This window comes from Giraffa tippelskirchi, chromosome 7 (assembly GCF_054371585.1).
Source record: "Giraffa tippelskirchi isolate mGirTip1 chromosome 7, T2T-mGirTip1v1.2.pri, whole genome shotgun sequence".
Lineage (NCBI taxonomy): Eukaryota > Metazoa > Chordata > Mammalia > Artiodactyla > Giraffidae > Giraffa > Giraffa tippelskirchi.
In genome coordinates, this window is record NC_137281.1 from 99505021 (window position 1) to 99649199 (window position 144179).

Here is a 144179-nt window from a genome sequence, read left to right on the forward strand (position 1 = left end):
CGGGGCCTGGGTTTAATCCCTGGTCAGGGAACTAAGAAAGATCCCAAAGCTGAGCAATATGGAAAAAAAAAAAAAAATTTAAATGGCAAGAATACACAGAAGAACTATACCAGAAGGATCTTAATGACCTGGATAACCATGATGGCAATGCCAAAAAATGTTCAGACTACTGCACAATTGCACTCATTTCACATGATAGCAAAGTAATGTTCAAAACCCTTCAAGCCAGTCTTCAACAGTGTATGAGCCGAGAACTTTCAGATGTATAAGCTAGATTTAGGAAAGGTAGAGGAACCAGAGATCAAATTGCCAACATCTGCTGGATCATAGAAAAAGCTAGAGAATTCTAGAAAAAACATCTGCTTAATTGACTACGCTAAAGCCTTTGACTGTGTAGATCACAACAAACTGTGGAAAATTCTTAAAGAGATGGGAATACCAGACCACCTTACTTGCTTCCTGAGAAACCTGTATGCAGGTCAAGAAGCCACAGTTAGAACCAGATGTGGAACAATGGACTGTTCCAAATTGGGAAAGGAGTATGTCAAGGCTGTATATTGTCACCCTGCTTATTTAACTTATATGCAGAGTACATCATGTGAAATGCCATGCTGGATGAAACACAAGTTGGAATCAATACTGCTGGGAGAAATATCAATAACTTCAGATATGCAGATGACACCACCCTTATATGGCAGAAAGGGAAGAGGAATTATAGAGCCTCTTGATGAAGGTGAAAGAGGAGAGTGAAAAGGCTTGGTTAAAATTCAACACTCAAAAATGAAGATCATGGCATCTGGTCCCATCACTTCATGGCAAATAGATGGGGAAACAATGGGAACAGTGAAAGACTTTATTTTCTTGGTAAAAGGTAAGGCCACTCTTACCTTCTGAGATGGCCTACACTCTGTCTGTGGAGTGTGTTTCTCTCTCAATTAATCCACTTCTTACCTATCACTCTGCCTCTCATTGAATTCTTTCTGTGATGAGACATCAAGAACCTGAGCTTCATTAAATCCTGAAACCAGGTGTATGATCCCAATTAAAAGACAGTGGGTTCAAGTCCCAATCTGAGTTGCATGGTTTCATGGCCATATAAATTTTGGAATCATCTTGTCAATTTCTAAGAGGCTTCCCAGGTGGCGCTAGTGATAAAAAAAATCCACCTGACAATGCAAGAGATACAAGACACGAGTGTTCTATCCCTGGGTTGGGAAGATTCCCTGGAAGAGGAAATGGCAACCCATTCCAGTATTTCTTGCCTGGAAAATTCCATGGACAGAGGAGTCTGGCAGGCTACAGTCCATAGGGTCACAAAGAGTCAGACATGACTGAGTGTGTCAATTTCTATATAAAGCCTGCTTGGACTTTGGCTGTGATTGTAATACATCTATGGATTTGGAATAAATAAATAAATCTATAATTTACATCTTAACAGTACTGAGCCTTCAGTGGTATTTCCATTTATTTATGTCTTCTTTAATTTCTCTCAGAAATATCTTATAGTTTTCAATACACATCTTGCATATGTTTTATTAAACCTATCCTTAAAGGTATCACATTTTTGCATGTGATTGTAAATGGTATTTTTTAAAATTTCAGTTACTAATTGACCATTGCTAGTATTTTTTTATACTCACATTTTTTTTTTTAAATTGGCAGTGTACCATGTAATATTGCTAAATTCACTTATGGATTCTAGTAGCATTTTGTACATTTCTTAGGATTTTATGTGCACATGATCATGTCTTGCAAAAATAAATTTTACCTTTAAAATTTCTAATCTATAAGCTTTTTCTTGCCTTATTCCACTAGTTAGTACCTACAGTACAATTTTAAATTGAAGTAGTGAAAGCAAATGTCCTTTCTTGTTCTCCATTATATGGGGAATACATTCAGACTTTCATCATTGTAAGTGTGATGTTGGTTTTTCCCCCAATTTTAAAAAATGTGCTAAAGCATATATAAAATTTACCATCTCATTCATTTTTATATGTACTGTTCACTGGTATTAGGTACATTCATATTGTTGTGCAACCATCACAACCATCATTCTCCATAAATCTTTTCAACTTGCAAAACTGAAACTCTATAGCCTTTAAATAATAACTTCTAATTTCTTCCTTCTCCCAGCCCAGAAACCACCATTCTACTTTCTGTCACTATCATTTTGATTACTCTAGACACTTCATAGTTACTTTTTGTGACTGGCTTATTTCATTGACCATAACGTTCTCAAGTTTCATCCATGTCATAGAACATTGCAGAATTTCCTTCCCTTTTAAGGCTGAATAATATTTCATAATATGTATATACCACATTTTGCTTATCTACTCATCTATTGATGGACACTTGAGTTCACCTTTTGGCTATGTTCATAATGCTGCTATGAACATGTGAAACAAATATCTCTTCAAGGCTCTGTTTTCAATTCTTTTGGGTATACATCCAGAAGTGAATTGCTGGATGATATGGTAATTATGTTTTTAACTTTTTGAGCAACCACCATGCTATTTTCTACAGTAGCCGCATTTTTACATCCCCATCAGTGGTGTATAAGAGTTCCAATTTGTCCATAACCTTGCACTTACTTTCTGTTTTTTCATAGTAACCATCCTAATGGATGTGAGATGGTATCTCACAGTAGTTCTGATTTGCATTTCTCTAATGATTAGTGATGTTGAGCATTTTTTCATGTACCTATTGGCATTTTGTATGTCTTCTTTGGAGGAATGTCTATTCATGCCTGTTGCCCATTTTTAAATCATTTTTATTGTTGTTGAATTTTAGGATTTCTCTGCATATTTTGGCTTTGATTCCCTTGTCAGATGTATGCTATATATATATATGTGTGTGTGTGTGTGTGTGTATATATATATATATAAAACTACATACTATATATATATATATACATATATATATACACATATATATATACATACATGGAGAAAGCAATGGCACCCCACTCCAGTACTCTTGCCTGGAAAATCCCATGGACAGAGGAGCCTGGTAGGCTACAGTCCATGGGGTCGCTAAGAGTCGGACGACTGAGCGACTTCACTTTCACTTTTCCCTTTCATGCACTGGAGAAGGAAACGGCAACCCACTCCAGTATTCTTGCCTGGAGAATCCCAGGGACGGCAGAGTCTCGTGGGCTGCCGTCTATGGGGTCGCACAGAGTCAGACTCGACTGAAGTGACTTAGCAGCTTAGCAGCATATACATACATACTATATATATATATATATATAGTATATATATATATATATATATATATATATAAAACTATGCAGGGAGGGAAACCTAAGTATAAACACTGATATTAACAAAAATATTCCCTGCTTTTTCAGTGTGGTTAGAGAAATGAGTATATTTTTCTTCAGTTCAGTTGAGTTGCTCATTCATGTCCGATTCTTTGCCATCGCATGGACTGTAGCACGCCAGGCTTCCCTGTCCATCACCAACTCCTGGAGCTTGCTCAAACTCATGTCGGTTGAGTCAGTGATGTCATCTGACTAAATTTAGGGGAAACTAAATTTTTTATTAGTTTCCCCTGTTTTCCAAATTCTATTTAACAGCACATTAATTTTAAAATGAAACATGCTTAAAATGTCGGTCGTAAAAAAAATAATAAAATGTTGGTTGTTAGGATTATAAAATGGGAAAATACTTGATATAAAAACATAATAAATGTATTTATGGTATGGTTATGACTGTGTGTGTGTAGAGATAGACAGAGAATGAGAGAAAAAATTGAAAGAAACGTGCCAAAATGTTACGAAGGGTTGTTTAATATGGGATGATTGTTGAGTACTTTTTTCTCTTTATTTTCTAAATTTTCTGTAAGGTGTTTATTAATGTTTCCTTTATAATAAATGCATTTTTATAAGTATACCAGGCTAATCATCCTCAGGTCCCCAAGTTTACACCAGGTCTCATCCTGGCTTTCTGCTGAGACCTGCCTCACGTCAAAACAATGATAGGCCTATATATAGTGCATTAAAATTCTATTGTGTCATATTAGAATTTACCAAGCCCATAGCCAGATCCGAGGCAAAGCTGCTGCAATGGTTTTTCACACTATAGTTGAAAGAACATTGAATGGACCAAGAAGCAGGAAACATTGTTTCTATTCTCAGAGCAGGATCCTTCTTCAGGGAGCTCATTTAACTCTGTTTCCTAATTCCTAAGCCAAAAGGATAGATTGCTTGTGAGAATCTCTAACTGCAGATCATATACAGAAAGGTCAGCTCAGAAAGGTGAAATCTGAGTAGGACAGATGTAGAAACTTGGTGCCGACTGAAGCAAGATCCAAGAGAGTTTGGGAAAGCAGGCAGTATGGTTTATGAACTCTCAACTAGAAAAATACTAGTAAGAACACAACAAGTTGGGTCAAGAACCAAAGATTTCCCAAAATTCTGAGCAAACTTTTGACATCTGAATAATGGCACAGAGCATTAACAACAGGGCTTGAATCACCCAAGGATTTTTGTACATTCTATCCAGGAATGGACAGAGTTTCATTGTAGCATCTGACCACATGGAATTTAGGTAGGGACTCCAAGCTAGAATGGAGAAGTGTACGGAGAAAAATGCAGTTCCAGTTATATAAGCATTTCACTAAGAAAATACTATGCTGAAACCCAAAAGTTTTCCTTTAGTTCTGGGAGTCAAAGTACTTCTCAAAATAGCACTGTCCAATAGAACTTGTTGAAATGATGGAAATGATCTGTATTTGTGATATTCAATACAGCTACCCAGGTAGCTCCTGGTTATATGGAACTATTGAGTAGCAAGTAGTAGCCACTGGGTTTATGGAAACATATAGCAAGTGCAACTGAATTTTTAATTTTATTTCATTTAATCAATCTAATTTTAAATGTAAATAGCCACATATAGCTAGTGGTACCATATTGAGCAGTATAGCAAAGGTCCAACAGAATCCTGTTGTTCTTTACAGTCACAGAACACAAATAATGAAAGAATTCTTTTTTTAGATATGAAGAACATCATATTTTTCTTTGTAGCCTGTATACAAACATGTATATATATTGTATGTGGTATGGTTCCATAAGATGCTAAATCAGTTCCACATATTTCACAGAAATTCATGCCCTTCCCAGAGTAAACCTAGATTAACCACTTTCTGGGATCAACCTGAAAATGCATTCACCCAAGATGAACCAGAAATCACCTTTGCCTCAAATGAGCTTCTAAACTCCGGACAAAGTGAGACACAGCACCCACAGGGCTGAGCTGACAGCTCTTAGGCCTGCCTTCATCTTAAGCTCAGACCAGATCTGGGCTCTGGGGTTTGGAAGGCACAGCTGGATGTTCTTTCAGTGGTACTCACGACAGAATTAATGAGCACAGACAAGGATGTTCCTAACTGAAGGCTGTCTCTAAGTTTTCCCTAAGTGCAATAAATAATAGAGGCCTGTATAACAGTCAAATTACCAAATTTCTAGGGAATTCTCTGGTGAACCAGTGGTTAGGACTAGGCACTTTCACTGCTGTGGCCCAGATTCGATCCCTGGTCGAGGAACTAGGATTCTACAAGCTGTGTAGTGTGGACCAAAAAAAAAAAATACATACAGATTTCTACCCCAGATTCTAGACTTAGAAATGCAGAAACATTCCAATTTATTCCTACCCTGACACAATGAAGAAAAGTGAGAGATAACCTAATGCCAAAACAGGTTTATTGCTTATTATACACAAAAGAATGTGAGCAACTTGCAAGTATTCAATATAAAAAGACTCAGAACAACCTGCCTTCTTTTCTCCCTAAGAAAGCATACCAACTCCAGGCAAACAGAGTGCAATCAAACTTAAAGTTTGCGTAATAGACATACTTTAAAGAAGTCCCTGCTTTTTAGGAAAAAGGACAAAATTGTCTAAAAGTAAATGAAATGAAAAGAAACTAGAACTGTTTACTGATTCCTGTAGTAACATTAACTATTGTTTGTTTATAACATAAGACAGACTGAAAATTTAAATTGAAAAATAAAGTTAGATTTTTCAGCTTTTATTGAAGTATACCTAATAAACTTATTAGTATTTTAAAAAGGAAAAAAGTTCTGATAAACTTGTTGGGTATCAATTTTTTTAAACTTCTGGCTAAGAGTTTTACCAACCCCCTTCAAACCAAAAAATACAACAAAAAAATTTAAAGTATAGGTTCTTCCAGACACTAAGTCCAAAATTTTTCCCTTCTTCAAATCTTTTAAACCCCAATTATGAGAAATAATTCAGTCTGGCCACAGGGAACATTTCTACAGAATGACATAATCAGAAGATCTACTTCTTCCATTATTTAACTTATTCATTCCCATCCTAATCAAATTCCAGGAATACTGAAAGAAAGTAAGAGGATATAATTTTCCCTAAAGACTGTGACTAAGGCAAAACTGAATTTACAACATGAGAAACTTAAGCACTGAGGAAGGCCCTGAAGGCAGAGGAAATAAGCCACCTTAATGGCCTCAAAAACAAACTGCAGATCTCTAAGGCAGATTGGGAGAATAGGGATTTAACCAGGAATCAGTCTTCTCCAAAGCTGGGCAGGGAGGAAGTGTGGGAAGCACAGCTTTTCTAAAAGGATGAAAAATGTCACATGGAGACACTCTGGTTTCCTGAGGAAAGGAAGGAGACACTGACACATCTTGTTTTGTACCTTTTAGATCTTCCTTGTTTTCCACCATCAATAACTGTTCTATCTCCTCTTTCAAAGATAAACTTGTCTGACACTCTTGTTTAGGTATCTTGAGATGTTCTTTTTGAGTTATTCTCTGGTCTTTAACCCCCTCTGACTCAGGGTAATTTAGGTTGTAACTGGAGTCCTCGCTGGCATCTTCCTTTGTGGGAGGTAGATACTGAGGCTCTACTGTGGTTTGTTTACTCTTAGATTCTTCTTTCAGTAAATTTACATCCTCATGAGATGTAATATTCGGGGCTTTATCTTGTGTAGAATTTTTACAAAGTAAGAAACCTTGTACTTTTTCCTCTTTCCCTGCTGTCTCTGTCACCGATTTCTTTGGATGTAGTACTCGCCTTATTAGGAGTCCCTGCGCATTTACTCGATATTCTTTTGCCGCTCGCTCTCTGCGCTGCTTCTGGAAATCTTGGAGTTGAAGCAGTTCCTCCGGGAGCTCCATACATGTAGGCTAAGAAAAGAAAATGAACACAAGTCTACTATAACTAAATTTCTGAATATAGTCCTTAAAATCACTTCTACTAAACAGTATTTGGCAAGCAAGCATCTATTCAAATGTGTTCTTATGGCACCCTCTAGTGTCTTCAACTATAGTAGTACTGTTTTTTGAGTAATTTAAATATGTTGAATCCAGTTTTGTATGTTGTGCATGTGTGTATACATAAAGATTATACAAAAAAAGTAAGGGTCCATTCCAATCTTGCCCCAACTGCCTTAGCAGGCACACCCTGTAAAAAGCAGCTTCTTGTGAGCCTCCCAGAGACAGCCTTTGCATATTTGATTTCTTACTAAATATCTTTTCATTGGATTATATTTTTAAATTTTTATTTTCCTCCAACTTTTTATTTTGATAACTCTAAAAATATTTTATACAAATGGCAATATTATATTTTTCTATCTTGATTTTTCCAACTAAAAAATCTGTCTTAAGAGATTTTTCCATGTTGGCAATTTTAATGGCTGTATGGATATACCATAATTTGTTTAACCAAACCATTATGGATGGATATTTGAGTTACTTACAGTATCTTGTCATTACATAAATGCTACAATAAAGGATATATTAAGAAAATGTGCTCTTCGTTATGAGGCAAATAATTTTTCCCAGGTTGCTTGTCCTTTGACTTTGTGCACAGTATTTTTACTATACAAAACTTTTGAAGTCAAATTTATTTACCTTTTTTGAATTCTGAGTATTTCTGTTGCAGAGAAAACCATTCTCTCATACAATTCAATAGCAAAAATATAAATAATCTAATTTAAAAGTGAACAAGGACTTGAATAGACAATTTTCCAAAGAAGATATTTAGATGGCCAATAGGAACATGAAAAGGTGCTCAATATCACTAGTCATCAGGGAAATGCAAATCAAAACCAAAATGAGATATTATTAACACTTCTTAAGATGCCTATTATCAAAAATACAGAAAACAAGTATTGGTGAGAATGTGGAACAAAGGCAACTCTCATACACTGTTGAGAGGAATGTAAACTGGCACAGCTACTATGGGAAACAGTATGGAGGTTCCTCAAAATATTAAAAATAGAACTATTATATGGTCCAGCAATCCTATGTCTGGGTACATATTTGAAGGATTATGAAAACAGGATCGCAATGAGACAGGTACACTCCTTGTTCACTGTGTCATTAACAATGCTTAAGATATGTAAACAACCTATGTCTGCTATGCTAAGTCGCTTCAGTCATGTCCGACTCTGTGCGACCCCATAGACGGCAGCCCACCAGGCTCCGCTGTCCCCGGGATTCTCCAGGCAAGAATACTGGAGTGGGTTGCCATTTCCTTCTCCAGTGCATGAAAGGGAAAAGTGAAAGTGAAGTCGCTCAGTCGTGTCCGACTCTTAGCGACCCCACGGACTGTAGCCTACCAGGCTCCTCCGTCCATGGGATTTTCCAGGCAAGAGTACTGGAGTGAGGTGCCATTGCCTTCTCCGAACCTATGTCTATCAACATACAAATGAATAAAGATGTGGTGTATATATACACACACAATAGAATATCATTCAGCCATTAAAAAGAAGGAAGTCCTGCCATTTGCAATAATATATTTGAACCTGAAGGGTTATGCTAAGTGAAATAACCAGAGAGATAAAGACAAATGATGCATGGAATCATTGATAGATGAAATCTTAAAAAAAAAAGCACCAAACATATTACTTCATAAAAACAGAAAATAGAACGGTGGTTCCCAGGGGTTGAAGGAAAGGGAAATGGGAATATGTAAGTCAGAAGGAAAAAACTTTCAGTTTTAAGAAGAATAAGTTCTGGGGATCTTATGTACAGCATGGTTACTATAGTTAATCCTTGAAAGTTGCTGAGAGTATATCTTAAGCATTCTCAGCACACACACAGAAAAAAGGTAGCCATGAGGTGATAGATGTGTTAATTATCTCAATCTTGGTAATGATTCCACAATGTATGTCGTATCATAATGATGTACACTTTTAGTTCAGTTCAGTTCAGTCCCTCAGTCGTGTCCAACTCTTTGTGACCCCATAGACCGCAGCACGCCAGGCCTCCCTGTCCATCACCAACTCCCAGAGTTTACTCAAACTCATGTCCGTTGAGTCAGTAATGCCATCCAACTATCTCATCCTCTGTTGTCCCCTTCTCCTGCCTTCAATCTTTCCTACCATCAGGGTCTTTTCCAATAAGTCAGTTATTTGCATCAGGTGGCCAAAGGATTGGAGTTTCAGTTTCAACATCAGTCCTTCCAATGAATATTCAGGACTGATTTCCTTTAGGATGGACTGGTTGGATCTCCTTGCAGTCCAAGGGACTCTCAAGAGTCTTCTCCAACACCATGGTTCAAAACCGTCAATTCTTCGGTGCTCAGCTTTCTTTATAGTCCAACTCTCACATCCATATATGACTACTAGAAAAAACATAGCTTTGACTTAGATGGACCTTTGTTGGCAAAGTAATGTCTCTGCTTTTTAATATGCTGTCTAGGTTGGTCATAACTTTTCTTCCAAGAAGTAAGTGTCTTTTAATTTCATGGCTGCAATCACCAGCAGCAGTGATTTTGAAGCCCCCAAAAATAAAGTCTGCCACTGTTACCACTGTTTTCCCATCTATCTGCCATGAAGTGATGGGACCGGATGCCATGATCTTAGTTTTCTGAATGTTGAGTTTTAAGCCAACTTTTTCACTCTCCTCTTTCACTTTCATCAAGAGGCTTTTTAGTTCTTTACTTTCTGCCATAAGGGTGGTGTCATCTGCATATGAGGTTATTGATATTTCTCCCAGCAATCTTAATTCCAGCTTGTGCTTCATCCAGCCCAGCATTTCTCATGATGTATTTTTCTTGAGAGTCCCTTGGACTGTAAGGAGATCCAACCAGTCCATCCTAAAGGAGATTAGTCCTTCATTGGTAGGACTGATTTTGAAGCTGAAACTCCAATATTTTGGCCACCTGATGTGAAGAGCTGACTAATTTGAAGGACCCTGATGCTGGGAGAGATTGAAGACAGGAGGAGAAGGGGACAACAGAGGATGAGATAGTTGGATGGCATCACCTACTCAATGGACATGGGTTTGGGTGGACTCCGGCAGTTGGTGATGGACAGGGAGGACTGGCATGCTGTGGTTCATGGGGTTGCAAAGAGTCAGACACGACTGAGCGACTGAACTGAACTCTGCCTATAAGTTAAATAAGCAGGGTGACAATATACAGCCTTGATGTACTCCTTTTCCTATTTGAAACCAGTCTGTTGTTCCATGTCTAGTTCTAACCGTTGCTTCCTGACCTGTACACAGATTTCTCAAGAGTCAGGTCAGGTGGTCTGGCATTCCCTCTTTCAGAGGGAATTCTCCTTCAGAATTTTCCAGTTTGTGGTGATCCACACAAACGCTTTGGCATAGTCAATAAAGCAGAAATAGATGTTTTTTTCTGGAACTCTCTTGCTTTTTTGATGATCCAGTGGATGTTGGCAATTTGATCTCTGGTTCCTCTGCCTTTTCTAAAACCAGCTTGAACATCTGGGAGTTCATGGTTCACATATTGTTGAAGCCTGGCTTGGAGAATTTTGAGCATTACTTCACTAGTGTGTGAGATGAGTGCAATTGTGCAGTAGTTTGAGCATTCTTTGGCATTGTCTTTCTTTGGGACTGGAATGAAAACTGATCTTTTCCAGCCCTGTGGCCACTGCTGAGTTTTCCAAATATGCTGGCATATCGAGTGCAGCACTTTCACAGCATCATCTTTTATGATTTGAAATAGCTCAACTGGAATTCCATCACCTCCACTAGCTTTGTTCGTGGTGATGCTTCCTAAGGCCCACTTGACTTCACATTCCAGGATGTCTGGCTCTAGGTGAGTGATCACACCATTGTGATTATCTGGGTCATGAAGATCTTTTTTGTACAGTTCTTCTGTGTATTCTTGCCACCTCTTCTTAATATCTTCTGCTTCTGTTAGGTCCATACCATTTCTGTCCTCTATTGTGCCCGTCTTTGCATGAAATGTTCCCTTGGTATCTCTAATTTTCTTGAAGAGATCTCTAGTCTTTCCCATTCTGTTGTTTTCTTCTATTTCTTTGCAGTGATCACTGAGGAAGGCTTTCTTATCTCTCCTGGCTATTCCTTAGAACTCTGCATTCAAATGGGTATATCTTTCTTTTCTCCTTTGCTTTTTGCTTCTCTTCTTTTCACAGCTATTTGTAAGGCCTCCTCAGACAGCCAATTTGATTTGTTGCATTTTTTTTTCCCTTAGGGATGGTCTTGATCCCTGTCTCTTGTACAATGTCATGAACCTCCATCCATAGTTCTTCAGGCATAGTTCTTCTGTCTATCAGATCTAGTCCCTTGAATCTATTTGTCACTTCCACTGTATAATCGTAAGGGATTTGATTTAAGTCATACCTGAATGGTCTAGTGGTTTTTCCTACTTTCTTCAATGTTAAGTCTGAATTTGGCAATAAGGAGTTCATGATCTGAACCACAGTCAGCTCCCAATCTTGTTTTTGCTGACTGTATAGAGCTTCTCCATCTTTGGCTGCAAAGAATATAATCAATCTGATTTTGGTGTTGACCATCTGGTGATGTCCATGTGTAGAGTCTTCTCTTGTGTTGTTGGAAGAGGGTATTTGCTATCACCAGTGCATTCTCTTGGCAAAACTCTGTTATCCTTTGCCCTGCTTCATTCTATACTCCAAGGCCAAATTTGTCTGTTACTCCAGGTATTTCTTGACTTCCTACTCTTGCATTCCAGTCCCCTATAATGAAAAGGACATCTTTTTTGGGTGTTAGTTCTAGAAGGTCTTGTAGGTCTTCATAGAACCATTCAACTTCAGTTTCTTCAGCATTACTGGTTGGGGCATAGACTTAGATTACCGTGATACTGAGTGGTTTGCCTTGGAAATGAATAGAGATCATTCTGTTGTTTTTGAGATTGCATCCAAGTACTGCATTTCGGACTCTTTCGTTGACTTTTTGAAGTCGCTTCAGCCGTGTCCGACTCTGTGCTACCACATAGACGGCAGCCCACCAGGCTCCGCCGTCCCTGGGATTCTCCAGGCAAGAATACTGGAGTGGGTTGCCATTTCTTTCTCCAGTGCATGAAAGGGAAAAGTGAAAGTGAAGTCGCTCAGTCGTGTCCGACTCTTTGCAACCCCATGGACTGCAGCCTACCAAGCTCCTCCGTCCATGGGATTTTCCAGGCAAGAGTACTGGAGTGGGGAGCCATTGCCTTCTCTGAGTATACATAATTTTGTCAATTATTCCTTGATAAAGTTGGTGAAGACATTTTCCTACTGTGAGATAATTTTCTTTTAATACTTTTTGCCAATAAGTTCATAATTCCATTTTTTATATAAATACTTGATCCATGGGATTTACTTTGGTGTAGGAAAAGAAGTAACAATACAACTCTGATTCTCCTCCTTCCACAATGGTTAGTCAATTGTCTAAAGCCATTTACTAAATAATCTTTTTCTCACTGATTGGAAATTCTATCTTTATCCCAATCATTACTGATATATATGAGATCTATGTCGAGGTTCTCTCCTCTCTTCCACTGATCTGTGTATACATGTATCACTGACATTTAATATAGACATATAATATGTTTAATATCCGACAGGACTAGTCTTCTTTATGCTTATTTATCCCTATAAACATTATAATCACAGTTTACCAAAATAATTACAGTTTTAATATTTTTTCTAGAATAAAGTTAAATTTAAAAGCTAATTCAGGAATAATTGATAGGCAAAAACACTTAATGTCCCCATGCATTTAAATCCTCTTTTACACCATTCAGTAATACTTTAACATTTTCTTCATCTCTATATAATCTATTTTTTGTTACAATTATAAATTAATGTTTTTCTCCCATTATATTCTCTAGCTGTATATATGGGTATAGGAAAGCTATTAATTTTATGTTATATTTGTACCTTTTATCAAATTGCCTTTTTGTTTGTGGCAGTCTTTTCCAGTTGATTCTCTTTAGTATTCGAATGTATCATGAGCAAGTCATAATTCCTGTTCCTCTTGTTCAATTTTTATAGTTCATCTTTTTTTCCTAATCCCACTGGCTAATAGCTTCAGAAACTACTAAAATAGTGGTTATAGTCATCAATTTTGTATTTTTCTTGATATTAATGTTCCAAATCAAATATTATGTAGTCTTCTTGCTTGAGATATGTTTTATCATGTTAAAGTATCTATTCCAACTTTAATCAACAATGTACATAGAAAATTATCAAATTTTTCAGCAAATAACAGTGAGAGTATAATCTTAAAAAGATAAAAAACTGTCCTTAACAGTGATAAACGAAAAACATTAAAATTCTCCAAACAAACTAACTATACAAAGATTTTTATATTGTTCTTTTCTTGTTAAACAGTGAGAGTAAAATACATAAAAGTTACAAAATAACCTTCTCAGCATTTATGAGATAATCATAAGACCTTCTGGAGAAGGCAATGGCAACCCACTCCAGTACTCTTGCTTGGAAAATCCCATGGACGGAGGAGCCTGGTAGGCTGCAGTCCATGGGGTCGCTAAGGGTCGGACACGACTGAGTGACTTCGCTTTCACTTTTCACTCTGATGCATTGGAGAAGGAAATGGCAACCCACTCCAGTGTTCTTGCCTGGAGAATCCCAGGGACGGGGGAGCCTGGTGGGCTGCCATCTACAGGGTTGCAGAGTCAGACACGACTGAAGCGACTTAGCAGCAGTAGCAGCATAAGACCTTCTTGGCCCTAGTAAAATACAGAATTTAATATAATATAGTCTCTCAGTCATGTCCGACTTTGCCACCCCATGGACTGTAGCCTGCCAGGCTTCTCTGTCCATGGGGATTCTCCAGGCAAAAATACTAGAATGGGTTGCCATGCCTTTCTCCAGAGGATCTTCCCAACTCAGGTATCAAACCCAGGTCTTCTGCACTCGAAGCAGATTCTTTACCGTCTGAGCCACCGGGGAAGCCCATAATATTTTCTATCAATTACTAAATATTATGAACATAATTTTAAACCATGCTTGTAACTACAATCCAGAGACACATTAATAGAAAACTATAGGGGTTTCCATGGTGGCTCAGTGGTAAAGAATCCACCTGCCAATGCAGGAGACATGAGTTTGATCCCTGATCCAGGAAGATTCCACATGTGGCAGAGTAACTAGGCCTGTGCACCACTATTACTGAGCCTGTGCTCTAGAGCCCAGGAACCTGCAACTACTGAGCCCATGTGCCATAACTACTGAAGCTCACATACCCTAGAACCTGTATTCCACAAGAGAAGCCACAACAAGAAGTCCAGATACCACAATGAAGAGTGGCCCTTGTTCTTCGCAACCAGAGAAAAGCCTGTGCAGCAACAAAGATCCAGGACAGTCAAAATAAAATAAATAAATATTTGTAAAAATAAAAAAGCGTAGTACATTGAATGGAGTTTGTATCAAAAATGCTATTATTTTATTTAGGACATAGCATCAATATTCCTAAATGAGAATGGTTTAAAGCAGCAGCCTGTGAACTGTTTATGTAAGGTGTCAAATAGCAAATATTTCAGGCTTTGTAAGCTACAAACATGGCTTCTGCACACTTTTTTTTTAACAATCCTTTAAGACTCTACAAATCATTTTTAGCTTGTGAGGTGTATAAAAATGGGAAAGATTTGGCTTTAATGCAATATTCTATCAACAATATGTTTTCTTATATTGTGCTGGCTTCATAAAAATAACTAATAAACTATTAAATTTATCCTTTCTTTGAAAGATATATTTACTGGAAATATAATTTGATATTGTGAAAATGTTTTTACAATATTTAACAAAGGAGTTAGGACATCCAGCACATCAACTATTAGTTTTATTGAAATGCACGTCACCAGTTGTATCATATGAAATAAATGTCAGTGATCATAAAAAATATATATATACATATATATGGTAAAAAAAAAAAAGTGCTCAAGTAGCTGCATTAAGCCCTGCAAGAATACTTATCATCAAGTCTGCTGAAAAAAATCTAGTGCAGCTGTGAAGAGTGGGTATCACTGTGACCCCCATGAGAAAGCAGAAGTCTTAAAAACAAAGTCACAGAGTGATACCTACCTCCATGCTTCCCAGTCGGTCTGCAGACCCTTCTCGGTAGGTGTTTAGGTATCCATCCACCAGGGTAGTTAGGTCAGACATCATTTCATCCAAGAGTACTAAGCGAAGGGGGAGCAGGTAGGTAGCTTCCAAAGCCAAAATTTTCAGCAAAGAAGGTGAAAGAGGTCGTGTAAACCACAGTTCTGGGTTTTCCTAGAGATATCAAAACAATTTTCTCAGAATCTTAAACAAAACTTTAAAGAATGGTTTATTTAAGTGTTGCTTAACTTAAATCACCATTACTGTCATTTTCTTCAGTTATTACCTTCTACTTTCACAACATGGGTAGCCTTCTGAGAATATATACACATACACAAACATACTGTGTGTATACATTTGAGTGTGAGTATGTAATGGGGGAAAGATGTGGGGGAGGGAAGGAGGGAAGAAGGTGGATAGGGGGAAAGAGAGGGCTTGAGAGAGAGATCAGGGCTTCTCACGCAAAACTGGAAGCAGCAGGACTGATTATATGGCCAAAACTGTAGCCAATATGATCATGACTTAAGTTTACATGCAAGGCTATTAGAAGCTGAAGAAAATCTATCTAACTTTGGGAGAAGTAATAGGCATGATTTTTGTTCTAGTGCCTTAATCCAAATTCCCAATAAAATCCCCTCTTATCCAACTTGAAAATTTATTTTAAAGTACTTTAACCAAAAAATCTGGATGCTGGTTTTTTCCCACTTGAGACCACAAACTGCTCCCATTTGAAACAACTAAGATTTTGGCAACGTCCATATGCTTTTCATAGAAGCTGTCATTTTTCTATATAATATGATAATAATCCCACTCATAAGACACTTGAAAATATTAATGTCATATGAGACATACTTTAATACTCACTCGAATCCACTTTTGTCTCACTTCCAGAAAGGAGAGATGTTTAGGGGCTATTTTAAGGTGTCTGATTAAACTCTCCTGTAAAGTACTAATGCAGTTTGGAAGAAAGCCTCCTGTTTCCACAGAAAATTGAAGGACATCTGCCACCTGTGGCATTCAAAAAGAACAAACAGACCAATCCATAGAATATATTACAGAGAGCTATCTCACGACAGAAATACATTTGGAGAAATGTTTTTAAATACTATTTTTCCCAAGGGCCCATGTGACAGACAATGCCATCAGAAAATTTTAAGTTGTTAGGTTAACTTATTCTGAGAAATTAGAAAAGAAAAAGGACCACCCAACTTTAATGTGTCCCTATTTTCCCTTCCACTTCTTTTATTTGCCTGTGTTATGGTTATTTATTACTCTTTGGAGCCTTCAATGAATAGGGAAAGGAAGATAAAATTAAAGGATTACTTCTACTTATTAGCAATTCTGGTAAAGTTTTGGTAAGGAAAGCTAATAAAATTAAGAATTATAATCATTATTTATCTGTGTGTGATATGCTAAATAATGGCCCCTGAAGATATCCACATCCTAATTTCTGGACCTGTGAATATTATCGTAAATGGCAAAATGGACTTTGCATCTGTGATTAGTTAAGGATATTGAGATTGGGAGATGAACTTGAATTATCTGGATGAGCCTTAAACATAATCACAAGTGTTCTTATAAGATGAGACAGAGGGAGATTTTATTATAGTCAGAGGAGAAGGTGACGTGATGATGAAATAAGAGATTTGAGTGATATACTTTGAAGATGGAAGGAGTCACAAGCCAAAGTACAGGTGAAAGCTGAAAAGGCAAGGAAACAGATTGTTCTCTCAGAGCCTCCAGAAGAAACCAGTCCTGAGGACACCTTGACTTTCACCTGGTGAAAATGATTTCAGATGTCTGATCTCCAGAACTGTAGGAGAATAAATTTTTGTTTTAAGCCACAAACTTTATGGTGATTAGTTACAATAGCAACAGAAAACTAATACACTGTGTTAAAGGAAGACAAATTGAAATAATTCTGAATCCCTGCTTCTTGCACTATGAAAATCTGAAAAGAAAAATGTGGGAAGACATGCCAGGGACTTCCCTGGTGGTCCAGTGGTTAAGACTTTGCCTTCTAATGCAGGGGATGAGGGTTTAATCCCCGATTGGGGAACTAAGATCCCACATGCCTCATGACCAAAAAAAAAAAAACAAAAACACCCAAAACAGAAAATAGAAGCAATATTGTAATAAATTCAATAAAGACTTTTAAAAATAATTAAGAAAAAAAGACATGATAATGTCTTCATTAGACAACATGAAAGTGAAATTGAAGTCGCTCAGTCGTGTCCGACTCTTTGTGACCCCATGGACTGTAGCCTACCAGGCTCCTCCATCCATGGGATTTTCCAGGCAAGAGTACTGGAGTGGGTTGCCATTTCCTTCTCCAGAGGATCTTCCCAAACCAGGGATCGAACCCAGGTCTTCCGCATTGTAGGCAGACACTTTACCATCTGAGCCACCAGAGAAGTTTATTAGACAACATATATGGGCTCTAATCAAGAAGCTGAATGGCCTCAAGGGAATGATAAGCAATTCTTTTACATTCTGGAGTTATCAAAGAAGCAATCTCAATACAGTGAATGCTCTTGCAAAAAGACCCACAGGTCTTCTGGCACAAAGTTCATTATAAGCAGATTCATAAAGAACAAACTTCAACCACATACAATAACATAAAGTTGAACTTTTAGGAATTTCTGTTTAAAAATAATTGGCTAACTCATTATTTTAACCCCCCTCAAAGGTTCTAGGTTTATATATTCAATATCTTCCTTTCATGGTGTTAGTCTAGAAGATTAGAAGAACTTAAAGAATACATAATGAAAATTAGTAGTTTTATGGCTCTCACAGACAAATCAGAAACCCAGATCAGCTCTAAATCTAGTATAGTCTAGGAATTTCTCTAGGTCCTTTAGACCAGAGAAAAATCACTTATCTTCAGGCTATTTGGGGACAGAATAGGCTTTGGGGGCACATCTAGGACAACCTGCATCCCTGTGCCAGAAGCCCATTAGCCATTAGCCTTAACTGATACCCGGTGGCTTAGATGGTAAAGAATCTGCCTGCAATGCAGGAGACCCAGGTTCAATCCCTGGGATGGGAAGATCCCCTGGAGAAGGGAATGGCTACCCACTCCAGTATTCGTGCCTTGAGAATTCCATGGACAGTGGAGACTGACAGGCTACAGTTCATGGGGTCGCAAAGAGTTGGACACAACTGAGCAACTGTCACTTTAACTGATACATGTGTGGTAAAGGCATAGACATGACTGTTCACCTCACAATAACAGTCTGTGTCAGATTTCCAAATAACCCCCAAACCATTCGAGTTTCTGAATATTATAGAGCTTAGAGCTTGCTTCTTACTTGAAAAATTCTGGAGCAAAACGAAGGGGAAAAAACCCTAAATCCTTACAAATAACTTTTCTGCAGTGCTTCTACAGTTCACCAAAAGTTCTCACATATTGTACAAACATATTACAGGAGAAGTGGGCAGGAATGAGGCACACACAAAAAGACTTCAATCATTCATCAGACATTTATTTTCTACAGAAACTATATGTATTGGATTGATTCTAGCATTTCCCTGCATGTACCTGGGTGTCAAAGACATTATTCAGCAAAATTCCATACTGATGAGAGAGGCAATCAGAAAGCCAACGACAATCATGGATAACCTAAGGAATCAGAAGACAGAGTTATTAGAACCTTGTTGTTACTCTTACTAGCAGATGAATCAGCTTACACACTCACCTTCAAAATTCTCTTGTCTTCTAATACCATCTGAAGTCCATTGTTGAAAGCACGACTTCCCAGAAGGAAAATGTCAAACAAGTAAACCCGGCTATTTGTGGCCACCTGCAATAGACCATCCAAACACATATTACAAGACAGAACTAGGGAAGAGGAAGACAGGAAAGAAAGGGTCAAGAAAGACATGAAAATAATATTTAACATCCACATTTTTAAAGTAAACAATATGCACTCATTGACTCTTAGGGAAATAGGTTTAAATTTATCTAGAGTTAAAAAGAAAAACCACACTGGGATCAACAAGTCCACATTGCTACTTTTTTTTTTCACACTACTGTATTTAAAATGGATAACAAACAAGGTCCTACTGCATAGCACAGGGAACTCTGCTCAATGTTATATGGCAGCCTGGATGGGAGGGGAGTCTGGGAAGGAAGGAAACGTATATGTAGGACTGAGTCCCTTCGCTGTGCACCTGAAAATTTAACATTGTTAATCAGCTATACTCCAATATAAAATAAAAAAGTTTTAAAAACCCACATATACACTATCTCTATGATCTTTCAAAGGAAAGAAAATGACAAGTTGGTGGTTTGGCCTTTAGCTTTTTTCTTTTTTAATGTTTTATGTTTCACCTGTGGCATCCTAATATTCCGGAATTATAGGTTTAAGGGGAGCTAACAGTATTTAATTCTCAATAACACAAAATGCCATTTCTCTGAATCCCATAACATGCATGGTCATGTTAGGTGTTACATAAAATTACTCAGAAGATCCTTGCCCTCTAGCAGTTTAAAACAGGCAACAACATGCTGGCAAAAATGGTAGGATGTGAAATACTGTCAGTTTGATCAATTTTATACAATTTTAAGAATTATAGGTTGTTTCTGATCATAAAAGTCACAAAGGTTATAAGTTGTATAATGTACTGAGTCAAAGAATAAAGGAAAGAACAGATCCAAATAGGTCTCGAGAGCCAGTTATGGGACAGCTGGATGCCATCTTTGTCATTTCAGGAGCTACTGTTGGTACAGTTACAATTACCAGGCCAACCAGGCACCCATTCTCAAATCTTTCACTTTGTTGCTAGAATGTGACACCTGAAACAGTCAATCTCTGCTCTTTCTCTACCTCTTTAATTATAAAAATTGAATAGACACATTATAGAAGCTTGGAAAATAATTCTTTGCTAGACTGCAAACTCTGTGACAGAAGAGATTATGCCCAACTCACCACTCATAACTGAAGCAACAACTAGAACAGAGCCAGGCCCATGGACGGCTGTTATCCATCTTTTCAGTGAATCAGTGCATCATGCAGTACAACAATCTCTTCCTTTTTTTCATATAAAAATGTATGTGACTCTAATAATATGCATTCAAATCTATACCCTGCTTTTTCCTCTCATAAACTTTCAACATTTTTCTATACTGTATTTGTCAATTTTTGGCAGCCACATAAGATCTATCAAATGTACTGTATTATCTCCTACTGTTAATTATTTAAGTGGCTTCTGACTTTTCATCACTATAAATGCTGCCAAGATGAACAGGTTCACACAGAATTTTTTCTCCATATTTTGAATTATTTAGGATAGATTCCCAGAAACAAACCTGAGAAGTGTGCCAAATGATAAAAAAAAAAAAAAACCTTTATGACTCTAAACAAATATTTGCTACCTTCATCTTAGGACATAATGTTATATCTAAAAATATTTGACCATAGATGAAGGTTGAGCATTTAAATAACTTAAAGTTAAAGAAAAGCAGTGGGAAATACTGACAGAAAGAAAGCAGATTAGGAAAAACAAAAAGAACAAAGAAAGAAACACAAAATGAAAATAAAGGTTTAGGAATTGAAGGTGCCAGATACTAAGAAAAGTGAGGAGCTAGAAAGAAGGTGATGGGCTGAAGGTCTGTACAAGTAAGTCTTGAAGTTACCCCTTTCCATTCCCACAGAGGACAGAAGATATATTCTCTGGATAAATCCAACGAGAGAGGCTCTAGGGTTGGGAATGCAAGATATAGAAGAGGGCAGGGGGTTGGTAATGGACTCAGAAATGAGTCTGCACACTGAATTCTGAGCCTCCAGGCCTCTTCCCTTGTAGCTTCCAGCTTGACATCACCAGCTTGCATTGGAACAAGAGGACAGAGGGCTCCAAAGAAGATGGCTTCAAGACAAAAATGCATCCCAGGTTATCAGAATAGATGTAAGCCTGTGAAAAACTATACTGAGGGGAAAATATGGGAAGGCTTAGCCACAAATGAAAGGAAAACAAAGCTAGTAAGATGGCAATGATCAATTCTATGAAAAACAAAAAGTTGGGCAAGAAAAGAATAATCTTTCTGGCTCAACAAGGAGCAGTGTTTACATAGTCATAATTACATACAGCCTGAATCCTGTCTTAATCAAAAACTGGGATATAAATTCCCCCACCAAAAAAAACCCCCCAAAACTCCACCAAAAACACTAATTTAAAAAGACACACAACCCAATGGTCAAAGCAATGCTAGTAAAGTAATGCTCAAAATTCTCCAAGCCAGGCTTCGGCAATACGTGAACCGTGAACTTCCAGATGTTCAAGCTGGTTTTAGAAAAGGCAGAGGAACCAGAGATCAAATTGCCGACATCCGCTGGATCATCGAAAAAGCAAGAGAGTTCCAGAAAAACATCTATTTCTGCTTTATTGACTATGCCAAAGCCTTTGACTGTGTGGATCACAATAAACTGTGGAAAATTCTGAAAGAGATGAGAATACCAGACCATCTGACTTGTCGCTTGAGAAACCTGTATGCAGGTCAGGAAGCAACAGTTAGAACTGGACATGGAACAACAGACTGGTTCCAAATAGGAAAAGGAGTACATCAAGGCTGTATATTGACACCCTGCTTATTTAACTTATATGCAGAGTACATCATGAGAAACGCTGGGCTGGAAGAAACACAAGCTGGAATCAAGATTGCCGGGAGAAATATCAATAACCTCAGATATGCAGATGACACCACCCTTATGGCAGAAAGTGAAGAAGAACTAAAGAGCCTCTTGATGAAAGTGAAAGAGGAGAGTGAAAAAGTTGGCTTAAAGCTCAATGTTCAGAAAACTAAGACCATGGCATCTGGTCCCATCACTTCATGGGAAATAGATAGGAAAACAGTGGAAACAGTGTCAGACTTTATTTTGGGGGGTTCCAAAATCACTGCTGATGGTGATTGCAGCCATGAAATTAAAAGACGCTTACTCATTGAAAGGAAGGTTATGGCCAACCTAGATAGCATATTTAAAAGCAGAGACATTACTTTGCCAACAAATTCTGTCTAGTCAAGGCTATGGTTTTTCCAGTGGTCATGTATGGTTGTGAGAGTTGAACGGTGAAGAAAGGTGAGCGCCGAAGAATTGATGCTTTTGAACTTTGGTGTTGGAGAAGACTCTTGAGAGTCCCTTGGACTGCAAGGAGATCCAATCAATCCATCCGAAAGGAAATCAGTCCTGGGTGTTCATTGGAAGGACTGATGTTGAAGCTGAAACTCCAATACTTTGGCCACCTCATGCGAAGAGCTGGCTCATTGGAAAAGACCCTAATGCTGGGTAGGATTGGGGGCAGGAGGAGAAGGGGACAACAGAGGATGAGATGGTTGGATGGCATCACTGATTCGATGGACATGGGTTTGGGTAGACTCCAGGAGTTGGTGATGGACAGAGAGGCCTGGCGTGCTGCAATTCATGGGGTCGCAAAGAGTTGGACACGACTGAGCGAGTGAACTGAACTGAACTGATTACCTGGAAATAACCTAAGCGGTCATCAATAGGTGAAAGGAAAAAGAAGTGGTGAGAGACACACACACATACAGTAGAATACTACTCAGTCATAAAAAAGGACACACTTTTGTCATTCACAGCAACATGGATGGACCTGGAAGTCATTGCTGCTGCTGCTGCTGCTAAGTCGCTTCAGTCGTGTCCGACTCTGTGCAACCCCATAGATAGCAGCCCAGCAGGCTCCACCGTCACTGGGATTCTCCAGGCAAGAATGCTGGAGTGGGTTGCCATTTCGTTCTCTAGTGCATGAAAGGGAAAAGTGAAAGTGAAGTCGCTCAGTCGTGTCCGACTCTTAGCGACCCCATGGACTGTAGCCTACCAGGCTCCTCCATCCATGGGATTTTCCAGGCAAGAGTACTGGAGTGGGGTGCCATTGCCTTCTCCGCTGGAAGGCGTTACCAGACATAGAAAGAGAAATACTGTAGGATATCTCTTATATGTGGAATCTAAAATATACAACAAACTAGTGAATCTAACAAAAAAAGAAGTCAACTCACAGATATAGAGAACAAACTAGTGGGGGAATATAGGGGTAGGGGAGCAGGAGGTACAAACTATTGGGTGTAATATAGGCTCAAGAATATATTGTACAACATGGGGAATACAGTCAACAATTTTGTAATAACTGTAAGTGGAAAGTAACCTTTAAAAATTATATAAAAATATGGGTTTCTCTGGTGGCTCAGTGGTAAAGAATTCGCCTGCCAATATAGGAGACACAGGTTCAGTCCCTGATCCAGGAAGATCCCACACACTGAAGCGCAACTAAGACTGTACACCACAATTATTAAGCCTGTGCTCTAGAGTTCAGGAGCTGCAACTACTTAGCCCGCTTGCCCTAAAGCCAGGCTCCATAAGAAAAGAAACCGCCACAGTAAAAAAACCTGTGCACCACAACCAGAGAGTAGCCCCTGATTGCCACAACTAGAGAAAAGTCCATGCAGCAATGAAGCCCCAACACAGCCAAATTAAATAAATTAATCAAATTATTTTTAAAAAATCAGTTGTATTCTTATAAAAAGTTATATAAAAATAAAAATTCTTAAAAATTGGGATAGAGCTACATCGGTAGGCTCTATGGAATGTGGGTGTTATGGAGAGCAAAGTCTTTATTTAGTATAATAAAGTTAATAATTTGTAAAACTAATTAATAAAGAGAGAACAATGACAAATTATTAGAAAAAGGAAAACCGAAATATTTCAATATGTTAAAAGTCACTGCCTCTGTATTTTGTGTGTCTGGTTCCCTGGTTTTTGAGGCTGCTACCAGAGGATGCCCCTTGATGGCATGGCTCTGGTGCTAGGGTAGCTTGTATTTCTGGGTCCTACAGGACTGTGGCAACTGGAGGGACAGTCCTTGGCAGTCTATCACAACCCCCGCCCAGGGCACTACACAGATAGTGGACTGGGGCACATGCCCCACCTTTCTGTGAAGGAGAGCTCTTTGCTTGTCCTGGAGCTTCAGCTTGAGGGGCAGGTTCCACGGTTGGTACCCTTTAGCGGCCTATGGAGCTTCTCTCAAAGAACATAAGCTGTGGACTCCATCTCGATGCTTTCCCTTGCTCCAGCTTGCCGATGTCACCCAGAAGAGTGCTAATACTCTCATCTGGAACCCTGATTTTTGTAACTGCCATGCAGGGGACATCTCCAGATTGCCCAGCTCTATTGGCCAGAAAGCTTTATGCTTGTGGTCCCATCAGCTCAGTTCAGTTCAGACGCTCAGTTGTCACTGACTCTTTGCGACCCCATGAACCGCAGCATGCCAGGTCTCCCTGTCCATCACCAACTCCCAGAGTCCACCCAAACCCGTGTCCATTGAGTTGGTGATGCCATCCAACCATTTCATCCTCTGTCGTCCCCTTCTCCTCCTGCCCTCAATCTTTCCCAGCATCAGGGTCTTTTCAAATGAGTCAGCTCTTCGCATCAGATGGCCAAAGGATTGGAGTTTCAGCTTCAACATCAGTCCTTCTAATGAACACCCAGGACTGATCTCCTTCAGGATGGACTGGTTGGATCTCCTTGCAGTCCAAGGGACTCTCAAGAGTCTTCTCCAGCACCACAGTTCAAAAGTATCAATTCTCCAGCCCTCAGCTTTCTTTATAGTCCAACTCTCACATCCATACATGACTACTGGAAAAACCATAGCATTGACTAGACGGACCTTTGTTGACAAAGTAATGTCTCTGCTTTTCAATATGCTGTCTAGGTTGGTCATAACTTTCCTCCCAAGGAGTAAGTGTCTTTTAATTTTATGGCTGCAATCACCATCTGCAGTGATTTTGGAGCCCCCAAAATAAAGTCCCTCACTGTTTCCACTGTTTCCCCATCTATCTGCCATGAAGTGATGGGACCAGATGCCATGATCTTAGTTTTCTGAATGTTGAGCTTTAAGCCAACTTTTTCACTCTCCTCTTTCACTTTCATCAAGAGGCTCTTTAGTTCTTCTTCACTTTCTGCCATATCTGCATATCTGAGGTTATTGATATTTCTACCGGCAATCTTGATTCCAGCTTGTGCTTCATCCGGCCCAGCGTTTCTCATGATGTGGTCCCATAGGACTGTATATATTTGCATACTTTAAAAAGCTGATGGTCGAGGGTCTCACTTCCAGTTGCCCTGAGTCTATGTGCTGAGATCACCTCCATGGGGACACTGACAGGTCTCGGCATATCCTCAACTACTGGGAGTTATATAAAGTGTAACAGGCTGCTTAGACAGCAAAGAGGTTTGAAAGACAACCAGAAACCGAGGCAGAGTTGAATAATAAGGTAGGCTGATATAAGTCCTCATTCAAAAGATGGAGGACATTGGTTGGGAATTCAGCTGGCTTTTTTGGCCCACTCCTCCTTTAAATACCAACCCATGGGGCCCAAGTGGTGAAGAACCCACCTGCGAATGCAGGAAACTAAGAGACAAGGCTTCAGTTCTTGGGTCAGGAAAATCTCCTGGAGGAGGGCATGGCAACCCACTCCAGTATTCTTGCCTGGAGAATCCCATGGACAGGAGAGCCTGGCAGGTTACAGTCCATAGGGTCACAAAGAGTCAGACACAACTGAAGCGATTTAGCGCACACACCCCTTAAATACTGATGCTACTGAGTTTGATCCAAAGGTGGTTACCCATCCTCTAGCTATTCAAGGCTCAGTACAAACTTCCTTGGATATAATAGAGACCCTCAACTGACATCTCCGTTATCCAGGAAAATGAAAATAATGTGGCAGAAATCTACTGTGGAAAGTTACCAACCAGAAGGAAAGATAAGAAATTCTCTGTATATCTAAGGCAAGAGAACAGAGCTGAGAAAGAAGATCTTAAGTAGAGCCTATGAGACATCACCTTTGATTATAAAGCTCTTTCCTTTTGAAAATAATAAACTTGAATACGAGGAAACTGAAAGACCTTCCAAACAAGTTACAGGACAGCAACACTGGGATGACATAAAAAGACAATTAAAATAAATTTACCAGTGAATCTACAATTATTTCAAAAGTTTTAAGAACTCTCTCACCTGAAGCCAACATAGTTTCCCATGACGACACACATTAGCTCCTTCTGCTGCCACACTCAGGACACTTTGTTTCTTGATGTGGAACATCTGGTGAGAAAAGGAAGAAAATAAAAATCTCCAGGAAGTAAATGCTGCAATTATGACATCATGAATGGCACAAGTAAAATTGCTAGAAATAAACAAATTGGACCATATTTTTTAAACTTACAAAATCCCAAACACGTTTGCTTCATGCACACACAAACACACATACACATATCACACTGAATACCTCTGATCTTTTCAGTGTTCACAAAGTTATTCCACAACTGGAAAATAAATCAACATATCACAAATGCTAATAAGAGTTGAAAGCTGAGATACCTTTTGTCACTACTGATGTTACAGCGAACAATTTCTAGTCCTTATGGAAAGATTCTTCATGCAAAAATCAGCAAACTAATATAGGGCAACTTACTGTACCAAAACAAAACTCACACAGTGTCTGAGTCTCACAGTATCTACTGCTCAGAATGAGAAAAACACAGACTCAACAGATCCTTTAAAGTCTTGGATTCATTAAATTACTCAAAACTGAAATAAGAGTATCCCCAAAACACACGCTGGTCCTCTTATTATCTACAATCTTATCATATTTTAAAACATTATATAATTCTAAAATCCTTACTCCATAATCCATGAAAATATCTATATGGCACAAGATTCTCCCCATTTTACAGGTAGATAAATTATTCAAGAATAGAAGAGCAAAGCAATGTACACTAGCACAATATCTTTCTTTTCAGAGCATAAAGTTTTCTATACTCTGAGTATGTTCCATCAATGATTAAAAAAGGGGACTGAATTTCAGTTCCATTCTCAATTAACAAGAAGGCTGCAAAACCAGGAACAAAGGCTATATTTCCCTATTGATAAGAATTTCCAACCAGCTCTTTCAATTTCCAGAGCAAAGGTTCTCATCTTACTTTTTGCTGCTGTCATGGATCCTTTAAAGCATCTGTTGGTATATTAAAAAATTCTTATAACAATTAAAATGACAATGGGATAGATATTTCTCTAAAGAAAATATACAATGGGAAAAGAATCTTAAAAAAAAAAGAGTAGATATATGTAGAACTGATTTATTTTACTGTACACCTGAAATTAACACAACATTGTAAGTCAACTATACTCCAGTAAAAATTTGTTAAAATAGCCAATAAGCACATGAAAATATGTTTAACGCTATTAGCCTTTAGGGAAACACAAATCAAAACCACAAAGCTGTATTGTTACTTCATACCACTAGGATGGCTATAATTAAAATGACAGATAATAAGTGTAGGTGAGCATGTGGAGAAACTGGAACACTCATGTCCTGCTGGTAGGAAAGTAAAATGGTGCAGCAGCTTTGCAAAACAGTACCGGCCAATCCTCAAAGAGTTAAACACAGAATCATTATATGAACCAGCAACTCCACTTGTAATTATCTATCCAGGAGAAATGGAAACATACGCCCACACAAAGACTTGTACAATGTGTGTTCACAGCAACATTATTCATAACAGCCAAAAAAGTAAAAACAACCCAAGTGTCCCTCAAATGGTGAAAGGATAAATGAAATCTGGTATATCTATACAAAGGAATATGATTTGGCAACAACAAAAAAAATGAAATACCGATATGTGCTATAACACAGAATTTAAAAGTATCATTCTAGGTGAAAGAAGCCAAATCAATCACAAATAACCATACATTGCACAATCTCATTTATATGAAATATCCTAAACAAGCAACTTCACAGAGGCAGAAAATAGATTAGTGGTTGCCAGGGGCTGAGGAACTGAGGAGGGATTGGAGGTATTGGCTAAGGAATATGGGATTTCCTTTTCGGGTATTAAAAATGTTCTAAAATTCATTGTGGTAATGGATGTACAATTCTGTGAATATGCTAAAAGCTGGTGAATCATACATTTTAAATTGTCAAATTTTATGGCATGTGAATTATATCTCAATAAAGCTGTTAAAAAAAAAAGAATCTAGTTGAAAGTTAACACTCCATTAAAAAATATACCTGGGCATACATGAGCATAAGCTTGCATCTAAACAAAAAAACCTAATGACTTCCCTGAAGTGTATCTGTGAATCATAACCTAGGCTGAATAGTTACTGCCACATGTCAAATTAATAAATCATAAAGAAATTGCCTAAACAGAGCATCCAGTCTTTTTAAAATATAAGTAAAAAATTTCTGACTCTCCTCTGAAACTGCCAATGACTCTCCATCTTACTCAAGTCAAACTTGAAATCCTTATGTCTAAAAATCCCTACCTGATCTGCTTCCTGCCCACTTCCATTTCTTAACACTCTTTCACTGTGGTCCTGCCACAAGGACCTCCCTGCTTCCTCTGCATACAACTCAAGAGTGTTTCAGCTACAGGGCCTTAGCTCTTGCTAATCATGCCTTCTTTAACTTTTTTATCTATATATCCACATGATTAGCTCCCTTACTTCTTTTAAGGTTTCTGCTTCACTGTCACCTCTTGACAGAGGTTTTCTCTGTCTACCCTAAATAAAATAGGAACTCTTTAACATTCTATTCACCCTACTAAACTTTTGTTTTCTTTATAGCATTTATCATCAGTTGACATATAATTATTTATTTCTTGCATTAAAATAAGTTCCTTCAGGGCTGAAACTTTATCTTTTGTTTTTTTCTGTTTTCATATAGAATTTTTTTAATTAATTAATTTTTGGTCACGCTGAGTCTTCATTGCTGCCTTTGGGCTTTCTCTAGTTGCAGTGCTTGGGCTTCTCACTGCATGGGTTTCTCTTGCACAGGCTGTAGGTGAGCAGGATTCAGTAGTTGCAGCAGTTGCAGCACATAGGCTCAGCAGTTGCGGTTCTTGGGCCCTACAGGGTAGGCTCAATATTGTGGCGAATGGGCTTAGTTACTCTGACGCACTTGGAATCTTCCTGGGCCAGGGATCAAACCTGTGTCCCCAGCATTGGCAAGCAGATTTTCATCCACTGCACCACTAGGAAAGTCCTGGAATTTTGTCATTATTTTATCCCAGACCTCAGAACAATGCCTGGCACAAAGCAGGCACTCAGATATTCTGTTAAATTATTAGGGAAAACAGTGATCTCACAATAAGAGAAAAATTTATGAGACATAGACATGATACCCATTTGCAGACAATACTCAGGATGACTGAGGGCAATACTTACTGCAGCACCAAACTTCTGCTGGAACTGATCAATGACTGTGTATGTCACCTCCTCTTCCTCTACAGGAGAACGATATTATATATATTTGTCTTCCTTGGCAACAGAATAGCCCTTCCACTAATTTTAGCCATACTCCTAAACTCCAACTCAACTGCAACTCAAATGTCTAGAACTACTGAGACTATGTCTAGAATACTGAGAACTATTTCATTATCACCTGTATCAGTCCATCCCACTATTAGCATCTGACTTGTCAACTGAGAATAAACAGTGATGATAATCTCATAAAGTGAAATATTTACTCATTTCTTGTGATAATCCATGTTTCCCTCACCATAGGTGTATGTTTTGAATATTTCAAGACAAGTAGTTCCTTTTTAAAAAAAAATGTTTATACAGTTGTTAAAGGTTACAATCAATTTACAGTTATTACAAAATAGTGACTATATTCCCTGGTGTTGTACAATACATCCTTGTAGCCTATCTTACACACAATAATTAGTACTTCCCATTCCCCCACACATATATCACTCCCTAAACTGGTAACCACTAGTTTGTGTTCTGTATCCATGAATCCACTTCTTTTTTGTTATATTTACTAGTTTGCTGTAATTTTTAGATTCCACATATGTGATATCATACAGTATTTAAGGTGCCCCTATATTGGGCACATGCATATTTATAATTATTATATCTTCTTCCTGGATTGATCCCTTGACCATTATGTAGTGTCCTTCCTTTTCTCTTAAAACAGTCTTTGTTTTAAAGTCTATTTTGTCTGATATGAGTATTGCTACTCCAGCTTTCTTTTGATTTCCATTTTCGTGTAATACTGTCTTCCATTCCCCCATATAGTATTTAAGACATGTGCTTTCTAAAAGCACATTCATAATAAAAAATAGCATTTTAAAATAAATTAGTTCTGGTGATAGGCCAAATGTCCACATATTTGGAATTCTCTGGATCCTGAAAATTATTTTTCTAATTATGTAATTTAAAATATTAGAGGTATAGCATAACATATACTAATGTGTCTAGAAGGAAACACAGGAGGAAATCTTTTTGACTTTGAGTTAGGAAAGATTTCTTAGATATGACATCAATAGCACAATCCATAAAAGAAAGAAAATGGATAAACTGTACATCAAAGTTTAAAATGTCTTCTCTTCAAAAGATGCTTTAAGAGAATGAAAAGGCAAACCAGAGACTTGCAGAAAATATTTGCAAAGCATGTATTTGAGAAAAGACTTGTATCCAGAATATACATAAAAAAAACTTCCAGCACTGAATAAAGAGAACAATCAAATAAGAAAATGAACACGATATGAATAGACATTCACCAAAGATGTTCAGATGTCAAATAAGCACAGTAAAAAATCCTCAACATCCTTAGTCATTAGGGAAAGGAAAAAAATAACCAACCAACTTCCAGTGGTTTCTCTTCTCACTGCAGAGTAAAAACCAAGTCCTTTTAATGATCAACAAAATCTTCCACGTTCCACTCACCCCACCTCATCCCAAATTGTTCTCCTTACTTCAGCTACACTTATCTCCTTACTGTCCCTTCAAATCGTAGCATATTCCTCTTTCAGGCCTTTGCATTTGTTCATTATTTATGCCTAAAAACCAGTTCCTCCAATATTCACACACTTTGATCCCTCACTTCCTTCAAGATTTTACTTTAAACATCACCATTTCATCGAGACCTTTTCTGGATGCCCCAAAATTGTAAAACCACCCTCTTCACCCATTTCTCATCTTTCACTTTTTTTTTCTACTTAACATGTGGCACCAGCAAACTACATAGTATACTAATTTATCTTATTTAATAGTGTGTTTCAGGAGAAGGCAATGGCAACCCACTCCAGTACTCTTGCCTGGGAAATCCCATGGACGGAGGGGCCTGGTGGGCTGCAGACCATGGGGTTGCTAAGAGTTGGACACGACTGAGTGACTTCACTTTCACTTTTCACTTTCATGCATTGGAGAAGCAAATGGCAACCCACTCCAGTGTTCTTGCTTGGAGAATCCCAGGGTTGGCAGAGCCTGGTGGGCTGCCGTCTATGGGGTCACACAGAGTCGGACACGACTGATGTGACTTAGCAGAAGCAGCAGCAGCAGTGTGTTTCATGCACCATAACTCAAGGAGTGTAGAGATACCAAACTTTAGTATCCCCAGTGTCTGGTAGATAGTGTGCATGCAAACATTAAATAAACAAATGAATCGTGATCTTTTATCTTAATTTGGACCCTAGAAACAATGTCCTAGCTGAGAGTTCTAGATAGAACTCTGACTTTGGGTTATATACCAACTCTGAAGAATTTTGAATCACAAGAAAGCCTAGAAAATTCAGAGCCCTAGTACTCACCAGATGGGCTGTACTTGAGGTCATTCAGAAGAGAGGTTATTGGCAACTCAGGGGCAGGAGAAGCAGGCTTATGCACATTTAGGTCTTCATCTTTTATTGTATCCATCTTGTTTCTTTCTGTGTTTAGACTATACTTACAAAAAACAACACTTAGGTGAACTTGTTCTTTGTTGTTAATGCCATACACACATCAGTGGTAAGTACTCTGGACCTTTCATAGAGAACCCATTCATCCACTGCTTACACTGATTTGAAGAAACCATCTACCTGTTTCTTCATTTTAGGAGCTACACAACTAGTGAATTAGAGTTAAGGTTTCCTACCCTAATGGGTATATTTGGGTAACATCATAATTAAGAAAATCATTTCATCATACCTAACAGAAGAAGCCTTTTCTCTTACTTCACTTTGTTCCACTTCATCCAGTAGTTCCACTGTAAAATAACCAGACGGATTTCAACAGGGCTTCCAACCTGAAAGCAGTTTACTACTCCTCCCTCACCCACACCCACAGTTTGATTATGTAACACAGAGTAATTGGGAATGAAATGTTAGTCCATAGAGGACTTCCCTGACCAGTAACAAATAGAGCAGAAAAAGTACTGGAGAAGTACTGGAGACCCCTACTCTTACATCTCTACATAGCTTTCTTGCTCATTTAGCAGGATTAGGAACCTCTCTACATGTCCACTTTACCCTTTCTGTTCCAGGGCACTGTTGTGGTCAAGCAGATTGGTTCTAGAGACATCTTTTCTTTCTTTTTTATTCCCATCCTAATGCATCTTCCCTCATACCATGTACTGTTTGGGGTTTTACTCTTAAATCATTCACACTGATTCTTTCACAGTCTGGTACACTAAAGGTCAGAAACATAAAAGGTAGCAAAAGCTAGACTGGAAATCACAAAAGAAATATGAGAGAGACATTCCACAGAGACTCTGAAACCACTTTTTTTTTTAACCTAATGGTTCACGGAATACAGGGAAATATTATACTGATATATCATTGATTCTAAGACGCACATTTTAAACAGCTCTGAAATTGGATATGACTTACAGTAAATACACATGACAATTAAACTGGCAGCTTTTTTCTTAGAGTGGAAAAAGAAATAATGCACCTTATCATTGATGGCATCTAAAATTCAATTAAGTACACTTGGGTACTATTCAGTGGGAGGAGAAGCTTCTCAGGGGTCACTATGTTTCAAAATGTCTCTTTTTCCTACATTCTAAAAGTAATGAGTTTTGGTCAGAGAAAGCAAAATTCACTGAAAACATGTATTAGTCAATTATTATCCTTCATCTTGTTAGTTCTTATTCAAGGTGCTTTTCAGCACCTTGGAGACTCCTCCATGGGTGACCAAGCCACAGAGCAAAGAAAGAAGGAGATGACCATTCTCTGATCTTAAAATTATGAACGAAGTCCAAATCATGAAATTGAATTTAGGAAGAAATGAATCCATCTGTACAGATTCCAAAGCTGGTCAGTGGTCAGCCTTCTCCTAAGTTAGGAGATGGTGGGAGTGATTCCTTCATTTATTTTTACAAACTCATCTACAGCCTAGCTTTGTTCCAGTCCAGAACTCTACTCCACTCTACTGCAAAGTCTAACACAATTAAGAATCCCTCTACTACCACCACTATCACTGGCATTTTGAAAAGGTGTTCAAGGGACAAAAAGAGTTTCCAGCAGCATTCAGTTCGGTTCAGTCGCTCAGTTGTGTAGCACTCTTTGAGACCCCATGGACTGCAGCATGCCAGGCCTCCCTGTCTATCACCAACTCCTGGAGTTTACTCAAACTCATGTCCATTCAGTCGGTGATGCCATCCAACCATCTCATACTCTGTCGTCCCCTTCTCCTCCTGCCTTCAATCTTTCCCAGCATCAGGGTCTTTTCCAATGAGTCAGTTCATTGCATCATGTGGCCAAAGTATTGGAGTTTCAGCTTCAACATCAGTCCTTCCAAAGAATATTCAGGACTGATTCCTTTAGGATGGACTGGTTGGATCTCCTTGCAGTCCAAGGGACTCTCAAGAGTCTTCTCCAATACCACACTTCAAAAGCATCAATTCTTCAGCCCTCAGCTTTCTTTATAGTCCAACTCTCACATCCATATATGACTACTGGAAAAACCATAGCTTTGACCAGATGGACATTTGTTGGCAAAGTAATGTCTCTGCTTTTTAATATACTGTCTAGGTTGGTCATAGCTTTTCTTCCAAGGAGCAAGTGTCTTAATTTCATGGCTGCAGTCACCATCTTCAGTGATTTTGGAGCCCCCCAAAATAAAGTCCCTCACTGTTTCCACTGTTTCCCCATCTATTTGCCATAAAGTGATGGGACCAGATGCCATGATCTTAGTTTTCTGAACGTTGAGTTTTAAGCCAACTTTTTCACTCTCCTCTTTCACTTTCATCAAGAGGCTCTTTAGTTCTTCTTCACTTTCTGCCATAAGGGTGGTGTCATCTGCATATCTGAGGTTATTGATATTTCTCCCGGCAATCTTGATTCCAGCTTGTGTTTCTTCCAGCCCAGCGTTTCTCACGATGTACTCTGCATATAAGTTAAATAAGCTGGGTGACAATATACAGCCTTGATGTATTCCTTTTCCTATTTGGAACCAGTCTGTTGTTCCATATCCACTTTTAACTGTTGCTTCTTGACCTGCATACAGATTTCTCAGGAGGCAGGTCAGGTGGTCTAGTATTCCCATCTCTTTCAGAATTTTCCACAGTTTGTGGTGATCCACACAGTCAAAGGCTTTGGCATAGTCAATAAAGCAGTAATAGATGTTTTTCTGGAACTCTCTTGCCTTTTCAATGATCCAGTGAGTGTTGGCAATTTGATCTCTGGTTCCTCTGCCTTTTCTAAAACCAGCTTGAACATCTGGAAGTTCATGGTTCACATATTGTTGAAGCCTGGCTTGAAGAATTTTGAGCATTACTTTACTAGCGTGTGAGATGAGTGCAACTGTGCAGTAGTTTGAGTATTCTTTGGCATTGCCTTTCTTTGGGATTGGAATGCAAACTGACCTTTTCCAGTCCTGTGGCCACTGCTGAGTTTTCCAGATTTGCTGGCATATTGAGTACAGCACTTTCACAGCATCATCTTTTATGATTTGAAATAGCTCAACTGGAATTCCATCACCTCCACTAGCTTTGTTTATGGTGATGCTTCCTAAGGCCCACTTGACTTCACATTCCAGGATGTCTGGCTCTAGGTGAGTGATCACACCATCGTGATTATCTGGGTCGTGAAGATCTTTTTTGTATAGTTCTTCTGTGTATTTTTGCCACCTCTTCTTAATATCTTTTGCTTCTGTTAGGTTGATACCATTTCTGTCCTCTCTTGTGCCCATCTTTGCATGAAATGTTCCCTGGTGTCTCTAATTTTCTTGAAGAGATCTCTAGTCTTTCCCATTCTATTGTTTTCCTCTATGTCTTTCCACTGATCACTGAGGAAGGCTTTCTGATGTCTCCTTGCTATTCTTTAGAACTCTGAATTCAAATGGGTATATCTTTCCTTTTCTCCTTTGCTTTTTGTTTCTCTTCTTTTCACAGCTATTTGTAAGGCCTCCTCAACCAGCCATTTTGCTTTTTTGTATTTTTTTTTCTTGCAGATGGTCTTGATCCTTGTCTCCTCTACAATGTCACGAACCTCCATCCATAGTTCTTCAGGCACTCTGTATATCAGATCTAGTCCCTTAAATCTATTTCTCACTTCCACTGTATAATCATAAGGGATTTGATTTAGGTTATATCTGAATGGTCTAGTGGTTTTCCCTACTTTCTTCAATGTTAAGTCTGAATTTGGCAATAAGGAGTTCATGATCTGAACCACAGTCAGCTCCTGGTCTTGTTTTTGCTGACTATATACAGCTTCTCCATCTTTGGCTGCAAAGAATATAATCAATCTGATTTTGGTATTGACCATCCATGTGTACAGTCTTCTCTTGTGTTGAAGAGGGTGTTTGCTATGACCAGTGCGATCTCTTGGCAAAACTCTGTTATCCTTTGCCCTGCTTCATTCTGTACTCCAAGGAAATTTGTCTGTTACTCCAGGTGTTTCTTGATTTCCTATTTTGTATTCCAGTCCCCTATAATGAAAAGGACATCTTTTCTGAGTGTTAGTTCTAGAAGGTCTTGTAGGTCTTCATAGAACCGTTCAACTTCAGTTTCTTCAGCATTACTGGTTGGGGCATAGAGTTGGATTACTGTGATATTGAATGGTTTGCCTTGGAAATGAACAGAGATCATTCTGTTGTTTTTGAGATTGCATCCAAGTACTGCATTTCAGACTCTTTTGTTAACTATGATGGCTACTCCATTTCTTCTAAGGGATTCTTGCCCACAGTAGTAGATATAACAGTCATCTGAGTTAAATTCACCCATTCCAGTCCATTTTAGTTTACTGATTCCTAAAATGTCGACATTCACTCTTGCCATCTGTTTGACCCCTTCCAATTTGCCTTGATTCATGGACCTAACATTCCAGGTTCCTATGCAATATTGCTCTTTACAGCATCGGACTTTGCTTCTATCACCAGTCACATCCACAACTGGGTGTTGTTTTTGCTTTGGCTCCATCTCTTCATTCTTTCTGGTGTTAGTTCTCCACTGATCTCCAGTAGCATATTGAGCACCTACCGACCTGGGGAGTACATCTTTCAGTGTCCTATCTTTTTGCCTTTTCATACTGTTCATGGGGTTCTCAAGTAGCATACTCTAGTAGCAGACTGAGTGAGAAAGGGCAGGTAGATAAGCTGGCTGGACTTCTCTGCTTTAAAGTAGGTCTGGGCTGGCAGTCATTAATTTGGTGAGATTTTCATCTCTCCCTAAATTCTATTTAGCTCACAAAACAATCTTTCAAGAAGTAGTAATATCTCATTTACAGGAGTCCTTTTCCTTCCTCGTATCTGCCTCAATGATAAGAAATGCATAGTTCTATGAGGTCCTAGGTCTTCCATTCCCCCACTCCCTTCCACCCAATACCGATATTTACTCCTCCTTGGAGGGCTTTTTGCTTTTGCGTTCTTGAAAGCAAGAACAGTTCTTGTTTGCAACCTTTTTCCTCTTATTTCATTTGGCTTGTCTGAAGCACACTGATCAGACGAGTGTCTATATTCCTTTAGGCAAATAATTGGATCTATTCTTGCTAAATGGTTTTTGCTGGCAGAAATAAAGAGCGGGGGTGCTTCCTGTAATTGCAAAACCCCAAAAGGTCTGAAAACCAAAAATTTTGTGTAACTCCTTTGGGAGCAAAATCTGAACTGTCATACTACTTATAGTCCTGTTTTATCCCACTTAGTATGATTATTCTCCCATTTTTCTGCAGAAATGTGTTATTACAGAGTGCTGACCAGACCCACTTGAAGTGTTATGTAATATGACCAGTATATACTCTTTTTTTGTTGTTTAGTTGCTAAGTAGTGTCTGACTCTTTTGCAACCCCATGGGCTCAATAGGAGCCCACAAGGCTCCTATGTCCATGGAATTCTTCAGGGAAGAATTCTGGAGTGGGTTGCCATTTCCTTCCCAAAAGGATCTTCCCAACCCAGGGATCGTACCTGGGTCTCCCTCATTGCAGGCGGAGTCTTTACTGTCTGAGCCACCAGGGAAGCTCCCAAACCCTTTGTTAGGTTTTCAAAAATCCAGAACTAGACTGGGTTCTGAAACATTTGGCCCCAACGTTTCAAATAATGTACTGTGAACGTGTGGTGTTAAACTCACTTGCTGAACAAGATAACTCCTCTCTGTTCAGATTGATAACTCTGCCTGCAAACTGACCTCTAATATTGAGAACCAGTTGTCCTCATATTGTAAAACCAAGATGATTAAAATTCTTTAAGACAGTTCTGTTCACAATACCTACTGCAACAGTACGATAAGGGACAATTCTCAAATACCAACTTTAAGAGTTCACAAATGCAAGACAACATCTTGCACCACCCCCTCACAACCAAATATTGGAATGAGGCAGAGCAGTGAGCTTCCTGCTACTGCAAATCCCAATTCCAGCAAGTAGGAAACATGAAGCTCTCACCATTCACAATCTCATGTCCAAAAAACATCTTCACTCCTGGGACACTTAGACCAGTCTCTGCATTCTTCACTGTTATAGAAAACAATTCATTTAATTAATAAAAAGTAATATTCCCTAAAACTGTAAGAAAATACGATACCTCTCAAAACTGCCCAAATCTGAATTTTATAAAAAATCACCAAATTATCTTCCCCAAGGAATAAAGAATCAAAGCTAACATATAGCTAAATTACAAAGCTATAACCTTGAAACAAGTGGTATAAAGAACAGAGGGAACCCCAGAATGATCGAAGATACACTAAAATGGCAGCAGTAATACACCTGGGAGAGATTGAGGGCAGGAGAAGAAGGGGACAACAGAGGATGAGATGGTTGGATGGCATCACTGACTCAATTGACATGGGTTTGGGTGGACTCCGGGAGTTGGTGATGGACAGGGAGACCTGGCGTGCTGTGGTTCATGGGGTCACAAAGAGTCAGACATGACTGCGTGACTGAACTGAACTGAAACTTCTGCCAAGAATATCCTAAGGCCTCTGAGGCTAAGGACTATCTATTTGTTATATTTCTACTGATTTTTATTCCACCTAACTCCAGAAACAAGTTTAAGGCATCTGACTACTTCTAGAGTGCATACCCTTTTCATGTCATGCTACCTGCTTGAACTATGAATTGTCAGACAACAGCCCAACTCCTAGCCCAATTACAGGCTCTTCCGTGAGTAGGTAAAGGATTTAGAAGTTTAGATGTCATGTTTACAACATAGTGTCATTTTTTCTAGATGGAAATGCTCACAGCATCTGTGTATCTCCACATCTCTCAGCAACTGAAAACAATGGAGTTTCACTTTCACTAGTCCACTGAATATATTCTTTGCTGTTGTTGCTGTTCAGTCACTAAGTCATGTCTGACTCTTTGTGACCCTGCTGATTGCAGCACACCACGCTTTCCTGTTCTTCACTATCTCCCAGATAGTGCTCAAATTCATGTCCATTGAGTTGGTGATAGTATTTAACCTTCTCATCCTCTGCTGCCCTCTTCTCTTTTTGTCTTCAACCTTCCTCAGCATCAGGGTCTTTTCCAATGACTCAGCTCTTCACATCAGGTAGCCAAAGTATAGGAGTTTCACCTTCAGTATTAGTCCTTCCAATGAATATTCAGGGTTGATTTCCTTTAGGATTGACTGATTTGATCTCTGTGCAGTACAAACTCTGCAGACTCCCAAAAGTCTTCTCCAGCACAATTCGAAAGCATCAATTCTTTGATGCTCAGCCTTCTTTATGGTCCAATTCTCACATCTGCACATGACTCCAGGAAAAACCATAGCTTTGACTATATGGACTGTCTAGGTTTGTCATAGCTTTCCTTCCAAGGAGCAAGTGTCTTTTAATTTCATTGCTGCAGTCACCATCTGCAATGATTCTGGAGTCCAAGAAAACAAAATCTGTCACTGCTTCCACTTTTTCCTGATCTATTTGCCGTGAAGTGATGGGACAGATGCCATGATCTTAAGTTTTTTGAATGCTGAGTTTTAAGCCAGCTTTTTCACTCTCCTCTTTCACCCTCATCAAGAGGTTCTTCAGTTACTATTCACTTTCTGCCATTAGAGTGGTATTATCTGTATATCTGAAGTTGTTGGTATTTCTCTTGGCAATCTTGATTCCAGCTTATGATTCACCCAGTCTTGGATTTAACATGATGTACTCTGAATATAAGTTAAATAAACAGAGTAACAATATACAGCCTTGTCATACTCCTTTCCCAATTTTTAACCAGTACGTTGTTCCATGTAAAGTTCTGACTGTTGCTTCTTGACCTGCATACAGGTTTCTCAGAAGACAGGTAACTGATGTCTGACATTGGTTGTCTGATATTTCCATCTCTAAGTGTTTTCCACAGTTTGTTGTGATCCACACAGTCAAAGGCTTTATTACAGTCAATGAAGCAGGTGTGTTTGTTTTTTTTTTTTTTTGGAATTCCTTTGCTTCCTCTATGATCCAACAAATGTTGGCAATTTGATCTCTGGTTCTTCTTCCTTTTCTAAACCCAGCCTGCACATGTGGAAGTTCTCAGTTCATGTACTGCTGAAGCCTAGCTTGAAGGATTTTCAGCATAACCTTACTGGCATGCAAAATGAGCACAATTGTACAGTAGTTTGAACATTCTTTGGCACTCTCCTTCTTTGGGATTGGAATGAAAACTGACTTTTTCCTGTCCTGTGGCCACTGCTAAGTTTTCCAAACTTGCTGACATATTGAGTGTAGCACTTCAGCAGCAGCATCTTTTAAGATTTTAAATAGCTCAGCTAGAATATATCTTGAGGTCAAAGATCACCAACTGCCTATTTGTAAAATTCCCTGGAAGTTTACTATCTTATACTTGGCACTCATGCATCCTTTGACAATACTCTTCTCTACTTTCTTGACTTACAAGACATTCTTAGTGTTTATTTCTTTTCCTACTAATTATCCAGAGTCATAACACTAAGCACCTAAGTGAGGCATCATGCTAATTAATTGCCTATGTTTAATTATCCAGTGACATAATGAGATAGGCATTTCATTATCTTCATTATGGAGGAATCTGAGGCTCAGAAAGGTTGAATAACTTGCTCAAGGTTACACTACTAGTGAAAGAGTCAGGATTCAAACCCAGGCCTCAGTGATTTTAATATGCATCTTATAACCAGCATTCCAGCATCTCCCTGATTTGCTCCTTCTGGTCTCCTCAGCTGCCTCTACCACCACCGTTTGCCGCTTACACACTGACAGTCCCTAGGGTTATGTTCTTCATCCTTCTACCTTCTCCTTGAATGATCATATCCACTTCCTAGTCATTCTAATCCCTCATTTCTCCAATATGGATTATTTCTCTGAGGTCCACTCGAAGTTTCAACTAATGGCAGACTTACTGCAAGATTTTTCAAACTGATCATTATCTTCTTGCAGTAACCAACAAACCTGTTCCTCTTCCCATGTCTATCAATAACAGTATTATACGTCAAATCTCAGTCATAAACGTAGGAGTCATTTTCCATTGCTCTTTGACTATTTAATTGATTACTAAATTACTAATCCCCTCTCTTAAGCATTTCTAGACTCTGTCTTCTCCATTCCTTGACAAGATTAAGCTCTGACTCCCATTACTTCCTCTTTACTGGGTCCCTTGATTGCCTGAATAGTTCCCTGTCTATTCTCCTTGTCTCTTGTTTCTCCCTACTTAAAAGTTTCCTTCACACTACTATCATAGTGATATCACTCCCTGCTTTGCCCAAATAGTACATAAAATAAGTAAATCAGTTCAATTCATTCATTTAGTTGTGTCCAACTCTTTGCAACTCCATGGACTGCAGCACACCAGGCTTCTCTGTCCATCACCAACTCCTGGAGCTTGCTCAAACTCATGTCCATCGAGTCAGTGATGCCACCTAGCCATCTCATCCTCTGCCGTCCCCTTCTCCTCCTGCCTTCAATCTTTCCTAGCATCAGGGTCTTTTCCAAGGAGTCAGTTCTTCGCATCAGGTGGCCAAAGGATTGGAGTTTCAGCTTTAGCATCAGTCCTTCCAATGAATATTCAGGACTGATTTCCTTTAGGATGGACTGGTTGGATCTCCTTGCAGTTCAAGGGACTCTCAAGAGTCCTCTCCAACACCACAGTTCAAAAGCATCAGTTCTTCAGCACTCAGCTTCCTTTATGGTCCAACTCTCACATCCACACATGAGTACTGGAAAAACCATAGCTTTAAGTAAACAGGTATAAAGAAATTTCCTCTTCCTCCTGTGTTTAACTCCACCAGCTACTACCATATGCCCTTTAGGATTGAAGCCACATGGTGAAGATGGTACCACAGAAAGGTAAAGAACAACTTTGGGGAGAGTCAGAGTAGCTCTGGGATACCTGCCTTCTTTTACGCGATTTGTTTAGGCCACTAGAAGTGAATCTGTTTCTAGCAGCTGAGCACGGATCCTAACTGATATAGCATTAAAAATTTCAGGCAAGTAATTTGAAAATCTATATGACTCCCACTTAAAAGATATTTCAGATTGTTCCTCTTTGCTTTCAGAAGTTCCAAATGTTATGACATGTGAGGTCCTTCTGATCTGCCCCATGCTTATTTCTCTTCTCTAGCCTTATCTCTCCCCACATCCTCATGCTGAAATTTACTTAGATTGTCTTTTGGGGTTTTTTTGGCTGCACTATAAGGCATGAAGATTCTCAGTTCTTTGACCAGGGATAGAACCCGTCTTGGGCAGTGGAAGTGAGGAGTCCTCCCCACTGGACCTCAGGCAATTACCATACTTAACGTTTTCTGAATGCACCAAGTTTTCAGTTCTCTATTTTTGCATATGCTGCTACTTCTCCCTAAAAAAATGGTTCTCTCAAAGTGTGTTCTCCAGCACAGAATCAGTATCACCTGGAAACTTTTTGGAAACACAAATTCTTGAACCCCACTTAAGACCATAAGAATCAGAAACACTTTGAGTGGGTGGGAGGCATCAATCTGTGTTTGAACAAGTCTTTCAAGTGATTCTGAAATATAGATGAAGTCTGAGAATCATTGGCTTAAAACAATCTTCCCCGCTTTTCCCAAGCAGTTAACTCTTGTGAAATGCATCTAATTTCAAAACAGTTCCGACATCAATTCCTCCTTTGGGAAACCTTCCCCACTGTCTCAGATCTAAATTAGAAATTTTGTGTTTCCATAGCGTCCTGTGTGTCCTTCTATCAGAGGATATCACACTGCATTATATCTTTCTACTTGTTTATCTGTCTCCTTACTAGTCTAATTTTTTCAAGGCCAGAGACCGTATTATTCTTATCCATATCCCTGGTATCCAGCACTGTACCTGGGATATAAAACTCAATAAATGATTACCAAATGAATTAATATTGCAAAAGCATGATATAGTCCCATCCTAGCCTACAAAAGTTTAACTAATAATATGGCTTAACAATAATACTAATCTCTCAAATGTCATTTACACATTTCAATCGTGAACTTGAAACTTACCATGCCAGGAAAAACAACTACTCTAACAAGTCAATATTCTAGCTGAATAAAAACTCTACATTGAGGCTTCAAGGTGAACACATGGAAGAGGCTAAAAGGGTGGCATGCTTAGAGACAGTAGAAACTCTGAGCCCGTTCCCACAAACCTTGCCCTATAAATCTCCTCCATCTGGCTGTTCCTGAATTATATCCTTCATAAAGGAACTGGAGTTGGAACTGGGAGGTGTAAAGGCTACACTGTGACCGTGAGGATAACAGGTGATCACTGAAGTAGGAGCACAAGAGTAGGAGCACAAGATGCCTTATCTCTCCTGGAATCTTTCAGCCACTGCACTATTCCTCAGCAGTCTACCTCTGGGCTTCTTTGTGCATGACAAAAATTAGCCCCTTACCGTCTTTGAAATTCGTCTGTTGAAGCCAAAAGCAATTCTATCTAATACAGTGTTCATTTTTAGTTTCAAGATGCATATGGAGAGAAATTAAAAGATGCACCCAATTAAAAAAAACCTATATACTGAAATTTTCCACTATCATGTCAATAAAAGTACAGAGGTGGAAGGAAGCTGTGGTACTTATACACAATGGAATATTACTCAGCCATTAAAAAAAATACATTTGAATCGGTTCTACTGAGATGGATGAAACTGGAGCCCATTATACAGAGTGAAGTAAGCCAGAAAGAAAAACAACAATACAGTATACTAATGCATATATATGGAATTTGAAAGATGGTAACGATAACCCTATATGCGAGACAGAATAAGAGACACAGATGCATAGAACAATTTTATGGACTCTGAGGGAGAAGGTGAGGGTGGGATGTTCTGGGAGGATAGCATTGAAACATGTATATTACCATATGTGAAACAGAACACCATTCCATGTTCGATGCATGAGACAAGGGCTCAGGGCTGGGGTAATGGGATGACCCAGAGGGATGGGATGGGGAGGGAGGTGGGTGGGGGGTCCAGGAAGGGGAACACATGTAAACCCATGGCTGATTCATGTCAATGTATGGCAAAAGCTATTACAATATTGTAAAGTAATTAGCCCCCAACTAAAATAAATAAATTTATAAAAAAAAAAAAAAAAAGTACAGAGGTGGACAAGCCAGCATATACAGTCATATTGCTCCGTTAGGGAAAATAACATTCTAATCTTCCTTCCAGCTTTCCCCTAAAATAGGAATAATGCCACTCTTCCAGTTGCTAAGAGAACCCAGAATCATCACCCAAATGCATTTATTAGTCTCCTAAAAGGCAGGAGATTATGAGAAATAAAACGAGACCTTTCTTTAGAACAACAATCTTGTCAGGGTCCACATGCTGCAGTACTCCTTCAAAAATGCCACAAACTAATGTGAGTCTCACTCTTCTCCACAAAATATGGTTGAGGAAATGGTAGTCACTGCTGAGATCCATGCTATTTGATTCCAAAAGGAGTCTTCAAATAATCTTCTTTAATATCTAAACCCTTGAAAATAAAAGAGATTTATGATTTTTTTTTAATATTTTGGGAGAAATGAGGTTATTTTTCCTTTCCTCATACCTGGGACAAGAAAAATAAAAATATTCGAGTAATTCTGTTTATCGTTTAGAATTACAATGAGAAAAAGATCACTGCAAACATCAACTCTAACTTATACATGGAAACTGAAAACTGTAAGGCTCCAGGCAAAGAGGGTTTGATTTCTTTGTCTATAAAATGGCCTAATATCACCTATCCTTCCTTAGCTAAATGGAGCAAGAAGAACATTTAGAGGCCTTTCAATAGCACGTACATACACCATTTTAACATCAGCCAAAAATACTAACAGATCAAGTGAAAAAAAAAATGATATTGGCAAACACTTGACAACACATGTTGCAATGAATTGTTTACCCAGAAATGTCCAGGATCTAATCTCTTCTGGATATAACCTCTTCTAGATTAATAACATTTCCAGAGTTTCACACTGTTAACAACCAAAGAATAAGTGAGTTAGAATTATCACCATTTCTGCATTAAAATCCAGTTGCCATGTTGCTCTGAGGGTCATTCCACCCCACCCTGGCCACAGCTCAGGGACTGGGCTGCTGTAATGTCACCAACCAGTCATGTGCAGCCTGACAGATTAAACTGCCACACGCCACACAATGGTTTTGTAAAATTCAACTGTTTTTGTAAAAATGATGTATGCTGATTATAAAAAGGATAACAATACAGAAATGCACAAAGAAAAAACTTTATCTTGCAGAAATAACTATCATTCACAGTAGATACTCTTATATTCCTTAGTGTAATACTGTAATTTAAAAGATGAATTCTTTTTTTAAAAAACATCTTTTAGAACAATCCTGTTATTTGGATGTCTTTGTATTTTGAACCTCAGCTAAGTGTTCCTTCACAGTGGTTTAAATTTAAAAGCGGCTTGCCTTCACCACACTTGGAATAGTCAACTAGTGAATTTTGCAACTTAGTTTAACTACAAAACATTGACCAAATAACTAAGGCCCAATTCATCTAGGAAGAAGGTGAGAAGTTACATAGTGTTTTTAACCAGATAAATAACTTACACCTTAATATTTTAAGGTCTAGCAAGTATTTTCACAACTGTTATTTGTTGCCCACAACAACTGCCTGATTTACCTATGCAGAAACTGAGGCTTAAATTAAGATTTACGACACCTGTCCAAGGTTACACAGCTAGAAGGTAGTGGAACCTGAACTAAAACCAGGCCCCTAGTGGAGACGAGTGCAGCAGTGAGTGTTACGCTTCCAGAGGGAACACAGAACAAGTCACCAGAGTGGCTGGAAAAATCATTCTTCCTTGTTCCAGTCAATCCAACAAGCAAAAGCGGAATTTTTACAGAAATAAAAGAGAATATAAAAATGGAACAACCAGCCCTTACTAGAGGTAAAAATTAACTTACATTTTTTAAAGATACATAAGAAATAAGCTTGTGAAACGCTTGGGAAAAAAGGAAATTTAAGAAATGTTAAAGTAAATCAGAAAAGCATTAACACAAAGCAAAGAAAGCTCTACTGAGGACGACTGCAAAGGTAAGATACAAGATTAGTAAGAAGCCAGAGATGGGCTTCACGGCACACTCAGAAAACGGACACTCAAGTTGCTGACAACACAGATTTTTCTACCGTACTTATACTCTCAAGATAAAAACAAGCTCCTGTGGCCGAGATGGGCATATCCAACATGTCACCCTCTGCTTATGAAGCAGACATCATTAAGTCAGAGGAGAGCAAGTCAATCATGAAAACAACTCAGTAAAACTAGAACCTGCGTAACCTAAGTTGACTACCAGCCTGCTAAGACAGTCTTTCTAGGGCTTAGGTACTGAGATCTGTCAGAATTTGGTTCTTCCGTAAGTGAAACCAATTTTGTACAAAGTAACAGGGGTGGGGAAGGGGTGTAAAGGCATTGAAGCCACAGCAAATGAACTGGTTCTCTTGAGAAGGTGTACTAATTTGATAGGTGGCTTTAAACGTTTTCAAGAAAACAAACAAAAATATGCCATAAGAACAAAATGGAAATTTCCTCATTTTTAAGGCAAAATAAGCAACTTAAAACGGCGGGCCGTACGTTAGAAAGTCTGTCCTCCACCGTTAGGTTGGTTTTTTTTTTCCCTCCAACGGAAATTTGGGAAATTTGTGCCTATTTCAGCCAAATGGTGAATTCCTCGAGCTTCAAGCTTGAACTGAAAAAAGAAGGACTGCTTTTAAGGAAGAAATCTCGGGAAGTTCCAAACCCTCGGTAGCCGTTATCAGAGGGCAATCCCGAAAACAACTAGAGAAAAGTACCCAGCTCGGGCGCTGACACTCTGGAGCCGACGCCTGCCGGCTGTTTCCCGAGGAGCCAATCGGCGCGCGGTCCCGAGACTGGCTCGCGAGCGCCCCCTGCGGCTTGGAGGAGAGAGAGCCTCCAGGAAAAAATGAAGAGGTGCAATGCAATTCCCAGCATGCAGTTCCCAGGAGACACACCCTAGCGTTCAACCAAGCCACGTTTTGCCTCTGTGTTTTTGTTTCTCTCCGCAACCCATACTAACTGTAGGGTGGGATTTCTAATGTTAGAGTTCTGTGAGAAACAGGTTGGCTACACTGACTGCCACGGGTCAGTGTGTTGTAAAACAGTGGGTCAATGGCGTTGCCTTTTTAGTTGCGGGCGCTACGGCCAGCATGGCATTGCCCCTTTAAGACCGGTGGCATCATGGTTCCGGGGGCGTGGTCCGTTTTTAGTTAGACCCGGCCCGGCGCTGGGCTAATTCATTCGGGGCTGGAGCTAGGGACGTCGACGTCGGCTCCAGCGCTGAGCGCAGCCTCACTCCCAATTGGCTGGGCCTCCGGCCTGCCCGCCGCCGCGCACCACCCCTGGGTTCCCTTCCCAGTCCGCAGTAGAAACACTGTCCTCTCCCTTCTTTGACCCCGGCCCTTCCTCCCCTTCGTCCCTCCCTCTTACCGCTGCTGTCGCTTCTGGCGCGCCTGCTCCCTGCGGAGCTCCCGGCTTGGTGATGGGGTCCCGGGCCTCCACGTTACTGCGGGACGAAGAGCTCGAGGAGATCAAGAAGGAAACTGGCTGTGAGTTCGGGTAGGGGGTGGGAACGCGGCCGGGCGCCTCCGGCTGGCCTCAGGACCGAGGGCGACTGTCGCTGAGATCTGGAGCTGGGGTGCCGAGAGGTTGGGGGTTCCTAGGCATCCTCCAGCGCTGGAGCTTCGGGGATGATGGAAGACCTGTTCTTACAGCTAAGGCTACCCGCGGTAGGACTCTGGTTCTTGTGCGGCTTCCCTTCTCATCAAAGACCGGAGTCGCGATCACACGTAAATCACTGATCCCGCTCTTTTCTCCTTCCCCTGCTCTTGAAAGTCTCGGAACTCTTTTCCTTTGTCTTTCCTCGTAGCAAACTTAAATTCAGGAACTCTGGATAAGTCCTGTAGAAAACATTGTCTTCGTTCCTGTGACGTTTCTAGGCAAGGACTTAAAACCACTGACAACTGTGGGAAATCAGACAAATTGTTGCCGCAACTGGAAAAATAAATCCAGAAAGTGAGATCGTGTAGTAACGTTTTGGAAGACGTGACCTGGTGATGGAACACCTTAAAGAATCAGGGGTCTGAGAGTATGAGACTTTCATTCTGAGCTTGTGGAGAAAAAGCGCAGATGTTGTGACTACCAGTTTGTTATTTACACTGAGGATGCTGGCTGTCCTAATTTCAGATATATTGATTTCTGCTATGCTGGTGTATTTCATGCAGTCGCCATGGAAATTGGATGTGCTCCAAAAATCTCGGTGAATTTGTAGAGGAACTGATTTTTATAGTCTAATCTCTTCCTCTGAATGTGAAAGGGGCAACAGGGTTTTGTGAATTCAGAAGCCCTGAAAAACACCATGGTACATTTCTGTAGCCCTTGATAATGGATACAATATTTTCTCAGTAACCCATTATGACTCTTGTATTTTACATGAGTTATGTAAGCATCTGGGCTCTGAATCTTCATAATTTCTGTTTTTGATAATGAGATGGCCACAAAATAACTCAGTGATTCATTTGCAGATAATATTGAGTGCTGGGGGAACCTCAGAATCACTCAGGAAAGGGTGGCCTGGGATCAATTAAATAAATACTGTCCCATGCTTTCTGATAGCCCAACTTTCTAGAATCTTCAAGTTGGAAGGGATGTTATCTAGCCTCATCCCTTGTCAGATTGGCTTACTGTTTTCAGCATCTCCTAACTTACAGTCATTAAACCTCTCTGTAAAGATTTTAAGGAGCTCACCACCTACCAATGAGTCCTTTTTATGATTTTGAATGAAAACAAGAAAGTAGGTAGATGTTTATAATGTGCAGCCACTTGACCTTATGGTCATTTTATTACTTACTCTGATTCCAAGAGTAGAAACATAGAGGGTTTGGATTCAGCAAGCATTTTATTACATTTTGTGGCTATGACCTCTGGCCACGCTTGTAAACATAAGAACTACTTTACGTCTAAGTTGACACCAGAGTTAAAGCATTCTTTCTTAAAATAAAGAGTCACATAATGAGGGAGTATAAACCAGAGTGCTGGTGGGAAAAAGCTGTTTTTCCCTCAAGAGGAAGGGAGCAGTAATCCCATTCTGGTTTTATTACATTTGACTAAATGAAAGTGGCCTCGATTGCCTTAGGACTCAAGGTTTTTTCACTGTGTGACTGAGAGTGGAGTACTCCTGCAGAGCTATTTTCCTAGTTGTGGAAAAGAGAATCAAGCCTGAGGGAGAGTCTCAGCCACACCGGGACAAATGTACATATTGAGCCAGAAAGCCTAATGAAACAAGTACTTACTGAATTTTTCCAGTGTCTAGACTCAGTACGGGGAGAAGGAAATGGCAACCCACTCCACTATTCTTGCCTTGAGAATCCTGTGGACAGAGGAGCCTGGAGGGCTGCTGTCCATAGGGTCGCACAGAGTCGGACATGACTGAAGTGACTTAGCATGCATGCATGCATGCATTGGAGAAGGAAATGGCGACCCACTCCAGTATTCTTGCCTGGAGAATCCCAGGGACAGAGGAGCCTGGTGGGCTGCCGTCTGTGGGGTCGCACAGAGTTGGACACGACTGATGTGACTTAGCAGTAGCAGCAGCAGTGACAGAAGATGCCCACAACAAGGTCATGGAGATAAGCCCACAGAGTTAGGATTAGCATCAAACATAAGATACCTGAAATTGTGTAGCACCCCTTCCAGAACTCAGAACAGTCCTTGTGAACTGGCCTTGAGGAGGATAGGAATTAGGCCATGATATATGCATCAATTGATTAGATTTGGATAAGTTAAGCTAGAGCATTTTGAGTGGCTTCCAGGCATCTCCCCTGACCTGCTATGCTGTCATTCTTCTGCTTTGGGAGTTGAGCTGTCAGTTTATCCAGTTAGTGCCCATCAGCAGAATTGATTTTTAAAGCAGTAATCTTAGCATGATGCAAAAGGTTTAGAAGAATAAAAACAGCAAACACCTGAGGGTGGGGTAGAGCGATGAAATTAGCCCTATTTTCCTCTGCTTCTTGTTCTATTAAGAGTTTGGGGAACTGTCAGTCCAAAACCCTTCAAGTTAAGAACAAGTACAAGACATTTCACTACTCCCTTTGCCAGAAGAAAATGTAACATAAATAAGTCAAATTGACTTTATATGCAGTATGAAAGCTTTGCATTTGTAAGTCTAAATTGGTTAGGATTCATATATGACTAGTTTATCTGGTATTTGAAATGTAATCTCTTTAAGTGTTTAGAAAAGTACTTCTAAGTAAGAATTCCTTGTACACCTTTAGTTTCATCATCTGTAAATGAGAATAAAAATAGTACCTACTTTATAGAATTGCTAGTGAGGATTAAATGAGAAAAATATGTAAACTACTTAGAATAGTGTCTGGGTATGTAATAAGCACCAGGTGTTAGCTATTTTCATTTTGAACTATAGGTAACAATCATCTTATCGCGAAAACACCATTAGCATATGCTAGTTATAAAAACTATGTCTAGTATATAATTGGAGAGGTGACAATATTTTGCACTTTTCCTGTTTTCAGGGGACATTGGACTAGGAATCAGGTTTTTCCAATTTTAAGAAATAAAACTTTGGAAGGAGTAGAAATCCTGATATATCTAACAGTTAAAAAAAAAATACTGTCTAAAAACACGAGTTGGCATAAAACATTAGCTATATTGTCTTAGTTCTGTTACCTTCTTTCACACTTCAGCATTTCCATAAATTAGTCATTTGAGTAAAAGCTGTCACTAGGGGAAAGGTCACAGTGTCTTGGGAGTTTCTGAAATCTCCACCCTTAGTTCACTTAACTATATGGCAATAACTTGGCTGTGAATTACTTAAAACCTTTACAACAAAATATAGCCACATAATCTGTGAGGAACAATTCACGCCAACTGAGTAGTGATAAATTCCGATTGATTTATTTTTAGTCTCTGTCGTCTGGTGTGTGTCATGTGATATGGCAAAGGTGCTGAACAGGTTTGGGAAGTAGGTTCTCCAGGCCAGTGAAGTTCTGTTTGTTTGAAAGGGTGTAGTGATGATGGCACTAGTGTGGATTTCTCTGTAATTGTAACAAAGAGCACAAGCCTGGCAAAGGCGACTACTTGAGAATAATTTCCTGAGCTAGAATGTAAGTGGAAGTTCAACTGAAGGCTGTTCCTGCCTCATGATACGGGACACATTCATGGCCCTCAGTTGCCTTGTCGTAGTGCCTGAGGGTTCTGTCACTGCAGAAGACCCTGCTGCCTACTGTCTCCCAGCTCCTGTTGAAAGAGCATTGCACGTATTACTAACATCTTCAGCTGGTTTTGGATTAAGTGATTTGCAAAGCTTTGTACCTCGCCACTCTATCCCCCACCTTTTTATGACGAAAATTTCAAATATACAGAAAAGTTAAAATAGTATAATGAACATCCATATAATTCAACATTTTAATTCAACAGTTGTTAACATTTTGCTATATTTGTCTATTTATATATGTGTGTGTGTGTATATATATATATATATATATTCTTTTTGATGAACCTTTTTAAAGTTGCAGATAGCCAAACTTTTCACCCCTTAAGCCTTAAGCATGTATTCCTGAGGACAGGGATTTGTTTCCTACATAACCACTATACTATTGTCATACCTAAGAAAGTTTGACTCAGGCTAGGAAGACTGAGGAATGCCAGTGTTAGGGAGACTTTTCATTATGTACACTTTTTGTACTGTTTTTACCATGTGGATAGATTGTTTTCTCAAATTAAAAAAAAAACAACCTAGTATAAAAAGAAATACAATTTGAATGTGTCCATTGTTAAAAGTAACCTGAAGTATAATACTCTGAGTACTAAAAACTGACCCCGTGGGCTAAATATTATGTAGTTATTAAAAAGCACTCGAAACCAATATAGAAAAATTATGAATTAATAAATGAAAAATAAGCTATTATAACTATGTCAAGTGCACAAATGACATATTAGGTATATATGAAAACAGTGGCATTGATATTGTAAACAAATTTTGTTCTTTTCAAAAAATCTTTTGAGAAAGTTAGTCATTCTTGAACCAACTTATTTTGTGAAAACTAAAAAAAGCTTTAGTTCTAGAGCAACATTTGAGGCCTGAGGCAAAAGCCTGTTCAGGTTCCTGAAGAAGATGGTTGTGGCTGGCAGAATCAAGAGAAAGGTGGAGATTAATTAGTACAGCAGTAAAATTGTACCTGCAGGCTCACAGTGTAAGGGTAATGATGATAATAGCTAACCTGGCATGCTTACCAGGTGCCAGACCTTGGCCAAGCACTTTTCTCTCCTGGACTTAGTTAGTTCACTGCACAACCCCATTCACTCAGCCCTCATTGGTGAGCTGTGGTGCCATGACTGGAAGCCCTCATTGGTGAGCTGTGGTGCCATGACTGGAATCAGAATCTGTCAGCCTGACTCGCAGAGGAGTGTTTACTGAGCTGCGCACACCTGCCTATCAGGCAGAAAGGTCCGCACCTGCTTCCTCAGTGTCAGGGCTCCTGCTGGCTCTGCCCTGGCAGGGGTGGTTCTGCCTAGTCCTCTGCTCTCTGCTCTCCTTGAGAGCTAGTACAGAACAGAGCCCAGGCTGGCTTGAAACCTGAGGCGAAGAATTTACTGCTTGGCCTGGTGTGTCCTCTCATACTAGCTTTGGGCCACTCACTTCCTGTTTCTCCTGAGCGTGCCCGTGTTAATTTTGTCCCATTGTTCCCAAAACTGCAAGTGGATTTTTGTTGCATGAGCTGGGGGAGGAGGACAACTATCAGAACACCCTGAGCCACCCTTTACCCCTGAAGGTACAGCCTAGGACAAAGTCCACACTTGTCACACCCTTTTTGGCGGTTGTCTTTTCTCCTTTGATAACTATTTTTTTTTCCTCCTATCTCCAGTCTACCACGAGATTAAACTATTTCCCAGAAATTCCTTTTTGCATTTTCAAAGTTTCATTGTCTACCTGTGGTTAGTGCCTCATTGTAATTGTCAGCTTGTACCTGAATTAGTACAAAATGAGGAACAAAGTAACTTCCTTATAGATGTCATCTGAAGATAGCACAACCATTTTACAGATTGCCTAATTATCTTTCTTGGAGCCCATTCCTTTACTGGGAACTCAGTGGAGCTCATGCAGTTGCAGTGAAAGAGGCTGACCCAAGGCTGTAGTGATCTTTTACCCAAAGATCAGCCCTGAGGGAAAAGATAAAAGTCACTGATGCTTGGGGAAAAGTAAACTAGATTTTAAAAATACTGTCTGTTTTGCATGCCCCAGTCCTTAATTTAGCACATGTTACCTACCCAGCTGTGCCAGTCTGAAACATCAAACTGATTAATAGGGATATGTTTTTGATCAAAGCTCGAATTTTCATAGCTTCTAAGTCAGGGTACTGAAAGGTGAAAGTTTCACACTTTCCTTTTAAACTAAATTTAGCTTTGTTTTGTTAAATCTTAACCAACTGACATTTAACACAGTCTTAATTAAGCCTAGACTTCACTCCTGAGAGTCAATTTTGTTTACTCTTGATTTATTTTCTAACTCCTTTCATTCTTTATGCTTTGACACGCTAGAGGTGAATGAGTTGAGACATCGCACCACTTTACTGACTTTGAAGCATTTAATGGTGAGCTGGGACCAGAAGGGCAGCTGGTTCCCAAAGGGTCACTCACATTCAGGTTCAATTTGAGCAGAGGACAACTTCTCCAACTGCGACTAATTCTGTGTTCTTCAGTTTCCCACAGTCAGATCACCCGCCTCTACAGCCGGTTCACCAGCCTGGACAAAGGAGAGAATGGGACTCTCAGGTAGGCATTTCCTTTCTTTATTTCCTGCTAGTGTCTGAATAGCTGCTTTTATCCAGAGAGCTGACGTCTGGCAGGCAGAGAGCAGGGCCCATTTCTTCACGCATCTTTAAGTGTTATTGATCCACAAGGGACTTAAATAAACAGAACATGGATTTACATTTATCACTAGGTGCTTGCTGCTTTACCCCCGCTCCCCTAGTTTGGTTGGCCATTACTCTGGTCCTGGAAATGTACCTTCGGGAATTTCAGCTCTCTCTGCTTGAATTTTCCCACAGCCTTCCCCAAACATGTTAGCTTTCAGGAGGCTGATCCATAGCAATCCAAGGTGGTCTAAGCTGTTTTGTCCTCTTTTCTCTGATTTCTCAACTCAACCCAATCCCTAGGGTACATCAGTTTATATGCATTAATGTTAGATAAGGTGGTCAGTATATTTATCTAGAGCAGTGTTTCTCAGCTAAGGGCTATTTTCCCGAGTGGCCAAATATCTGGAGACGTTTTGGATTGTCACAACTGGGGAATGCTACTGATGTCTAGCAGGTCAAGGCCAAGAATATTGCTGAACATCCTATAATGCACAGGACAATCCTTCCTAAATGTCAGTAGTGCCAAAGTTGAGAAACTGGTCTAGAGTAAGTATATGACTTCAGATTTACTGTAATGCTCTATCATTTTATATTTGTAAATGTCTTGTCATAGTCAAATGAAATATCTCCTGAGCACCACCTCCCAACTCAATTCTTAAGTAGCACCTGACTCTTGTTACTGTTGTTTCTCAGCTTTGATTGACTGATAGAACAAAGCTGTTTGCCTTTCTGGTGGATGGCAAGAAGTAATGTAGGCTTCTAGCGCAGGTGTGGGGTTAGCATAAAAGGGGAAAGAATATAGTTGCTAAGCCTTTGTGTATAATCCTCAGGCAGAAGAGCTTAGAAATCTATAGGGCCATGTTTGTTTAGAGCCAAGTCTGGCTTCACTGGAAGCTGGAGTTGACCAAGATCATGCTGCCCAGTCATTAAAGTCAACGACTATGGAGTACCCATCATATGCAAAGACCACACTTGGTACTTTGTCTTTTTAATTTAATTTTACTTTTGAGGCAAATTCACATAAAATTTACCATTAAAAAGTGTGCTTTTTAGTGGCATTAAACACATTCACAACACAGTTAATACGTTCATGTATTACTGCAGTCTAGTTCTAGAACATTTTCATCAGCTCAGATGGAAACCTCATACTCATTGAGTAGTCACTTCCCATTCCTCTTTCTATGGACATTTCATATAAGTGGAATCATACAGTATGTGGCCTTTTGTTCACTCACTCTTTCATTTAACATGGTGTTTTCAAAATTCTTCCATAGTGTGTATCAGTACTTCTTTCCTTTTTATGGCTGAGTAATATTCCATTTTGGGCTTCTCTGGTGACTCAGTAGTAAAGAATCCACCTGCCAATGCAGAAAATTTGGATTTGATCCCTGGGTGGAGAAGATCCCCTAGAGAAGGAAATGACAACCCACTGTAGTCTTCTTGCCTGGGAAATCCCATGGACAGAGGAGCCAGGTGGGTTACAGTCCATGAGGTCACAAAAGAGTTGGACAGGACTTAGCAACTCAACAGCAACAACAATATTCCATTGTACGCATAGACTGTATTTTGTTTGTTCATTCATCATTTGGTGGGGATTTGAGCTGTTAACATCTTTTGGCTATTATGAACATTTTTGTGTGGACTTATGTTTTAAGCATATAAACTTAAGCATATATACTTGAGCATATACCTAGGAGTAGAATTATGGGTCCTATGATAATTTTATGCTTAATTTATTGAAGACCCACCAAACTATTTTCCACAGCTCTGTACTATTTTACATTCCCACCAGCAATGAAATGCAGGTTCAAATTTCTCCTCATCAGCACTTTTTTTTTAATTTATTTTTTTAATTGAAGGATATTTGCTTTACAGAATTTTGTGGTTTTCTGTCCTACATCAATAAGAATCAGCCATAGGTACACCCATGTCCCCTCCCTCCCCAACCTCCTTCCCATCTCCCTCCCCATCCCACCCTTCTAGATTGTCTAGAGCCCCTGTTTGAGTTCCCTTAGTCATACAACAAGTTCCCATTGTCTGTCTATTTTACATATGGTAGTGTAAGTTTCCATGTTACTCTCGCCATGCATCTCACCCTCTTCTCCCCTCTCCCCATGTCTATAAGTCTATTCTGTATGTCTCTTTCTCCATTACTGCCCTGAAAATAAATTCATTGGTACCATCTTTCTAGATTCCATATATATGTGTTAGTATAATATATTTATATTTCTCTTCCTGACTTACTTCACTCTGTATAATAGGCTCTAGGTTTGTCCACCTCATTAGAACTGACTCAAATGTGTTCCTTTTTATGGCTGAGTAATATTCCATTGTATATACATACCACAGCTTCTTTATCCATTCTTCTGTTGATGGACATCTAAGTTGCTTACATGTTCTAGCTATTGTAAATAGTGCTGCAATGAACATCGGGGAACATGTGGTTTTTCAATTTTGGTTTCCTCAGGGTATATGCGTAGGCATGGGATTGCTGGGTCGTATGGTGGTTTTATTCCTAGCTTTTTAAGGAATCTTCATACCGTCTTTCATAGTGGCTGTATCAATGTACATTCCCACCAGCAATGCAAGAGGGTTCCCTTTTCTCCACACCCTGTCCAGCATTTATCATTTGTAGACTTTTTGCTCATCAGCACTTATCGTCTCTCTTTTAATTTTAGTAGATGTGAGTGGTAGATCATTTTGGTTTTGATTGCACTTACCCAGTGGCTAATCATGTTGAGCATCTTTGTGCTGCTTGACCATTTGTATGTCTTTTTTGGGAAAATGCATATTCAAGTCCTTTGCCTGTTTTTCAACTGGAGTTTGTCTTTTTTGTTGTTAAGAGTTCTTTTTATATCTGAGATACCAGACACAATTTGCAAATGTTTTCTCTTATTCTCTGAATTGTCTTTTCACTCTCTTTCTAGTGTTCTTTGAAACACATAGTTTTAAATTTTGAAGTCTAGCTTACCTAACTTTTGTTTTGGTGTGCATACTTTTCATGTTGATTCTGTGAAACCATTGCCAAGTCCACGGTCATGAAGGTTACCCCTATGTTTTCTTCTAAGAGTTTTATGGTTTTAGCTCTTATATTTAGGTCTTTGACTCATTCTTCATCACACCATGCGGATTGTGAAATCTGAGTTCCCCTACCAGGATTTGGACCTGGGCCCTGGCAGTGAAAGGGCCAAGTCTTAACCACTGGACTACCAAGGAATTCTCTCATTTTTGAGTTTCTTATGTGTACATATACACGCACAATTTTTTGGTATATTTACACAAAATGGAAAAAAAAAAGGACTTCCCTGGCAGTCCAGTGGTTAAGACTCCTTGCTTCCACTGCAGGGGATGCAGGTTCATTCCCCGGTAGGAGAACTGGATCACACATGCTGTGCAGTGTGGCAAAAAAAAAAAACAAAAAAACAAGCAAAGCAAAGTGTTGTGTATGTGGCAATAGATAGAAAGAAATATAAGAGTCAAACCTTATTTTTTGGCCTGTGGATATCTAGCTGTTCCAGCAACATTTGCTGAAGAGACTATATATATTTGTACTTGAAAAATAAATCAGACTAGAATATCCTTAAGCTCAAATACTTGAATAATTTACTTGAGTTTGGGATTACGTCTTTCTCGTAAATTAAGATTTAACCATTAAGTGAAAATATAGAATTCACATTAGTTTTGTGTCCTTTTCTTTTTTCTAGAAAGTAGGTGATTTGTAAATGTATATATTTTAATCACTTTCATGGTTTGCTGGAAAAAAAAAGGAACATCTTTTGTAAAAGGAGCTGTTTTTCCTCAGAAAAGGTGAAACTTTTCATGTGTCAGCTAGTGTTACCTGCTCCTTAAACTGTAGGCAATATTTGCCCAGCCCCTAAAACGTAATTTCACACTCTATGGAAAGCTGGTGAGCTAACTCACTCATTTGATGCATATCTATTAAATACCTGTAATGCACTAGACACTGTTTCTCTTCTGGTTTCTACAAATTCTTGGTAGAGGAAAAGGTGGTAGGAAGTGATGGGTAATTTTTTATTTCATGGTTACCTAGATCTAGCTGACTTTTTTGTATTCAGCTTTACAAAGTACTTGGTCTAAATTCTATGCTTTGATCTCTGTCATCGATGTGGATTAAAATATGGGAAAAACCCCAAGCCACCTTGAGTGCAAGAGAAAATTACCCTGTTGTACTACATAGTAAACAACTAGCATGTTTCAGTCAGCCCTTGGACAAGGCAGAGTTAGAGATGGTGGCCCTCTGCACAGTCAAATCTGAGAATAACTTGTAGTTTGCCCTCAGTGTACGCAGTTCCACATCCACAGATGCATCCAATGACGGACCTGTAATACTGTAATACTTACTGTTGAAAAAATCCGCACATAGATGGAACCATGTTCAAGGGTCAACTAAGTATGTAAATCATTTTGTTGTACCCACCCATTGTCAGAAATTTCACACTGGCTGTGCCTCCTGACAATGGCCATCTCAGCCTCTGGCCATCTTGTTAGATTGTCTTCCCCTTTCTCTCCCTCCAGCCTTAGAAAATACCTGGTAAACTCAAAATTCTTTTTTTTTTCTTCCAGATTCTGTTATGGTAACAGAGTGATTTAGCTGTCTCCTTTACTGCCTTTAGTGCCAGACTCAGCTCAAGTCCTATCTTGACCTTTCAAGAACCCATCAGGGTACTCAGCTGAATACAAGTTACCTCCAGTCTTTTGTTACCTGTAACAGGCCCCACTTTCCTAGGAAAGTTACTAGGAGAAACAGTTTCCTTCTATATTTTCTTCACTTTCCTCTCCCAAGATGCTCTATGTCTGGGGCTTCAAGCCAAATTCTGCAGAGTGAGAGACTGTCGAATACCGTCCAAAACATTCTGTACTCCTTTTTTAAAAGTGTTAGTCTGTGTAGGAACATGAAGCAGAAACTATGGAAGGCATTGGTTAGAAATGGAGCTTCAGCAAAGTGCTTTCAAAGGTTCAACCCCAAAGTATGTTTTATAAAACACTAGGTCCATGGCCTACCCATAGGTATTAAGTTAAAATGGTTGGTAATCTTCAGATTGATATTTCATATACTATAACCTCACAAATCTTACTTTCTTCAGGTGCCATTATTTTGGGTGAATTATTTCTGTCTCTGCCATTGAAATTGGTCTTTGAAAAGGCAACTGGGTCTTACAAGGTGCCCTGAAATTGGTCCTTTGTAGGTCAGGTCAAGGTGAGAGCCTGGTCATTAAGTGAATACAAAGAAGGCTTCTTTTGTTTAAATATCCTTGAAAAAGTGAAGGTGACCTTTGAAAAGGCAGCTGGATCCATAAGATGCCCTGAAATGGTCCTTTGTAGGTCAGGTCAAGGGGAGAGCCTGGTCATTATCTGAATACAAAGAAGGTATCTTTTGTTTAAATATCCTTGGTACTGATCTAATCTATGGGGTTAGATATCAGGATAATGACTACCCTTTGGGTTGGGGAGCAGATAGACACAAAGGGAGCATGAAGGAAGGAAGGAATGACAATATCTGGGTCCTGATAGTGATTGATTCCTTGATTTGGGTGCTGGTTATAATCTGCACTGGTGAAACTTCATCATACTGAATGCTTGTGATTTGTACTCTTCCCTGTATGTATGTTATACCTCATTAAAAGTTTACTTTAAAAATACGCTGTGCATTGAGCAAGTTTAACATTGGATCTTTGTCAGATACTTTCTCTGATGTAATACCATGATGAAAAATATTCCTGGGTATTAAGTCATGCAGGTTAAATTGACTCTAAGGAGCAGTACAGACCAGTTAAACTCTGCAAGGAAGTTATTACTGAAACTACTAGTTGGCTGTGTTGTTATATATCACTTTTAAAAAGATTACCTATAATTAAAAAAAAAAAAAAGATTACCTATAATTTTTAAGAGATTGTGTCCTAAGTGGTAGCCATTTATCTGCTTAAAAACTGAGTGCCTTTGAGATTCATTTTCTTGTTTGACTTTATCTAGAGGATAGATGATTTCAATATACTGGATAAGCTCTTGCTTTGTACAGAGTGCTCTCAGTCATTCCATAATGGAGTTTCACAGATGAGAACCATGATGCCAATTTAATTCTCATTCTTTTATAATAGTAGGTAATCTTTTTTTTTTTTTTTACTTTCTTGAAAGCTTCAAATATCTCTTCCTGATGTTCTGAAATTTCACAAAATTGTATCTTTTTCTGGGCTATTTTTCATTCATTGCTCGGTATCAGGTGAACTTTCTCAATCTAAAAATATGTCCTTTGGCTGGAAAGTTTTCTTCTGTTATTTGTTTATTTCCTCCCTCTCTTCTTTCTTATTGATTTTTATGCCTTTTCTATTTGTTGGCTATTGGACCATTATGACTCAGTTTTCTCATATTTTCTGACTGATTTTTTTCCTTTGCTTTCTGGAAGATATCCTCAAATTTATTTTATAGACCTTTTGATAAACTTGTCTACAAGCACATTTTTTTAATTTCCAAGAAACTTTCTTGTTCTCTGACCTCTGCTCTATCATAGTAGCTTATATTTGTTTTATAGATGCCAAAACTTATCAAATGTCTATTGGGTTACTTATTAGAATATTTCAAACTCTCTTTTGTTCCCTGAATTATCATTACATCTGTTCATCTTGGGGCTTCCCAGGTACTCAGTGGTAAAGAATCTGCCTGCCAATGCAGGAGACGCGTGTTCAGTCCTGGGATGGGGAGGATCCCCTGGAGGAGGAAATGGCAACCCACTCCAGTATTCTCGCCTAGAAAATCTCATAGACAGAGGATCCTGGAAGGCTGCAGTCCATGGAGTTGCAAAGAGTCAGACACTACTGAGCATACATGCACGCTTTTCATCTTGATCTTACTCTTTTATGTTACTAATTTTTCCAAAATGTTGGTGAGCCTTTATTGTCCACTCCTATTTATGAAAAAATCTGGATGGGTTAATGTAGAAAATGGGCATAGGCTTGTTTGTGGTTGGTTTCTCACAGGTCTTTTGCTGGATGGAAGGATGGACATTAAGCCTTCTATACTCTGAGCAGGACCAGTAAGTTGGTAGACCTTACTTTAGGGCGTGTGGTTAGGGAGCAAGGGGACAGATTTGCAGTTCTCTTCCCCCAATGAAAGGACTGTGTTCCTGGGGAGCCAGCTTCCCATACTTGGCCAAAACCCTGCGCAAGTGGCTCTTCCAGTTTCTTTCCATAGCAGCTCCCCATTTTTATCCTGGGGACAAATGGTTTTATGTTCCTGGGATGGGTGCTGAGAGCAGTGGGCAGCTGGCCCATTCTTTAAAAGTTCCGGTAATTAATTTCCCTGAATGCTGGTAATATGTCCCTCGCCTGGCGATTCTGAGTGTGGTGCCTTGCTGAGGCTGCAGGGCAGAATGGCTCTCAACTCTTATGCAATTTTATGACCTTCTACTCTGACTTACTTATCACTACATTTGTGTCTGTTTTCTAACTTCCAGAATTTGTCAGAATTCCTTGCCTACTAACATACTCCTGCCACCCTCATTGTTTATGTCATGGCTGTGTTCCCATGTGTAAATTTTTACTGACATTTCAGAGGGGTTTAGAGAATGAGAGGAGGTAAATGTCTGTGTGATCACTTTCTCAACCAAAAGTCAGATGCAACTTTGCAAATAAGTGACTGGCCCTAGAATACTAAAATAAGTAGCAAAGACTGGGTTTAGAACTTTGGCACTTTATGTGAAAAATTCTATTATAAAACAGAAAACCAAGATCATTTTATCAAGAACAGTCAACAGTAATAAACTGTATATTGTTTAATAGTTTATAAACTGTTTCTTAATACTCTTTCATTTTTGTATTGATATTTTAAATTGTATTCCCCTTGATCTTAGAGACCTTATTGTATATACAATCTAAATTCTAAGAGTAGAGTTAAAAAATGTCGCAAGACAGGGTTTAGAACCTTACTGATGTCGGAGAAGGCAATGGCACCCCACTCCAGTACTCTTGCCTGGAGAATCCCATGGACGGAGGAGCCTGGTAGGCTGCAGTCCATGGGGTTGCTGGGAATCGGACACGACTGAGCGACTTCACTTTCGCTTTTCACTTTCATGCATTGCGGAAGGAGATGGCAACCCACTCCAGTGTTCTTGCCTGGAGAATCCCAGGGACGGCGGAGCCTGATGGGCTTCCATCTGTGGGGTCGCAGAGAGTCGGACACGACTGAAGCAACTTAGCAGCAGCAGATGTTGGAAATCATGACTAGATTCCTCATGGAGACTGACAGAGTTAGGCTAGGTTGTAAACTCACTACTTGACACTAGACCTGATATTTAAACTGTGTCTTTTTGCAGCTAAAATTGCTTAAGCTCGTTAGACATTAAACTGAGGTATGTGGCCTTGCAATTCACATTAGCCTTAATCTTCATTTAAAAGGAAGTAGTTCTTGTTTCTTAACCTCTGTCAAACAAGAGGAGCTTACATTGTATTGATAATGTGGACTTTGTATTACAGAACATATTATGTAATAAGAGCTTAGTACATGTTTGTTGAATTATGTAATCACAATCTCCATAATTTTCTTTAATAATTTTAAGCAACCCAGTTATCTTATGAATGTCTTCTAGTTCATTAATTGATGTAAAAATGATTACTCTTAATGATGGAAGATTAGAATCCAGAGTTATTGTACCAGAGCTTTGCGCTTAGTCCTCTAGGTCATTTCTTACCTTTGTCGCCACCAGATGTGGTGTTGTTTAATTAATTAATTAAGCACTCTGTAAATGTTAAACCACAAGAGGATCAGAGAGAGAGAGTTGAAGGCCCCTGGGTAAAATATGAACATTTTGTTAGCATCTAGTACAGAGAAGGTAGAGGAATGTTTTATCTCTTCTGTCAGTAAATGTCTTGAAAGCAGGAATCATCTTTTTGAGTTTATATTCCTTTTTACCCCCTTCTTATCTAGAAATAATTGCAAACCTGCAGAAAAGTTACAAAAATAATGCAAAGAACTTCATATAACCAGTACCCAGATTTACCACTTGTTAACACTTTGCCACATACTTTAGTGTGTATTCCCTATTACTAGGAGATTCTCATATCAAAAGCAAGAAATTTAGCATTTTCTATGCATTATATAAAATTCTGTATTCTATATGGCCCATATTCCACATTTATCTATTGAGTCAGCAATGTCCTTCACAACAGTTGTTTTGTTTTTTTTTCCTAGTCTAGGATCATGCATTGAATTCAGTTGTATGTCTCTTTAGTCAGTTCTCTTTGATTTCCAACAAGCCTCTGCCTTTCTCTGTCCTTCATGACATTGATATTTTATAGATATATTGTCTCTGTTGTAGATAGCTTTATATTTCTGCCACAGGATATCAACCCGGAATTGTTTTTTTAAGAAAATAGTTACTAAACATTTTTGGGGAGAGCACCTTTCTTTGAAAAAGTTTATTTAATATGGGAAAGAAGTGTAGTTTTTTTAAGAAAAAGAGCATATGTTTTGACTTAAAGTTGTTATTTAGTCACAGACTTGCTTTTAAATTGCAGTTCTTCCACTTTTTACCTTTGTAGCACTGGACAGGTTACTTTATGTCACTGACTCACAACTTCCTCAGCTCTGAAAGGGTACAGATCAAGTGTTGACATGAAAAAATGAGACAAAGTATATTAACAGAGTAGCACATGATGTGTATAGGGTGAATGGAAACTAACAATATTCACTTCAACAGACTTCAAGTTGTGAGAGGATGACTGCTCTTGCCATGTTCAAGTGTTAAATACTTCTCTAGCTCTAGTCTGTAGAAGGCACTGGAGAAAAGTCTAATCAGAGCAAGGAAGCATGGAATCAGTTATCACATTTTCTTCTCTACTGAGGTATCAGTTCAGTTCAGTTCAGTCGCTCAGTCGTGTCCGACTCTTTGCGACCCCATGAACCGCAGCACTCCAGGCCTCCCTGTCCATCACCAACTCCCTGAGTCCACCCAAACCCATGTCCATCGAGTCGGCAATGCCATCCAGCCATTCATCCTCTGTCGTCCCCTTCTCCTCCTGCCCTCAATCTTTCCCAGCATCAGGGTCTTTTCCAATGAGTCAGCTCTTCGGATGAGGTGGCCAAAGTGTATATAAATGTCATCTAAGAATTCTTTGCATTTCTTAAGTGCTGTATATCTTCTTACCAAGGGTACGGAGGTCCCTCTGAATTTTTCCTCCCATGTTCAAGCTCTTTGGTGTTTGATACTTCGCAGTTGCTGTTCATTCCACAAACTTAATAACTAAGTGCAAAATGGTCATGTTCAAAGAATCATTTACAAGGACAGCTTAGTATTTGCTTGTTGGTTGGTTTACTGACATAACCTGTGTGCTGAATTCACTGGAATGTGACATAGTCAAATCTGGCCTCTTCCACTCCTGAGCTGGTGCAAGAAACACTTGGCAGCTATTAAAGTGCTATTCTTTGCAGTTATTTGGTATAATTTGCCACAGAAGTAAATTCCAAGAGGTAATATTCTTGCTTGGTTGTACTCTTGCATGACCGAAGGAGCTCATGCAAGGGCCAATGGTCTCTAACCCAAGGTGATTCTCTTGGCAGCCGGGAAGACTTTCAACGGATTCCAGAACTTGCCATCAACCCATTGGGGGACCGGATCATCAATGCCTTCTTTCCAGAGGGGTGAGTCCCTGCAGTTGTTGGACTTCCTTTTGGAGGCTAATCTGGAGTATTGATATTGGTTGGGTCATCTCAGACCATGATCTTCCTCCTATTGGACACTCCTAACTCAATCATATCTACAATATCTCTACCCTCTCCCTGTTTTAAACTTCAAATAGGTATGTTAGCCCATTTTCACAGTTCTGTCTTTAATCTCTGTTTATCTTTGATGTAAAACTAAACATTTTAAAAACTATAGAGATAATTTCAAATTTATAGAAAAGTTGCAAAATTTGCAAATAGTGTGATGAAATAGTATGTCTTTTACCCAGATGCATCTGTTGTTGTGTTGCTAATGTTTTGTCTCATTTGTGAGTGCTCTCTGTCTCAGTCCTCGCCAATAAAAACATCATTCAAGCCACATACATAGTCACTACAAATTTTCTAGTAGTCACATTTTAAAAAGTAAACAGGTTAAATTAATTTTGGATAAACAAGCTAAATTAACTTTGGCAATATATATTTTATTTAACCCTGATATATCCAAAATGTGTAAATCAGTATTTTAAAATTATTGTAGTATATATTCTTTTTCATAAGAAGTCTGGCACCTATTGTGTAATTTATACTTAACCATACCTATCAAGTGCTATAAGAATATTAATATATGTTTTTTCCAGCTTTATTGAAATGTGACTTACATGTAACATTGTATAAATTTAAGGTGTACAACATAGTGATTTTATATATGTATATATTGAAAAATGATAACCATAATAATATTAATGAACACATTCATCATCGCATATAGTTATTTTTTTTCTTGTGATAAGAACTTTTAAGATCTCTCTTAGCAGCTTTCAAAGATACAATTCAGTGTTGTTATCTATAATCACTAAGGTGTATATTTCACCCCAGAATATATTTATCTTATAATTAGAATTTGATACCTTTTGACCACCTTCATCCACTTCCCCTATAATCTACTTTATTCTGATATGTTATTGATATTCCAGTTTTCTCAGTTTATCCAACAATCTCCTTCCTCCACTATAGGATCCAATCTGGCTCAGTTGTTGTCATATATTCTTAGCCTCCTTTAATCCAGAAAGTTACTTTTCTTTTCTGACATTGGCTAAGGATATAGTTCCCCTACCACACACACACTTTCTCAAACAGATTTAGGTTTGTGTAATTAAAACTAGGCATTTGATATGCTTCACCTAACCTAATATACTGCCTTCAAAGTACTGAGTCAATATTTACTGAATCCATTAGGTACCTTTTGCTGAATAAAGCTTATCATATAATCTTGTTTAAAGTAACAATCTCTTTAACAATCTTTTCCTGGTTCCTTGTGACTTGTTTATATGACCCAGAGGACTTTAAAGTGTTACATGGTTGCCAGTTCTTAATGAGACTAAAGTGTCAGTGAAAACACTCAGGAGAGGAAGTTGTAGAACTCTGAATTGAGAGCAAAGGAATTTGCAAGTTGAGAAGTTGGTCCCTCAGTAAACTTGAGTGACAGAGAAGACTAGCAGTCAGTTCCTGTGAAGACAGCACTCAATGAGACTGAGACCTGCCCTTTTCAAGTTCATGTTGACCATGAGTAATCATCTATACTTCCTCATTTTCTGATTTTTTGTCTCCCTGAAATGCCCTGTTTGTTTCAGCTGTGGTTTTAGTGCTGAATTCTTGTCTTTTTAAACTTCTTTTTTTTTTTTAGCTCTTGCAGAGAATTGATGCCTTGCACTGCTGTGTTTTGTTTCCAAACCTTTTGCAGTGAAAAGTAAACCCTGTAGAGTCATTTTGCCAACTTTTTTTTTTTTTAGTGTTCCCTAGTCACATTGATTATTTGAAAAAGCAGCTGTGGAAAGCTGTTTTATAAAGGCCAGACCACCTTTGTTGTGACTATAGTGGTGCCTCTCATCTTATTAATTGATCTCTTGTTAAGGACACAACGAGTACTGATGTACTCGAGGTGTGTATGAGGAGGCTGAGGATGGCTACACTGCTAGGCTACACTGAGCTACACTGCTAGGCTCTTAGCAAGCCCACCTCTGCTTCTTGCTCTGTCACAAATAGCTATTTGACTTCTAGGTTGTATGTAGGTTCAATTTTGTTTTGTTTTGTTTTTTAAACTGTTTATTTATTATTTATTTTTCGTTGCACTGAGTCTTTGTTGCTGCACTTGGTCTTTCTCTAGTTGTGGCAAACGGAGGCTACTCTTTAGTTGTGGTGCACGGGCTTCTCATTGTGGTGACTTCTTTTGTTGTGGAGCATGGGCTCTAGGGCTTAAGAACCTCAGTAGTTGCAGCACGTGGGCTCAGTAATTGCAGAGCATGGGCTCTAAAGTGTGGGCTAAGTTGCCCTGCAGCATGTGGCATCCTCCTGGGATTGAACCTGTGTCCCCTGCATTGGCAGGTGGTTTCTTAAGCACTGGATCATCAGGGAACTCACTGTTTTGTTTTGTTTTTTTATAGACTGAGATTTGAAAGTAGGACGTTGGTATTTAGTTTCCTTTTACTCAGAGACATTATGCCAGTGATATATGTTTACCTATTTGTTCTGGCATATGACTCCGATCTTATTACACATTCCATGATTCCTCAACTCTTACTCACATTTTTTAGAGGTAATGAAAGGTCATTCTTTTGAGTACAAAGGGTTCATGACCTAGCATTTGAACTCTACCTTTAGAAGGTCTCTGATCTGTATGTCTGCTCACACTTGAGACCCTATATACCACATCTATTCAATGAGGACAAACAAAGACTAGGATTTATTTTTAGGTAGCCATAGGAACCAGACAACCTGTTCTCTCCATGACTACCTTAGATAAATAACTATTCACATGGGACATTCTTTTTCAATATTAAAAAGCATTCTTTATTCATTCAAGTTTTAGAATTATTTCTTATAAGATTACTGATTAACTGTGGCACAATAAAAAGATTTTCTCTAATCTTCAGTACCCAAAAAACTTTATACATAAAGAGGTCTTTGAAAGCATTATGAGGAAAATATCTATCTAACTATGAGGGAATAATAAAATCATGATACAGCCACACAATTATTATGCAGATGGTTAAAATGTTTTGAAGTGTTTATATTGGTTAGAGACATGCCTAAAAGTTTTAAAAAAGCAAGCTACAAAATTACATATGCAGTATGTTCACAATTCTCCAAAAAGCACAGAAAAATTACTGGAAGATATATTAACAATGATTCTAACTGATTGGTAGAACTAGAAGTGGTATTTTTCTACTTTTTATCAAATTTTCAAAATGTATTTACTGATTCTGTGACTAAATAAACTTTATTTCAAAAGCAGTTGTTGCATAATATGCCTTAGCTTTAAAATATCACTAGGTACATGTGACTGCAGGGAGATTTGCGAGGTGGATAGGGAGACATTGGGTTGAAATGGCTAACTTGCTGTTCACTTCAGAGCCTGAAGCAGTGAGTTCAAGTGTTGGCTTGTCTGATAGCACAGCCCAGCTGCTACTTACAGTCCTCTTTGGGAAAAGAAATGTAAGTAAATTTAATAGGTAACTGACTCTGGTAAGTCCTGTTACCTTTCTAAGTCTGGTTAATCATTTATAAAGTAAGAATAATAATACCTACCTCAAAGGGTTGTGGCAAGACTTAGCTGAAAATATTTTATGAACCCTAAAGTACCATGCATATGGAAAGAGACTTCATTAAATGGACATTCAGGCCACTCTAGCTGTAACTGTTAACATATTAAATTCATAAGAAATAATCACCTTGATTGACATGTTCTTTTTGTTATCTTTCATGATCAGAGAGGACCAGGTGAACTTCCGTGGATTCATGAGAACCTTGGCTCATTTCCGACCCATAGAGGATAATGAAAAGAACAAAGATGTGAATGGACCAGAACCACTCAACAGCCGAAGCAACAAACTGCACTGTAAGGAGATAGTCTTCTGGCTTAAAATATTTGCTTTTCATTTCTTATAAATCATTTATTTATTCATTCATTTACTGAACAATCATTTGCTCGAACACAGTGGTTAAGAGCTTAGACCCTGGAGCTAAACTGGCTGGAACTGAAGCCCAGCACTGCCACTTTTTGGCCCTGTGACTTTGGGCAGGTTACTTCAGATCTTTGGGCTGCAGTTTCCTTTTCTGTAGAATGGGATATTAAGAGGTTTCACACAGGAAGGTTGTAAAGATTTGATGACAGATCTTCATCTTCATCAAGTGCTAGAGTGACAGCAGTGAAAAAGATCCATCCCACCTTAAAATTTGACAGATGCTGGGATGTCACTTAAGAGGGGTGGACAGCCAGGTTAGTGAAAGATTTCATTTTTCTCCCCATGCCTCTCGCCTCCTTTCTTTGGATGCTTCTTAATTTCCTTCTGTTGTTTATTGGTTTGTGTGGGATATTGCCTAATACCTTATAATACTTCTCCAAGAAATTAAAATTGATTGCTCTTTTTATTTAACACAAGTTGAAGTTGAAATTGTATTGAATTGATTTTGCCCAAGCTTCTCTTACTGGGGTGCCCACCAAATTTTTACTAGATGATTTAAAGAAAAATTAAAAGGCTTTATAACATTGAAACAAATATGGATAAACTATAGGATATAATGCTAAATTTACATACATTTGAAAGATGGTACATGAAACTTAAAGTTTTAATTTGTAGCCCTTGGCCCATATCCCCAGATCTCCTTTGCTGTAGGAGTATGAGTTTACTCCTCCTCTATTTCAGGTAGAGTTTGAGAAGTACTGAAATAAATATTGTTGTATAAGACAAAAAGATTTTTGAACCCAACTAATAGAACTCTGCTTTTCTTCACTACAAAATCATATACCTTAATGAACAGCAAAAAACTCGAATACAAACAAAATTGAATATAGAAGAAAAGAGAATTCTGATGAATTGTTCTCAAATTTATTGGATACTCTATTTATTAGTGAATTTCACTTTCTTCTTTCAAGACTAAGTACTGTTTGAAAGCCTTGTGTCTTAATGTTTTATGAGGTTTAGTGTATATTTAGTACAAGTTTGCCTGATGCTGGCATTAGTATAGGAGATCATTTTCTTATTCAGTGTTGTCAGACCAGGAGTTGATCAATAATTGAAAAAGTTGGCTTTAGCATGGAATCATAGAAAAGGATACATGACTTAACATTTTAATTTACCTTAAAATATTTAAAAACATATTCATTGGCCAACCTTTGGATGTAGGACCAAGAGTTGTTTTGGTTTGTTTTTTTTAGAATTCTTTCTTTTTATTTATTTAGTTTTTAATTGGAGGATAATTGGTTTACAATGTTTTATTGGTTTCTGCCATACAACAACACAAATCTGTCTTAACTATATATTGTTTTGTTTTAATAAAGTTCTGTTGATGGGAGTTGTGTGACATTTTTGCACAGAACCTATCTGTAATGTATAGTCTAAGGTTTCTGGTTGCAGTTTCTTTTCAGTGGAAAGAGAACTTAAAGGTACTCAGAAAGCATTCTGAGAATAGAATTTTCCAGGTGTTTACATTTCTTCCTTCATCTTTTACATTTGTCCTGCCACACTTACACAACAGTTTGGTTTTTTTTTTTTTCCTCTCTTCAGTGACTTGATTTTGAGTCTTTCAAAAGCTGAACAAACTAATTTTCATTTAAAAAATAACTTTATTTTCACATATGTTTCATTTTCTATTAAGTTATACAGTTTTATGAAAACTACAGATAGCACAGTTCTAGGATAGTTGACACACCTGACTCTTGGTAAGCATCCGACTCAGCAGGTGGAGTAGACACTCCAGAGTCGCCCATTGGCTGCAAGCGTGCTGTGTGCTGTCAGCTGGAACGATTGCAGAGGGGAGGGGAGTGTCTGTGGATCAGTGAGTTGGTTAAGGAGAAAACAGTTAAGAGACATTCTGTGCTCTACAAAACTATGCTTGCTTTTCTAATCCAGGATTAGAGGAGGCTCTAAAAGTTACCAGACATAATACAGACCTGTTACCTGAATTCCCATTACAGCGTGGACTCTACTTTTTTCAAGTCAAGAATTCCCATAGCAGTCTGGTGAATACTATCAATCTCATCTCAGAATGTTTGTGAAAGTATAAAGTGAAACACATACAATTATAAAGAAAACCAATTATATTGAAATACAACTAACAAAATGTTAAAACAGCTTTGTGATGCAGTGATACTTCTTTATTCTATGCTAAATACCAGGATGTGATTTGGAGCCCTTTGGCTATAGAGCAGCTCTGTAGCTTGATTGTGGTGGTGGTTACATGAAACTGCATAGGGGATAGGATTGCATAGAACTACACGTACATGCACAGGTGCACACGGTGAAGCCTGGGTAGACTCTGTCGGTTGTACCACTGTCGGCTTCCTGGTTTTGATGGTATGTTATAGTTATGCAGGATGTTACCTGCAGAGAGCCTGGGGTGAAGGGTATATGCAGAGGCTCAGAGAGATATTTGTACATCCACATTTGTGGTGGCGTTCTTCATAAGAGCTAAAATGAGAAAGCAACCCGTATTCATCAGTGAATGAATGGATAAGCATATTCATTAATTCACATTGACCCTAAAGAAAATATTCCAAGTAGCATTAGTGGATATGGTAGTTACTTAGTGTATCAGCTAGGATACCTTCAGCTGAGTCAGCTGACTTCAACAGTAAGGAGCTGTATTATCTCACTTTACAAGTGAAGTGGGGCACATGTCAGGGTTGATTGTGTCATCAAGGACCCAAGTTTTTCCTACTGCTCTGCCCTGCCATCCTTAGGGTCTGCTTCATCCAAAGGTGTGGCTCCTCCCGGTCACATGATGGCTTTAGTGGCATTTAGGCTATGTACTTCCCTGTTCATATCTGACAGTGGGGAGACAGAGACAGACAGGATGCCCCCTAAGCCATGGATGAGCTTCTGTTAGGAAGGGAGAAGTCCAGAGTGCCACAGAGATGGCAGAGTTTAGGGTGAGATGAAATAACAAGTGCAAGTTACACATAGTTTTTGCCATTACTTTAGTCTTGGCTTTCAGATCAACTTTTATAGAAAGCTGAACATGAATTAGAATTCGGTTGCATCCTGTATGTTAGGATCACATTCATGTAAAGAGACCAGTGAAACCAAAGCTACAGGAGGAGTCCTTGATGTCTGCTTCTCTGTCTATATATTGATTTTTCTGAATTTACCACAGAGCTGTGGAAGCAGCAAGAAGGTGCTTCTTATTGTAGACTGAAGAGAACAGCTGAACATATATACCTAGCAACACATTTGCTACTAATGCAAATTTGTTTATAGTCCATTTTCCTCAGAGAATAGTCTCTTCAGGAACTCTGAGAGCATGCTTTGTCCTATCTGTTTTTCATGCCACAATGAGAGAATGTCAAGGACAATTAACAAGGCTGAGCTGTACCTATGTAGGCACAGGCCCAAGCACACATAGTACTGCTATTCTGTCTCCAGGAATGGTTCCTTATTATTCTCTTCAGGTCAGTGAGGTTATAATGTCTTACGTGGAAGGTACAGCCCATCTTAGAATGCTCCAGAGCATGGTAAGCAAGGGAGGGGTTGATAAGCTCCCATTTTGGTATTCTATTTGTCTTCTGAAGTAATTTGTTTTTTATAACACATAATGAGTAATATGGGAAATGAGTCTGCATGAAGACATTTTATTTGGATGATGAAGAGTACTGGTAAAGTGGAGTTTGGGAGAGTAGCCAAGAAGAAACTGAGCAGCATTATTCACAATGGCCAAAAGGTCAGAGCAATCCAGGTGTCCATCAGCAAATGGATACACAAAATGTGGTATGTACATTCAATGAAATATTATTTGGCCTTAAAAAGGAAATTCTGTCACATGCTACAACATAGATAAATTTACTTGATACTAAATAACAATATTAAAAAGCAGAGACATTACTTTGTCTACAAAGATCCATCTAGTCAAGGCTATGGTTTTTCCAGTAGTCATGTATGGATGTGAGAGTTGGACTATAAAGAAAGCTGAGTGCCCAAGAATTGATGCTTTTGAACTGTGGTATTGGAGAAGACTCTTGAGAGTCCCTTGGACTGCAAGGAAATCCAGCCAGTCCATCCTAAAGGAGGTCAGTCTTGGGTGTTCATTGGATGGTCTGATGTTGAAGCTGAAACTCCAATACGTTGGCCACCTGATGCAAAGAGCTGACTCATTTGAAAAGACCCTGATGCTGGGAAAGATTGGGGGCAGAAGGAGAAGGGCACGACAGAGGATAAGATGGTTGGATGGCACCGACTCAATGGACATGGGTTTGGGTGGATTCCAGGTGTTGGTGATGGACAGGGATGCCTGGCATGCTGCGGTTCATGGGGTTGCAAACAGTCAGACACGACTGAGCGACTGAACTGAACTGAAATAACAATAAGACCAACACAAAAGGATCAATATTATTTGATTTCTCCTATGTGAGGTTCCTAGAGCAGTCAAATTGATAGAAAGTTGCCAAGGCCTAGAGGCCTAGCAGGAAATGGGGAGTTACTGTTTAATGGGTCAGAATTTGAATTGGGGAAGATGAAAAAGTTCTAAAGATAGATGGTGGTGATGTTTACACAACAGTGTGAATGTACTCAATTGTATACTTTAAAAGGGTCAAGTTTATTTTACTACATTTTTTTTTAAGAAGTAACAGTGATTAAAAGGTAAAGGTTTGACTGAGCGGTTTCATTTTCTTTCATTAAAACCAAACTGAATGGCAGACACTATTTTAGGCCCAGGATACAATGATGCATAAATCAGGAAAGGTCTTTACTTTCATAGAGCTTATGATCCAATAAGGGAGACAGACTATTTGGAAAAAGACAAACTGAATAAACAGAATTTGTGATCATGGCAACTTCTGTGAAGAAAATGAATATGGTGAGATGAGAAATGGATGGGGGTGTTACTGCTTTAAAATGAGGGGTTGGGGAAACCTTTGTGAGGAGTCGAAGCTTTAGCTAAGAATGAGCCAACCATGCCAAGAATAGAAGTATGGTCAAGGCAGAGGGGACAACTGGTTTAAAGGTCCTTGGGTAGAAACGAGTGCTTGATGTTCAGAGAACAAAGAAGCATGATCAAGAAAAGAGTGAGAGGAGGACAGAGAAGAGGAAAGGAGAGGTGATGCGGGTACATGACACTGACTGAGCTCTTCCTGTGTGCCAGACACTGTTTACGGTGCATTTTATGTACTAACTCATTTGGTCTTCAACCCTCTGAGGTGGATTCTGTTACTCTTACCTTGCACCTCTTGGACAGCTGGGGCACAGAGAGGTTAAGTGACTTGCTCGCTTAGACATAGTAAGTAGGCTGTCAGAGGCAGGACTCAGCAGAGCCAGAGTCTTAACCACTGTGCTGTATTGCTCTGATGTCAACATCAGGAGCTCAGAGGAGGGATCCAAGCTGAAGATGCCCATTCGAGAGCCATCAGCATTAGATGGCATGTAAAGCCCTGAGGCTAGAGGTAGGAAACTACACTTCTGGAGACAGGAGAGTGCCAAGTCACAGACCAAGAATGGGGGAAAGGGACAGGAAGAGAGGAAAGAGAGAAGCTAACAAAATGGCTCAGTCGTTTGGCATTTGACCATAAGTTATCTCAGGGAAAATGCTGGTTCTACTGGTTCAGGACCAGAGCTGATTGACAGGAATCTAAATCAGTTAAGAAGTTACTGTTAACTGCAGTTTTTTCTAAAAGATTCTATCACGTGATCTCTCTAGTTACCCCTCTGCTGCTACTCTGTTCAAGCTGCTTTAACAGAATACCATAGACTGGGTTACCTAAGTAGACATTTCTCCCAGTTCTGGAGACTGGACTCTGAGGTTAGGTTGCCAACATGGTCAGGTTCTTGTTGGGGGCCCCTCTTCTGGTTCACAGTCTTCTTGCTGTCTTCTCACATGGGGAGGGAGGTGGAGACAGAAAGAGAGAGGGATAAAGAGATCTCCTGTCTCCTCTTCTTATAAGGGCATTAATCTCATCATGAGGGCCCCACCCTCATGAGCTAATCTAACCCTAATTACTTCCCAAAGGTTCTGCCTCCTAATAACATCACATTGGGGTTTATGGTTCCAACACAAGAATTTGGAAAATTCAGTCCATGGCAACTAGGTTTCAAAAGTTAGCTTTTCAGGTTTCTCTAAATACTTTGTAAGAAATAAATGTGTTTATTCCAGTACCCGGTTAAGAAATGCAGAAGCATATTTATGGGTTATATAGCAAGCAGATTTCTATCCCCAAATCACCCTAAACATTCCTTAGTAAATAACACATTTTATGGTATTTTAGAATGATAACAGCATATGCAGAATAGAGAGGGTGTGTGTATGTGTTTTAATTTTTATTCTATATTGAACTATAGTTGATTTACAATGTTGTATTAGTTTCAGGTGTATAGCAAAGTGATACAGTTATGCGTGTACATTACATTTGTTCTTTTTCAAGTTGGTAATACTGTATTAAAGACACATTCATTTTGGAACACTTATGATCCTTTCCCTTCCCAGGGAATCAAAAACTTCCTAATCATATAAATCTCAAATTTGGTAAACATAGTTACTCAACTAACCAAATTAAAGAAAACTGACAAACATCAGGGAAAGTCTCTCCTATTTACTCCCCCTTTGAGAACTTTAATATGTACCTTACAAAAAGTAAATCGGATTTTTCTAAATTTTTTGCTTGGACTTTTCGTGGACTCACCGCCCTCCTCCCTCTTTTTTTTTTTCCTTTTGGTGGAGGCAAGGGGTGATGTTTAAACTTGTATCTACAAGTTTTCATGTCTTTGCTGTCAGTGTTAGCTCTGCCTGGAATCCATCCTTTATCAGATTTCTGTTTATCTTTCAATACCTTGTTCAAATGTTACTTGAACCGGAAAGACACATCTGCTGTATGCTGTGTTCCCTGGTATTTCATATGTATGAGAGCATTTAGAATGTATTAAAGTGCATAGCGTGTGTTGTTCTCTACCGGATTGTGAATTCCAAGGACCAGATCTAAATCTGTGTATTTTGATAACTATAAAGCAATGGATTTGGGCCTTTTAGTATTTTCAGTAACTTCAGTACCTTTTGGTTTTCAGTACTGAAAACCAAAAATCTCAGCAGCATATGTGAAGTGATTCAAAGCCTCAAAAGTACAACATATTCAGCTATAATATGGTAGTCACGTCCTCTGAGTGATGTCTCACAGTGCCTATAAAGTCATCCAGTGTTACCACACTATTCACTTGGTGGCCCTTTAGGAACATGACACTGTCTGAATGATTTCTGCTCTTCTGAATTCTCTCTTCCAAATATCCTAGTTTCTAAAAGATCTATCTATTATTAAAGAGAAAGAAGCATGATGAGGCCAGGACACCACCAAATGCTTGGCCTTTCTGTTGGAGACAAGTTCTTTACTTCAGGACTTCCAAGTGGGAGAGGATTATGTCAAGTCTTATTTGAGGCAAAATGAAGACTATAGCCTGGGACACAGCATTTCAGATAGCTCTGAGAAACTGCTCCAAAGAGGCAGCAGGGAAAGCCAGTATATATGTGATTTGGGTGAAGGGGAGTACTTGCAATCAGGCACGTATATTTTGCAGAAAGTTTCTGCTAGTCTTGTGAAGGTTAATGCTCGTTATGAAGAGCAGACATCACCATGAAGGATTTCAGTGCTTTTCTAGATATGAGAAGATGCAAGAATTGGTCTCATAAAATCGGCTCCTGAAAATATATAACTATCTGAAGACCTGTCCTGCCTGTTTTTCCCAGAGCACAGGGTACCTCATTTCTGCTCTCCACCCTGAACTCCTTTCACGGGGTCTTGAAAATCAGTGGCTGCAGAAGCACATGATTTAATCTTGTAGAGGTAGATGCCAAGTGCCAGTTTGTAGTTGACAGTTATTTGAAATTTGACACGAATTTGCCGAAGTGGTCATTTTTCCACAGTAATACTTCTGTAGTCTGCTGTTTGGCGCCTGTATGGCTCCTGTTGTTGACTTTCCCTGACGATGGTGCACAGAAGACTTGACGGGCTGTCGAGAGACGGCCTAAGTGACAGAATCTCTGATGGGATTTGGGTTTTTTGTAGGGGGAGGAGGGTTAACACTCTAAGTTAAGAAAAAGGACATTTGATTTATTAAGTTTTTTGATTTTTCCAATGAAAGGCCATGTTTCATGCATGTTAAGATGCCATCATTTATGAGATGCATCCCAATTCCTTAAAGTGTCTTAGAATCAGTTACAGTGTCTTTAAATCTCTACAAGTAAGGGCAGTTGCCCTTGGAAAAACTATTAATTGATGGTCAGTTTTCTACCTGGTGTCCTTTATATACTTGGTTCCTTGAGAAGGGACGAAACATTATTGCTGCTGCTGCTGCTAAGTCACTTCAGTTGTGTCCGACTCTGTGCGACCCCATAGACGGCAGCCCACCAGGCTCCCCCGTCCCTGGGATTCTCCAGGCAAGAACACTGGAGTGGGTTGCCGTTTCCTTCTCCAATACATGAAAGTGAAAAGTGAAAGTGAAGTCGCTCAGTCGTGTCCGACTTTTCACGACCCCATGGACTGCAGCCTACCAGGCTCCTCCGTCCATGGGATTTTCCAGGCAAGAGTATTGGAGTGGGTTGCCATTGCCTTCTCCACAAAACATTATTGAATTTCCACTAAATTCTTGTTTTTTCCTACCAGTTGCTTTTCGACTGTATGACTTGGATAAAGATGACAAGATTTCCCGTGATGAGCTGTTACAGGTATGTGGGAGAATTCCAATGCACACAGCTAGCTTGTGTTTGGGCCCTGCTGACTTAGTGATGTGGGCACAAATTGTTCTTTCCTTCAGTAAGCCTTTATTTAACACCTGCTGTATGCAGAGTCCTGTCCTGCACATATAGGTATAAAGCAGAGCAGATGATCTGGGGAAACTTGAAATGGCTCATTGAGTTCTCACAGATGTCGCCACTGTTTAAAAGCTAATTAAATATCTTTTAAGTGCAGACTGGCACTAAAATATGTGAGATGGTTTAGATCAGATCAGTTATTGTCAAATCAGCTTATTGGTAATTCTGATGACACTTAGGTAAATGTGGCTGTTTTGTATGTCCTTAGGCCTGATGTAAATGAGTCAAGGAACTGCTGCTGGGACAGCGTCCACTGAGCCATGGTTCACTGTTCTTTGTTGCTCCCAATAGACAATTGCCGGTCCTAATGGCAATGACTGGCATTTCATCCTGTTAGTGTTGCCCTTCTCTTTCCCTGCTCCCCCTTTCCTAAGCACAAGTTTAGGAGGAAAGAAAATTCTCCTTTTTCCTTTTTTTAATATTTATGAATCATGGGACTTCCCTGGAGGTCCAGAGGTTAAGACTTAGCCTTCCAATGCAGGGGGTGCCGGTTTGATCTCTGGTCAGGGAGCTAAGATCCCACATGCTTTGTGGCCAAAAAAGCAAAACATAAAACACAAGCTATATTCAATTAAGACTTTAAAAATGGTCCACATCAAACAAAAAAACTTAAAAAAATTTTATGTATCTTTAGGATCCTAGGGGGCTAACACATTCAGGAATGGGGAGATTTCTCTGTTTCAAGATAAAACTAAAAAGTAAAGTGCTTTCTAGTCACCTTGAAGTGAGTCTGAACTCACTGCTTTGAGAAATCTTCTCAGTTGAAATTAAGGACCAACCCAGGGTACTCCTATTAATACATTTCTGTGTCATAGTAAAAACCAAAACAGTCTGCAGTTCAATGATTGTGTCCTTTGCTTTTGAATTGGGGACACCTTTCTTTGTAAGAAGATTTCACTTTATTTAAAATTGCTACAAATGTGCTTCTGAGTTCTGAAGAGAAAAATAGAGGCAATCACTCTATAGTTGCAAGTTTTTATCCTCTGGTCCAGATCTAGCTGCCACAAAGATATATTTTGGAAGGGAAGGTTGATTTTTTTTTTCCTATTATTAGGATAAAAGAGCCTGCGGCAGGGTATGAGGAGGAGATCATGTGGCCAGAGTGCCAGTCAGTAACTAAAGTGTTCCTCAGGCCTCAAATGACTTTAGAACAAATGTGCATATGGATTATTGAGGTGTCAGAGAACTAATATTATCCTAGCAAGAAGAGAATTTGAACATTTTACCAAAGTTTACAAAATTTACTTTTCTAAACGTTGCCATTTCTAAAACATTTGGTAATATGCAATTCTTAATTACTCAGTGGATATTAAAAAAAAAATTGCTGTTTTGTCATAAGGAATGTCTGAGTGTTCATATTTTCCTAGTTTGATTTTTATAAAAAGTTCTGACTGAACTTTTAAGGGTGATGGGTATGTTTATTATCTTGATTGGGATGATGGTTTCACAAGTAGGTGTACATATGTCAGAACTTATCAGGTTGTACATTTTAAATGTGTACAGTTTACTGCATACCAGTTATACTTCAAGAAAGATAGTTGCTATACTCATTTTATGAGAGTTTCATAACTTGGACATGAAAATCTTGCAAAGACTATAATAAGAAAAGAAAATTATAGTGCAATCTCTTTTACTCACATGGATATATAAATCCAAAACAAAATATTAACACATCAAATCCAGCAATATATAAAAGGAATACTATATTGTAGCCAAGGTGGCTTTATACCAGGAATTTGAAGTTGGTGTAAAAGTAGAAAACCTACCAGTAGTATTTCTCCATGTTAACAGATTAAAGAAGAAAAATCAAATGTTCTTTTTCATAGAATTTTTATAAAATTCATAATCCAGTCATGATTTTTTATGGTAGGAATATTGGCTTTAGATACTTTTTGTAATTTTTAAATTTTTATTTGAGTGTAGTTGATTTACAGTGTGATGTTTCTGCTGTACAGCAAAGTGAATCAGTTACATGCGTATATCCTTTTTTAGATTCTTTTCGCATATAGGTCATTACAGAGTTTTGAGTAGAGTTCCCTGTGCTATACAGTAGGTTCTTATTAGTTATCTATTTTATATAGAGTAGCGTGTATATGTCAATCCCAACCTCCCAATTTTTTCCTCTCCTTCCCCCAACCTCAATTCATGATTTTTTTTCAAGTCTTAAAACAGAGAGAGATGGGAGCTTTCTTAAACTAAGATATATACAGAAAACCTCATCACTCATTTTAAAAACAGTAATAATAAAAGTTCCATTTGCTAATAAACTTCTGACTGGAACTAAAGTGACATTGTGGAGAGGTGGAAAGGGCACTGGCCAGGTGTGGAGGCCTGGGTAGACAGCTTGGGCTACTGGCTGCTGGGACCTGTGTCCAGGCACTTCTGGACCTGTATGTCCTCACTGACAGACTGGGTGAGTGATTTTTACCACACCACCACTCCTATACCCACCCCACTGTATACATACAGCATACACACACACAGTTCTATAATTCTAAAAATAAAACACTTCAGAGAGTAATTGGACTGGGACCTGAAGAAACTGCTGTTTCAGGATGGATTTGTCTAGTTGGCCACACATAGTCACTGCGTGAGTGCTTAGTTGCTAAGTCCTGTCCAACTCTTTGCAACCCCATGGACTGTAGCCTGCCAGGCTTCTCTGTCCTTAGGATTTCCCAAGCAGAGATACTGGAATGGGTTGCCATTTTCTCCTCCAGGGGATCTTCCTGACCTAGGGATTGAACCCACATCTCCTGCACTGGCAGGTGGCTTGTTTACCACTGAGCCACCTGGGAATCTCAATCACAAGGAAGATGACAAATGGCTTGGCCAGTTAAAGTTTTTGCTAGCATTGCCTCTTTTTATTTATCCTTTGATTTGTATATATTTCTCCCCAAATATACAACTTCCAGTTTTCAAGAATTGATTTGGGGATCAGGGAATGTTGATACAAATCAATATTTCAGTTTTTTTTTCTTCAGAATATCCGATAATATACTTTTAAAAATCAATTTTAAGAGATTGGGGAAGGGTGTAAAGGAATAGGGCAAAGGGAGTCCCGTGAACAGCTGGCTGAAAAAGTCTTTCTTTCCTAAGGGAAAGCTCAGCTCTTACCTGTTGAAGACAGAGGTGGTGGACTAGGGCAATGCAAGGCATCATAAAAGCACCCTGTCCCCCATTTCATGTTGTTTTAAGAGTCATGTTATTAAGAGGTGTTTGTTTCGTTTAAGGTAGCAATTTTCAATGTATATTCACACCCTAAAGATGTTAGCAGAATAAGTGGGGAGCTGGCAGTTTTTTTGGTATGTTTGAGAATAAATTTGGTGAAAGTGTTTTTTAATTCTCTTTATCACAGTTCTCACAGCCCTTTAACTATACTTGTCATTTTTCTAAAAGAAGGGATTTAGTATTTAACCCTTCAAGGATTTTTATGTTCCTTGACCATACTTTAGGAATAGCTGAGCTAATGCACTGCCAAAGTGAACTGTATTCTGGTTAAGATTCCAGAAAGTCTTTCCAAACTGACTTAAACCTATAAGTGACTAGTTTGCCTCATGCAACAAGAAGCCTGGAAATATATTGTCCAGGTTGGTACCATACCTAAATGATGTCCAGGAACCAGGCTTCTTCTTACTGTGGCATCCACAGTACATTTGACTTTCACCTAATGGTCCCAGGATGACTGTTGTTCGGCATCATGTCTACATCCTGGGCAGGAAGAATGGAGAAGACCAAAATGCAAAGGACTCTCCCTGAAGTGAAGGTCTGCCTTCCTATTCAATAACTTTGCCAAAGAGTTCTGCTCATATTATTGTCTAAAATGGCCTAGATGAGAAGATAGGCGTTTAGGCTTTTTGGCTGTTATATTAGAGGACATCAAAGGAAGAGAAGGTGGGGGTGGCTTTTATTTTTTTAATTTTAGTAAGAGAGCACTCGTGACCCCTAGTTCAGTTCAGTCACTCAGTCATGTCCGACTCTTTGCGACCCCATGAATCGCAGCACGCCAGGCCTCCCTGTCCATCACCAACTCCCAGTGTTTACCCAAACTCGTGTCCATCGAGTCAGTGATGCCATCCAGCCATCTCATCCTCTGTCGTCCCCTTCTCCTCCTGCCCCCAATCCTTCCCAGCATCAGGGTCTTTTCCAATGAGTCAACTCTTCGCATGAGGTGGCCAAAATATTGGAGTTTCCCCTAAGTGACCCCTAAGTCTCTCGTAATTCCTGGCTCTTGGTCCTGTAGGTGCTACGCATGATGGTCGGAGTGAATATCTCAGATGAGCAGCTGGGCAGCATTGCAGACAGAACCATCCAGGAGGCTGATCAGGATGGGGACAGCGCCATCTCTTTCACAGAATTTGTTAAGGTCAGTCACTTACTTCTTGAAGAACTTAAATCCTACTATGCAGGAGAGAGGGAGAAAAACATTCGAGAAGAGCTTGACACAGCATCTCCTGTTGTAACCTTTGTAACTGTAGCTGGGTTTGTTTTTTTTTTTTTTTAACAGGTTTTGGAGAAGGTGGACGTAGAACAGAAAATGAGCATCCGATTTCTTCACTAAAGGACTGAGACCAAACTATTCCTTGCTTTCTAGTATTTAAGAACTGGAACTTGAAAGCCCTCCTATCCACCAGCCCCAACTCCACCCCATCATTCCCCTTTTCCCAAAGTACTACTGCTGTTGCATGACAACCCCAAATACGTTCCGTCACGCAAACCTGCCTTTGGTGTATAAATAGGGCATTATAGAATGGTACACCCAGTCTAATTCTGTTCAGTGTCGTTCGCCGGATATCTCCATTTCTAAATGTCACCTTCCCCTGTTCTGCTGCTGAATGCCACACGTCTATCCAGTCTGAGAAAGTGAGAGGGAATCAACCCAAGAACCAGCCAGCAAAGCTCTTTGACTGGATGTGAACTGTAGTCAGGCTGCCTTCCCACCAGCTTGGCTTTGGCATGCTCCTTCATCCTTTTTTATATGTCCTTTGCTTCCACTTCTCTTTTGCCCAACCTACCACTCTCTTAGTCTTTCAGTATCCCTGGTTTTTATTAAGCTTCCATCCTCCCTATTCCACTTGGCATCCCCAGTTATGCCTGTTAAATATATTTCAGACTTGGCAGTATAGTTCAGTGGTCTGGCAATTCTTAATCTACCTTTACTCTTAAATGGGTATCTGGGATGTTGCCTCCCCAGGAGCTCTTCAGTAACCAACACTTCTCTCAGATGAATGTCTTGACCATCTCTTGGTCCCCTCTGCTCTGTCACCAAAGGGCTGTTGGTTAGAGATGTTCTTGAAAGATAAGAAAGATAAGAGGTGTAGAGCCAAGTCTTCTAGGTGGCTTGCCCAGGTCGCTCTACCTCTGGCCTCTGATTCTCAACACACATACCTATGTGGCTGCTCTTGTTAGTACAGTGTTGATTCTGTAGAAATTAGCCGTATGCCTGGAGCTTGCTTAGTCTGAGGATAATGTCACCACCAAAATGGCTGCTCTGACCATTTGCTTGGTGTCTTTCTCATGGCTTTTTGAACAAGGAGGCTGGGCACCCTAAAAATATTCCCACCTCTGCAGCATGGTTTATGCCTTGGTGTGATGTGCCCTGGAATGCTTTTCACTTTACATTTCTAAGTAGAAAGATAAGTGCCTAACTTATCCCAGTCCATAAGATTTAAAAATTATCCTCAATGTCTTGAGGTTTTGCACAAAATTCTCTCTGAATTTTACACCTGGCACAAGTTAATGCTGGACGCCATAGTCAGCTGTTAATACAGGTCCAAAAAATTGAATGTATCGTATCATTAGCTGCCTGGTTACATTGACTTCCTAGCTCCTCTCGTGGACTACTGCTAATCCCTTAGGAATGAGAACTCTGGCATTGGTGACACAACCTGAAGTGGCGTTACAAGCCTTTGCTTGAACCAGAGCAACTCCTCTGCCCCAAAGCAGCTTAGTATAGATGTCACTGAATCAGGCTGTGGTCATCCTAAGATCTGTCTTTATGCATCTCTTCATCCATTTATCTGTCCTTGGCTGATTCTGACTCATTGCTTGCTTGCTTGTTTCCTTGCTTTGGAAGGCTCTCCAAGATGTATACACACTACTTTAGGAAGGGAATTGCTTTAAAAAAAAAAAACTGCAAAGGGTTTGGGAAGAGTGCTTAAGAAAGAGTGGCCAGGCTGGATGGCCCAAGTATAAATGAGAGAGGATTTCATAGTAAAGTATCAGTGTGACTTTGTGATCAAGTGATGTAGTATAGGAATTGTATAAAAGGGAAGAACTGTCCAACACTGGTCTGTTAGTGAGGTACTTCAGAGGCTCCTTGACCTGCATATTTAAAGTTCCTAAAATGATGGCTTTTTCCTCCTTTTGGCTGTGTAGCAAACTGTTTTAATCCACGGTTGTGCCTTATTGTTCCATTAAAATTGTATTCTTCAATCCATCAATAAATACTTGTGGTTAAAACAAAACAACTTGGTTTATTTTTGTCCTCATGTTTTATAAGAATTTTTCATGACTCAGTCCCTTTCTTCAGGTTTGAAATCATGTGTCTTCTTTACTCGGCTTTATGTCTGTGCTATCAAATGCATTTATTTGAACATAATTGAGCATGACATGAGATTCTGTCAGCATTTATATCTGCTGCTGCCTGGACATACAAGGCAGAAGTGTTTGTCTAGTGGCCAGCACTGAATGCCTCTGAGCATGACTTTGACAGCCTCAGCCAATTCCCACTTTCTCCAGGTGGGATTCCATTTCTGTTCTTGAACCTCTGATTTCTTAAATGTAGAAGAGGTCTAAAATGGGGTATCTGTCTATTGCTTGTTATTAAGTTGTCCACAGTCTCAGTGACATAGTGTGCCCAGCTATTATTACATGGCTTTTCACACTTACAAGTTTCAGTCCACTATGTAGGGTATGAGTAATTTCTTATTTTAAAGTTTAGTGTCATACCACAGGACTCAAAGAAGTAATAACTGGAGTCAATCCTATAAATTCTAACACAATACCACCTTCTTTTCCCATCCCTCTGCCTCAAAAGTCCATTCAAAATAACTGTTTTAGCTTTGCTTCACTTTGAGTAATTTTACAATCTGGAGAAAGTGAAAAATAGTTGGAGTAACCATAACATCAGTGTTGGAGGAACTTTAATATTACTGACCATGCCATAGGTATACCAGTCTATGACTAAAATAAAACAACTGATACTGTAAAAAAAAAAAACTTTAAGAACATTACAACATTACTTACAGTTTGAAGAGAATCCCCTTAAACAATTTCATCTCCCTTGCTCCCTCTGGTCTATGCATCCATTGCATTTTTTTTTTTTTTTTTTACACTTTTCACACTTCTGTTTATTGTTCCTTCTCATGAAAACCATTGATAAGTGCCTTTCACGGGGGAGGGAAGGTAATACTAGAAGGGTTCTCAGGATCCCAAGCTGGATTCTCAGGTGGTAACCTAGGAAGCCAGAGATCCAGGAGACCAGGCCTCCAGTGTCCTGGAGCTGGGGCTGCCCCCTAATGAGTTCAGAGGGCAGCTCCACACGGGGCCCATTGCTCTTCCTCTCAGCCCACGGAGCTCATCAGAGCCTGGGCCTGCTTCAGCTCTGCCAGGAGGACCTGGAACTTGTCTGCTGAGAGGGACATGGCAACAGGCTGGGCTTGGGCACCTGGGGCAGCTGCCACCTCCAGCCCATTACATATTTTTAACATAAATGAAACATAACATGAGATATCAGCTTTTAGAAATTAACATTGTGGTATTTCCCTATATGAACTGTTCTTCCCTGTTTATATTAATGGTTGCATAATATTTTACCAACTTGATGTATATTTACTTAGCCATTACCTTGTTTGCTTGGTTTCCAATTTTATGTTTTAAAATAATAATACAATGAGTGCCTTTCTACTTATAATTCTTTTTTTCTTTGAAAACATTTTATAGAAGTGGGATTATTAGAGCAAACTTTGGGCATATACTTCAAGCTTTGATAAAGAGAATGCCACAAGCAATCTAATTACTCTCCTTTACTGTCAGTGTTCTTTTTAGAATGTGTTTCATGGTCATCTATTTTTTTCAACTTAATTATAGAATCATGTTGCCAAGTTTTGTATTTAAAACACTATTAGAACTGATTGTCTTGATGGGGATTTTTTTAAGTTTTTTTTTAATGTGGATCATTGTTAGTCTTTATTGAGATTGTTGCAGTCTAGTTTCTATTTTGTTTTGCTTTTTTGCCATGAGGCATGTGAGATCTTGGTTCCCCAATGGAGCATCCAGGTATTGAACCCATGTCCCTGCATTGCAAAGCAGATCCTTAACCATTGGGCCACCAAGGAAGTCCCTAGAAAATCTTGAATGATCATTTCTGTCAGGGATCTTGCAGAATTCCTAAAACAACAGAGGTTTACCTAGATGATTTATTGATAGAATTCTTGCCCGTTAATGCACAGACTTAACTAGGTTCTCCAAGTATCTATAATACTATTTTGCAAAAATTTTTTGTACTCATGTTTGTTTTTGTTTTTAGGAATACACAAAAGAATATCTGCAGAATTTCATACATGAAGGGGGATGATTGTCAGGAGGAACAAATAAATAAGAGACAGTCTGCATCATCCTAGTTGACACTTTTATAGTTTTTTGTTCTTCCTTAGTTTCCTGTACCCCAGGAAGAAAAACACCTGTTATTAGGGACTCTAATCAATTTAAGAATTGCTATCTGAACAATATTGAGTCTAAAAATCCATTTTCATGGAAAGTCTATTTATATCTTCCTTCCTCTCGGCATGTTTTGTAGTCTAAAGTGTAAAAAGCTTGGACTTGCTTTATTAATTTTTTCCTAAGCATTTTATCCTTTGGGATGCTATGTTGAATGCAGTTTCCTTAGTTTCATTTTTGTTATTAGTATAGAGTTGATTTTTGTATACTAATCTTGTATCCTACAACCTGCTCAACATATTCTAGTAGTTTTGTTTTTGCTCTGTGTGTGTATTCCTTACGACTTTCTACAAAGGATCATGTCATCTAAGGACAAAGTTATTATTTGTCTTTTTGCACGGTCTGCACCCTCCAGTACAATGTAGAGTAGAGGCAGTGGGAGATGGTGTCCTTACCTTGTTTCTGATCTTAAAGCCAAAGTATCGTCTCACCATTAAGTGTAATATTAACTGTAGGTTTTCCCATAAATGTCCTTTATCATGTGAAAGTGTTAACTCTCCTAGTTGTGTCAGACTCTTTGTGACCCCACAGACTATAGCCCGCCAGGCTCCTCTGTCCATGGAATTCTCCACGCAAGAATACTGGAGTGGGTTGCCATTCCCTTCTCCAGGAAATCTTCCCCACCCAGGGATCGAACACTGGTCTCCCACATTGCAGGCAGGTTCTTTACTGTCTGAGTCACCACTTCTGTAAAAGTAAGATTTCTTGGCCTCATCTGAAGACTTAGGAAACTGGATCTCAGCTGCAGCGGTAGGGAATCTGTACTTATAGGAAGTAGCTCAGATGACAGCCTTAATGGTGTTTGAGGACCTATACTGCCCACCTATGGCTTTTCCAGGAGTCATGTACGGATGTGAGAGCTGGACAACAAAAAAGGCTGAGGACGGAAAATCTGATGCCTTCAAACAGTGGTGCTGGAGAAGACTCTTGAGAGTCCCTTGGAAGCAGGGAGATCAAACCAGTCAATCCTTAAGGAAATCAACCCTGAGTATGCATTGGAAGGACTCGTGCTGAAGCTGAAGCTGAAGCTCTAATGTTTTGGCCACCTGATGCGAAGAGCAGACTCCTTGGTAACGACTCCGATGCTGGGAAAGATTGAGGGCAGGATAAGGAGGGGGCGGCAGAGGATGAGATGGCTGAATGGCATCACTGACTCAATGGACATGAGTTTGAGTAGCTCCAGAGATGGTGAAAGACAAGGAAGCCTAGTGTGTCCATGGGGTCGAAAAGAGTCGGATAGTACCGAGCGACTGAACAACAGTGTTAAAAGTTCCTGGGCCCTGAAAATGAAACTACTAGTAGCATATTTTAACCTAACGATGGCTTAAAATACTGACGCGGCCTAGCCATAGACTACCTAACGACGAAGTACCGCTGCTTAACCGCGGAAATAATTTTACATTCTTAAGAAATGAATTAAAAAAGTATTTCTCCCTATTACCTCAGACGTGAGACCCAACCACAGGCAAACACAAGCCGAAAGAGCTATTGATTGACACACACTCCAACCAACCTACAACGGAAGAAGAGCGCGCCTGCGCAAGTTATTATCCAATCTGTACTCAGCATTAGCGGAAGAGGCGGGGCGCCTGGAAACGGCCGCCGCAGGGTTGGCGGACTTGAGAAGGAGGGAAGATGGCGGAGTGAGGCTTGCTGAGGCTATCTGGCCTTTGGGCCAGGGGGCGCGCCGGCCCCCGGGCGCTGGAGTGTTTCTGCCGGCCCATGCGAGGTAAGCCGGGAAGGCTAAGGACGGGGGAACTAGCAGGAGGTGGCGCGGCCCAAACATCCGAGGAACAGAGTGCACAGAGCCTGCCCGCAGCTGGCGCGGGCCTTGGTTGGGCGCTGGTTTCCTTCTGAGCTGCCCTAGGGCTGCCGCCCCCGCTTTTGAAGGTGTGTTGCACCACTTCTCAAACCCGTTCCGCCACTGATCTCAGTGCCTTGGCTTTGGCTGCGTTTGTGCTTTCAGCTCTTTGCCCAATGGTTGCACCCACGCTGGTGTTTATCAGGCATTTTCTGTGTCGGCCATCAGGTTATCTTTCAAGAATATCTTAGTTTTATTGGTTGTTTCTGTTCTTCGTCTCACAACTTCGTGCCCACTGTTTTGCTTGAGTCTCGGGTCTCAATCGAGTCCTGTCCGAGTTCTGAGTATTTTGTGTCCCCGTCCCGTTGACCTTGAGATTTGATGTAACAGGTCAGGTTCCCCACCCTCCCACACCACCCCGCCCGGGGATTTTAATTTGAGTCTGTATCGTTTATGTACTCTTGCTTAACTCTGTTATATCCATTTATTCCCACTACCACCTCTCAAACTTCTTTAAGGTCTGAGAAAGCAGCTTTGTCCTTGTATGACCTGATAGTTGACTAATGGCGCTGACTAGATGGAATTCACCGTAGTTTTCCAGAGCTGAAAGAGTCAGTGTACAATTTGATTTATATATATATTTTTTTATAGAGAATGAGGAAGAGTTTGGGGAATTATTATTAGAAAGTAATTTGTTTAATGGGGAGAGGTTACACAGTATAATACTCAAGGCATTTCTATTCTGTTTTTGTTTAACTTTATGGGATGTGTCTTTTTGTAATTTGGGTTGTTAATGACCCCTCACATTTGGTCTTTCAGTTAAATTGTGGGAAGTGTTCCTGTTACTAGATTTCTGAGTTAGTGAAGCCTGTTTGAAACTGGCACGTTGGTTAGGCCCAGTTCAAATGACGTGTCGTAATACAAATGAATGTGACTGGTACACTTTTTGCTGGCCCTGGATTTAGCAGAGCTGAATACCGGGTGAAGAAATACTTCTAAATAAGACCTTTCTGTTGCTTTTGTCTGGAGTAGTTTTTTCCTTTCATTTAGGAAAGTAAAGAAAATATGGGGCAGAACATTCTTCCTACCTTACAAACAGGGTAGGAGAGTGGGTGGAGAGTGCCCACAGCATCATCAGATTCTCCAGGGGAACCATGTTTAAAAACTTGACAACCACTGCTCCAGGAGTTTTGACATCTTTATAAAATTAATGCCAGTGCAGATAAAGAGTAATTTCTTTTCTGATTGTTCCTTCTGAATAGTTTTTGATAATGTTTTTAAGACTTATTTGGCTCATTTGAATAATTATGCACATGGATGCATATAGCACAAATGAGGGCTATATCCTTACTGTAATTTTTTTTTTCTTCCCCTTACTGCAGGAAGAACAATTTCCTTGCCATTTAGGTGCTTTTATATTCATCTCAAAAAGAAAACGAAATGCTGAACTCGGGATTTGGCAAGTGAGTAAAAGTAGCTAACGCTTTCAAATACTGTTAAAGTAGCTCAGAAATAGCTAGATGGAAGTGGAACAAGAAATCATTAGCTTCAACTGAGGATGAATGTCACAAGTGACTATAAATTATTTATATTTAAGCTAAATCGTTTATTTTCAACAAAAGCAATGTATTAGATAATGAAAGAAAATAAAAATTTGATCATTTGCCCAAACCAATAATTTTTATTGGATATGGAGGAAAGATTTAATTAGACTGTAGGAGATCAATTGATAAAATATAAATGTTACTGGGCAAATTTTAGAGTATATTCACTTAAATTTGAATTACAAAGCCTTTTCAGTACACCTTTATTATCTTTTGGTATGAATCTATTCTTCTGAATTTACCACAGAAGTAAAGTACATTCTGTTGCTCAAAGAGCATTAAGTGATAGTGCTTTCATAATAGACAGTAACCTTATGTGCAAATTAGGGTTCACAGCTACTGTATGAGTTTCCTGGGCTATAACAAAGTACTACTAAGTGGGTGACTTGGAGATCAGACATCTGAAATCAAGGTGTTGGCAGGACCATGGTCTCCCTGAAGGCACTTGGGAAGGATTTGTTCCAGGCCTTTCTTCTAGTTTTTGGTAGTTCTTCAGCTTGTGGCAGCATAACTCCATTCTTCACAGGGCATTTTCCCTGTGTGTGTCTTTGTCCTAAATTCTCCCTTTTGTAAGGACACTAATCAGATTAGGGGCCCATTTGGCTTCAGTATGACTTCATCTTAATTAATTACTTACGCAGTGACCCTGTTTCCAAATAAGGTCACATTTTGAGGTACTTGTAAGACAACATATGAACTTGGGGATGACATATGACATAGTTCAACCCATAATGTCTACTTAGTCTTACACCTTGATTGTATTATATGAAAACATTCAACGTTCAACTACTTTAAGGATTAAAATCTTATATCCCAATTGTATAAGGTGCTTAAATATAGTCAAACTCATAGAGCCTGACAGTAGAACGGTGGTTGCCAGCGGCTTCAGGGAGTAGAAATTAAGATTTATTATTTAATCAGTACAGAGTTTCAGTTTTGTGATACAAAGAGTTATAGAGATGGATGGTGGTGATGGTTGCACAATAATGTGAATGTAATTAATGCCATTGAACTGTACACTTAAAAGGGTTAAGGTGATAAATTGTATGTTATGTGTATTTTACAATTAAAAAATGAAAAAAGGTAAGTGAAAAGCTCCAACTATGTATATTTTAATATTAAGAAAAGGAATAAAAACGGAGGAAACAGAATAAGTGCCCTTTAGTTGGTAAGCGTCTTTATCTTATGCCTTTAGAGTAAAGGCTTTGTTGCTTGGATTTATAACCTTAATTAAGTCCATGCAGACTGTTGAATAAAAAGTGACTCAATTATACATATATATATATATATATATATATATACATTCTTTTTTATATACTTTTCCATTATGGTTTATCCCAGGACATTGAATATAGTTCCTTATGTTAATACAGTAGGACCTTGTTGTCCATCCATTCTGTATATGATAGTTTGCATCTACTAACCCCAAACTTCCACTCCATCCCTCCCACCTCAACTCCCCGTTGGCAACCACAAATCTGTTCTCTATGTTTGTGAGTCTATTTCTGCTTCATAATAGGTTCATTTGTGTCATATTTTAGATTTCACACATCAGTGATATCATACAGTATTTCTCTTTCTGACGTCACATAGGATGGTAATCTCTAGTTGCATCCATGTTGGTGCAAATGGCATTATTTCGTTCTTTTTATGGTTGAGTAGTATTCCATTGTATATATGTGCCACATCTTTATTCATTCATCTGTTGTTGGACCTTTAAGTTGTTTCCACATCTTGGCTATTGTGAATAATGCTGCTGTTAACATGAGGGGGGTGTCTTTTTTAATTATGTCAGCAGAATAAAGATCAGATTGACTTCATTAAATGATTCATGAGTCAGGTAGCCTCTCATCTAGCAGACAGAAAGGAGCTCCACTGAGCTGTAGAAGAGGAAAGGTGGGAATGGGGCAGAAACAGGAAATTATTAGCAAAAAATGCATTATTTCAGGGAAGGTCATCCTCCTAAGAGGAACAGAGGGTTCTGCTGACCAGGCAATTCCAGACTGACTGGTTAAAGGTTACATTTCTGCAGGAGGTTGAAACTGCAGTTAGGTTAGGTATTAAGTCTTGGTTTGGTGATGTGGGGTTAGCACAAGGGACTCCATACTGGGCCTGAGTAATAGAAATTTTACATTTGTATAACACATTGATAGCAACCTATAAATCTATAGGGAACTGATAAATAAATGTAAGTGTTTTTGTACTTACAAAGTACCTTTAAATTCTGATAGAAAATGATCTCTAGTATACTTTAAAGGAAAAAGCAGGGTGCAGAACAAAGTATATAGTGTACTGTCATTTATAGGGAGGAAATAAATCTACTTAAGCAGATCTATATTAGTATAGTCTATCCATATTTGGGGGCAGAAACTGTCCAACAAACCCAGCATTTGTTTCAAATAAGACACTTTAAAACTTAATTTGAATGACAGTGATACCCACTTCGTTTTATGAAATGTGTTCTGAATTCACATAGCAAAGCAAGAAAGTACTTAACTCCTATGGTATATCATTGTTCATGTCCTTAGAGGAAGCAAAGTGTATGGGCTATTTATTGATGCATTACCCAAAATTTGGTGGATTAAAACAACAGTAAACATTCGTTATCTTTCACAGTTTATGTGGGTCAGGAGTTAGGGAGCAGCTTGGATGGTTTCTTGCTTGACCTTTCATAAGGTTATATAGTCAAGATACTAGCTGGGATGGTAGTCATCTTAGCTAATTCTATGGTGGCTCATTCACATGGATAGCAAATTCATGCTGGTGGTGGAAAAACCTCAGTTCCTTCCACTGTCAGCCTCTTCCAGGGCTGCTTGAGTGTCCTTATGATACAGCAGCTGGCTTATCCAAGAACAAGGCAGAAGCTTCAATCCAACCTCTGAGCTTGCCTCAAAGGTTACTCACTCACTTCCTCATTCTTTTGCTCCTTGTTTGAACACTAACTAGTATACTGCAATATAGTTTTGACACTAACCGTCTGGAATTAATGCAGACACCCCCCCCCACACACACACACACACACAAGTCAAAGGGCATGACCCTCAAGTAGACTGCCCTTACTTTAGATGTCAGCTGTATTTTGAAGGATCTTCAGGACACTTGTACTTCTGACCTACTGGCTGCAGATTCAGGGATTCCGATAACCCTGTCAGAACCAATTTTTGGTTTCGTTGGTTTTGTATGTTGTTTTTCTGTTCTCCATTTAGCTGAGCTCTAATATTTATTTTTTCCTTCTTGCTGCTTTGGGTTTAGTTTTACTCTTTTCTAGTTCCTTAATGTATAAAGGCAGGTTGTAGATTTGATACTGTTCTTTTTTAATTTAAGCATTTACAACTATAAATTTCTCTCTCAGCACTGCTTTTGCTGCATCCTGTAAGTTTTGGTATATTGTGTTTGTTTTCTTTTGTCTCAAGATTTTTGTTTTTTGACTGTACTGTGTCTTCATTGCAACGCACGGGCTTAATTTCCATGTGACATCTTAGTTCCCTGACCAGGGATCAAACCCATGTCCCCTGCATTGGAAGGTGGATTCTTAATCACTGGATCACCAGGAAAGTTCTTGTCTCAAGATATTTTCAAAGTTCCCTTGTGATTTCTTCTTTGGCCCGTTGGTTGTGTAGGAGTATGTTGTTTAATTTCCATTGGTTCATTTGCTGTAAATTCCAGAGATTTGTAGTCTCCCTCTAGGGACAAGGGGCAGTCAAAATTTTTTATTATACAGTGGTTACATAGATCAACCTTGATTCATTTTTAGAACAGATTATTAAAGGGGTTGAATACCAGGGGCAGCAATAAGGGGGGGCCACCTTAGAAGCTGACTACTACATAAAGTCATTTGACTCAGATCCAGCTGGCACAAGAGCTACATTGAAAATTCCTGTTTTATCTTTTCATCCTCTCAAGTCAAATTTTTTAACATAAAAAATTTACTTTCATAAATTAAAAGTAAATTACTTTTTTTCTGTATCATCATCAGCACTAGTGAGTTTAGGGACCCAGAAATGCCTAGTAAGGCACCAAGTTTACAGAATGTGTGTGTAAGTTTTATAGATCACAGTGTATAGTTGTAGTTTCTTCTAACTCTAGAACCTATTTAAATTTTAGCTCATGTTGGCTAAGTGTATTTAAGAGCCCTGCTATTCATTTATTCAACAAATTTTTATTAAGTGCTTACTACGGGTCACACACTATTCTAGGTGCTTGGGATTTCAGTGAACAAAACAGGTTCCTTCCTGTTGGAGTTTTCATTTTAGGACACTTGACAAACTTATGGAAGTCACCATAAGTTTGTTTTCTATGTGAGTCAGTTTCTGTTTTATAAACACATTCTTAAATCATTTTTTTCGATTCCATATGTAAGTGATATCATACAATACTTGTCTTTCTCTGACTTACTTAATATGACATCTCTAGGTTCATCCATGTTGCTGCAATAGCATTAAGGAAAAGGGACATTAAAAAAAAAAAAACTTCTTTGGTACTTGTTTGGTTTACATAGAATTCTTTCAGCATATTTATTTGTAGAAAGAACTAGCTTTCCCCTTCAACATTGCTACCAATTAGAATTGAACTACAGCAAAGTCTAGTGGCTGGTACAAACCTTGAACTAGCCAGATTAAGTTTCTATAATGAAATAGCTCTGTTCTTCATAGCATTCTAAAGGCTTGTCTGTGGATCTTCTCAGTTTTTCCTCTCATTTCCTCTGCTGCATTTATACCAAAGGCAAGTTCTGTAGTTCTTTTCCTTATATTTGATTCTGAATTAATTTACATTTGCCTTTTGTAGGTTTTAAATCAGAACTGTCAGCAGTCTTGTCTAGTTCAGTTTGTAATTGAGGTTTTTGTTGTTGTTTAATCTCTGTTGCATACTAAAAATGGAGGGCTAGGAAGACTGGTTAGCCAGTCACCATTGGCCATTTTTGTAAGCTTAAGGTAATTTATTTAGGCTTTCAATACGCATTTTTAACTTATTATTTTATATATACGTGTACATAAAATTTAGACTTCTCAGATGGCGCTAGTAATAAAGAATCCACCTGCCAGTGCAGGAGATGCAAGAGACATGGGTTCAACCCCTGGATTGCAACATCCCCTGGAGTAGGAAATGGCAACCCACTCGAGTACTCTTGCCTGGAGAATCCCATGGACAGAGGAATCCCATGGACTCCGGTGGGCTGCAGTCCATGGGGTCACAAAGAGTCGAGCACGACTGAGTGCACACACACAGATAAAATTTATCATCTTAACTATATTTAAATGTGCAATTCAGTGGCATTAAGTATATTCACATTGTGCAACCATTACCTCTGTCTTTTTCCAGAACTTACTCACCATCCCAAACTCAATACCCTATAGTCAATAACTCCCCACTCTCCCAATCCCCCTAGTTCCTAGTAACCTCTATTCCACTTTCTTTCTCTATGAATTTGCCTCATCTAGGTACTTCATGTAAGTGGACTTTATACAGTATTTATCCTTTTTTGTCTGATTTACTTTTGCAAATATTTACAATTTAAGTGTTATGTTCAATAGCAATGAACTGCTGATGTTTTTACATGCTTGCATTGTGTGATCATGGTACAGTGCATACTGTTTTACCTGTGGTTATAGTTTACAAACTTTTTATTGTTCACTCTTAGTCTTAGGTCGTTGAAGATAATTCTGAGTAAGATGATACACATGGTTTTCCCTATTAAGTATTTAAACATCACCTTAGAAGTACAGTACTGCTTTTAAACACAGATGTTTTACATAGAATCATTTCATGGCCATAAAAACTTGGAATATATTACTGAGTTGTGTAACATGAAATTGACATGTATATCTCATTTTATACAATACTAGTTTTTATATAAATCTAACTTTTGTATATACTTACATATTTTTTCTGGCTATTGCTTCTGCTTTTCTGATAATACTGAATTTGGTGGTGTGGTTGGACATTTTCTTTTAAACAATATGCAATCCAAGCAGTTTTTTTGTGTGTTTTTAAATATTACTTTTTAAAAGTAAGCTTCTGTAGAAGTACCTATCTTAATCTTTCTGTTTTTTAATTTATTTTGTATTTCCAGGTATTTCTATGTTGTCTCCTGGAGTGGGGTAGTCCTACTTCTTTTATCCGGTCACCTTCCCTATTGAAATGTGGATATCTCTTCTCTACACTTTACCTCCATGATTTGGATTGGAAAAGGCTGCTTTCCTTTTTGTTCCGCCTCTCAGATTCAACACAGAGAAGCTCCTGGGGTGCAATCTTGCCAGGTTCTCTTGGAAGAAAGAAGCAACTGACATGTATCTTCAGCTGCTATTTGCTTAATCACAAAGAAATTATTTCAAAAGCTTACTTCAAAAGCTGAAGGCTGATGTCTGGTTTGAAACAGATGCTTTGATGGTGATATTTGTGAATTCTTTACCTTTTGTTCCAAACAAGAAGACTGGATATAAATAGCAGGTATTGGTATGACATCAGGGTTTGGGGGTTTTTTAACGTCTTCCAGTTTTAACCACTATCATGATAAGCACAGTTGAGACTTGCAACAGTAAATTCCAGATATATGTTCTAATTTGAAGTGAAAGAGATGCTTAAAGAGATGCTTACACATGTATCTAAATCCTGGCTTATCCTTTGACATGGATTTACTAGATAAGAAAAAGGTCCCATTTTGCAATAAAACCCTTGATGTGATAAAGAAGTAAAAAGACAAGATATCACAAGGTTACTTTCATATGTGAATAAACCATCACAAACCTATAAATAGCTATTTTTACATATGTAAGTCCACAGTTTGGGATGATAAGAGGAGTTGTTCTCCTGGAGAACGAAGCTGTAGTTGACTTCATTCTCAGAAATCTTTGGATATTTGGTATTTTTAAATGTTTTTTCATTCATCTAAGGAATGACCACATTGTGCAGATGCTAACCTTATGAATGCATGCTTGGGTTTAGTGAAAGATTGGTAAAAGGAAACAACAGTTTTGATTCCAGTGATGGAACCCTCTTCACCTCTGTAGCATGAGAGACCTACTGTATTACAAAGTGTTTCATTCTTTTTTGGGGAGTCTTATATAGCGCTTGAGACTCGGTTTTACATGCTGCTAAAGCTGGAAGAAAAGTGGCATAAGTGGATTTTCTGTTCAGAGGATGTGATGGACCCTACAGTATGACCTGCCTCAGCTATGGACATAGAGGAGTGGAGGAGAAAAGGAGGAAAGTTTCCGTATTACTCCTTTCTCCTAGGAAAAAGAAGTGAAACTGCTTTATGCAGCTCCGTCTGAGTTTATGGCGTTTCACATTCTCATAGCTCTGTTTTTTGTAAAAGCATAAATAACTTTTTTCCTTTGACCCAAGATAGGTTCTTGGGTATTTCTTTTTCTAGGCAGTAGGTGTAATGTTTGACTGAAAAGGCTTGGACTCAGATAACTTTCTCCAGTTGGAACTGAACTTTCTCATCAGAGAATGGACCGCAGAAGAAATGTACCCAAATGTGATTGGTTCAGTGTGATTTAGAAAAATTCAGTCTGAAAAAAAGGGGGAAAAAACCCCTCAAACAGGAAAAATAATTCCAGTAAGAAAAGTAATGCACTTCCTTTCTGTTAAAACATTTTATCTGATGAACAGTCTATAGGGTAAAGCTGTCCTTGCTTCCAAATCAACAGAGGACCATTGTATGAATTGCCAGGTCTTTACATAAGAAGAAGGAAACCTTTTATAATAAGTCTTTGTGAGTAGAGAAAGAATTTAAAGCTGCTTCAATGAAATTAAGATCAAATCATCTTTTTAGATCATCTCTGTGATATAGGGAATGTGTGCCGAGGGCCGTACATGCTGTGCTGCTGAAATCTTGGGAAAGATTTATCAGAATTTGAGAGTGATAGAAATAGCCAAAAATGAAAAATAATTGAGCATTCTTAATCATTAGTTAAATTGGTCAGCCAGTTTGCATTGACATAAGAAAACATTTTGGCAAAATAATTACATAATATAGATAAAATATAATTTCCTTTAATTGTGAGCAATTACTCAGTGGTAAAGCATAGTCAAAAGTAGCTTGGATAAAGGTAAATTAAAATTTTCTCTTAGTAACTTCTCAGCCATTTCCTGATGTTTTCTCAGTATTTTGGAGTTGTTAAAAACAGTGTAGGAATGCTTTAGGAATGGAACCTGCCTATATGAGTCCCATTGGTATGTTTTTGAAAATATCAACATTTGTCTGTTAAACCCATCTCCCCCGGCCTTTTTTTTTTTGGCAAGAACCGTTTGGCAGGGTATAGAAGAGACGTGTACCAGCAACACCAGTGAAACTGTCTTTTTCCCACTTGTTTAAATATGTGTGTGTATCAGACTCATCTTCTCAAGTTGCTTTACATATGTTCATTTTACAGCTGAGAGACCACTGCTTAATGTTTTCTTTCAAATTGTTTCTGCATCTTCCATGATTTTCATCAGATGGCATTTAACAAAATGGGTATACTCCAGTTGTACTCGCCCAGTGTTTACTTACTGCATCTACATTGTTTTTCCTGATGTATTTTGTTCCACTTCATGATGGCAAAAGCTGTAATTTTAGGCAGGACTATGCCTCAGTCTATAGCTGTGCCTGCTTCCTTTACTTTGCTCATCCATGTTAGCTGGCATTTTTTCTTTTAAAAAGTTGAACAAAAACGGGATATGTGCAATAGAAATATATATATGTATATTTTTTTTTCTAAATACTTGTGGACAAATGTTACAAGTTGTTTAAGAACAACAAAATCACCAATGTCTTCCATTTTGAGATGTGTATAGTTTTGTAAGCATTAGTGCTTGGTAGCATATTGTAGTGCCATGTTAGGGGTTAGTGCATGAGCCTAGTAATACTTTAAACTTCAGGATGAATTACAGAAAATAAATAGTGTAAAAAGATTGGGAAATCTAGACCTTTTGTTTTTTCATAAATATCTGAATCTGTGATAGTCTCCCTGGGGAAAAGAGATTAAAGCCAAAAGTACTCATTTAGGAATAAAAATGTGGGGTCACAACATGAGATACTATCTTTGAGGATATTTAAGCTTTCCATGAGGTAGCTGGAAAGCAGTTGCCTTGTGTCTTTATGAAACCTTACATCAAAATGAGGCCCTATTTCATGATTCGGCTTTGCTCTCTTAAGTTTGAAGTGAGATTGTTCTTACACTGTTTTCACATTGTATGTCTGGTAGGTTTATTGTTTTCCCACTCCTTTTGCATCAGATTATTTTATATTTTGTATGTTACCAAGATTCTGTGTTTATTGTTCAAGTGAGTGTTTTTCTCATCTGCAGGCCATTTATGCTTCCATCTGCAATATGCTACATGTTAACAGAACAACACTGATCAGTTGTTCAGAGTGTCCTAGATGAATTTCTCATGGGTTTTTCCTGTTTCCAAATCTGCTGAATTGTGTATTGATGGGATTCCAGACTTCTTCATGAGAATTGGAAGTGTAGCTAAATGGAGCCTACCTAGGCTGCCATGTATTAACTCTCTGCTTGGTTATAGTAATTGCCTCAGACAGCTTTCACTTTTTTTCTGCTTTCCTCGTAGAAGTAAAAGTTTATTTTGTTCTGAAAGCATAGCTTTCTGTAGAAAAGAAATTCCTACCTCTAAAAGCTTTCTTGAGAACTTGGAAATGGCCATTTTCTGGGGTGATTTTTAGATCTCAGGAGAGTTTAGGATAGACACAGATTCTACAGTTAGTATGATAGGAAATGCAAAACATTTTTAATGTGGTGTGACATGTGCAGAAACAGGCTTAAACAAATCGACTCTTGGGCAGCAGATCTCCAGGGACCCAGGTTTAGATTCTTAGATTGTACTTAAAGTGGTTGTACTCTTGGTTCAAGTAGTTTAGTGCCTGGGAGAATCCACTTCTGAAAAGCATTTAAACGTTTTAAAAAATACCTCTGAAAAGGTAATGAATGCAAAACAGAGTATATAGGAAAGGATATTTCCTATTGCAAAAAAAAAAAAGCCATAAAACAAACTGATAATTTTCAAGAGGTAGAATTTCAGTAGCAATAAAGTTTTGTATGTATAATTTGTGTTAGCAAGGTTGTACAATAGACTACTACTTGAGTTTGAGGCTCTGTGATCAACAGAATTCCATGAAAGGAAAAAGATGTTTTAGATAAAGAGTGTATAAAGGTACATAAAAACAAACTATGAATGTGCATGAATATATCATTATGTGAGAAATAGCAACTTTTGTGTAAGTCAAAGTTTAAATACTTTACTTGGTTGCTAGAGCAGAGGGTTAGAGCCTCATTAAATTAACCTTATCTGATGCTTAACCTGGAAACATACTCATGCTGACGTAGCCCCACTGAAGCTCATCGTGTGGGGATTTTGCTCATGACGTCTTCTTTTAGCAACAGGCCATTTATAAAACGGCATACATTTTGCTTTGTCACCTCATCTGTCTCCATTAGTTTCCTGGGTACATTTTTTTTAAAGAGAGAAAAGTTTGTTGTGTGTATATATTTATGGTTTAAAAAACAAACCAAGAGCTTGGATAACTGGCTTTTCCTCATGCCTATTGGTGTAGGGGAGTTAGGATTTAAAGGTGTTAAGCAAAAGGATTGAAAGGAATGGCCAAAGACAGTACATCCTCTAATGTAGATGTGCCAAGGCCTGTGGTCTGTGACAGCTTATTTTAAAAGGAACCCAGCAAACTAGTTTCTTGATCTGAAGAATAACACAGCTCTCACATCTGGATGTAATGGTGGAACAAGGGCAACTACTTTTACCTCATGTTCATCTTGGCCATTTAGTACCTTGAAGATTTCCAAAAAGAGTGTGTTCCCTTGTTTCCCAGGGGAAGAAGCTGAAAGATAAATAGAGTGGATCTAAGAAAATAGTGCCTCTCGAATACTAAATTCTTAAATGGCAACTCCAAAGGATAGAGAAAAGGCTATATTAGATTATAGCTCCTCTTTATACGTCCTATGCCTTCAGTTGGTGTTAGAGGCATTGGAATAACCAAGCAATATTCAGACATCTGCATGATCATGAGGACACCACTGCATATTACAGTGATGTCAACAGTTTAGTTACTTAGAACAATTAAATATTACCCTCAACAGCCACATTAATAGTTCTAAATGCTCAAATGTGCTCTTAAGTTTTTGTGGTCTCAAAGTATGGTTGATTATTTTTCAATATTGTGATCCCATGTTTACTCTTTATGTACCTATGATATGCAAAATATGAAGAGACCCTTGGCCTCCAGGAGTTTACATTCTCATGGTGCTGCTGGTACAAGCAAATTGCTTCTAGTTTATTCAGAACATTGCTTGGCTGTTAATTATACCATGTTTGGAAGGATTCCTTGGCCAACAGTTTTCAAAAGCAGAGGGCTATGCTAAACTTCAGGGCATTGATTTTTGAGTTTACATTGTATTAGCTCTGCTGTTCATAAACTCCTTTTCCCCAGGGAGCTGTGCAGGTATGCTCATTAATGTGAATCAGAAACCATTCTGCCTAAGAGCATTTTCATCGTCTATACCACCTATGCTCTTCTGTGCCATCACTGTCAGTAAATGGCCAAGAAAACTTAACTGCTCCAGAGGACATCTGTCAGTACTCTTTTTCCCAAATTTTTACATTATTCTCTACCCGAAAGGACCAGAATTTGCAATTAAGCCTTTTATAACTGAATAGTGGTCCTAATTTTAACCTTTTTGTGTGTGACTTTTGTACCTCTATTCTGAAGCAGCATTGTGATAGATGTGGAGCAGCTGCCTGCATTTCTAAGCAATCACTTTATTAACCTATATTTTCAGTTGAAACTGCATGTATCCTTGTAATTTCCCCTAATTCCTCTTAGTCAAGGAGTTTACTCTGCATGTTTATTAAAACTGGGTCTGGATGAAAGTACGAGCAATAGTGGCAGGCCCATAACTCTTTTGAGTATAATATGCCTAATGCATGGTTGAAAATGTAGTGTTAATGTGCTTACTAGTAATTATATATATCCATTTATTAGTAATGAAGCAATAGAGACTTAAACCACTATCTTGAATTTATTGTTTGGATCATTAGTTTTCATTTTCTAAGCAAAGACTCTTTCTTCCATTGAAAATGGAAGCTAGAAGATAAACAGGGGCAACCACAAGACATTCAGACTGTCAGGAATAGAGCATAACAGTGCTCACCCTCTAACCTCTTGCCTGGTTCCATTAGTCCCTAAGCATGTTTAAAAACAAAAGGCACAAACTAAGCATGTTGAATAAATAAACAAGCTGCTGTGGCTATAATAATCGGGTGCAGAGTTGCAGAAAGGGTATGGAGCGCCAGCGTGGAAGATGTAAAGTAACCAGGAATGGGATTTGTCTGATAAAGTTTATGTGGCTTAAGTTTGGATCTCTTTTAAGACTAGAATCTTGAAAGTGAATAGAGACAATAATGCACGTATTTCAGATGTTCCAGGATTTTCAGGTAACTGGGCAGCTCTTTGGATGGTACTACTATTAACCAGCCATAAGAGTTCCTTCCAGCAAAGGAGCCCTTTACATTTTATGGAAATAGTTCTTAAAATATACACACATCTGTGGTTTGGTTTCTCTGTTGTTCATGTAATCATATTTTCAAAGAAAAGTTTTATAGCCAGAGTTTTATCCTTAATGTTTCGGTTAGACTTCATAATTTGTTGCCTAAAGTTTTTTATGCCAGGTAAAAAGGAGTAACTTTTCCCATTTTGAAGAAAAACCTTGTCATTTATTTTCTTACTTGATGTAGAAAATAGACCAGTTTATTGTGATAGCTTACAATTTTTTGAGATGATTTCTGATTTTGAAATAACCCATGTAAGAACATGTGATCATGACGAATGTACAAATGGGATTCACTGTATCTGAAAGAGGCCTAGGTAGAAGAGAATTCAGGATTAGACTGGTTTTCACTAGGCACCATCCAGTTTCACGTTCTGTGATTGAAAAATATTTTTTCCAAAATTATTTCAACCTGATTTTAATCTTTGCTGTGGGATTTGATTCCAAATACCTTTGGATAACTTTGCAGTAGTTAAAAATGGAACTACTAATAGTCATTTCACTCAGTTCAGGAAGTGAAATGTCATATCCCATGTGTAAAGTTTCTCTTTGGTACTTACCAATAACATGTTTGCCAAACAAACCAGTAAAGATTGAAGGACAGAGTTTCTCTAATCTCTGTTTCCATTATTCCACTAGGGCATGTTAAAATGTTAATATTAGAAATCCAGACATCACAGATTTCTCCAAGAACTCATACTCCTAAACCTTTAAGTCAGAATAGATATGTTAAGGTTAGAATTTTCAAAAGATTTTGTCTCCTTTGGTGATGGTATGCCACACCATAGATTAAAATGTTTTTCTCCCAGGGATAAGTATTCTGGCAATAAATTATCATCAGTCCTTAAGCAACAGTAATGTTTTGACCCTTACCTTAAAACCACCTATCACTGGTAATTTAAAAGATTCATATTAGAATAGCCTTCACATAGACTTACTTCAGTAGCTTGTTTTTACTTACTGTTCAGCATCTTCTCCCTCCCATGGTATATAAGATAATGTTAAAAAACTTTCATTGACTGTTTGGAGTTTTACAAAAGGCCGCTTGCTTTCTAATCTATGCATCTTTGGGATTGTAGATGAAATTTTATTCTTTGCTGTAAAAAGGAACTGCTGTAAGAGTTAGAAACTCTGCACCTGTGTACATATATATTTTGGCAATAAAGCAGCATGGGCTGAGAATGCACTGAAATTTTATTGTGTTATTATTTGGAATGGGTAATTGTAATAATGCAGTAAATTATGGAGATTGAAGAAGGAGCCTATTCACAGACCTGTGCTGAGGTAGGCTCCAGATGTCAAAGAAGACAGGACCTGGGTTTCTTGATACCAAGTTGTAGCAGTTCTGGTGTAGTTCAAAGAAAAAACAGGTAACCATATGAATAAAGAGGCACCACATTTAAAGTATGCCCTTATGCTGTCCCCTTTTTTAACCTAAATTTAGGACCAACTTTATGCTAGGTCTAGGAGCAAATGTGTAGTTTCTGGTAAGGAAATACATGAGCTAAGTTCAGTAATGATAAAATTATTGCAGATAATCCATCCTATCTGAAATATATAAAACATTTAAGACGCTTTTATATTTAACTTTAAAAAGTTAAATAAAGAGTTTTTAACACTAAGAGATACCTCGTAGGTTCAGGGGAAAGGAGTTATTTCAAATTTAAGAAAGATGTTACAAGCTTCCTTGAGATTTGGCTGTTAACAAATGAACAAAAGCCATGTGGTTTTTGTGATGTGGAGTTAACAAACATTGAGATGGTTTCTGCCATTAATTGAGGAGCTTGAAAGTGTACAACTTGGGAACCTTCAATATGCAATTTTTTTGTTCTTACAAGTACATGGATTTTTTTTTTTTTTTTTTACTTTTTGGGTGCACCACGCATGCGGGATCTTAGTTCCCCAACCAGGGGTTGAACCCATGTCCCCCACAGTGGAAGCACAGAGTCATAACCACTGGACCACCAGGGAAGTCTTAAGTACATGGAATTTTGAAAATACTTTTATTCAACATATATACAATGCTAAGTGATCTTTACAGAGTCTATTAATATCAGCCAGTCATTGATGTTAGACTTCCCAGAGGAGCTCTACACCACTAAGGCTTGTTTAAAAGTCAGTCATTTGTGAGTATCAATACAACATTTAAATCATAAAAGGCTTAATATCAAAATTGTAAATGAACATGCCCTTTGACTCTGTTCCACTTTAGGAATCACTCCTACAGAAGTACCTGGACAGATATGCAAAGACATGTACAAGGGTCCAGTATAGGAATGGTTAAATTCTGATGCATTCATATGACTGAATCATATGTAAGTAATTGGTGAGGCCTGGTATAGAAAGCTGTGACATGCTATACAAGCAGGTTGCAGAATAATGCGAAAAATATTACTGCCTATTATGTCTGTCCACATAAAGTTATAATAATTAGCATTTATTGAGCATTTACTATTAAGCACTACTCTTAATTACATTAGATGTATTCAGTAACTCATTTAATCCTCCCTGTAGCCCTAGTTAGCTTTTAAACCCTATTTTAAAAGAAGAGTTGAATTCTTCAAGCTCATGGCTAATAAGTACCCAAGCCACAATTTGAATCCAAATCATTTGGCTCCCAGATTGCTCTACTGTGCCTCTCAAAAATATAAGGGAGAGTGTACTTTACCCTTTACTTTGACACACATCTACTATATCTGACTTTGATTCTAGAGTAAACATGTGATTTGTATTTGGGAAAAAAATTTAAAGTCAGCCATCTTAATTAGATGTCAAGTTCAACCATTTAATTTTCCATTGAAAGTTTACCAAAACAGCAAATCCAAAGTTAAGGAAAATAGCTACATAAGAGTTTAATTTAGATAAAATATGTTGAGGTGGACATACCCATACACAGTACAAACCCCAGGATGATTCAATAGAGACTGTTACTGGGTCTTATTCTTTAGGACTAGAGCTTTTCTGGTACCATTTGTTGCCAGAGGCTTCCTCCTTACTTAACCAAATTTTGCAAACTGTAAAGCATAAAGCAAGTCAGAATTTTCTCTCAAATATTTTTAAAGGAAAATATCCTTTATGCAGTCAAAAAGGGAAATAACTTGCTATTAAATACACTAGCCACGTCTGAACCATGTTACCCTGTCTGCACACCACCCCTTGGCTGTATCATCTCTTCACTGTACTAGTGCCAGCCCCTCTAGGTCTGCTTGCTGCCCTCTCACCCATTCTTCACAGGACAATCATAATGAGATTCTGAAAAAGAAAATTTGATCCTGTCATAGGCTTCCTCCTTTAAAATTCTTCCAAGAGCTTTTCATTGTTGTTGGGTTAAAAACAAACATCCTTCAGGAGGCCAATAAGGCTCTGCAGCCTCTGGTTTCTGGACACTATTAAAACTCCTACATGCCTTTTTAAGGGCCTCACAGGGCCTTCATATAAGCCTTTCCCGCTATCAGCTTATTAACTCCTACTAATCTTTCAGACCACTGCTGAAACACTTCCACAGAAAGACCTTCCCTGACCCCCAAACCAGGTCAGTTACCTGCTATATGTGTTTATTTCTCTATGTCCCTTTTCTTCAAAACCCTACTACAGTTGTAATTTTAAATGCCTTCATGTGGTTATTTGAATGTCCATCTCTAACTAGATTATAAGCTCCAAAGACACAGAAGAGCGGTTTTAGCTTATTTCCAGCAGCTAGCATAATATTTTATAGCTATTTATTAAATGAATAATATGATAAACTATTGAACCACAGTGCTACATAAAGCAAAATAATGAGAAAATAGCATTCGGTGAATATTTGGTGTTTTTATCATTCCTTTCATTACTCTCCTGTTAATTTCATTACTATCCTGTTATTACTATTCCTTTTCAGTTTACAACTGAAAAAGATAAATATATATTATGGAGTTAACTTGTTGAACATTACCTACAGAATATGTATGTACCTGTATTTCATGTAAAAAAAAAAAGATTTCTCTATTCATATGACAATTGCTGCATGTAGGAATAATAGTTAATTAACAGAAGTACAACGCTATTTTCAGGCCAATCATGCATCTTTAGATCAGAGCATTCATGGGACATTGGCTCTTAGTTCTTAAATTTGCAATCAGAATGTTTTCAGGCTTCCAGTGGCAGGGTCTGGGGAAGGGGCAGCGGGCACCATGTCGGGCTGCGAAGGTGGCAAGAAGAAGCCCCTGAAGCAGCCCAAGAAGCAAGCCAAGGAGATGGATGAGGAAGAAGATAAGGCATTCAAGCATAAGCAGGAGAAGCAGAAGAAACTCGAGGAGCTAAAAGCAAAGGCCGTGGGGAAAGGCCCCCTGGCCACCGGTGTAATTAAGAAATCTGGGGATAGTAAGCTGTTCCTTGTGCCTGAGGCAATGATGACCCTTAGTTGCATTCCTGTTTAAACACCTGGATTCCCTGCCATAATATCTGTTGCCACCTATAGCTAGAATGAAGTGTTGTCTTGAAACCTATTGTACATTTAAGAATAAACTTTTGTTAAAAACAAAAGAATGTTTTCAAAAATAAATATTATGAAATTGATAAGAAGCCAAATAGCTTTTTGATAAGAAGACAAATAGCTATGAAACCTGGACAGAAGTTTCCTGTTTCTCATCTTCTAGAAACAGCTTCACAAATCACTTGGAAAATCATTCTAGAGGTAAACATAATAAACCACAGTTCCTATCCATTCTTGAAGTTGATGTTTCTTGAGAAGTGATCAAACAGCACCTGTTGAAGACAGCAATAAGGCCTGCCTCTGATACTCAACCTCTGATTCTGAATTAGTTTGTTAGCTTGGACTGGTCAGGAGGCAGTTCCTTCAGAATTTCCATGAGTGAATTTAAGCGAGTATGTGTTAACATTATCTTCTCTTTCAGCTGGGAAGAGAAATATAGATATCAGGGCATCTTAAATTTAACTTTCAATCTGATTCTAGAAGCCACTTCAGATTAAAACTAGTGATTGGGAACTGGCAATATTACAACACATTTCATAAGTACATTTGTTCTATTTATGAAAGAACTTTATACAACAAACCTAGAGCACAGTAAGGTGACAGATACAAAGTTTCTTGTGAAAAAAGACTGATGCTGAGCATTGCTACTTCTGGTCTCCTTCCTTCCTAGCCCTTATCACCAGGTTAGTGTTAACTCTGAAACTTGGGAAGACAAGAATAAAGTGTGATCAGAAACCTTGTGGAGACTGAAGCATTAATCAGTCTTTCCCTCTTTTTTCCAGCAGCAAGAATTTTTTAAATTCTTGTTCACAGGGGACTTCTCTGGTTCAGTGGTTAAGACGCCACCCTCCCAACGCAGGGGCTGCTGGTTCAATCCCTGGTCAGGGAACCAAGATCCCACATGCCACATGGCCAAAAAAAAAACCAAAAAAACTGATAGAACTGTGCTTTGCGTGTAGCAAGATAAAATAAATATTAAAAAAAAAAAAATTCTTGTTCACAGTAACAAATGTCTGTCTTTAATTGCTAATGGCCTTCAAAAGTAGCTCTGGTTGTCAGGTTAGCACAGATGTTTCTGGTAGATGATTTTCAGTAGTTTTTTTTTTCCAGCTTAGAATAGCCATATCTAAAACCAAACTTAGTGGTGTTACTCAGTTGCATGAAGTTATCATGGATAAGTCTTAGTAAAAAAAAAACAAAAACACCCAACTTACTTCTGACATAGCACAAATCTACTTTTTATGATCCAAGATACAAGAATACTCAAAATACATCGGGAAGTTTTGCTTAAGCAGGTCACTGTAGAGTCCATTAATCTTATTTGGGTGCCTTTGGACATAATGAATCATTTTTGTTACTTTGAAGATTTTTTTTTTCAGCCTTTAGTGTTCAACATTTTTGCTGTGTATTGGGTATAGTTCTCTCTGCATTTATCTTACCTGGGTTTATTGAGGTCTTAGACATGTAAATTGTTTTTTATCAAATTCAGGAAGTTTTTAACCATTATTTCCTTGAACATTTTTTCTTTTTCTTTTTCCTCTCCCTTTTGTACTCCCATTACCAAAGCATATTTAGGCATGCTTTATGGTATCCAACAAATCTCTTAAGCTAGGTTATTTTCCTTCATTCTTTTTTTCTCTCTTCTTCAGATTGCGAATCTCACCAATCTGTCTCCAAGTTTGCTGATTCTCCAGTCAACTCAAATCTGTTGCTGAGCTGCTCTACTGAAATTTTCATTTCAGTTATTTATTGCACTTTACAATTCCAGGATTTCCATTTAGGTTGTTTTTTTCTCTTTAGGAACATCCTCTATTTAATGAGACACTCATCAGACCTTCCTTTACTTCTTATTAAGTCTTTTTAAAAAAAGTTTTATTTATTTTTGGCTGTGCTGGGTCTTCTTGCTGCACGGGCTTTCCCCTAGCTGCAGAGAGCAGGGGCTACTTCTCTAGTTGTAGTACACAGGTTTCTCACTGCGGTGGCTTCTTTTGTTGCAGAGCATGGGCTCTAGGGTGCACAGGCTTCAGTAGTTGTGGCACACAGGCTTAGTTGCTCCACAGCATGTGAAATCTTACCAGACCAGGGACTGAACCTGCGTCTCCTGCATTGGCAGGCAGATTCTTCACCACTGAGCCACCAGGGAAGCCCCATACCTTCCTTTACTTGTTTAAGCATGGTTTCCTTTAGCTTTTTGCACATATTTTTAGGGCTTCCCTGCTCAGTGGCAAAGAATCCACCTGCCAATACGATCCCCTGGAGAAAAAAATGGCGACCCACTCCAGTATTCTTGCCAGGGAAATCTCATGGACAGAGGAACCTGGTGGGCTAGAATCCATGGGGTTGCAAAAGAGTGGGACACAACTTAGCAACTAAAAACAACAACATATTTTTAATTGCTGCTTTGAAGGCTTTGTTTGTCAAGTCTCAACATCTAGGCCTTTTCAAACAGTTTTTGATGCCTTTATTTTATCCTGTGTATGGGTCATGTTTTTTTTGCACATCTCCTAATTTTTTATTGAAAACCAGACATTTTTATTTTTGGCTGTGCTGGGTCTTTGCTGCCACAGGGAGGCTTTCTCTAGTTGCGGTGAGCCAGTTGTGGTGCGTGGGCTTCTCACTGCTGTGGCTTCTCTTGTTGCAGAGCTCCGGCTCTAGAGCATGAGACTTCAGTAGTTGTGCACAGGCTCTAGAGTGCTTGGGCTTCAGTAGTTGTGGCACAAGGGCTTAGCTGCCTTGCAGCATGTAGGATCTTCCCAAACCAGGGACCTTACCCACATCCCCTGCATTGGCAGGCAGATTCCATTACACCAGGGAATTCCCGAAAAACAAACATTTCAGATAATATATTGTAGCAACTTGGGATATTAAACACCTGCCTATCTCTATCCAGATGGCTCAGTGGGTGAAGAATCCTGTGACGCAGATGTGGGTTCAATCCCTTGGTTGGGAAGATCCTCGGGAGAAGGGAATGGCAACCCACTCCAGTATTCTTGCCTGGAGAATCTCATAGAGAGTGGAGCCTGGTGGGCTACAGTGGAGCCGGACAAGACTGATCTATTTTGACAGTGCCCTGGGACATAAATTGCTCCATAGCTAATCCAGTTAAAATCAAACCCATTTGTATGGGAAGTCTTTAAGGCCAGTCTTTTGTTCTAACCCCAGAGGGCTCTTCTTAGCTGTCTGTTTCCCTGAGTCTCTTATAAATTTCTAACTTGACTAAGGTTTAGCTTTTTGTTCACATGGACTACCAGAGTCTTAATTACTCACCAACAAAATCTCCATTGTTTTGGGCAGCATCCTTAGATTTGAATATGCCCGTACTCTTCCAAATAAAGTTAAATCTCTGGAAGAGATTCACAGCTCCTTTTTTTTAAATAATCTGCCTTTTAATATGGGCTCTCAAGCTGGGGTGGAGATAGTGTCTCTCAGAATAACACCTCTGCTTTACCAGCAGGGTCCTGGACAGAGGTACCTTCTGGTCTTTTCTGCTTGCCTCTGTCAGCATGAAGTGTCTGCCTTACAAGCAAGCTGGGGCAAGGGATTCAGTAGACTAGCACTTTTAGCCTACTGTGGCTTTGGCAGAACTTGCAGACTACAAATGCCTGTTCTTGCCTACAATAGAGCTTCTAATGAGAAATGCTGATAGCTAGCCTGCCCCTCCTGGGAAGATACCACAGCCCGAAGCTGAGAGCTAGGGGAAAAGGATCCCCATGTTCTTGGCTATATCTGCCCAGATGAAGTCTCCCTCCCTCTGAGCTGGAGGTGCAGGGGAGGGAGGGAGGGAGCAGATTGTGGCTCTAACGCCACAGGCTTTCACTGCTCTTACCAAGGTTTCGTAGACTTTCTTAAATATCTCTTCATTTGCTTTATTCCTTGAAGAAAATTTCCACAGACTTAAGGTAGCTATTTTCTTTGTCATTTTCTTCAATTATGGCAGTTTTGTTGGGGAGGGGGTCCATGGAGTTACTCAGGCCATTTCAGAAGTTATCTCCCATACAAATTATTTCTAATCACAGTATTTATTGATCCTGCTCACCAACTCAGTTGCTCAGAATAAGGTTTGGCAAACTATGGACTGCAGGGTAGCCTGCTGCCCATCTGTTTTAATAAAGTTTTATTCCAAGAAAAATATATCCATATTTTATATATTGTCTATGGCTGGTTTTGCACTACAATAGCAGAATTGAAAAGTAGAGACTTCATGGTTGAGCTTAAGATATTTGTCATCTGCTCCTTTACAGAAAGTTTGCCAATTCCTGGCTTAGAACATGGTTTCATAAGCTTAGTTAACTGTGCAAAAAAGAAAAACAAAACAAAACACTGTTGTCCTAGCCTAGAAAGTACTTAAACGCTGAAAAATAAATGCCCTGGTTACTAAATGTATAATTACCAAGGAATAAACTATTAAGAGTGCTAAAAACAAAACCAACAGTAAATTCTAAGGTGGTTCTTCTGAGGGTAGTAAAGTAACAGCCAAATTTCTATTTAGAATGAGTCAGCAAGCTACCAAAACAAACCTGCTTTCTTCAACTCAAAACCATCAAACACTAGTAAAACCTATTTAAATAAGAATCCTTAATAACGGTTTTCAACACTCTTTCCTCCGAGATATCTAAGCATAAGGTGCTTGCAAAGAGGTCAAATTTATGAAGGATGACAGTCCATACCCAGCACAGAAAGGAAGAATAGTAATGTGGAGCTCAGCAGCTCTCCACCTCCTCCTGAACCAAACCTGACAATACGGCTTCACTATTTTGCTTTGTATCACAGATTCAATAAGGAATGCCAAACCAAGTATAAAGAATTATTAGAGTATCCACCATTTCACTATCCCTAAATTCATGGGTACAGATTATCAGGAACTGTCTGTATTAAAGAAAACACACAACCACAATGAAAATTTACCTCTGCAACCTTTTCTGGTAGAGGGACGATGTGGATATCCATCTCAGATGCATTTACTATGGCTTTTGTTTTTAAGAGGTAACTAGATAGAAAGCATAAGGAGAAAACATTAGTACCATACCACACTTATGATGATCAAGGAAACAAACTTGCAATACCTGTCAAGCAAAAATTGCCTTCTTCCTGATACCCATTTCTAGATTCATAATGTATTTCGTAGGAAAAACATTCTCAATTACCAAGTCAGCAGAGACACCCTATGCCTCATCTCAACCCTTTCCAGCCCAGAATCCACTAGTCAAAATTATCCCAGTTCAAACTAAAGCCAGAAAACCAGGGTCACATGAATAACTCATGTAAAGAGTGTAGGCCTCACACACCACCAGTAGACTGTGTAGCACAGTTAGAAGGAAAGTAATCACATTGTGACAAATACTGTTGGTTGCCTACCCAACAGCCATTCCTCAAGGCTTTCTTGCTAACAGAACCCAGATTTTGTTTAGGGCAGCAGTGTGCCCAGTCCTAAGAGATGAATCAAACTGTTCTAGGCTAACTGTGAAAATCTTATTCCCTACTGTCACATAGTTGCTTTCCCAGCTTAAGGGACCTAGTCCCTGCATTCCCACACTTTCCATATCCTTTTCCTTCCATTTCTGGATGCTACTATTTATGGATGTGATGCTTAACACCTGCAGCATCCAAGAGAAAAAGGCCATGAGAACCAGAGATGCTAACCCACAGCTCTGTCATGGCTGAGCTACTAGGACAATCCTGGAGTAGCCGACTGTCCCACCCTGTTCTTAAAGCCACTCTTAGGTTTTCTGTTACTAGCAACCAAATTCATTCCAACACCCACAGACATAGACATATCACAGTCCCAGACTCAGGCTACTATACTTTCCTAATTTCTTTTTTTTTAATTTTTATTATTTTTATGTTATATTGGACTATTGTTGATTAACAATGTTGTGTTGGTGTACAGCAAAGTGATTTAGTTATACATGTATCTAGTCTTCCTGATTTCTACTTAATCAAAGAGAATATATTGACCTTTGAGTCCAGCTCATTTTAAAGACTAAGACATTACTTAAAATCAGTAATGTTTTTTCAAATTTATATTAAAATTTTTTGTCACTAAAAGCTTACTTCCCTAAGCAAAAACTCAATTACACCTGTGCTAAAGTAATTCCTTATAACTGTTTCTAAAAAAGATTTGAGGTTATTGATAGCATACATTTAGAGATACTTTTCCTCATCTCTTTAAACCTAATTCTAAATAAATAAAAATTATTTAGGAATGAACTAGAAAATGAAAGAAATCCCAATCCATCTCAAGAACATATTTTCTATTGAAAATCTACACTGAAGAACCTCATGATAAAAGGGTTTATCAAAGCGCATTAAAAAGAGAAGAAGGAAATTTCTGTTTTCTCTTTTATGAATGGAAAAACAGGCTTTGGAGTTAAGACATGGACTCAAATCTCAGCTCCTCCACATCTCCAAGCCCATTTTCTTAAAAACACATTAAAGGAAGCATAGCACCTGGTCATCAATGGCTGTTTTTGTTTTTAATGATAATGAAAAGACTTTGGTGGATGTTTCAATTTGTTGAAATAACAGAAAAACTCAACAAAAAGTAGAATTTATAATTAGAAATATAAGAAATATCTAATTCATAAGAAGCACCAACCAATAGGGAACTTTTTATGACTTTATAAGGCCACATGATAATTATTTTTTACTTTTCTTTGTTTATCTGCTTCATTCTTTTTCTGCATACAAAATTTCTCTGCATTTACACACACAACATATAAAATATCTATCCCAAACCTAGAGCTTTTACTTCCCCACTGCAGCTCCTGTACCATCTACAGATGACCAATGTCTTTATGCCTTTATTTCAAATTCTTAGAGTAAAAAAGCCTGATTGGCTTAGCTTAGGTTAGGTCTGTTCCTAATCCCATCACCTGGGAATAGTATCACATAGGATACAGATATGGCCACAAGGTCCTACACTGTGGGAGGCAAACAGAGGCTGGGCACAAACTTGAAAAGTGTCTATCACAGCATTATTTTGCAAAAACTTACCTTCCAAAGTTCCTGGAATGAAAGAATATCCTCACAGTATGATTATTAACACATAGTATTATTATGAGACATTTACAATAGTCATATATTATGAGACTATATTTTGGTCCCATTGCCATCTTTTTTTGTAAGAGCAGTACACCACCTGGCTTTAGCATCTTCTCTAATACAAACATTCTGCCTTTTCTGGAAAATGTTTTAAAATTTATTTGCTGAAGAAAATCTAAGTCTACTTACCATACCATTTTGTCACTGGAAAGGCAGAAGTGGCCTCTCAAGGCAGCCAGGGCAGCATGGGTAGAATATAGGTGGAAACCAATGGGAATCTCACAGGAACTACAGAATAAAAGGTTGTAAGTGCTGGAGGAAATAAAAAAACAGGATATGAGTAAGAAAGAAAATCAGAGAACAAATACAAAATAATGTCTCGACTCATTCCTAAAAGCTAGACTATAATAGGAATGAGACTGAAGAAATGTCACATTCAAGAAAGGTTAATTACACCCTAGATTACAGAGAACTTTGTGAATTCTAGCTACAAAAGCAATCACAGATACACAACTGTCACTTCACTAAAGTAATTTATATCTGAAAAGCAAAAAAAGAGCTAACCAATCAGATTAACATTTAAACATATAAAACTAGACATAACCATATAAATTAGCCACTATTAAGCCAATTTTCAGTTGAAGTAAAACAGTCAAGTTGACTAGGGCTTATTAAGCAACTTAGAATGCAAATTAGGATTTTTTTGCAGATGTAACAAAAAAAATTTACCCAGACAAAATGAAAAAGAAACAAATTGTATGATCCTAGCAAGGCATCTACTTTATTTTCCTTTATCCTCTAAAAGATAAGGAATCAAGAAATGTGGTTTTAGTTCTATTTAAACCATTTGAGTAACTAATTTACCTTATTTGCTAGCATATAAGACAAATCTAAATATTACAAAGAAATGTTTTAAGAAAAAATTAACTGTCTTGCATGTACTAAAATCGATTTAGAGTGGTTCGATGAGGGAAAAATTATTTGTATAAACAATATACTATGCAGTAAAACAGTACTAATAAAGTATAATAACTGCATGGCTAAAAATAAACAAATTCATGTCAACGGACACTAAACAAGACCAAGGAACAAATGCACTAAACTTACTGGTAAATGAAGTCCCACACTACACACACAATACTGTATTTTTGGAACTCACATCTTTGGCTTATGGGTCTCAGGCCTGTGGACTTGGACTAGAACTAAAAACCTTTGGCCTTCCTGTGTCTCCAGCTTGTCAACCATGGTTCTTGGGATTTCTCACCCTCCATAATCGAGTGAACCAATTCCTGACAATAAATCTCTTCTTGCTGAGCCCCATGGCTCTCCTTATTTCAAAAACATATAAATACATCGAACTTTATCTCCAGTGTTTTAGAAACCATCTAGATCTGTACTGTCTATAAGAATGCAAGCCACGTAAGTAGTTTTATATCTTCTATTAATTAGTCTTGCTTAAAAAAAAGGGTAAAAGTAACAAGTGAAATTAGTTTTAATATATTTTATGCACCCAATATTCAAAGACATCATTTCAACATGTAATCAAGGGAATTCCCTGGGGGTCCAGTGGTTAAGATTGGGCACTTTCACTGCCCGGGCCCCAGATTTGATCCCTGGTCTGGGAATTCAGACCCCACAAGTTGCACAGTTTGGCCAAAAACAAACAAAAAAACGAGGTCAACAACAGCAAAACCCATGTAATCAATATTTCTAAATTATTCAATGTTTTGGACTAAGTTTTCAAAATCTTAAGTGTATTTTGCACTCAGCATATTTCAGTTCAGAATGGCCACCATTTTAAGTGCTCAGTAGCCACCGTGTGACAAGTTGCTATCGTACTGGACAGCACAGATCTAGCTAGATGTATTTCTCTCTAAGAAGATATTCAAAGAGCTTCTGCCTTGGGCCCCAAATGAACCAATGCCAAGCAGGCCACCACTCCTTCCGTTTCCTTTGGGTGGGAAGACACTCCTGGAAGGATAAGGAGTATCTTTCAGCTGGGAAAGAGGAGCTACAGAAGTCTTCCTGGTTACTGAGTACAGCAACTAAGAATTCCTAAACGTACTCTATTTAACACTAAAATTGGACCAAACAGTGGTCAAAATGAATTGTCTTGCTGTTAAAATCAACGCTGAAAATTGAGGAGCTCTGTACTGAATTCACTGAGTACTTTGTTGTCACTTTTAAATCACAGTACAGACTCGATGCAAAGTTCACCAGGCAGTATTCAAGGACATAACTTTCAACCTGTTTTTCTCCAGGTTCCTAGGTTACAGCAGAATTAGTCCTGCTGTAGTTTATTACAAATTCCAGGTTTAATGCAAGTGTGTAAGTCCTAGTTATGTCAAAGGATTGTAGTTTATAAAAAGTGATTTTCACTATACACTTAAAAATAATTTTCTCCTTTTTTCCCCTCCTAGACATAATTTTCTTAAATTCACTTCACTTGTACAACCCACGAGGTAAATGTGGCCCTCAGAAGATCTTAAAACCTTTACACAAATATCTTTTCCATTTCATTAAAACATCAAGTTCGTACAAGACCATCAGGTAAACGGAGCATCCTTCAAATACACTGTATGAATGGAACAGACTTTTCTCCTAGTGGAAGATAGGAAAAAACTTCTCGTCCAAGTCGGTTCCACGCACTTCAACCTCAATAAGTCAGGGAACAACTAGAGACAGTTACGGAATTTTCAGTACGTACCTGCCTTTGAGCGAACCTTCAATGCCAACTAGGAACGGAGCCTCCAAAACTACATTATTTGTGACTCCTAGAAAGCAAACACAGGTCAGAATGACTACCTGTGAGTCACTGAAAGGAAAAGCCTCTCCCAGCCAGAAAGGCTCATCGTGGCCACGAATATCATAAAAAGTTATTCGCCCCCTACTCCTGGCAAAGGAGTTAATTTCCTTCCAAATTTTCATCCCGCTTTCCTCCCAGCCGGCTTTCAGTCACCCAGTGAGAAGGCGCCGCGCTCACTCACTGGAGAAGACCACGGCCCCGAGGGACCGCGACAGGTCCCAGGCGAGGTGCACAGAGTCAGCGAGCACGGCGTGGCACTGCGCGCACTGGAATACGGCGCACCTCTCGGGCTCCAGCCATCGCGGCAGCCGCGGGCGGGACGGCAGCTTCTCCAGCCCCAACCCTGCGGGGCCGAGCGGCGAAGACCCTTTCACCACCTGCGTGTCCCACTCCATGGAAGTCGTAAAAGAAGCTTCATCAATCGCCTTCTTAGCCCCATCACAGAAGTCACCCCGTGGCTGCTTTGCAATTCCAGAGGTATGCCTCCGCGGCCGAGCAGCCATCTTCCTGCAACCGGCGCCACCGTTTCAAAGACTATTCAGGCCCCGCCCCAAGTTCGTTTCCTGCGTCCTCATTGGACAACATGAACCGGGGGCTCTGCCGCGCACTTTGTTGCCTGGACACACTGTTTGGCGCCTAGGTGTTGAGGAGGTGTGGAGGAGATCATGGGTCAGGTGGAAAGGAAGTCAACCATCCTATTGGTCAGTACCAGAAGACCCCGCCTTTGACGCATTTTTAACCAATGGAAGTTCAGCTTACGTAATTTAAACTCTCTATAAATATCGGTTTGGTCAACACTTAAAGAGTGGCGCCAGAGCGTTGAGCGGCGCTTTTGGGAGCCAAGTACGGGACCTCTGCGTGGTTGCCTGGATTGCAGTTCGCCATGATCGTTCCCTCCCTGGAGGAGCTGAACTCCTTCAAGTACAGTGACCTGCAGAACTTGGCCAAGAGTCTGGGCCTCCGGGCCAACCTGAGGGTACGGGACCGGTGACGAGGGGATAGGATATGCGGCTTCTTGGAGACGCTGTGGGAGGCGACCGAGCGGGAATTTCGAGGGCTGAGGCGACTGTCCCGGCCCTGGGGCGGTAGATGTTGGTTCACCCAAGGGTCCAAGTAACTGTGCAAACCCGAGAGGGTGTCAAAGTTTTCACCTTTGTTGAGGCTGACTCTTACAGGGACTCAGAAAGACCCCCGCCTCCAAAATTGTTTGCTTTGGTTTTATTGGGAGTACTCTGATATTTATCAGGCCATCCGTTAGGAAACGCAGGCCCTTTAGAAAACTAAAGGAATGCTGCGTCTAAATACCAGTTAATAGGCAGTCGCGAAAAACTCCAAACAGCTAACACTTGTATAAATTGCCTTTGCTTCTGGAAAACTCCAAACAGCTAACAGTTCTGTAAATTGTAACAGGTCCCAAAATTTCCTGCTACTTGAATGGAGGACCTGGAAGAAAGGATGATTTTTAGGGGACCTCCCCCATGGATAAGTTTTTATAACTCAGCTCTGATTCAGTAGGATCGTTCGTCTATTGGTCATTGTTGTGGTAGTGTTCTATTCAAAACCGATGAGGTCTTTGACTCTGATACTGCCAAACGTTTGGGGGAAAATGTTCTATTTGGGATTGGATGTACATATTGTTCTGTATATTTAGTGGAGTTTCTATGGAGATTTATTCTGCAAGCTGTAGTATTTAAACTGAGTGAATGTTTAGATCAGTCCTCACAGATATTTTAAGTGGAATTTAACTTAATTAATTAATTAAAATAATCAGTACCTAGGTACCAGTTGGGGCTGAATGATAAAGAACTATCTCTGGAGATGTTTCTGAGCTGTAGTATTAATATTTAATGGCTTCCCAATACTTCATAAACAGAGTCTTAATTATTTAGTTTAAGTCCCTTTCATTTTTTTTACAGTCTGGCTGGAATCTTTTATCCAAGGCAGCAGCATCCAGACCGCTGCGTGAACACTTGGCACCTTTGTCCATCTTTCTGCCTTTGCTAATTCTGACCCTTTGGCCTCAGATCCTTTTCTCTCTCCTTTATCTGCATTCCCTTGGCCACAGGTCCACCGCCCCACTAATCCCAGGAACCCTCCACACCTTTAAGGCAGTGTAATTTCAAATACTTTTTCTGAACTCTTGCAGGCTTCCACCTTGCACTCTAGTTATTTGTATAGCTATGTTCTCTTCTCTACTGAATGTTAAGTGCCTTGAACAGAGATCTCATCTATCCACCTTGGAAGTCTTTATAGCACTAAGTGCAGTACGTTTTATTTGGGATGTGTTGGATTGTTATTCAGAACTACGATTTACAATCATTTCTTGTCAGTGCTAGAGTAATGCACCAGAGGGTAGTTCTTTTGACAAGAGTTATTATGGAGGTTTCCTACTTGAGTTTGGAGCTCTGGCTAACATTAAGGCCCCATAACTTTTTGGATCTCTGAAGAGCTATTGCAAGTTCGACCTTTTTCTGAAAGTTTCACCTATGTTTTTCTCATAACCAACTGCAGCCAGTTTCTCCTTTTAAAATCTAACTTCCACACCGTCAACAGTGTTCTTTTCTTTTTATGAATTTATTTTATTCACGTATAGTTGATTTACAGTGTTGTGTTAATTTCTGCTGTACAGCAAAGTGACTCATTTATACGTATATATATATGTATGTATGTATATACTTTTCCATTATAGTTTACCACAGGATATTGAATATACTTTCCTGTGCTATACAGTACCACCTTGTTGGGTATACATTCTATATATAATAGTGAGATACTACTCCTAATAGTGAGGCAAAAGGAAGGGACAGTTACTAAGATTTATTGTACAACCACTGGTCCTTTTCTCACTATTACAAGCTTAGCTTATAAAGACTTCTGCTCTTTCCACTTTATTGCAGCTCCCTTCCCTCACCTGGCAAAACTCCACAACTGGTTAAACCCAGCTATGTGCTTAATCCTTGCTTGTACTAACCAGCTGACCCTGGCTGGAGAAGATCATCTAACTTTGTTCGCTGTGCTTAATTTAAATGTGACCATGAATTTAACTTATGATTTATTTGATTCTCTTACATGTCTTTGGTAGTCATTAATTTTCCCATTATTAAGGATAATTATTTCCAAACTCCTTACCTCAAATTGGCTCCCTTCCAACACTTGATGACTTCTCTTAGGTCATGGAAAAACAGATGCAGTCAAGCTGAGAATTACCTCATCTTTCCATCCCCGGACCCACCTGTTATATGTTATAGTAAAAGGCTGTGCCTAAGAGCAGCCTGGCCATTTGTGCTAGAGATCCCATTGCCCTCTCTGGGGCTACAATTCGTGCAATTATTTCTCTCTGCTACATCAGTTTCTCTTATTCTGCTGGCTCATTTCCATAATGTGCACAATCACATTTTATGTTAATTTTTTATTTATTTTTACTTTTGTCTGCGCTGGAGTCTTCATTGCTGCTCACCAACTTTCTCTAGTTGTGGTGAGCAGGGGCTACTCTCTGGTGGCAGTGCATGGGCTTCCCATTGCAGTGGCTTCTCATTGTGGAGCATAGGCTCTAGGGCACACAGGCTTCAGTAGTTGTAGCACAGAGACTCAGTAGTTGCGGCTTGTGCCTCTGCCACAGGCACCTCATTTCATCATTGTTTCATGTTTGAGGTTTTCACAGCATTTTAAGATGTTCTAGAAATCTGTGCAGCATACAGATTTAACAATACTTTAAAATTTGCTAAGAGGATAGATTTTTTTTTTTTTCCTACAGAACCACATGACATGCAGGATCTTACTTCCCTGATCAGGAATTGAACCTGTGCCCCTTGCAGTGTAGTGTAGAATCTTAACCACTGGACTGCCAGGGAAGTCCCAAGAGAATAGATCTTATGTTAAATGCTCTTACCTCCAAAAACACCAAAACCCACAGAATCCAAACAGGACAGTAGGAAACCTGGAGATGATAAATGGTATGGTAGTGAAGATGGGTTCACAAGTGGTAAAGAACCCACCTGCCAATGCAGGAGATGTTAGAGATGCGGGTTTGAACCCTGGGTTGGGAAGATCTCCTGGAGGAGGGCATGGCAGCCCACTCCAATATTCTTGCCTGGAGAATCCCATGGAGAGAGGAGCCTGGCTGACTATAGGCCATGGGTCACAAAGAGTCGGACACAACTTAGCGACTTAGCACACAAACATATCAATTTGTATACATTAAATATCAACAATATCAGTCATACCTCAGTAAAGTGATTGAGGGGGAAAATAAGTCAGAAGAACCAAGAGTGCCTAATTCTGTCCTACCAATTCACCCACTTCCCAAGAGAGTTTCAAGAAACAAGTAGAAAAGAGTGTATTCCTTTATTACTACTAGCTGACGTGGGGCTTGATACCTTGATGCAGAGCCTTCAGGTAAAACTCACAGCCTAAGCACAGCCTATCCTGTGCCCAGAACCTCAAACGAAATCGGGATCTCTGCCTTTCTTGCCTGGTTGTTGTTATTGTTCAGTCGTTAAGTCATGTCCGACTCTTTGTGACCCCCTGGACTGTAGCCTGCCAGGATCCTCTGTCCATGGGATTTCCCAGGCAAGAATACTGGAGTGGACTGCCATTTCCTTCTCCGGGGATCTTCTCAGCCCCAGGATCAAATGTCTCCTGCATCTCATCCACAGAGCCACCAGGGAAACCCATTCTTGCCAGGACACATGGCCAGTTGTAAACAGTACAAGCAGAGAAGAACAGAGACTGGTAGCTGGGCCCCCCTTGAGAAGGAAATCAGCATGGCTGGTAGAAAGAGGGAGTCCAGCCATGTGCTTGACATTCTAAAGCACAGGAAAACAACCTATCAGATTAGTATTCCTCTTTCAGGAAAGAACTGGAAGGAAAGGTTTCCTTGGTGGAAGGAGGAACTAGAAATTCCCTTTCCCCAGACCTGTAACCATCTTCCTAAGACTCTGTATTTGGAGTTCTCCATCTTTGGGACTGAGCTTCTCAGGTGGTGCTGGTAGCTTAGACTGTAAAGAGGCTGCCTGCAATGGAGAAGACCTGGGTTGGATCCCTGAGTCAGGACTGTCCCCTGGAGAAGGGAATGGCTACTCACTCCAGTATTCTTGCCTGGAGAATTCCATGAACAAAGGAGCCTGGCAGGCTACAGTCCATGGGGTCACAAAGAGACACGACTGAGTGACTAACACACACATACATTTTAGGGACTGCCCACATACCTCCCCCCACTACCACCACACACACATACGCTTCACCAGGTACCCAAGCCAGAAACCTGGGTGTAATAAAATTTCCGTTTTCCTCAGCCCCCACATTCACATTGATTTTACTTACTAGGAAAGTTTTTAATTCATCCATGTGGCCTCAGCCCTGTTCTAGCTCAGACCACAGTTGTCTCTGGTTTCCTACAACAGCCTCCTTGCAGGTTCCCTGTCTTCCATCCTACCCTCATCAAATGTATCACGCACATTATACAGACAGAGTCATCATCCCAAAAAATGCAGAACCCGCTGCCCTTCAACAAACTCTGCAGAATGCTTTTGCCCCATGAGTAAAGGTCATCCTCTTAAGAGTCTTACAAGGCCTGGTAGAATTAGGCCCACTTTCCTAATATTCTCTCTCACCAGCCTGTCTAAACAACTCCCTGCTCAGCCCACACTGAACTTTAGTTCTTCTAACTGCACTCATTCTTGCCTTCCCATGCAATTTCTTTACCCTTTTCCCTACTTCCCACTCTCCTATTGGTTATTCTGCCTCACCATCTAGTGACCTCATGCCTTTATCTTAGAACTGGCGTGTATGTTTACCTACTGAAGTCAACCCTAGTGCAGCACCTACCTGTGTTCTCACATGACATCTAAGCTTCCTTATGCTGGCATTTACCCCACTGCACTGTAATTGCCACTTTCCTGTCTGACTTCCCCATTGTGCTATGAAATCTGTGGGGACAGGAACCAAGTCTATTTTGGTCATCCTACTCCAGCCTGTCTAGAGGATGTTTGATGAATACAAGAACAGGAGAAGATGTTCAATGAATCTTTCTTGCTTATTTGATTTTTGACTCTACTGATAAGGTCTTTCACTTTTCTGCAGGCAGACAAGCTATTAAGGGCCTTAAAAGCTCACCTTAAAAATGAAGCAAGAAAAGAAAATGAAAATCAGGTAAGTAACATTTTCATCACTATTAAATAGCAAAACAATCAGTTAATGAATGAGAAACACAGTTGATGATGACTTAAGACATGGTATTTGTTACCAAAGAGATTGTTATTAGTAGTTGTAAATCCTTTCATTATTCATATAAATGACAAAACTGTCTCTATAGTGTGTTAAGTAAGATATTTCAAATAAATGCAAAGGTTAATTACTAGTTGCTAAGTGTATGCCAAATTGTATGAATAGGGAGGGAACTGGATTTGAAGTCAGAAAAACCAAGTAGAAGCTCTGTCTTTTGTATGTGTGTAACCTTGGCAAACTCAAATTATTGATTCTTAGTTTCCTGTTCTTTGAAATGGAAACAACATCTGCTCTGCTGAATTGAGTGTTAGGAGAGTCAAATGCAGTAGAGACTATGAGAGTGACCTGTGGTAAACTATAAACCACTGCTGCTGGGAGTGATTGTCATGGCTGCTGCAAAACACCAAAGAGTTTTGACAAGGCTTGACACCTAAATGGGTCAATGATATTAGCTGTCATTGTTATTAGTTATAGCATAAATTAATTCATACACTTTTAATAATTTATGGGCATTCCCTGGTGGTCCAGTGTTTGGGACTTGGCACTTTCACTGCCATGGGCCTGGGTTCCATCCCTGGGTGGGGAACTAAGATCCTGCAAGCCGAGCAGTGCAGCCAAAAAACTAATGATAATAATTTGCTTGTTTACATACACTAATATACCTTTGAATGCTTTGCTAGCCTAGTTTTTTAGCTTGAGTTAAGTGTGATTATTTCTTTTTGAATACTTTAATTCTTGACTATGCCTATAATTTCATGCTGGAGAGTTTTAAAATTATCTCTTGCATATGTAATATGTTTTTTATTCAGTTTAAATTCTGATTCTTCCTGAGCATTGTGACTGTATACATGGGACATGGCAGATTAATGTCTTTTTTCCAGGATGAAATTCAAACTTCTGCATCCTCTTGTGATGAGACTGAGATACAGACCACCAGCCAGGAACAAGCTGAGAGGGAGCCTGATGACCATGTCACCAAAACCAGAGGAAGGCGTAAGACTGTCCACAGGAGCCCTGACTCGCAGGCAAATGGAAATGTGCAAACTGAAAAGAAGCTACCACCTGTGCCCAATCTGGTATATTATTAGGGAGCTTTCTCTTATTCTCTTATGATATCAGGTGATGGTAAACACTGCTCTAAGCTCAGGCCCAAGTCTGGCTTTATCATCACACCTCAGGGACTGGCACTCAGGAAGTACTTATTAAGTGCTAAGCACAGGGACTTCTCTGGTGGTCCAATGGCTAGGACTCCATGCTTTCACTGCCAAGGGCCCAGGTTCAGTCCCTGATTGGGGAACTAAGATCCCACTAGCTGTGGGGTGCAGCCGAAATAGAAGTATTAAGTTCAAATTAAATGTATGTTAAATAAATAGGAACATTCATTAAGTGTTTACTTAAGTGAAGTGTATAGTAAGAAGGAAAGAGATATCAGTATCAAATACAATATATTTTTTTTTCCTCCTTCCTAACTTGTCCTGGGCCTGGTGATCAGCTTAGTCTTTGAGCAGTGTGGTCATGTGATTCCAGGCACTTCCCCCACTGGCTTGGAGAGGATTCTGGGCTTTATCCTTTCATTCAAATATAACTTTTACAAGATGGTCCTAACTCTTATGTTCTAGCTTTGTGTAAGACCTTACTCCTTAGCCTGTCGAGGTCTTGCAGTGTTAGTTTCTCCTCCCTCGGAGAGCTTCCTCTGCCATGTGTGCCTTCCAGTTGTCCCTAGTGTCTCCTATGCCCAAATGCACATTCTCGTAACACGTGGTGAGGCAAAGAACCTGATCTGCCATTCAAAAAAAGCTTAGTCTCTTCCTTTTCTTCCCTTGATCTCATTTTCCTCCTCAATTTGGTACCTATCTTTGGAAGACAGTGATTACTTTTTTCTTTCCTTTTTTTACGTCTGACTATAAGCGGTGTTTTTAATGATCTATTTTTTTTTTCTTTTAGCTGCGCTGGGTCTTTGTTGTGACTGGCAGGCTCTTCAGTTGCAGTTCACCGGCTTAGTTTCCCTACAGCATGTGGGATCTTAGTTCCCCCACCAGGGATCGAACCCATGTCCCCTGGACTGGAAGGTGGATTCTTAACCACTGGACTACCAGAGAAGTCCCTAATGATATTTTTTTAAATTGAGGTATAATTAACACATAACACACTATCAATTTTGGGTGTACAATGTAATGATTCAATATTTGGGGTGATCATTTCACAGTATATACAGTGTCTGGTTAACATCCATTCCCTCACATGGTTAAATTTTTCTTGTGATGAGACCTTTTCAGATTTACTCATGGCAGTTTTCAAATGTGACTACTTGTCATTTAAATCATTTATTTCTTTTTAAAATTTGTAGCAGAATCATTCAGAGATAAAAATATGTGGCCCTACTGAATCCCAGAATCAAGAAAAGCATGAAAACCAGGTTCTCAGAACTGCTGTAGAAGTTCCTTCTCTACCAAATGAGAGTCAAGGAGATGAGAATGCAGTGTCCTCAGGAAAACATGGAATAGATGGTATGCAAGTAATTTTTAAAAAATCTAAAGTTGCTAGGGTGACTGTGCTTTAGTTCCCTAGGACTGCCATAACAAAGTGCCACAAACTGGGCAACTTAGAAATTTATTCTCTCACAGTTCTGGAGGCTAAAGTCTAAAATTAAGGTGTTAGTAGGGCCGTTCTCTTCCACACTGGGGAGAATCCTTCCTGGCAGCTTTGTACCTCTGGTGGTGGTTCTAGACCTTGGCTTGCAGCTAAATCTCTGTATCTTCGTCATGTGGCATTCTCTCTGTGTGTCGTTTTCTTTATATTGTTGTCTTAAAAGGACACCAGTTATATTGGCTTGTGTGTGTCTGTGTGCTCAGTCATGTCCGACTCTTTGCAACCCCATGGACTATAGCCCACCAGGCTCCTCTGTCCATGGGATTCTCCAGGCAATAATATTGGAGCAGGTTGCCATTTGCTACTCCAGGGGATCTTCCTGACCCAGGGATCGAACCCTCAGTCTCTTGCATCTCCTGCATTGGCCGGCAGATTCTTTACCACTGCACCACCTGGGAAGCCCAGGTCTATCCCAGTGACTTCAGCTTAAGTTGATTACATCTACAAAGACCCTTTCCAAATCAGGTCATTTCACAGTTACTAGAGATTAAGACTTCAGCATATCTCTTTCAGGAAAACCGTTCCACCCATTATACCACTATATAGAATTTCCAAGGGTTCTGCGGTGAGAGCAAAAGTTAGAACCAAGTATAGCAGGCCATCAGGTCACCTTTAACAACTGGTAGAAACCAGAATAAGGGTGATAGCTGGAAAGTTTCAGGCAGTTAATCTCTAGGCAGGATGAGGGGAACCCACATTCTGCCGATTAGCTCCTTCTGGCCTGCTCCAGAGACAGGTACAAAGGTCTGTTAGCCCCCTCAAGTAGGACAATTAAAAGGGATCTTCATGGTCTACCTTCCCAGCAGTGTGACTGTTTTATTATGATAAATGTATATTTTACTTAGTCTGTAACCTAAAAACTTCTTCTCTAAACTTTCTCAACTAAATGTTTGTTTCAGTAAAGCCAGAAGACATCCCTGGCAGTTCAGTGGTTAGGACTCCTTGATTCCACTGAGTGGGGCCTTGGTTCTGTCCCTGGTCAAGGAATTAAGATCCCGCGTGGTTCATGGTGTGGCCACCAAAAAAAAAAAAGGCCAGAAAACTTCAGTTCCCCTTTACCCAATAGGACTTGGTGCTTTCTGATTTCATCCCTCAGGAAGCCTGCCAGTTGCAGCAGTGTCTCAGTGTTTGCTTCATCCCAGCAGTCTGTCTGGGACCTGATGTTTGCCTGAGGGGACTGAGAGAAATGATCCACTCATGTCCACCAAGCAGTTTAATGCAGAATTTCTAATGCTGAGCCTTCCCATCTTCCCCAGCATTTTGAATGTGTTACTAAATTTAGAAAGTTAAAGGAGTAGAGGTTCTGATTCAGTAGGTCTGAGGTGAACTTCAAATTCTGCAGATTTAATAAGCATCCCCAGGTAGTTCTGATGCATATGCCTCATAAAGCCACTTTGAAATCTTGAGATGAGGGGGATGTAAACAAATATGACAGTCAGAGGTGGGTGTAGAATTACAAATGTCTGGTATTCCACCGATCATGTTGTCGAGAAGACTTATCTCTGGGACCCAGTTTTGAAGGCATGGGAAAAATGAGGGTAGATCCTGTAAGTCAGGTTTGCCCACTGAAGTGCAGGCTGTTTGAAGAAGAAAAATCAGATCATGTACTTTCTGGTGAGAGGAATTTTTTAAATTTTATTTTGACATAATTCTAGACATGAAGTTATAAGAACAGTAACAAGAGTTCCTATATATCTTTCACCTAGATTTCCCAAATACTAGTATTTTTCCATATTTGCTCTATTCTACTTATATACATATATACATACTTATATGTGTTATATACGTTTTTTCATAAATTGCTTGAGAGTAAGTTTCAGATATGTGCCTTTTTACCCCTAAATATTTCTGTGTGTTTCTTAAAACATAAGGACTTTTTCTCACAAATGTACAGAGTGCAGTTCATATTCCACATGATAGTTAACCTCTAACAAATGACCACTTGTCAAGGTTTGGTATAGTATCAAAGAAGAATATCCACAATTATCTTAAAAGGCCATTAAATAGTCTTCACTTTCAACCACATAGCTGTATATGGCAAAATTTGTTTTCATATATTACTTGTAGAATTGCTTACTTAATATTACTTACCAGAACAATATATCACAACATAGTATATGCAGAAGCAGATGAGAGAATCCAGCTGCCTTTTATTATCAGATGTTAAAGAAATTGTAAAAGAAAAGAAAAAATAACCACTCTACTCATTTTTTTTATTTAGAAACTTCAGTCATTTTTAATTATGTTAAGGTATTAGTGGGTATATTTTTAGTGAATCAAGTATCTTTAAATGTCTTAGTTTTAAGTCTAGTATGGTACATATTGATACATGAACAAAAATTCTTTGGGGTCCTCAATTTTTGAGAGTACAGAGGGATCCTGAGGCTAGAAAGTATGAGACTTGATAACTGACCTCATTTAGACAGACCTTATTTAGATTTCATCCCAGCAATGTCCCTTAAAACAAAGGCAGACTCATCCTTGGCATTTCATTGCCATGCCTTTTAAACTACTTTAATCTGGAATGGTTCCTCAGCCTTCCTTTGTCTCCCAGTGCATTGACATTTTTAAAATACAGACCAGTTTCTTGGGTCCTCTGACTTAGTCTGTCTAATGTTGTTGATGGTTAGAATCAGATCATGCCCTATTGGCAGGAATCCCACAAACTAGGACACAGTGTCCTTCATAGTCAGCACCCCAGAGGGCTCAGGTATTGGTTTGTCCTATGACTAGTCTTGTTAACGTGCATCACTTGGTTATGGAGGTGTCTGCTAGGTTGTTCCTTTGTTGTAGTTATTATATTTTCATTTATAATAAGCATGCTGCGAAGAGTGGCTCTGACTCTTTACATATCCTATTTCATGGCCAAGGTCCAATCAAAAGCCACTGCAGCCCCTCCAGCTCTATCCATTCATTCTTTTGTCTTGTTTTTTAGATGCATTGGGAAACATTAAGGATGTATGACTTCATAAGTAGCATTTCTTGAAAAGTCACTTACACAGTATTTAGTAGATTGCCTCAAGCTAAAAATGATATTAGAATGTGGAAGATAAGTAGAGGGAAATAGCAACCGTTATACACATCATGATCTTAACTAACTAGATTTAAAGAACAAAAGCAAAACAAGCATAGAAGCAAAGGACCTGAGAAAATATGCCAGAATGATAATAGTGTTTCTTAGGTTGGTGGGATTGTGTGATTTTTATCGTTCTCGTTAAAACAACTAGACATGTTTATAGCAAAAGTTCTGGAAAAGTGTTTTTAAATTTCTGATAGGCTTATAAAGCTATACAGGAAGCACAAAATTTCTGTCTGCTTGGAATATGAGCTAAAATTGTGGTGGTGCTATAACTAATTCTTGGTGCTCCTTACATACTATTTCTCCCGCAACCTTGGCAGAGACTAGCACGTGAAAGGAGAAGGCAATGGCAACCCACTCCAGTGTTCTTGCCTGGAGAATCCCAGGGACAGAGGAGCCTGGTGGGCTGCCATCTATGGGGTCGCACAGAATCGGACACGACTGAAGTGACTTAGCAGCAGCAGCACATGAAAATGCTTCATGTTAACTTACATTTTTTTAAATTGAAGTATAATTGCTTTACAGTGTTAGGTTCTGTTACATTTCTTCATGGGAAAAATTTTTAGAAACCTTTCATTAGTTCTGTATCTTTGAATTCAGGTAATGAAGATCCAAGCGTACCTTCAAAAAGAAAGAAGTCTCTCTACACAGATGGGTTTTCCAAACCTGGAAAAAATAAAAAAACTGCAAGCACTACTCCAAGTAAGTTACTCTGTTGCCTGGCACATAGAATGTTGATTGTGGGTATATTTAGAATACTTAAAAATGCTGCTCAGCATGTATTAGAAATTCTATTACTTATTATGCTTAGTAAGAATGTAATTAATTAGAATAGCACAGAGCAGAGGTAGACTATTGCCCATCTTGGCCTGTCTTACAGCCCTTGAGCTAAGAATGTCTTTACAGTTGTAAAGCATTGTATCAAAGAAGGAACATAACTCAGAGACCACACTGTGTGTGGCTGTAAAGCATAAAATATTTATTGACTGCCCTTTACAGACAAAATTTGCCAACACTTGGCATAGAGCTTTCTTAGCATTATGCTTAGTCACTCAGTCGTGTCCGACTCTTTTTGACCCTATGGACTGTAGCCCCCCAGGCCTCTCCATGGGATTCTCCAGACAAGAATACTAGAGTGGGTTGCCATTCCCTTCTCTTCTTAGCATTATAAATTCCCTTCTCTTGTTTGCATTATAAAATGTCAAATTTAAGTAAAGGCCATTAATTAATTGGTGAGGTGGAGGACAAATCTGTTAATCTTTTCTTATCCTCTGGACTAAACCAAGATGTCTGTAGGCAGTGAAATGGAGAGATTGTCAGTGTTTGATAGTTTATAAGATGAATATGCTTTTCTCCTGAGTTTCCAAAAACTAAATGTTTTGAAATTAAAATTTTAGCAAAAATGATGTTTGAAGTTGAATATTAGGAATGCTGAGATGAGAATAAATGTTAACAGAAAAACATAAGGAAGGTGAATAAATGGATTTTGTCTTGTTATTAATTTTCATATTTGGGGAAATTCTTTAGACTTTAAGAAGCTTCATGAGGCTCGTTTTAAGGAAATGGAGTCCATTGATCAATATGTTGAGAGAAAAAAGAAACATTTTGAAGAACACAATTCATTTAATGAACTGAAGGTATGCAGATAAAATTATGTTCTTAGTGGTACCGTTTGATTTTAATGTTGATACTGTGTATTACATACCACGGTTAACACAACTAGCTTTCTATTATTCTGTTACTGGAATAGATTTGAGTTTAATGTATCTTTATTATTTTAAATTTGTTTTTGAGAATTTTCAAAACCCTCCAAACACATCAGTGAATCTTCATTATAAAAAACAGTTAAAAAGAAAGAAAAAACATTAAGGAAATGTAACTTTAAAAAATTTTTAAAATAGAAAAATATGTAAAGTAAACAATTAAAAAGGACAAAAGAAAGGAAGAATTCCAAAATAGCAGGAAGTTACTCTGTTTTCCACAGTCAGACATTATGCCTATCACGTTTGTTGGGGAAAAACTGATTTATGGCTGAAGCCACCTTCTTTTCCTGTCTCTAACCCAAAGGGAAAAGGGGTGACTAGCAGTGGCTATCTTGAAGGCTTACTGCCATAACTGAGCTCCCTAGACTGGGGGCCTTCAGACCAGGTAGTGCTGGACTTGAACTCCTTTGAGTAAGAAAAGGTGAAGTCAACCCCGAGGTTGAATTAGCAGAAGAGTAGTGAGTTAATAACATCCTAGGAAGTTGATGTTACTGTCTTACATGGTATCTGGTGTTAAAGGGGTGCCTCACAGGTGGATGGGAAACATTTTTTAATTTAATAATACATAATAACCTGCCTATTTCTCAAAGAATTTGAGCCAGTTTGTGGTATTACAGCACAAAACAGTATAAAGCTGTTTTAAAAAGGGCAGAAAGTGAGCATTGTTAGCAGCTACAATGTCTGCTATATCAGTTACTAAGTTGAGTTTTGAGTTTTCTGATACCTGTGGCAATGGGGAAATGCACTGGATGATAAGCTCTAAATAATTAAAACAACAAAAAAATACATGTGGTTCCTAGAGGGTTAATCTTGGATAATAAATGTTCACTTGAACAGTGTTTATAAAACCACTGTTACCACAGTTGAAGACAATGTCATCAACCTTCTAGCAAGCAGCAGCATCCCCAAGTCAAGGCATTAAACATCTCCATCCCTTCATACTGATCTAACAACTTGGGTGGACAATCCAGAGAAAAAATACTCAGTATGTCCATAAGAAGAGTTTTAAATTTTAACAAAGGCTAGGTTTCACAGCATTCATCACTAAGTATCACAGCATTCATTACTGAATACTGGGACAAGAGGCCCATCCTGGGAGTGAGGGAGAAGGGTAGTGGCCTGCTGGTGCTTTACAGAAAGTAGATAGCTTCTTTCTCTGCACAGGCATGAGCTAGCTGCAAATATGCCTGGAAAGAGAGCCACTCATTTTCCTTACCATGAAGCTGAGTCTACTTAAAAACTTTATTAAAAGTCAAGCTTTCTGTACACGTGATATGGATGAATTAATTTTCTAGGTAAAAGTTAAGGGCAGAACAACTGCTTTAACCATAAACTTGAGTGTAGCCTTGAAGATGTGTTGAATAAATGAGTAGCTTATCTTGTTTCTTAGTTGACAGTCCCATCTGAATGAGTTTAGTTCTACAAATCCCACCCCAGTGTCACAGTTTAATCAGGAATTAGCTGATGAGATGGGCTATTTGGTATGATCTATTTGGAGACTAAATAAAAAACAATGATAGTGACTTCACCATAGCTAATATGGCTTTCTTAACAGTTGATATGTTTGGGGGTTGGTCTTTTGGAGAGTGATGGACAGTAAGAAGTGAGCAGAGATCTAGAGAGAATCATCTTGGCTGTGACTGGTGACTGTCTCCATGATTAGTTGCCTGATGGCTCCTCTACAATGGGATCCCAAACTTTGTGCCCCAAGATGCCTGTTTACTTTGCTAACAGTGGGAATGATCAAATTTTAAATTTTTGATAATATATGAAAAAAAACCCAATTGAATTTGCATTTCTCTGATCATCAGATATTCATGTTACAATCTTTGTATGATAAAATTGGCAGGTTTTTCTGTGAATTTGCTTTATCTTAATTTTTGCCAATTTATGAGCCACTTATCTATATGAATGATGAATATTATGTATTATATGTTCTAAATACTTTCCCATAGTTTATCTTTTTAACTGTATTAATGGTATCTTACCTTGTGGAAGGTTTTATTGTTTTATTAAACTTTACAACTTTTCCTTTTATTTTTTTTTATTTTTTATTTTTTTTTTGATTTTAATAAAGTTTTATTTTTCAAACTGTACAGTCGGTGGGACCTGTTCATGCATCTTCACCAGCAGCTGGGGCATCTCCACCCTTGGTGTTTCTGGTGTAAATCACCTGAGCTCTGTGCTTTGAAACCAGTTTAATAAGTCCTTTACTAAGGAGTTCCTGAAGGGCTGCCCTGGCCAGGGAGCCTCGAATCTTCAGTCTCTCAGAGACGACAGCTGGAGTTATAAGCTTATAGTTGGGAACTTCTTTATCGAGTTTGTCATATGTTGCTTTGTCAAACAAGACTAGGTTATTGAGCTTGTCCCGAACTTTTCCTTTGGACCACTTCTTCTTTTTGGCCTTGCCCCCAGATTTGTTCACGGGATCTTTGTCTTTCTTGGCCGACTTTCCGGCATCTTTCTTCTTCTTGTCATCCTTGGGCGGCATAGCGAAGCCCGAAGAGCAGCTGCGACCACTGCTGTTTCGCTAAGATGTCGGACAAAAAGCCAACTTTTCCTTTTAAAACTGAGGGTTTTGTGTTGCCCTTCCTGTTCCAAGATCATAAAAATATGCTTTTATTTTTACTGCTTTTATTATTTTCTCTATGTTAATCTTTAACCCACATTTTTATTTTTATGTATGTTATGATTGAGCTCCTCGCTTTGTTAGAACAGGATTTTTTTGCTAAAAGAAAGGGAGAAATTTATTAGATACATTGCAAACAAAATAGTGCTACTAGAGTCAGCATAATATTCCACCTGAAAAGCCAGAAAGATTGGTACTCAGTGTGAGTAGAATCACTGAAACATTTTGAGTTGCTCAAGCAAAAATGCAGAGTTGATGGTTCTGGCACCAAGTGAATTGTGAGGAGACAGTGTAGAAAGTGGGAATTGTAGGAGAAAGAAGAAAACATAAATGGTGTGATTACATATAACAGTATACTTAGTACATATAACCTGAGTTCTTAGCTTATGGTAAAGATACGTATTTACTTAAATATTTTATTTTTAAATTCGTCTCACAACATGAATCTCTTCTGCTTGTATGTTGAAATGAGAACTTAATGTAATTCTCTGCTTCCTTGTATTATTTCATAGGCTATAATCAGAATGTTTCTTTTGGCTCTACATTGTCAATTCCAGTAGTCCTATGTCTGTTGTCAGTGAAGTTAGATTTCTTCTGCCTGCAGCAGAGCTTAGACTAATGATAGTAAAACATCCCATCACTCTTTGTGCTTTGACTGTATCTAAAACAGATAACATAAGTGAGACCCTTCCCTGCTGTTTCACAGAGAGCATTCCCCTTCCTCTCTTCTTTTTCTTTAGGTTTTTTAAAAAGAACTTTAAAAAGCTATTGGGGAGCTAGGGTTGGGATGGGGAGTAATTATTTGTAGATTTCATAAGCTTTTTACACAGTAGGTTCTTCTTTGAGTTTGTGTTCAATAAACTGCATATCAAAGGAACCATCTTTCCAGGAGAACCATTTATCCCCTGTCTCTGGTCATAGGGGACTGTTTAGCCACCTGCTCTCTCTGGTGAGAAAATACCCGGGGACATGGGAGCTGCGAAGGGCTTTCTGTAACACATTACTCAGCAGCACAACTAGGAGTTTCTATTAAATCAGAGCCATCTTAGCAGCACAGGTGTAGAAAACCACCTAGCCTGCCAGGCAGATAGGATGGGGTGAGGTAGTAGACAAGGAAGGATGACAGGGTTAGAAGTGAGGATGAAACGGGATAAATGGGGCACTCTCCTGCGCTTTGCCCAGGAGACAATACTGTCTAAGAGGCCAGGCTTTAATGTGCTGCGTTTTGGGTTCTCCAGAGGCAGCCCGTCACTAAGGGAGTGCCGGCAACTCCAGTTCCTGCCCGAGGAAGACTCTCCGTGGCTTGTACCCCTGGCAGCCAGCAGCGCTCTCAAGGCCGGCCCCACGCAGGCCGGAGCACCTTGTGTGTGAAGGGGTCAGCCAAGCACTCTGCTCTCTCGGCAGCTAAGATGAATGTCAGGTAAAGAAGAGCTCCAAACTGGAATCCAGGGCGAGGTCTCAAAAACTTTATTGATTTTAATACATTTCAGGTGGACTATATCAAATGTTTTAGAGTGGATGAAAAAGGAGAAAGGATCGGAATAGAAAGATCAGCAAACATTTAAGTTAATCTTTTTTTCTTTTAAATTTGTGTTTTCTTGTTTTATCCAACTTTCCTAACATTTGATTCGTAAGTAAAGATAGAAAAGATAATATGGATATTTTACTTTATTAACTTAATGTATGTCTGCAAAGATGTCTATAGATATTTTTCCATTGACTTAAATATAAAGTTGAAGCTGAAAATGTCTCAATGTGGTGAACTAAAGAACTGACTCATCCTAAATTGTGAACATTGTAGCCCACTAGGTGGTGCAGTAGCATAGCCATCTCCTGCCCTGTTAATCCCTGTTTTCTTTGCTTGTGCCTTTCCTGGTACAAGGTAGCCCTCAACTGTGACCGTCCCCACAGAGGAAGATCTTCAGGCTCCTTTTTTCTTTATTAAGGGCATTGCTGCATTTAATAGAAGTGTGGTGCATGGTAATACTTCCCCAACATGTGCAATATCAGACATAGTTTTTAAAAGCTGAAAAATGCCCTTGAGTTTGGAATTCTATTTATTGAGTTAGCTTGGAATATGAGGTACCTATACTTGGCAATTCTGATTGTATTTATTAATATTTAAGAACACCATGGTCAGGGGCTAGTCCTTGCTTCCCTCAGGGTACAGAACAGCCTGGACATGGTAGCAGAACCATTCCTACACATCTGTTTTCTTAATTGTATTGTAGAGTCTTAGTGGTCTCCCAGTCCCTCTGACTTGCCCTCATCAGGAGGACAAAGGGAGCTTCTTCAGGTACACCTGAGACTATAACTTGAGGCCATTAGGTGTCTCCTTTGAATTCTGCTTTATACTGTCATTGGTTAAGGCAGGGACAGTAGAGAGTACAAAACCATATTTTACAAGTAACAGAAGTTGATAAATGATTTACTGTAGCATCATTGTTTAAAAACATTCTCATTCTGTGAAAGAGGTTCATTTGTATAACAAGTTATATTGAGGCCCTTTCAGTGCTTGGTGATGGGTAGGTGGTGGTGTTTAGAAGCTCAGTCCAAGTTACTCTTGACACAAGTACTCATGTCTTATTCTCCACTGTCCTATTTAGGTTTTCAGCTGCTACTAAAGATAATGAGCATAAGCGTTCACTGACCAAGACTCCAGCCAGAAAGTCTCCACATGTGACCACATCTGGGAATACCCCAAAAGGCCAGGCTGTGCTCGGGACACACAAGTTAAAGACCACAAGGGGTGAATCTGTTGCTGGTAAAGAGACAAACCCCCTCCTCACACTTCTGCTTCATTTTTAAGCCATGTAACATCCTAATAGGATTGTTTCCTTAAAGCCTCTCCATATCTATAGAATCAAAAGCAAAAATTTCTCCATAGCATAACTTCCATTTATACTGTGAGGGAAATGCCAGAGACACAGACGAAAACCTGATACCTCTGCCCAAGGCCTCCATCCTGTCCAAGACAAGCCCCAAGATGGTGACCCTCCCTGGAGAACATTTGGCCCCTCCTCAGAGATTAGGAGGAGGATCACAGCACTCAATATAGCCTTTGAATGGTTCTGCCAGACCCTGAAACTAACAGGACCCAGGGTTCGTGGAATAAATGCCATGCTATTGACTGGTAGTAGGGCGTATAAGCCAGAAGGAGCCATATAGACAATCTTCTACACCCTGTCTACTTAATCATCGCCTACAAAGACCAGGTGGTTTTCAAAAGAACACTGCAATAGCAGTGTGAGGGTTTAAAACAGTCACCAACAGGTTAAGGCCTGTATTAGAACTGAGTGTATCAAAATTCTCTTGAGAGTTCTGCTGAATGTCAGGCAAGAGGAGCCTTGGTTCCCTGAGACCAGAGTAATGCAGCAGGAGTTAAGACTAGAGGAGAATATTGTTGTTGGTAATAATCAGTGTGGAGACTGTGGATTTTTTCATGCCATTCACACCTAAATTAAAGATCAAATAGTGAAACTGATAACTACATTTCAAGAGAGAGTGCAGAGGTAGGAACAGAAAATTTATGATTCTTCCTCTATATGACTTCTCTCATTCCCATTTACCCTTAATGTTTTCTATACCAGCAAGCAAACATTGCATATAACATTCTAAATCACCTGTAAAGGGGGAAGAAAGGAGTTTGGGCAGAAAGCAGGGCTAAAAAAATGAAGAATAAACTTCCTTAAGATGGGACTCTTGTCATTTTACATGGAACATGAGCCACTGAGCAGCAGCCACCTGCCTAATACTGAGCAAGGACCCACAAATGCCCACAGATAAGGACATGAGGAAGAATCTACCTCTATGCCATATCCTGAGTTTTCTCGTCTAGGTTACTCAGGAGTGTGCCCAGCCGGGATGAGATAGTTTTCTTTCCCCAGTTATCAGATATGAATTTGATGTAGATGAAATCAAACTGATTTGTTTCTAATGATCTGCTTTATTCACTCAGTATGTTTCAAGAACCATACTAATGAGCTAAAGTTAATTCATTCTCACCGTGTTTTTCAATGGTATGGATATATTTCAACTTATCCATTTTACTGCTCATGGACCCATGGGTATTTCTGGCTTTTATTTTTTTAATATTTATTTACTTATCTATTTTTGGCTGTGTTGGGTCTTAATTGCAGCACGTGGGCTCTCTAGTTGTGGCACATGGTCTCCAGAGTGCATGGCCCATAGCCGTGGCGGACAGTAGATGCAGTGAGCTGGCTTAGGTGCCCTGCAGCATGTGGCATCTCAGTTCCCCGACCAGGGATCAAGCCTGTGTCCCCCATGAACAATTTTTATTATTTTATATAGTGTAACTATGACCACTGTGGAACACATCTCCTATCCATGTATAAGAGTTTCTCAAATCTAGGACTGGGGGGCTGCTGGATAGTAAGGTATGCAGACACTTACATTACTGGTTGAATGGTACCAGTATATCCTCTCATCAGCAGTGTGTGACAGCCCCATTGTTCCCCTCCTTACCAACCCTTGATAGCAACACAATGGAATGGCTTCAGCACAGGGGTTTTGTGCTTTTCTGTGTTGTTTCTCTAGGTGTTCCTAGATCCTGGTTCCTTGTTCACATATTCAGGCAAGTACCAACATTTGACAATGGCCTGAATGCAACCTGTGAGGGGAAAGGATTATAAAATGTGTCAGATATATGCTGCCCAACTGCAGCAAAAATGTGGATTACCAAATTATACCATTCTGGTATATTTTTAACTTTATGTTACAAAAATTCACATTCTTCACATTGACTTTCTGTAACAGCCTTCATTAGTGAAAACCAGAGCCATGGATCTTTTCATCTCTATGTGATTATGTTCCCTGCAGGCTTTATCTCTGTTTGTGTTCATGAAAATGTCACTATTAATAATATATAATTTTTCAAAATGGTAGGGAACTCCCTGGTGGTACAGTGGTTGGGACGCCGAACTTCCACTGCAAAGAGTGCATGTTCTGTGCTTGGTTAGGGAACTAAGATCCAGCGTGCTACGCAGTGCTGCCCCCAAAAAGGGTAAATAATATCAGGGAAACAGCCTGAAAATTTACCCAGTTAATTTTTTTTAGTTGAAATATAGTTTATTCACAGTGTTATGTTACTTTCAGGTATACAGCAAAGTGATTCAGTTATACATATAAAAACATATATATATATAATCTTTTTCAGATTCCTTTCCCATAAAGCTTATTACAAAATATTGAATATAGTTCCCTGTGCTATATAGTAGGTCCTTTTTTAGGTTATCTATTTTATATGTAGTAGCATGTTTATGTTAATCCCAAACTCCTAATTTATCCTTCCCACCCAATTAATTCTTAAAACAGAATTCTAAACTCCTGTTGATCCTAGGAAATGTCACAATATTTAGACTCTTTGGGGAGCTGCTGACAGGGAAACAAATCTCAGGGGTTAGTTCTCCTCAGTCACTCTTTTCTCCCCGTTTCTCCTTTTTAACCCTACTTCTGTTTCAGGTTGTTCATATTAAATTCTATTTAAGATTGAGCAGTGATACTTTAATAAAATAAAAACTTTAGCAGGTCTTTTATTCTAATTAAACCCTTGGATTTTGTTATTTTAGTTATTACCCCATTCAAGTTGACAACTGAGGCAACGCAGACTCCAATCTCCCATAAAAAACCAGTGTTTGATCTCAAAGCAAGTTTGTCTCGTCCTCTCAACTATGAGCCACACAAAGGTATGTGGGAATGTTTTGAGGTAAAAGAGTTAAGATTAAACAGTTATGCATCTGAGGATGTGAAAAATCCTAGTGACTCAGTAGAAGCCATACTTGGCCTAGAATTCCTGCCTCTGCCCCTGTGTCCACATGACCCATAATTTAAAAACTGTCCATTGAACAACTACTAAATAATTCACTTATATTTTTGCTAACCAAAGACAGTTGCTAATCAGTATTGCTAAAAAGCATTAATAAAACTTCAGCCAAAATTCAAGAAACTTGAATATTTCTATGGGTAAATGAATGTTTTCTTGATAGTTTTTAAAGGATCCCTGGCTGAGAACCACTGGTCAAACCACCTGAAGGGACATTTATTGGCCAAATGTCTCTCTTGGGCATATATTAAAGTATCTTCACATCCACTTAAAACATCAGCAATTAATGTGATCTATATGTCAGTGTTTCTGGAATTATTTTGAAACAAATTTCCTATAAAAATCATGTTTATATAAGTGTTTAAATTACTAATCTTAATGCAACAAATATAATAAAAAAAACTAAGTCTTATTTAGAGGTAAGAGTCAAACTGAACCATGGTTTAAAAAAACTTCTCCCACTGTATGTTTCCTCCCCAAGTTTTCCCAACTGTGGCAATGGCACTTCTCTACCAAGTGTCAGGGTAGATGTCTGGAAGTGATCTTTGCCTGTCCACTCTCCTTGATGCCCTATGCAGGCCTTTCAACTCTATCTTTGAAACTGATCTGTAATTTCACCACTTTTCACCCCTTTATGGCTACTGCCTTTGGTCCTAGTCACATCATCTTATTGAACTTCTAGAATAGCCTCTTGGCCCCACTACAACCTTAAAAACGAATCAAAGCACATCAGTGCCTTCCTCTGAACCTCCTAAGTTTTCCCGTCTCTCTTCCACCTTCATTTCGTTGTCTCCTCCCTTCTCTGACTCTGTGCCAATCACACTGGTGTTTCAGCTCCTCAGACACACTCATCTCATTCCCTCCTTTAGGTCTTTGAATTTGTTATCCCTCTGCTCCACCAAGAACACTATTCCCATTGATCTCTGCACAGCTTGCTCCCTTGTTTTAATAGGGCATCCACTTGACTGTCACCAATCTAGGAAGGTCTTCTCTGTCCACCCCTCGCTTCCCACCTCATACTCACACACACTCTTTACTCCTTCAGTGCAGTTCAGTTGCTCAGTCATGTCTGACTCTGTGACGCCATGGACTGCAGCACACCAGGCCTCCCTGTCCATCACCAACTCCTGGAGCTTGCTCAAACTCATGTCCATCAAGTAGGTGATGCCATCCAACCATCTCATCCTCTGTCATCCCCTTCTCCTGCCTTCAATCTTTCCCAGCATCAGGGTCTTTTCCAATGAGTCAATTCTTCGCATCAGGCGGCCAAAGTATTGGAGTTTCAGCTTCAGCATCAGTCCTTCCAATGAATATTCAGGACTGATTTCCTTTAGGATGGACTGGTTGGATCTCCTTGCAGTCCAAGGGACTCTCAAGAGTCTTCTCCAACACCACAGTTCAAAAGCATCAATTCTTCAGCGCTCAGCTTTCTTTATAGTCCAACTCTCACACTCATACATGACTACTAGAAAAATCATAGCTTTGACTAGACGGACCTCTGTTGGCAAAGTAATATCTCTGCTTTTTAATATGCTAAGTAGGTCATAGCTTTTCTTCCAAGGAGCAAGCGTCTTTTAATTTCATGGCTGCAGTCACCACCTGCAGTGATTTTGGAGCCCCCCAAAATAAAGTCTGTCACTGTTTCCATTGTTTCCTCATCTATTTGCCATGAAGTGATGGGACCGGATGCTATGATCTTAGTTTTTTGAATGTTGAGTTTTAAGCCAGCTTCTTCACTCTCCTCTTTCACTTTCATCAAGAGGCTCTTTAGTTCCTCTTCACTTTTCTGCCATAAGGGTGGTGTCATCTGCATGTCTGAGGTTATTGATATTTCTCCTGGTAATCTTGATTCCAGCTTGTGCTTCATCCAGCCTGGCATTTCGCATGATGTATTCTGCATATAAGTTAAATGAGCCGGGTGACAATATACAGCCTTGACGTACTCCTTTCCCAATTTGGAACCACTCTGTTGTTCCATGTCCAGTTCTAATTATTGCTTCTTGACCTGCATACAGATTTCTTGGGAGGCAGGTAAGGTGGTCTAGTATTCCCATCTCTTGAAGAATTTTCCAGCTTGTTGTGATCTACAGAGTCAAAGGCGTAATAAATAAAGCAGAAGTAGATGGTTTTCTGGAATTCTCCAGTGGGTGTTGGCAATTTGATCTCTGGTTCCTCAGCCTTTAATAAATCCAGCTTGAACATCTGGAAGTTCATGGTTCATGTACTGTTGAAGCCTGGCTTGGAGAATTTTGAGAATTATTTTGCTAGCATGTGAGATGAGTGCAATTATGTGGTAGTTTGAACATTCTCTGGCATTGCCCTTCTTTGGGATTTGAATGAAAACTGACTCTTTCCAGTCCTGTGGCCACTGCTGAGTTTTCCAAATTAGCTGGCATATTGAGTGCAGCACTTTCACAGCATCATCTTTTAGGATTTGAAATAGCTCAACTGGAATTCCATCACCTCCACTAGCTTTGTTCATAGTGATGCTTCCTAAGGCCCATTTGACTTCACATTCCAGGATGTCTGGCTCTAGGTGAGTGATCACACCATCATGGTTATCTGGGTCATGAAGATCTTTTTTGTATAGTTCTTCTGTGTATTCTTGCCACCTCTTCTTAATATCTTCTGCTTCTGTTAGGTCCATACCATTTCTGTCCTTTATTGTACCCATCTTTGCATGAAATGTTCCCTTGGTACCTCTGACTTTCTTGAAGAGATCTCTAGTCTTTCCCATTCTATTGTTTTCCTCTATTTGTATTGGTCAGCGAGGAAGGCTCTCTTCTCTCTCCTTACTATTCTTTGGAACTCTGCATTCAAATGGGTATATCTTTCCTTTTCTACTTTGCCTTTCACTTCTCTTCTTTTCTCAGCTATTTGTAAGGCCTCCTCAGACAGCCATTTTGCCTTTTTTTGCATTTCTTTTTCTTAGGGATGGTCCTGATCACTGCCTCCTGTACAATGTCACGAACCTCCATCCATAGTTCTTCAGGCACTCTCTTAGAACTAATCCCTTGAATCTATTTGTCACGTCCATTGTATAATCATAAGGGATTTGATTTAGGTCAGACCTGAATGGTCTAGTGGTTTTCCCTACTTTCTTCAATTTGTCTGAATTTGGCAATAAGGAGTTCATGATCAGAGCAACAGTCAGCTCCCGGTCTTGTTTTTTTGCTGACTTGTATAGAGCTTCTCCATCTTCTGCTGCAAAGAATATAATCAATGTGATTTCAGTACTGACCATCTGGTGATGTCTAAGTGTAGAGTCTTCTCTTGTGTTGTTGGAAGAGGGTGTTTGCTATGACCAGTGTGTTCTTTTGGCAAAACTCTGTTAACCTTTGCCCTGCTCATTTTGTGCTCCAAGGCCAAATTTGCATGTTACTCCAAGTATCTCTTGACTTCCTACTTTTGCATTCTAGTCCCCTATGATGAAAAGAACATCTTTTTTGGGTGTTAGTTATAGAAGGTCTTGTAGGTCTTCATAGAACCGTTCAATTTTGGCTTCTTCAGCATAACTGATTGGGGCATAGACTTGGATTACTGTAATACTGAATGGTTTGCCTTGGAAACGAACAGAGATCATTCTGTCATTTTTGAGATTGCACCCAAGTACTGCATTTCAGACTCTCTTGTTGACTATGAGGGCTACTCCATTTCTTCTAAGGGATTCTTGCCAGCAGTAGTATATATAATGGTCATCTGAATTAAATTCGCCCATTCCAATCCATTTTAGTTCACTGATTCCTAAAATGTTGATGTTCACTCTTGCCATCTCCTGTTTGACCACTTCTAACTTACCTTGATTCATGGACGTAACATTCTAGGTTCCTATGCAATATTGTTCTTTATCACATCTGACTTACTTCCATCAGCAGTCACATCCACAGCTGGGTGGTGTTTTCACTTTGGCTCTCTCTCTTCATTCTTTCTGGAGTTATTTCTCCACTCTGCTCCGGTAGCATATTGGGCATCTACCGACCTGGGGGGTTCATCTTTGAGTGTCATATCTTTTTGCCTTTTCATACTGTTCATGGGGTTCTCAAGGCACGAATACTGAAGTGGTTTGCCGTTCCCTTCTCCAGTGGACCACGTTTTGTCAGAACTCTCCACCATGACCCATTCGTCTTGGGTGGCCCTACATGGCATGGCTCATAGTTCCATTCCTTACTTTGTCTTATATTTCTTCATAGCACTGCCCGGTGTTACCTTACTTGACAATTATCTACCTTTACCACTGGAAGACAGCAAGAATTTTTGACTTCTTGGTTCACTGCTATGTCCTTAGCACCTAGAAGAGTCCCTCGTACATACCAGGTTCTCAAAAAGTATTTGTCATGGGAATGACTGATCACCCTAACTTCTACTGATGGTAGAAAACCTGGTTTAGAGCTTCACCTGTGCTTGTTATTTTATATCCTAGACAAGTCACTTAATTCCTTTATGAAAGGGAAAATAAATAAGTACTACTTCGGTGGTTACTGAGAGGGTCTGATGTGTGTGAAAGTCCTTTTTATAGAATGGGAAATACTGCAAATGACAATCACTAGTACTCAGAAACAGGTCAGACTATGCCAGTAAAGTAATACCTAAACATATGGAAATTTGGTCACAATTCTAAAGCCAACAAAATAGTCCTACTTGTTATGTTCCAAATGCACGTCAATAGGTAACAATAATAATAAATCTCAAAGATGAGATACTACTTTAATATGCAATCTTGGGATTAAACTACCTAGTTGTTATGGATTCTTTGATGTGCTATGTAATTGGATTCAGTATTAAGAGGTTTTTTTTGGGGGGTGGTTAAGATTTCTTTGTGACTTTCCAAGGATAAGGGAATTCCCTGGCGGTCCAGTGGTTAGGACCCTGTGCTTCCACTGCAGGGGCCTGAGTTCAGTCCCAGTTGAGGAACCTAGGATCCCACAAGCCATGCAGTGTGGCCAAAAAAAAAAAAAAAAAATCTTTTTAAAGTAGAAGACACTTGTTTTTAGAGGAAAAGAAAGTAATGTCTATCTGTGGAATATTAAACTGAAATTAATAGAATTATACTAGCAAATGTCTAAAAACAAAGTATAAATGTTGATAGCAAGCAGGTAGCCACAGATTAGAGAAAATTAAAATTATAAATACAAGAATCTTCTTAAATCTGTTTGTCCTAAACTAGGAAAACTGAAACCATGGGGACAATCTAAAGAAAACAATTCTTTACATGAGCATGTCAACAGAGTTAGCTTCCACAAGAAAACTTATAAACAACCTCGTCTCCAGACCAGGTAAGAAACATAATTATTCAGTTCTATAATTCTTTTAATTTGGAAAGACTATATAAAAGCAGAGTCTTTGGGATAGAGTCACAGCAATAGTAGGGTTTAAAAAGAAGGTAGAAGTGGAATCATACATAGCACTTAAAGTACATGTGCCTAGGCATTACCACAGTGGGTTCTAATTCAGTAGGTGTGAGATGGCACCCACACATCTGCATTGTTTCTGAAGCTCTGCAGGGGATTCAGAAGACCCAGATTCAGAGCACTGCTCTTACATGACCTACCTACCCAAACAATACACCTGGATGTCCCTCCAAATATCAGTCATATGCCCAGGGCACCTAA

The 144179-nt window shown here is 39.1% G+C and overlaps 4 protein-coding genes, 1 long non-coding RNA gene and 2 pseudogenes across 39 annotated transcripts in view; 4 read left to right on the forward strand and 3 right to left on the reverse strand.

Moving 5' to 3' along the window:
• Window positions 1-5684: 5684 nt before the first annotated feature.
• Window positions 5685-47528, reverse strand: EXD1 (exonuclease 3'-5' domain containing 1). Of its 20 annotated transcripts, none has more exons than XM_081507666.1 (13): window positions 46771-46819; window positions 46553-46667; window positions 44261-44445; window positions 37962-38030; window positions 32293-32350; window positions 31917-32044; window positions 29548-29606; window positions 26338-26424; window positions 19014-19118; window positions 18857-18937; window positions 16180-16323; window positions 15298-15489; window positions 5685-7165 (listed from the first exon to the last, which is right to left on the reverse strand). In XM_081507666.1, exons 3-13 carry the CDS (start codon window positions 44391-44393, stop codon window positions 6506-6508), a joined length of 1716 nt encoding a protein of 571 aa, XP_081363792.1. In that variant the 5' UTR covers window positions 44394-44445; window positions 46553-46667; window positions 46771-46819; the 3' UTR covers window positions 5685-6505. The 20 variants fall into 20 exon arrangements, with proteins under 20 accessions (XP_081363792.1, XP_081363785.1, XP_081363799.1 ...); XM_081507659.1 differs by having other exon boundaries at window positions 16168-16323; XM_081507673.1 differs by lacking the exon at window positions 46771-46819 and adding an exon at window positions 44854-44926 and having other exon boundaries at window positions 45601-46564.
• Window positions 45709-83846, forward strand: CHP1 (calcineurin like EF-hand protein 1). 2 transcript variants are annotated; one of them, XM_081507700.1, is made up of 7 exons: window positions 45709-45868; window positions 53713-53785; window positions 64438-64518; window positions 68307-68434; window positions 77174-77235; window positions 81623-81745; window positions 81887-83846. In XM_081507700.1, exons 1-7 carry the CDS (start codon window positions 45844-45846, stop codon window positions 81938-81940), a joined length of 546 nt encoding a protein of 181 aa, XP_081363826.1. In that variant the 5' UTR covers window positions 45709-45843; the 3' UTR covers window positions 81941-83846. The 2 variants fall into 2 exon arrangements, with proteins under 2 accessions (XP_081363826.1, XP_081363825.1); XM_081507699.1 differs by lacking the exon at window positions 45709-45868 and adding an exon at window positions 47235-47544.
• Window positions 83847-85050: 1204 nt separating this feature from the next.
• On the forward strand, window positions 85051-103257 carry LOC145512950 (uncharacterized). Its single transcript, XR_014058932.1, has 5 exons — window positions 85051-86757; window positions 86939-87170; window positions 87547-87829; window positions 89284-89364; window positions 95576-103257. It is a non-coding gene; the product is annotated as an uncharacterized LOC145512950 (long non-coding RNA).
• Window positions 103241-116919, reverse strand: OIP5 (Opa interacting protein 5). Of its 3 annotated transcripts, none has more exons than XM_081507696.1 (5): window positions 116565-116919; window positions 116285-116351; window positions 113767-113889; window positions 111442-111523; window positions 103241-103410 (listed from the first exon to the last, which is right to left on the reverse strand). In XM_081507696.1, the coding sequence occupies exons 1-5, from the start codon at window positions 116884-116886 to the stop codon at window positions 103306-103308; spliced, it is 699 nt and encodes a 232-aa protein (XP_081363822.1). In that variant the 5' UTR covers window positions 116887-116919; the 3' UTR covers window positions 103241-103305. The 3 variants fall into 3 exon arrangements, with proteins under 3 accessions (XP_081363822.1, XP_081363823.1, XP_081363824.1); XM_081507697.1 differs by lacking the exon at window positions 103241-103410 and adding an exon at window positions 104046-106957; XM_081507698.1 differs by lacking the exons at window positions 103241-103410; window positions 113767-113889 and adding an exon at window positions 104046-106957.
• LOC145512949 (translation machinery-associated protein 7 pseudogene) lies at window positions 106235-106959 on the forward strand (annotated as a pseudogene). Its single transcript, XR_014058931.1, has one exon. The product of XR_014058931.1 is annotated as a translation machinery-associated protein 7 pseudogene (transcript).
• An 86-nt stretch (window positions 116920-117005) lies between the features above and the next one.
• NUSAP1 (nucleolar and spindle associated protein 1) overlaps window positions 117006-144179 on the forward strand; it is a 28798-nt gene continuing 1624 nt past the window's right edge. The window contains exons 1-10 of one of the 11 annotated variants that reach the window (XM_081507685.1): window positions 117006-117084; window positions 122465-122533; window positions 123490-123684; window positions 124956-125115; window positions 128937-129038; window positions 129864-129973; window positions 133967-134148; window positions 135335-135492; window positions 138317-138433; window positions 143735-143843. In XM_081507685.1, coding sequence (XP_081363811.1) covers window positions 117049-117084; window positions 122465-122533; window positions 123490-123684; window positions 124956-125115; window positions 128937-129038; window positions 129864-129973; window positions 133967-134148; window positions 135335-135492; window positions 138317-138433; window positions 143735-143843 — 1238 coding nt within the window. In that variant the 5' untranslated portion in view covers window positions 117006-117048. Of the gene's footprint in view, window positions 117085-117188; window positions 117360-122464; window positions 122534-123489; window positions 123685-124955; window positions 125116-128916; window positions 129039-129863; window positions 129974-133966; window positions 134149-135334; window positions 135493-138316; window positions 138434-143734; window positions 143844-144179 lie in introns of those variants that run through there. The other 10 variants (XM_081507686.1, XM_081507681.1, XM_081507682.1 and 7 more) reach the window with 10 other exon arrangements.
• Window positions 132132-133617, reverse strand: LOC145512948 (small ribosomal subunit protein eS25 pseudogene; annotated as a pseudogene). The gene has a single exon (XR_014058930.1). The product of XR_014058930.1 is annotated as a small ribosomal subunit protein eS25 pseudogene (transcript).

Coding starts and splice junctions, on each gene's coding strand:
- EXD1 (XM_081507662.1), bottom strand. CDS start 44,393: ATGGATCTCAGCAGTGACTACCATTTCCTCAACCATATTTTGTGGAGA. Junction 19,119..26,337: donor GGAAACTATGTTGGCTTCAG/GTGAGAGAGTTC, acceptor GGTCTATTGCAG/GTGGCCACAAATAGCCGGGT. Junction 18,938..19,013: donor AAGACAAGAGAATTTTGAAG/GTGAGTGTGTAA, acceptor CTGATTCCTTAG/GTTATCCATGATTGTCGTTG.
- CHP1 (XM_081507699.1), top strand. CDS start 47,478: ATGGGGTCCCGGGCCTCCACGTTACTGCGGGACGAAGAGCTCGAGGAG. Junction 68,435..77,173: donor CCGAAGCAACAAACTGCACT/GTAAGGAGATAG, acceptor TTTTCCTACCAG/TTGCTTTTCGACTGTATGAC. Junction 81,746..81,886: donor CTTTCACAGAATTTGTTAAG/GTCAGTCACTTA, acceptor TTTTTTTAACAG/GTTTTGGAGAAGGTGGACGT.
- OIP5 (XM_081507696.1), bottom strand. CDS start 116,886: ATGGCTGCTCGGCCGCGGAGGCATACCTCTGGAATTGCAAAGCAGCCA. Junction 113,890..116,284: donor GAAGGTTCGCTCAAAGGCAG/GTACGTACTGAA, acceptor TATTTCCTCCAG/CACTTACAACCTTTTATTCT. Junction 103,411..111,441: donor TACCAGAAAAGGTTGCAGAG/GTAAATTTTCAT, acceptor GAACTACACCAG/AACTGCTACAACTTGGTATC.